Source organism: Musca domestica, unplaced genomic scaffold, assembly GCF_030504385.1.
Source record: "Musca domestica strain aabys unplaced genomic scaffold, Musca_domestica.polishedcontigs.V.1.1 21, whole genome shotgun sequence".
Lineage (NCBI taxonomy): Eukaryota > Metazoa > Arthropoda > Insecta > Diptera > Muscidae > Musca > Musca domestica.
This window is the reverse complement of record NW_026712258.1, coordinates 11,819,980-11,964,158: the sequence shown is the minus strand read 5'-3', so window position 1 is coordinate 11,964,158 and position 144,179 is coordinate 11,819,980. Positions and strand designations below refer to the sequence as shown.

The 144,179-nt window shown below is 35.9% G+C and overlaps 5 protein-coding genes and 8 non-coding genes across 14 annotated transcripts in view; 10 read left to right on the top strand and 3 right to left on the bottom strand.

Moving 5' to 3' along the window:
• LOC101901753 (luciferin 4-monooxygenase-like) overlaps positions 1-2,205 on the top strand; it is a 4,971-nt gene extending 2,766 nt beyond the window's left edge. The window contains exons 4-5 of the mRNA XM_005183874.4: positions 901-1,017; positions 1,080-2,205. Of these exons, the coding sequence (XP_005183931.2) occupies positions 901-1,017; positions 1,080-2,061 (1,099 nt within the window). The 3' untranslated portion in view covers positions 2,062-2,205. The remainder of the gene's footprint in view (positions 1-900; positions 1,018-1,079) is intronic.
• Positions 2,206-73,369: 71,164 nt separating this feature from the next.
• TRNAV-CAC (transfer RNA valine (anticodon CAC)) lies at positions 73,370-73,442 on the bottom strand. The gene has a single exon. It is a non-coding gene; the product is annotated as a tRNA-Val (tRNA).
• Positions 73,443-73,907: 465 nt separating this feature from the next.
• Positions 73,908-73,980, top strand: TRNAV-CAC (transfer RNA valine (anticodon CAC)). The gene has a single exon. It is a non-coding gene; the product is annotated as a tRNA-Val (tRNA).
• A 1,714-nt stretch (positions 73,981-75,694) lies between these two features.
• On the top strand, positions 75,695-75,767 carry TRNAV-CAC (transfer RNA valine (anticodon CAC)). The gene has a single exon. It is a non-coding gene; the product is annotated as a tRNA-Val (tRNA).
• Positions 75,768-80,435: 4,668 nt separating this feature from the next.
• TRNAV-CAC (transfer RNA valine (anticodon CAC)) lies at positions 80,436-80,508 on the top strand. The gene has a single exon. It is a non-coding gene; the product is annotated as a tRNA-Val (tRNA).
• A 556-nt stretch (positions 80,509-81,064) lies between these two features.
• TRNAV-CAC (transfer RNA valine (anticodon CAC)) lies at positions 81,065-81,137 on the top strand. The gene has a single exon. It is a non-coding gene; the product is annotated as a tRNA-Val (tRNA).
• A 9,043-nt stretch (positions 81,138-90,180) lies between these two features.
• On the top strand, positions 90,181-90,253 carry TRNAV-CAC (transfer RNA valine (anticodon CAC)). The gene has a single exon. It is a non-coding gene; the product is annotated as a tRNA-Val (tRNA).
• Positions 90,254-96,811: 6,558 nt separating this feature from the next.
• Positions 96,812-103,609, top strand: LOC101887634 (saccharopine dehydrogenase-like oxidoreductase). Its single transcript, XM_059122795.1, has 7 exons — positions 96,812-97,102; positions 97,179-97,304; positions 100,400-100,634; positions 102,592-102,784; positions 102,875-103,021; positions 103,081-103,419; positions 103,488-103,609. Exons 1-7 carry the CDS (start codon positions 96,980-96,982, stop codon positions 103,588-103,590), a joined length of 1,266 nt encoding a protein of 421 aa, XP_058978778.1. The 5' UTR covers positions 96,812-96,979; the 3' UTR covers positions 103,591-103,609.
• Positions 103,610-107,577: 3,968 nt separating this feature from the next.
• Positions 107,578-116,088, top strand: LOC101887456 (saccharopine dehydrogenase-like oxidoreductase). The gene is made up of 7 exons (XM_011294369.3): positions 107,578-107,791; positions 107,854-107,979; positions 112,041-112,275; positions 114,930-115,122; positions 115,274-115,420; positions 115,481-115,819; positions 115,888-116,088. Exons 1-7 carry the CDS (start codon positions 107,669-107,671, stop codon positions 115,988-115,990), a joined length of 1,266 nt encoding a protein of 421 aa, XP_011292671.2. The 5' UTR covers positions 107,578-107,668; the 3' UTR covers positions 115,991-116,088.
• Positions 116,089-119,175: 3,087 nt separating this feature from the next.
• LOC101891141 (saccharopine dehydrogenase-like oxidoreductase) lies at positions 119,176-132,422 on the top strand. Its single transcript, XM_059122786.1, has 8 exons — positions 119,176-119,341; positions 127,804-127,821; positions 127,899-128,024; positions 130,359-130,593; positions 130,718-130,910; positions 131,646-131,792; positions 131,871-132,209; positions 132,297-132,422. The coding sequence occupies exons 1-8, from the start codon at positions 119,237-119,239 to the stop codon at positions 132,397-132,399; spliced, it is 1,266 nt and encodes a 421-aa protein (XP_058978769.1). The 5' UTR covers positions 119,176-119,236; the 3' UTR covers positions 132,400-132,422.
• LOC131802449 (uncharacterized) lies at positions 119,909-127,770 on the top strand. 2 transcript variants are annotated; one of them, XM_059122785.1, is made up of 2 exons: positions 119,909-126,993; positions 127,068-127,285. In XM_059122785.1, the coding sequence occupies exons 1-2, from the start codon at positions 120,165-120,167 to the stop codon at positions 127,139-127,141; spliced, it is 6,903 nt and encodes a 2,300-aa protein (XP_058978768.1). In that variant the 5' UTR covers positions 119,909-120,164; the 3' UTR covers positions 127,142-127,285. The 2 variants fall into 2 exon arrangements, with proteins under 2 accessions (XP_058978768.1, XP_058978767.1); XM_059122784.1 differs by having other exon boundaries at positions 119,910-126,998; positions 127,068-127,770.
• Positions 132,423-136,473: 4,051 nt separating the features above from the next.
• On the bottom strand, positions 136,474-136,546 carry TRNAA-AGC (transfer RNA alanine (anticodon AGC)). Its single transcript has one exon. It is a non-coding gene; the product is annotated as a tRNA-Ala (tRNA).
• Positions 136,547-136,934: 388 nt separating this feature from the next.
• TRNAV-CAC (transfer RNA valine (anticodon CAC)) lies at positions 136,935-137,007 on the bottom strand. Its single transcript has one exon. It is a non-coding gene; the product is annotated as a tRNA-Val (tRNA).
• Positions 137,008-144,179: the final 7,172 nt, after the last annotated feature.

The following is a 144,179-nucleotide window of genomic DNA, read 5'->3' as shown; positions in this document are numbered from 1 at the left end:
AATGTGCCTCATCGACATAATGGTTTAAGACGCCATGTCTCTTTGCGCAAAATCCTTTTCAAGACATTTGGAGTTGAACTAGGGATGTCCGTTCATCTGTCTGGCCGATAACTCTCTAAGGGAGTATACGATTTGATCCAAACTTGGTATATCGTAATATTATTATTAAACTTAGATCGAGTTCGGAAATGGACTATAGCGGTCCACTCCTTCTGGTACCTCACCCACAAAAGTCAAAATTTTCAAGGAAAATAATCCACGTCTTAGAAAGAGGAAGGATCACTCAATTTTGTACAAACTTTGCAAATCCTAATATTTGGATCAGTACTAGTTCAGTTGCGAAAAAGGATTAAATCGGCCTACCCAATCAAGTACCTCCCCGCCAAAGGGTAAAATTTTGGAATAATGAAAACTCACATAAAGTGTGAAATAATAGTCCGATTGTCTTCCAATTTCACATACTCCAGTATTTTTATTAACATACGATTTGGTGTGGAGATGGAAAATATGGGTCCAATCCTGCTAGAACCTCCCCCACAACTTGTCAAAATATGGAATAACTCAAACTCTCATAACATATGAAACAAGTCAGCGAATCTTTTCAAACTGCGTTTAGGTAGATTTTTTTCTTAATTAGAGATCCGATGTGATTCATATTCACATCAGGACCACCTCTTCTGGTACCTCTCTCACAAGGGATCAACATTTTGTATTATTTTAACCCGAAACAAGTCAACGAAAATCTAGAAGGGGAAAATTCAACCCCCAGACATTGAGCTTAATTTAACTGGACAGTATTTTGAGATCAAGCTTGACAGAAACCAAAAATGTGCTATTGAAATATTGAGTTTTTTTATTACATTGTAGTAGCTAACACATTTAAACTTTATTCTTTTCCAGACCCGAAACACTCAAACAGGGTGGTGATCAAACAGTGGCAATTGTTTGTACGGCTGGCACAACTGGAATGCCGAAAAATGTCTGCATATCAAATTCGTCGTGCCTTTTTGATTATGGGTGAGTGAAACTCGATGTGAATTTGTATTTTTTCATATTCTAAAGTCTTTCCTTCTTCACAGTTTTGTTACGGCTCAGGATGTCCTTTTCTCCTTCAGTACGATTGACGTATCCTCGGGCATGTTTAATATGCTCTTCAGTTGTGGTCATGGTTCCACTCGCATTATTACCAATAAACCGCCAAGTGCCGAATATCTATTGGAGCTGATAAATAAATATAAAATCTCCCTGCTCACCCTCTCGCCCACCTGTGTTGCCGCTCTGACCAAGTGCAATATCTTGACCAAGGACAAGCTGAGCAGTGTTCGATTCATCAGCATTTCGGGTGGCAATGTTCCGGTTATGACATTGTTAAAGCTTCAGGATTATCTAACGAATGGCTTAATTTCGTATGGCTATGCTTTGGCCGAGTGTGGAGGCGTTGCTGGCAACATGGGTGTTGGCCACCCAAATAGTGTGGGTAAAATTGTACCCGGTGTCAAGGTGAGAATTGTTGACGAAAACGATCGCAATCTGGGACATGGGGAGATGGGTGAAATAATGGTACACACGGGCAAAGTGTGGAATGGTTATTATGGCAATCCTTCGGAATCTAAACGCATGCAGGACTATCAGGGTTGGTTCCACACTGGCGATTTGGGTTACTTTGACAGGGACAACTATTTATATGTGGTGGATCGCAAGTGCAACTCTCTGCGTTTCCATGGCATGCAATATTGGCCATTGGAGTTGGAGCAGTGCGTGGCCGAAATACCAGATGTTTTGGAAGTTTGTGTTTTTGGTTTATGGAATGAAGTAGATGGGGATGCTGCTGCAGCTGCCGTTGTTAAAGTGCCCGGCAGTAGACTCAGTGAACAGGACGTAGTTGAGTATGTGGCCAAGCGTTTGGTTGTTGCCCACAAACACCTGCATTGTGGCGTCTTCTTCCTCGACGATTTGCCAAAGACTGGTAGTGGTAAGGTGATCAGGGATAAGGCGAGAGATAAGGCACTGGGCAAGCATTGGATTGCTCCAAAATCTTCCTATAATCGTTTGGGTCAATAGCTGGTAGGGGGATAATTATTATTCCTCTTTCAATTGCCATTGTTAAGTATCTTTAAGTATTTATTTTAAATTTGTAGCAGTAATTTGTTTAGTTCCATAAGTGTGTGAGAATAAATATTTACCATCGATGTGTGAAGTTGAAAATTTCTTATCGTCATAAGTTTCAGTAGAGATATTTCGAATATCAGAAAGATAAGGGACATGTGAATGCGAATTTTAATAATCCATAAACATTCGCAAACCATTTGGACGCGGTGAATCCCCAAAGGTGATTAATCATTTCCACCATTTCGTTCAAGTCAATAATTTATCAGTATCGGAAAACAAGTGCACAATTAAAATAAACAATTAATGTAAAACAAAGTGCAAGCCATTTTGCAAGCTTGTTTAAGCGTGTCATATCATGAATATGTTTGACAATGAAAATAAAGGAAATCGGATGAATAAATTAATAACAAATAATAGTTATAATAATTTGCCATTATAAAAATATAGTTGAAGCTATAATCGTATAATTCTGCAAGAGGGTCACATTGTGAGGGAGTGTGATCTATAAAGATACGAAATGTACAAAAAATTATTAAGCTCCCAATTTTTGTTTGTTATTTACGAAAATTAATTTAAGACCCCACAAGCATACATTTTTGATCAGCATATCATTTTATGTAGATTTTTCAGTATCACAGTTTCACAATTTTAACCCGAATTTACTGTATCCTGGAAAAGATATGTCAATAAAGGTCTATATTTTGGTATAGTCCCCATATGAGTGGAATGGAGTTCCTAATGGGTACAACATCCTATGACAGAAAATTGCTTAACCAAGTCCACGTCTTCGTACGGCCCCTTGCAAAAGTACATCCCTGTATTCAGCATTTCGATCATTTAGATAAAACTTTGAACTTTAATACCCTCTAACACTATGCGTTGGGGGTATTATAAGACGGATTGATAATTTGTATACAAGTTACATGTCGCAATTATAGTCCGATCCCCAGAAATTTTGCATACAGTTAGGTTAGAAGCCCACCATTTTGGGTGGTTATCGGATATTGTTTGGCGGATTAAATGGACTATAGATTCTATGAGAAAAATGTCAACATGTGGGGTTTTTATATTCTCAGCCACATGGCTACAGAGGGTATACAATGTGAGATGAAAAAACTGCAACCAACTTCAGACTGCTGTCATTCCTAAGCCACTCTTCCGACAGCTGTTAAAATTATTCCAGTGACAACTCGTTATATTGTTTACAAGCCTACAAAACCATTTTGGTGAGAATTTTCCAGAAAAAAAGTTATTCGTGATGGAATTTAAGCGTGATAGTGTGACTTCTTGGCTGGAAACCTACAAGAGGCTATCGTTAGAGCACCACTCCAGCATTTAAATGTGAATAAATCTTTTGTGTCTCGTACCATCGCTCGTTATCGTGATACTGGTAGCGTAGCTCGACATCAAGGAAGTGGACGGAAGTAAACAGCAACATCAGCAGAAATGGTTCGAAAAGTAAAAAAAAGCGACTTGATCGAAACCCGCCTCGCAGTGGCCAAAAAATGGCTCGTGAGCCAAAACGAAAATAGACTTAAAAGAGTTGCTTCACTTGGCCGAAAGTTGTGAACTGCCGAATTTGGTTTTCAACATTTGTTGTCCAGCAGTTTGTAAAATCAAAACAAAATGATCGTACATACTTGCCAAAGAGGTCAGCAGAAAATGTGTACCTTCGATTGGCCATCAGAACTCAAGCATCGGCTTTGGCGATGGTGTGGGCCGCCATAACAGTCAATGGTCGCTGTCCGCTCGTATTAATCGAACGTGACACCAGAATATTATCGCGAAAATATTCTGGAGAATGTATTAAAGCCTTGGGCACGCAAACATTTTGGCCGCAGACCTTGGACATTCACACATGACTCGGCAATATCGCACTAAGCACGCGCCACCCAAGAATTCTTACAAAATGAGGTTCCTCCACTAAAATCTCCGGATACCAATCCGTTGGACTATTGTGTCTGGGGTTTTTGGAAAGCAAGGTTGGGACAAAAAAAGCCAAAGTGTCGATCACCTCAAGCAAGCGCTTCGCCAGGTATGGGCCAAAATACCACAGAGCAGCATTCGAGCAACGTGTGACGGTTTCATTGGCCGTTGAAGGCCATAATTCGTGCCAAAGGTGACCAATTCGAACAAATATAAACTTTTGCTTAAATTTGATACTATTTCCGACATATTTTGGCTTCATTCAATAAAATTTAAAAATATATAAAAATTATGGAACTTGACTTTTTTGCAGTTTTTTTATCTCACCTGTATATTTTTTCAGCATAAAATTCTACGTCGATTTAGCTAGGTCCGTCTGTCTTTCTGTGGAAATTACTCTAGCTTCCGAACGAATGATGTGTGATAGGTCTGCAGAACTTTTGGTATTGAAATTAGGAATATATTGGTCCACGTTTTGGTATAGTCCCTCATATAACTGTACCGACAGAGTTAAGGTTTGTAAGAAACATCCTACCATAGAAATTTTAATATGGGTTTGAGTTTTGCTATAGCCCACATAAAACAGTACCTCCCTATGTTCGGCATTTTGATGATTTTAGCGACATTATTCACTGGAATTGTTTCAAGTTTCTTATTTGAAGTTACTAATGGAGGCTACAACCTGAGACCGGAAACGGCACTTCCCTGTGTTTGTTATTTTTATAATTTTAGCAGTAATTTTTCTATGGACTTTTTTTGAAAAAGTTTAAATTTCTTCCAAATGATGGAGGTAACCAAAGTTCGCCCCGGTAAAACTTAATACTTTTTCACTTGTTGTATAAGCGTTGATCGACTACAGAGCGAATTGAAAGAGCTAGGACTTTGATATTTGGCATGTATTTTTCGTTACAATAAACTAAATAGTGAACATTTACGCCAGAGGGTGTAAATATAATAAAATATATTCGAGAGGTCAAAAACCGAGATAACCTTTTTGTATAACTATTTCCAGACTAAAATGAAAAAAAGAAGTAAAAAAGAATCAGTCAGTTTTGCCGGCAGATGTATACCCTCAGTCAATGTTCGATTATTCATATATATTTTGACTTCTGTCATGATTATTCAAACTGTTGCCCTCCTATAGAATAAATTCTGAAGAAATGGGATATAAATATCCCGACGTGACAGGTTTCGACTGTATCGACTACATCCTTCACTTTACATGAGATATGTGATCATTTTCAGAAAATGCTAAAATGTGCGTGAGGTATCTAATGCAGATAAAAATATTGCTATGGGCAAAACAAGAAGAAAATCGAACATTTATATCCAATTTTATGCGAAATCATAAATCCCATATTCATTTCAGGTTTCTGGTTAAGAGAAATATTTAAATATAGCAAGTTGTAAAGAATCGCTGACTTGTTTCGCATTTTATGATAGAGAAAAGTATTGAAAATTGTTAGACTTGTTTTACCAAAATGTTTGTATGTGTGAGATTTGAAGAGAGTTGGATGCTTATTTCCTATATTTGTTCGTTGAAACCTATGTGGGGTAGGTACCAGAAGAAATGGTCCGATCTCTACCATCTTTATAACAGAACTTGTGTAAAGGGAAATATTGAAATGTACCAAGTCTGAATGGAATCGAATGTTAATTTTGCGTCATGGGTATTAAAAATTTTGACCTTTGTGGGGGAGGTACTAGAAGGAGAGGACCGATATATCCCATCTTCAAAGCAGATATTGTGTAAGTATGAAATATGAAGAGAATGTGTGAAATATGAAGAGAAACGTATGCTTATTTTGGATTTTGTGATCGTCTTGGTTATTCGAAACTTTGACCCTTTGTTTGGGAGGTACCAGAAGAAATCGACTGATTTCTAATATATTCATAACATATCTTGTGTTATTGAAAATATTAAGATGTGCCAAGCTTCATGGATTTTCAAAATTTTGGCCCTTAGAGGGGGGGGGGGGTGGAGTACCAGAAGGAGTGGACCGATATATTTCATCTTCACACCAGACCTTGGGTTCATAAAAATATTGCGATGTGTGTAATTTGAAGACAATCGAACACATACATCACATTTTTAAGAGTAATAATTATTCAAAATTTGGACCCTTTGTGGGGAAGGTACTTGAAGGAGACCGATATTATCCATTTTCGCACCTGGCCTAATACTGATACAAATATTTGGATTTGAAAAGTATATCTTTCTGTGCAGCAATATATTTTTTGAAAATTTCCATTCACTCTCTTTAGTCATATGGCTGAGGGTATAAAAATTAGGTAATATCTTTATACCCTCCACCATACTATGGAGGGTATATTAACTTTGTCATTCCGTTTGTAACTCCTCGAAATACTCATATCAGACCCAACAAAGTATATATATTCTTGATCAGCGTAAAATTCTAAGTCGATTTAGCGATGTCCGTCTGTCTGTCTGTCCGTCTGTCTGTTGTAATCACTCTGTCTTTCGAATGAATTGAGATAGGTGGCTAAAATTTTGCACACATGTTTATTTTTCCAGTAGGCAGGTTAAGTTCGTAAATGGGCCATGTAGGTCCACGTTTTCATATAGCCCCCATATAACGGTACCTCCCTATATTCGGTATTTTGATGATTTTAGCGAAATTATTCGCGGAAATTGTTTCAAATTTGGTATTTGAAGTTCAAAATGGATACTACACCCTAAGACGGAAAATTATCCGTGCAGGTCCACGTCTTCGTATAGCCCCCATATAACGGTACCTCCCGATATTCGGTATTTTGATGATTTTAGCGACATTATTCACCGGAATTGTTTTAAAATTGGTATTTGAAATTCGTTATGGGAACTCCAGTCTGTGACAGAAAATTGTCTGTGCGGGTCCAGGTCTTCGTATAGCCCCCATATAACGGTACCTCCCTATATTCGGTATTTTGATTATTTTAGCTACATTATTCACCGTTTATTTCAAGTTTCGAATTTGAATATGGTAATGGCTTATGACAAACAATGATTATGTATGTCCACGTCGTATAGACCCCAAAATAACGGCTATATTCGGAAAATTTTAACAGAATTTTTTAAGGATTTTATTTTTTGAAAATTTCCAAATTCGTTGCAAATGGTGGAGGGTATTAAAAGTTCGGCCCGGCCGAACTTACTGCTTTTTAACTTTTTTTTTTTTGATATACAATGAAATTGGATATTTTTTCTTTGGTGACTTGTAGTTATATTTGTTGAGGAATATTTGTGTCCTCGTTTCAGGGTTAACAATTTTCTCCAAAATAATTCTCGTATTTATATTTGCAATATTCCCGTAGAAACTATATCAATCTAAAAATTTCCAAAATTGTGGAAGAAGGGGGAACTTGCCCCCTCTATTTAGATTACTTTGTAATGTTAACATTCAAAACGCCAATACACGTGTCTTCTGTTTTGGACTCTACTTTCATAATTTGACGGGTTTTACCTGTAATAACTTTTTGTGTTGAACAATGTTATTTAAGCCAAATTTTAAAATACAATTTTTGGAAATTTAATATTTGAAGTTCGCACTGAGTACCATCTTCTCTGGTAGCATTTTCTCTATTTAGGTCCACGTATAATATTCATATAAGAGTACTTTTCAATATACGTTGTTTCGATCATTTAGATATTTCATATTGCAAAGTTCCTAATAACAGAATTTTTTACTTTCAAAAAGTTGGAATAGAATACAAGTGAAAATCTGAATTCTTTACCACAACACTATTTATATTTTATTACAAAAATACGCACATATGTGAACAAATAATAGAGGTTTTGAATTTCCTTTCCTTTAATATTATTATATTTATCATAAACTGATCGGTTTCATATCCGTCAGTCACATTTTAATATTATTCACCTTACACTTTCAGGATGCTTGTCAAAGTGGACAACCGAATCGAAAATAATTCTGATGCACTTTAATTCCATTGCCGTACAACAAAGTCAGATCGCATCGATTTGATTAGAAAATTCACCACCATCAACAGATGCCATTAGCCCTAAGGCGATTAGTACAGATTTGTTTTCATTCACTTTTTTAGCCAATATCACGATATGATACCGCAGCATCGCTTGGCTTTCCATTAAACAAGACCCACAACAAGTGAGAGTGGTGTTGAGCGGTGTCATTGTGGTTTCGAATCTTTTTGATTCGCATGATTGAAATGATTACCGCCAAAGTGCAAGATTTTATGGCCCGAACACACTCAGCTAGCCCTCTAATATGTTGGGCATATGCATGTGTGTGTGTATCTGTATGTTAGAAGACATTCAACTGTGATAAATAAACTTCAGCCAGGGTATTTGTAATTATTTTGAAAAATAATTGATCATATCTGAAGGCTGTAAATTTTTTCCAACGACGAGCCGCTATGACATCGAAATAAATAAATTTCCCTTTTCGTGTTTTTAATCTGATAGAGAAATTCCCATAAGTAAATTGAATTTGTTTAATGTAACGGCCGGTGTTTTATGGCCCAACAATGTTTTCAATGCGAGGGTAGGTTTTGAAGGCAGGTTATGGCAACCTTAATTTCATGTGGGGGCTAATTGCAATACCTATAAAGAAAGAATTTCACGTCGAAATCCAAGAGCCATCATGGGCATTGAATTTTAAAAAGAAAATAAGCCAGAATTTAAGTGAAATCCAAGTGGCGTCGGATATTTAAAGTGAAACCAACTTTGAATACCCTCCACCATTTGGAACGAATTTAAATCTTAAAAATACCGTTATATTAGGGTCCATACTACGACGTGGACTGCATAGACCAATTTTGTCACAAGCCATTACAATATTCAAATGCGAAACTTGAAAAAATTGGTGAATAATGTAGCTAAAATCGTCAAAAAATTATCAAAAAATCATAACTATTATATGGGAGCTATAACAAAACGTGGACCTACATGGCCCATTTTCAGTACCAAAAGTCCTGCAGAAATAATAAAACAGAAGGAGTTGACCTATATATTCCATCTTTATACCAGACCTTGGGTTAGTAAAAATACTGTGATATATGTGATGAATTTGTAAATGAACAAACTACCTGTTTCACTCTCAGTCACTTCAATATACTTTTTTACCCTTGCTGAGCATACATATATATAAAAGTTATAAATCATTTTATACGGCCAAAACGTGCCTTATCGAAATAATGGTGTTAGACCCTAGGTCCATTTGGACCAAATCATTTTCAGGACATTTGGAGTAGATCTGGTGTTGCACGTCCGTCCGTCTAGCTGGTGCGAACGATAACTCTCGAAGGGAGTATCCGCTTTGGTCCAAACTTGGTGCATCATTTAGATCGAGTTCAGAGATGGGTCTTCTCCTTCTGGTACCTCGAAAACAAAAGGTCAACATTTTTACAGAAAATAATTATTCGAATACAACAACAAGTAAAAAAATGTAAGTTCGGCCGGGCCGAACTTTGATTATCTTCCACCATTTGGAACGAATTTGGCAATTCTCAAAAACAATAAAATCCGTTAAAAATTCTAAAAAAAATCTTAAAAATACCGAATGTAGCTATTAATTTAGGGTCTCTGCGATGACATGGACCTGCATAGGTAACATTCGTCATAAGTCATTACAATATGCAAACGCGAAACTAAAAAAATCAGTGAATAATGTAGCTAAAATCATCAAAATACCGAATATCGGAAGGTACCGTTATATGGGGGCTATACGAAGACGTGGACCTGCACAGACAATTTTCTGTCACAGACTGTAGTATCCATTACGAACTTCAACTACCAAATTTTAAACAATTCCGGTGAATAATGTCGCTAAAATCATCGAATATCGGGAGGTAAAGTTATATGGGGGATATACCAAAATGTAGACCTTCATGACCCGTTTTCTATACCAAAAGTCCTGCAGACATAATATACATTTGAATAAAATTTTATCAATCTACTTCATTTCGTTCGGAAGCTAGAGTGATTTATACAGAAGGACAGACGGACGGACATCGCTAAACTGATGTAGAATTGTATGCTGATCAAGAATATATATACTTCGTGGGGTCTGAAATGTATATTTCGGAATGACAAACTTAATTTACCCTCCATACTATGGTGGAGGGTATAAAAATCGGATCATCCCAATTTGCTCATATTTTGCAAATCCCAATATTTGTATCAGTACTATATCAGGTGCGAAAATGGACAATATAGAGCCACTCCATCACGTACCTCCCAGACAAAGGGTCAACATTTTGAATAATTATGTAACATGAAATAAGCATCTGATTCTTTTCATTCACACATCAATTTCACACATGCCAATATTTTTATGAACACATAATCAAGTGTGAAGGTGGGATATTTTGGTCCATTCCCTCAAGAAGGGGTCAACATTTTGAATAACTATGAATATCATAAGACGCGAAACGGGCATCCGATTTTTTCAAACTTGGCACATACCAACTTTTCTACCAACAGAAGATCTGGCGTGAAGATGATATATATCGGCCCAACGATTCTGTGAGATGCTCATTTCAATATTTTGTCAGTATTAGTTAAAGCGGAAAATTCTTCGGTCTACTATATCTGATACCATCTCGTGAACAGTAAGGTCTTATCCAATAGCTCAGAGTCAATTCAATTCCCTTAAAAATGGAATTCGTGAGGCTATCAAGGACATAAGTCATGTCGTGAGATTGCTGGTAGTGTCCATTTGACTGATATTATTTTTAATTATTTAGAGTATTATATCCTATCCGATAATTTTTCTATAAAATGGTTAATTCCAAAATAAAAATTCCTGTAGGATAAATCTATAGCTATCCCTGTATATTTAAACTTTTACGAATTCGATGAATGTATCTGGTTAATTGTATGTGGAGTATATTCAACATATAATCGCTTTCCACCAAAGCAATAGGGTTCCTCATTGGGCCTTACGAATGCAAATTTTGCCTTAAATACAAGTCACACAATCATCATTTTAAAATGTAACGATGGATTTACCACTTCTCAAATACATAAAATCTTATATTACAGTGTTCCAAAGGATATAACCATTATAGTTTCGAAAAGACAAAACCAGGTCTTATTATTCTCTGACTTTTCAAAACCTCCCTCGTAGCGAAAGAAAATCCTCAACCACAAAAAATAGATCATTGCAGCTGTGGCAATTACTTTGCCAAATTGATTGCAAATTACGGGAAGCACGCACGTGAGCCGAACCGAAATGAAGTGATAAATAACCTGACCACAAGCAGACTTCTTTAAAAAAGAGCCGTTGGTCCATCCGCGCCTCTACAAACGCCAACAACTGTCATCCAATAGCAGGGAGTACACACAACATAATATCTAATACATATATTTGGGAAGAGAGAGAGAGAAAAAACAACAAAAACCAAACAACAGAGGGCGACGATCGGATCGATGCCATGCAGTCACTCTGAGGACCATGCGTCTGCTGTCTAAGTTACCACATCCTCGTCTGAAAGTACGTGTGTGTGTGTTCTGGTGTAAGTTCCTACACATGCCGTTCATTACGTTTTTTTTTCTTCTTTGCGGGCTTTGTAAATAAATGTCATTGTAGTACATGTGTACGGATGTTTGTTTTACAAGGTACTGTTGTAGGTTTTATGACATGAGAAGTTTTCCCTACAACGGGATTGGACTTTTTTTTCGTATTGATGTAACCATAAAATTGGCTCAGTATATTTATTCCTTACATGATGGAGATTCATGTTAGAACCTTTTTTCTAAGATAATATCAATTTTGTAGAAACAGGCCGTTCTGAACCATTACCCGCCAGACCATGTCTATTTCCGGGGAGATTATGTTGGTTTAAATCTAACATTTCAGATAATGTGCGATGAGGTCCTTAAGGTCCTTTTTTAAACTTGCAGAACATGTCCCCCTTTCTTGTTCCATCTAAGTTTTTCTATTTGGCACATTACATAACTTTCATAATGTAAACTTAAAAAAAACAGTAAAAAAGAAAGGTTGCACTAATGGTGACCAGAATTTAACCTCCAAAATGCAGCATGATGAAATTTTATGCTAAAATTGTTTTTCAAAATTGTCCTGTTGTTGTTGTTTAAAAGTACCAAAAAAATTTACTAATTGGGAAAGAGAAAGGAAGAATTCTTAAATATTGCACAAGGTCATTTCTAGTGTAAAGTAACGCATTTTGAGAACTAAAACGAAGACCAGCGATGGTGTGAAGAAATTAAAAACCCCGCGGATTTTTAGAAAATTCCCACATAAAGGGTGAAAACATGTTATTATTAGCAAAAGGTGAATAATGCGGAATTTTTAGAAACACCTACTTAAAGTGCACAGAAAGTCTTTAAAGTTAAAAATTATCCAATATTGTAACAAAAAACACTCATAATTTAATCTATATTAAAACAAGTAAAAAACTGTAAGTATAATAATAAAATCCGTTAAAAATTCCGCTTAAATCTTAAAAATACTGTGGCTATTATATTAGGGTCCATACGACGACATGAACCTGCGTAGATAGCATTTGTCATAAGCCATTACAATATTCAAATGCGAAACTTAAAAAAAGCGGTTATAATGTCGATAAAATCAAAATACCGAATATGGGAGGTACAGTTATATAGGGGCTATACGAAGACGTGGACCTGCACAGACAATTTTCTATCTTAGGCTGTAGTATCCATTTCGAACTTCAAATATTAAATTTGAAACATTTCTGGTAAATAATGTCGCTAAATCATCAAAATACCGAATATCGGAAGGTACCATTATATGGGCGCTATGCGAAGACGTGGACCTGCACAGACGAACTTCAAATACCAAATTTGAGACAATTCCGGTGAATAATGTCGCTAAAATCATTAAAATACCGTTTTATGGGGGCTATGAAAACGTGGTCCTACATGGCCCATTTACGAACTTAACCTGCCTACTGGAAAAATAAACATGTGTGCAAAATTTAAGCCTTCTATCTTAATTCGTTCGAAAGATATCGTTATTACAACAGACGGACGGACAGACATACAGACGAACAGACAGGCGGACAGACAGACAGACGGACGGACAGGAAGACGGACATAGCTAAATCGACTTAGCATTTTACGCTGATCAAGAATATATATACTTTGTTTGTTCTGACATGAGTATTTCGAGGAGTTACAAACGGAATGACAAAGTTAATATACCCTCCATAGTATGGTGGAGGGTATAAAAAGAGTAATTGACTGAATGATTGACTGACTGACTTAACGACTCATCAACTCCCAATCTTGAAATTTTGAGTGAGGGTCACTCTTGGTCCAAAGATGTCAGATAAGGCTGAGTTTTTGGAAATTCGTACTAGAATGGTATGAAAAGTATTAAATGGTGCTAAATATGGTACCTTTTGGATTTGAGAATATGGGATAATGATAGATGGAGTGTATGTGTATATACTATGAGTGTATGTACCGAAAGGTTTTGGGAAATTCAAACTATAAGTGTACGAAAAGTACTAAAATGTACTACATTCATTACCATTTCGTATCATGTCAACGGCTAGAGCTAAAAACTTGTAATTTAGAATGAGAAGTAGAGTCGATGTAAGGAGGTAGTTTTGGACGTCTTGTATACGAATAGTACTAAATTTAGTACAATTTAAATTTGGAGGAACGGATGGAGATGAATACTGAAATTTGTAATGATTATTACTGGCGGAGTGTAGGATTGGGATTTGGTGGAAGTTTTTGCAATTTGTACCTATGTGCACTAAAAGTACTAAAAGGTATTGATTTGGCTGAACCAATAAAGCTGGAATTCTGAAATTTGGAAATAAGATTACTATTGCAGGCGAGCCGATAAGGCTGTAATCCTAAAATTTAGGATTGGGATTACTGTTGGAGTGTAGAATTGTGGTTTGTAGGTATCTGTGAAAATTCGGACTTATGTGTACTAAATAGCACCAAATTGGAACTATAAGACTTTTTGGTGTACCGATAAGGCTGGGATCCTCATATTGGGAAATACGATATCTATTGGATTGTATGATGCAGGTCGTTATGGAAATTCGTGCTCATGTATACTTAATGGTACTAAAATTTACACAAATTAGAATTGTGGTGAATCGATTGAGCTGGAATTCTTAAATTTGGAAATAACATTTCAATGGGATTTTATGATTGAGGTATGGAGGTAGTTTTGGAAATTTTGAGTGTAAGATTGGATGTAAGAAATTCATTTTTATGTGTAATAAATTTGGATTTGTGCGAACCGATAGGGCTGTAATCCTGAACAACATGTATTTGAGGGGTGGAATCCTGAAATTTGGAACGGGTATTGCTGTGAGAGTGCTCTAAATTTTGTACAAATTGGACTTGAGCTGAAGTCCTGAAATTCGGAATTATTTTTGGAAATAGTACTAAAATAGTACAAAAGATATAATACAGATAAAGTTGTACAGATTGAGTTAGATTTCCGAATTTTGGTGTTGGTGTCCGAATTGGTGTGTAGTGCTGAGATTTTCTAAAATGGTACTAAACTTTTAAAATGAAGATAGAGCTAATAACTTGAAATGTGGTTTAAAAATGAAGTTGGGAAAATAAGGTGATATATGAAGGTATTTTTGGAAATGTGTACTAAGTGTGGGAGCTGTACTAAATGGTACTAAATTTGGAGTTTGGCTTATTGAAAATTAGCATTGGCGGTAGTTTTGTGATAAAGAGATGATTTTGGAAATGTGTACTACAAGTGCACGAAAAGTACTTAATAGTTCTATATTTGATAAAACTTGGCACGTTGTACCAAATAGTACTATATTTAGGGCAATTCGGTATTGGGCGAACACATAGTTCTTGAAATCTGAAATTTGATATTGAATTGTACAAAAAGAACCTAATAGTGTTTTTGGAAATATGTGTTATAATTGTACGAAAAGTACTTAATGGTACTAAATTTGCATTGGTGAATGAATATAGCTAAAATCCTGAAATTTGATATGGATGTCACTGTTGGTGACTGAGATTGAGATATTGAGGTGGTTTTGGAAATACATACCATAGATGTACGTAAAGAACTAAATTTGGCATTTGGTGAATGAATAGAGCTTAAATCCTGAAATTTAATATGGATGTCAGTGGTTGAGAGAAGTATCATATTAAAGATCAGTTCTGCAGGGGCCATAATGTCAGAGAGTAGAAATAAGTTACCTCCGCTTACAGAATCTGCTAGATAATGTCTATTTATTAACTTTCCTCCTTTCGTAACTCTCATCCCTCTGACAATATTTCGTTCAGGAGATTTTCTATTGGCGATATTTTTTCAGTACATTTTTGTTATTAATTCTTATTATGCCAACCAAGGCCATGCCGTCAGAGGTTTCAATTTTTGGCATACTTCCCGCGGACACCATCGAATACAGTTACAGAACATGAAGAATTCTTTGATAGAAAACAAGCATTTTGCGGTGATAAGTGACAATACAAACATGGAAAACTAATTTATTTTTTGTGCAGGAGTTTACCTTGCCGCCGTCTCAGATTCCATGAATTTGTTGGTCTGACGGTCTGTGTTCCTTGTCGTCTGCTGGCTCGTTTGCTTGACTTCCACAACAAATACCAAGTGTGTGTGTGCGTGCGGCGTCTGCCGCAAGTTGCCTAGCCTGGCCGGCCTGGCCAAGCACCACGAAACTCCGATAGACATAGTAATAGAACAGGAAGTAGTATTAAAGCAAATACTGGAACATCTTTGGGACAACAGCATATGAATTCCTAATGAAAGTGCTTCACCTCATCGATGCAACTGCATATTTGTCCCGCCAAAAGACACAACTCACCACACGAAAAACTACCAAAACCAGTCACCAGTTCGGCAAGAGCAACGGGCCACAAAATCGTCGCATTCTCATTCAAAAGAATTTTGCTTTTTACCTTTTGAAAATAAACCGAAGAGATAGCATTGAACGGAAAGCAGGGGCACCCCTGAGCATAACCGGAGTATGGCCAAATGCCAGGTGGTTTTAACCTGTTGAACCAAATGTTATGCGAAATTAGCCTGCAATGTTTACCCAAGAAATTGCATGGCATTCACAATTGATTTCTGCTGTTCCAGCTTTCGGATACATATTCATATTCGGAACATGAACTTTTCTGTTGGTTTTTCTAACGAAAAATGCCATCATAATTTTCGGCAAATTTATTAGCAGCTGAAAGTCATGATGCTCCAGCCAAATACTGGGGGTAAAGAGTTCAATACATTTGACTCCTTGTACCGAGACATGCCAGACACAACGCATCTTTCGAGAGATGCGTGTGCCGTCGACCTTCAAAATTTCCCAAAAAAGTGCATGTCGGTGCTGCTGATTATGATGCATGACTGTTGTTAGTTGCTGTTTTAGGAGCTTTTGTTTTTTTTCTTTCTTTTGCAACTCCTTCCAGGCCATCATAAACAATTTTGGCATAACATCTATCAAAGCATCTAATGGATAAGTGTGAAGATCATTTAACTCTTTATCATCTCCCGAGCAACACCCAGCAAACTATTTGGAAAGTTAACTTGGCGAAATTAAATGGGGAGATATGATCCATTTTGAGTACCAATGATTTTGGATGTAATTCAATGGTATCCATTAAATATAAATGCTCTATCATAAATGTTGCGAAATGTATGGCCAAAACTGTGTAAAAGCCCTAACAACGTTTGGCCAAAGAACCCGAAACTCCTTTGGAGATTAGGTCTACAAACGTTTACTATCAAGTCCACTTAAATTTTTCTAAAACCCAACCTGAATATTGTGAATTTTTAAGGAAGTTTGCAGCGAATTGGAAGGGAAAGTGCACAATTTTTCAAAAATATAAAAGGTTTTTAATTAACGTTTGTTTATTAGTGGAGAACGATGTTAATGTTTACCAGGGGGTAAGGCAGGGAATACCTAGGTTTCGGAAAGAGCCACCAATCCTCATCAGTTCCCTTGTTTTTTGTCTGGGATATTCTCTCCAGAAGTTATTTTAAAAATAACTTCTATACAAAAAACATTTTTTACCCAAGTGACGAGATCGTAAGCTCAATAGAAGAGGAACCAAAGAATTAAATAAAACTAAAATTCTTTTGGAAAGTCTTCTAAATCTTACAACCGCACTTATAAACATTTACATCTTTCTCCACTTGTTATGCTTTCGTTCAACCTGAACGAAGTAGCATAACCATGTAAGTTGGTTTTGTCTGTTATCCCAGACAAAAAACAAGGGAACTGATGAGGATTGGTGGCTCTTTCCGAAACCTAGGTATTCCCTGCCTTACCCCCTGGTAAACATTACCATCGTTCTCCACTAATAAACAAACGTTGTTTTTATAAAACAACAATAAAGGGATAAGAATGACCATTTTGCAACAACAAAATACTACGGTATCCCGAACAAACAAGCCACACTGTTCTGTTTTTAATTAACAAAAATCTATTATATTTTTTCATGGTACCAATTAAATATAAGAATTTGTTTTGTTCACAGATTCACAATGAAATTTTTATTTGGAATAATTATTTCTTTGACATTTTCCCCAAAGAATGAAATACAAAGCAAGGCCTATGTAAGGTCTGCCAGGAAGCGAATTGGTAAAAAATACAGGTCTGTCTGTAATTTTTTTTTTTTTTTTTCTAGGCAAAAAAAACTTGTTTCGCCCTGACGTTTGTGTGGGAGGTACCAGAAGGTTTACACCGAAACCTACCATTTTCACAACAAATATAATTTTAGATTAAATAAGATGATTATTATGTATTTTATGAGAGATAAAAAATTATTCAAAATGTTGACCCTTCGTGGGGGAGGTACTTGAGAGAGTAGACTGATATCGTTATTGGGTTGCATAGAGTTTGAACAAAATTGGATGATCTATTTTTGTTGTATTAGGTAAATTATTTTCTTTGATATTGTTGACCTTTTTTGAGGTAGGTATCAATAGGATTGGCCTTACTTCTCATCTACGAAATCGATCTAAGTTTTCTAAGCCAAATCGGGGGCTCCCTTCGAGAGTTATCGTATGCATCATATGGATGAACGGACAGACACCTCTAGATCGATTCCAAATGTCCTGAAACGGATTTGGTCCAAGGCGACCTAGGGTCTCGGAACGTTGTTTCGACGAGACATGTGTTGGAGGTATCAAATGTTATACCTATCAATTATTCATATTTGTTTAATGTAAAAATTATTTCTTTTAAGATAATTTATTTTGGAACAGTGTTAGCTTGTTTGTTTGGGATATCATAGTATTTTGTTGTTGCAAAATGGTTAGGCTTAATTCCTTTATTGTTGTTTTTATAAAAACAAAGTTTGTTTATAAGTGGAGAACGATGGTAATGTTCACCAGGGAATACCTAGGTTTCGGAAAGAGTCACCAATCCTCATCAGTTCCCTTGTTCTTTTGTCTGGGATGTTCTCCCTCAAAAAAAACTTTTTGCCCAAGTGACGAGTATAGCAGAATTTTATATCAAATAATTTTGTGGAATACACTACAATCCCGCTTGAAGAGAGTTTTTAACCATGTTTAAAAAAGGACCCTGCAGACTCCTTTGTTGACTCGCTTGAATGTTAACATTTCCAACTAAAAAAAATTATCGTATTTTTATCTGAACAGATTTTGACGAATCTTAATCCGAATATTTAAAAAATGTAAAAAGAAAATACAAATTTACTCAGCATTGGCATTAACATAAAGTAAAAATTATTTTGGTTTAATTTCCAATATTTAGTTTGTCTTCATCTTTTTTAAATGAATTTCGAGAATTTTAATTTTTGCTCGAGTACTAACATTTGTTCTTCTCACTATTTCAATTTTAGTTCAAGAACCCCATTAGAAATTCAAAGTATTGAAGTTGTACAAATATTTTTATATCCTTCACCACACTATGGATGATTGTAACGAAATACTCATGTTAGTTTCTAATAAGTAAAAAACATAAAGTTCGGGAGAGTCGAATATTTAATGAATAAAGAGGGTAAAGAAAACATTATATCTATAGCTTACGATATCGTCACTATTTTTAAATAACTTTCGGGGGAGAATATCCCAGACAAAAACCAAAGGGAACTGATGAGGATTGGTGGCTTTTTCCGAAACCTAGATATTCTCTGCTTTACCCCTGGTAAACATTACCATCGTTCACCACTAATAAACAAACATTGTTTTTATAAAAAAAAAACAATAAATGGATTAAGCCTGACTATTTTACAACAACAAAATAATATGGTATCCCGAACAAACAAGCCAACACTGTTCTATTAGAAAACATTTTTATATAAGAGTATCTGAATTCAAACGTGTTCCACTTTTTATACAAATACTAGTAAGACCATAATGCTGTTAATTTTTTCAAAAAAACATAAAATGAGTTAGGCCGTCGTTATATGGGGGCCATACAAAAACGGGAACCTCAATAGAAAATTTCATACTTCAACTACTTTCTAAAATACCAAATTTGGAAAACCGGGAACTAAATATCCAATGTTTGAGGATCTAGACGCCATTTTACCAATTTTTAGACAAATCCGAGGAATAATGTGGCAACAATCATCAAAATACCGAATATCGGGAGGTACCGTTATATGGGGGCTATACCAAAACTGGACCTATACAAAAAATTTTTCGCCATCGGAGCTAGAACCCCATATGACCTACGAATACCAAATTTAAACAAATCCGTAAAAAATTTGGGGAAAATCATCAAAAACCGAATATCGGGATGTACCGTTATATAACAATATATACAATGTTTCGCCACCGAAGCGAGAACCCATTACGAACTACCAATAACAATTTTTAGACAAATCCATGGAAAAATGTGACTGAAACAATTAAAAAATTTGGAATATCGGGAGGTATCATTGCATATGGGATATGCGACAACGAGGGCCGATATGCCATTTTCATACAAAACAAATTTCAAAGATCTACTTCCATTAATGTGAACTGTTTCATAATTTCTACAGACAGATAGGCAAACGGACATCGTTAAATCGACTTCGAATTTTATACTGGCTTTGAATAGATGTACTTTATGGGATCTTCGACGAATAATTGGTCGAATTTTTATTTGTAATAGAGAAAATTAGGTTGAATATTGGGATTGTTACATAAGACTTATACCAAATAGTATACCAAATACTACATTGAATATTGCGGATGGGACTTCTATCATTTAAAAATCTGAATAGCCAATTTGTAAAAAAAAAAATTATTCCGTGTTTTGGGGGTAATAGCTAAACATCTTAGGTAATACGAATAGTTGAGTCTGTCTAATTTCAACAAAGATGCGATTGTTGTTAAATCAACTAGAAGTGGATATTTTAGCGAATTGACTTATGGTGGAGGATGTAGGTAATTGTCGTAGTAGGTAATGTCTCTCCCAGTACCTGCAAGATTCTACCGTTGTTTTGCAGCAGCATTTATCACAATAACATTTTTAAGTTCTTGTTGGTTTTGGAACAGATCCTACGTAGGAGTTTCATTAAGTTTTAGTGGATTTCAAATTATAAAAATTGAATTCGCATTTTGAGGCGATTTGCGATAATTTGCTCTGATTAGATTCGATTAGTTTTTACGTATTGAGAGTTATAAAGAGATTCAAATGTCGTCAATCTCTTCCTCAAGGAAATAAAATTTTCAATGGCAAATATTTTAAACCTCTGGGAAATGGTACTTTTCCGTATCCTAATCCAATAACTAAGCAATGAAATCACAATTTCATGGCAGAGGACATAAATTGTTTTAGTAATTTACGTAAAAATTTAAAAACTTTGCATGTAAATAATTGTTTTCATATTTTCAATCTCCACTTTCGAAAAAGCCTTCCAAACGGGGTCAACTCTAGATTTGACAAATTTTTGAAGAACTATGATTTATGAACGATATTCATTGAGGCCACCACAAAAATTAAGTTACCAGTAGTTTCTACTCCTCCATAATCTTCAAAAGGGGAAACTCAAATGGAGAAATCACACGAAAAAAATATATTACCCCGACTCCAGCTGAATTGTTCAACTCCGACTCAATTACATTTTAATTATCACTCACAACGCTCTGGAAGTTTTCAAGATTTAAAATTTTTTCAAATATCTCCCACCAAAGTTAGAACCATACCTTCCTTCCCTAGAGCTACATAACTTCCTTCCCCAGAGCTAGAGCAAGAATATCTCCAATTTTTATTTTTATTTGAACATCAACCAAAAAATTCTTACAAAATTCATAATTCCATGTGAAATCTCATTCATAATTCAGTGTGAAATGTTCTTGAAATAAGGAACTTGGGAAATTTCCGCCCCTTCTTATCGAGTGGCAAATGAAAATTGCCTCGAATGTTTAACCAATCTTTTCCCATAAAATCCAATTTTTCCAAGTATTTATTTTTCGGTGATGTTAAATTTTATACAAACTGTGAATGAGCCAACATATCAACAAGAAATGAAATTTGAATTTAATGACATTGAATTCTCTCAGATATTCCACGAATGGGTTTTCCAAAATAAAATAAGAATTCCCACGAAGGGTTCCAAAATCGACCTATGCAAACTGATTCCTTTCTGTTTTGCTGGTCTTTCGGGTAATACCACAAGCAAACATCGACCTCAGCTACGCTTCGTCGCTCGCCCGGAGGTGGTTTGTGGTGTTGCAACACCTTTTGGTGTTTCGGTTCAAAGAATTGTAATGTTTACCTTTTGGCCTTGTTTGTTGTTGCGCGTGTGCACCGGCGTAGCTTCGCCTGTTGCCGTTGAACGATTGGCTGCCACTGATGTTGTTGCAATGGGAAAATATACTTTCAATATAAATGCAACAACAACCACGATGCCAACCTTTAGCGCCTTTCTTTAGAAGGCAAACTTCCTAATAATGCCATGCAGCTGCCAAACAAACCAACCGAACAGCCAACCAGCCAGCCAGCTCAAATAGTCAATACTCCACCTCCATCTCCGGCTTCTTCCAAGGAATCAGCTCTTTTTTGATAGTGGTCTCATAAATAATAAACAAATTTTATGGCAATAAAGCCGTTTAGCCGATCGATCTTTCTTCCATCCAGCCATCGATCGATTTCACTTGTTAGGAGAACATTTTAATTTCCAGACTATCCTTCAAAGTTCGAAACTCAAACGCAGTTGTTGTTGCTATTGCTATTGCCATGTTGTGCTTGTTATATGCCCTTTTTTGACGTACCATTATAAAGTTGTTACAATTTTTTATTATAGTGTGTCGGGATGTTCTCCTTTGTGCATCTCCTTAAATGTGGCCACAAACGTTCGTTGATGTGAAATCTTTGGCCAAGATTTATGTCCACCCATAATAAATGTTCCTATGTTGTTGTTCTCTCCTAAGTGCATATCACGATTTTGTGATCATGCAACACTTTTCTTTTCCATTATTTTGTAATAAAACATGTATTCGTTTCTTTTTTCTTAGAGGATAGGAAAATGAACTTGAAACCAAAAGAGTTGCATAATAATAGTTAGCAGGAAAAGTATTTAGAGAAAACTTAAAATTTCGGAAGTTTTAATGAATTCTCAAAGAATTGTAAAATAGAATGTTTTTTCTTGCATTTTTATGAATTATTAATTTCGAATATGCCTTTTCCTACAAAAGAGATAAAAACACAATAAGTAATTTGGAAACATATTAGACATATGTTGAATTCAAAATCCATGCTCTATGTTTCACATAATTTTTATACCCTACAACACTATGTGTTGGGGGTATTATAAGTTTGATTGGGCCAGAATTTATGTAACACCTCGAAATATTGGTTTCCCATATAGGAAAGTATATATGGATCTTCCTAGCTCGCCGAACTGAGTCGATCTAGCTATGTATGTCCGTCCGTCCGTCTGTCCATGTCAATTTGTAATCACGCTACAGGTCGCAATTATGGCCCGATCCTTATGAAATTTTGCACGAAGGTGGGAAGATGATCGCCAAATGTTTAGGGGATGAAATGGACCAAATACTGAAAAAATTTCGGATTTTGCAGTAGCTATACAGTTCGCAATTATAGACCAATCGACGCGGAATTTCGGATGTAGCTAGAGTTTAGAGCGGGGAAGAAGCCTACCAATTTGGGTGGTCATTGGATATTATTTAGCGGGTAAAATAGACCATATCTTTTGTGTTGAAAAAATTCAAAATTTTTCCGACGTCAGGGAAGTGGACGGAAGAAAACAGCAACATCAGCAGAAATGGTTCGAAAAGTTGATCGAAAAATGGCTCGTGAGCTCAACATATCGCAATATTCTATTCGGAAAATATTTAAAAATTAGCTCCGGGTAAAGCCATTGAAGTTCCAGAAAGAAAATAGACTCAATAGAGCTAAGGAGTTGCTTCGCTTGGCCAAAAGTGGTGAACTGCCGAATTTTGTTTTCTCCGATGAGAAAACATTCGTTGTCCAGCAGTTTGTAAACAAACAAAATTATGTTTACTTGCCAAAGAGGTCAGCTGAAAATGTGCACATTCGGTTGGCTACAAGAACTCATGCGCCGGTCATGGTGATGGAGTGGACCGTCTCCGCTCGTATTAATCGACCGTGGCATCAGAATAAATGCCGAATATTATCGCAAAAATATTCTGGAAGGTGTATTAAAGCCTTGGGCAAGCAAATATTTTGGCCGCAGACCTTGGACATTCCAATAGGACTCAGCACCAGCGCACTCAGCACGCGCCACCCAATAATGGTTACAAAATGAGGTTCCTTGCTTCATTTCCGGCACACAATGGCCAGAAAAATCTCCGAATACCAATCCGTTGGACTATAATGTTTGGAGTATTTTGGAAGGCAAGGTTAGCGCTAAAAATACTATAGTGTCGATCACCTCAAGCAAGCGCTTCGCCGGGAATGGGCCAAAATACCCCAGACCAACTTTCGTGCAGAGTGCGTCGGTTCCATTTGCCGTTTGAAGGCCATAATTCGTGCCAAAGCTGACCAATTCGAACAAATCTAAACTTATTCTAAAATGTAAAACTATTTCCTATTCCTATTTTTGCTTCCATTCAATAAAATTTAAAAAATAAAAAAAGTAAAAATTATGGCGTTTGACTTTGTTGCAGTGATGATGATGATGCCCATATACCGGTTCTCCCGGAAATGGAGTAGGTCTGAACTTAACTGATTTTTCATACCATCAGCCATATGGCTAAAGAGGGTATATATCACTGCCAAAACGTGCCTAATCGAAATAACGATTTAGACCCTATGTCGCTTTGGACCAAATCCGTTATATATGGAGTCGATCTAGGGGTGTCCATCTGTCCGCCTGTCTGTCTGGTTGGTGCCCACGATAACTCTCGAAGGGAACATTTGATTAAAACTTTGCAAATCCCAATATTTGTATTCAGATGCAAAAATGAGCAACATCGGACAACTCGACAATGTACCTCCCACACAACGGGTAAAATTTTGAAGAATTATATATCTCATAAAATGCGAAATAAGCATCCCATTCTCTTCAAATTTTACACATCTCAATATTTCTACTAAAACAAGATATTGTATGAAGATAATAGATATCGGCTTTCTCGTTCTGGTACCTCCTACTTTAATAGTGGCTGAAATACCAGGTAATTCAAAATACCACCTCCGTTTAGAAATTGACGAAATTTATCGACAAAATTTATTTGCCCACGACACTGTAAACTCTTCTACATTTCCACCCGATTGAGATTCCGATGAGATGTAAATCAATTACAATATAGAAACGACATCACCTTTTCTTCTTATTTTTAATTGTAACATATTTAAAAATAAACAGCTATCTGGGTCTTCAAAATTACCCTAACCCAACATTTATTGCACACCTTTAAGAATATAATTCACTTGTGATAACACAAGTCGTTGCCTTCTTAAATAAACCTCCCCCCTTTTCCCCCTTTTGGATGTATCCAGTCATTCATGTCTTTTCAGCCCCAATAAGTCATTCATCGATGATCTTCCAAACAAGAGAATAAAACATCTTCAACCATCCATGTGATGGGTATATTACGTGTGAATGGCATCGTTAGAGACTCCTTAAATGGAGCTTGAAAAGTGTTTCTCCGATGACGAAGGAAGCAACAAGCGTTTGGTACTCTTCACCCATCACCCAGAATGGGATTGTAGATATTTGTGGATCACTTCGTTGGCCAATAAATACTTGCCGTTTAATGTTAGGCAATAGCGAGTGTCACGCAGCGCAGCGCATCACACCACAACCGAATGCCGAAATGCATTGTGCAACATACGACTGGAGACGGATGTTAGAGGCACATACACCTAGGTATTCCTACAGTAAATAAGTTGGGCGCATGCGGCTTTCACGTCTGAAGGGCATCCATGGCAATTCATGCCCTGTCGATTACTTAGAATTTTACAACGAAATTTATGTGAAGACATCCTAAAACGCTTCATTGGCAATCGTCATCATCATTATCATTACAATGTACCTAACATTCGAACATACATATGTGTGATTTCCTCTTCGAACACTGGCACCCTTCCTGTTGGCGGCTTTGTTTATCTCAAGTAATATTATGGGGTGCTAATGGGATAATATGTTGGATACGCTGCTGCTGCTTGGCTGCATCTCCACGATGTCAATGATAATGTCGAGGATTATGAGCCTATTCATGCTTTTCATTCAATTGCTACGATCTTGGATGCATCTGAGACCCGGTGATGATGGCAATCATTGGTGGCGTTACGCAATACCATCGAACTATGGTGAATGGGTGCGACACGAAATCAAGACGACTGCCATTCACGTGGTAAAGATGACGATGACGATGTTGGGTGCCATTGCAAACATACTTACACCATAACAAGAAGATATTTGAGGGATGACTCCAGTTGGTGTAAACAATGTTTGTTACGTTGTAACATGTCAAACAAGTGACATAACACAAATAAAGCCTTGTGCGTCAGAGTGTTGGTGTGTGATGGCGGAGTGTGTGTGCATTTATTTAAAACACACCTATTATTAGAATTGTTTTGTTTTGAGAAAATACGACCCGGTACTCATCGCCTTTGAGCCTTGCAGATACGGCTGTTATAGATTTGTTGAGGCGTTATTTGATTTTTCATTTGAAGTTCCTTCAATGTTTTACTTTGAATGTAGCTACATATGTACGTATGCATGTATGTACATATGTATGTTTGAAATGTTACCATTAACAAATTATTTGTTTTCCGAAAATGGTTGTCGTTTCACAAATACAAATTAACCGGAATTCATTTTAATCCCTACAAGGGGCTTGACGCCAGCCAGCCAGCCATTGATGTCAACAATAAATATCATGAGCGGGAACTGATTGAAATTGAATATTTCCCGAAACTTTTGTGATGTATTAGGATATCGTTGATGGATTCGGTTGTTAAGGGGTGGTGATAAATTTAAGAGCATTTGATATATCTTTATTTTTTTTTTTTTTTTGTGTCGTATTTTTAGTTTATATTAATGTTTTAGTACACAGGGATTTGGAAGAGAACTTAATATTTTTCTTCTTCTTTCATATAAATTGAAGTGTATTCAAAATTTGAATTTCAAATATTCTCAACTCCCATTTTAGATCGCACTCATAGTTATTATTACCATCTTCTCGGCGGGGCCGACTATTGGTTTCTGTAGATCTGAAGCCCTTTGGTTTGGAATGAAGCAATCTCTCAATATAAAAAGGACTTTTTATTGAAATCGGAGATACAAGGCGTATTTGGTGCATCAACTGCACGAAATCGGCCAAAAATAGGTATGGGAGCTATATCCAACCTCAACCGATTTCAATATAATTTGACAAATACATTGTTAGACCAAATTCCTTAATATATTCGAAATTTCATTGAAATTTGAAATAGCACGTTTGAATCATCAAGTACAGTTATACGAGGGAGCTATATCCAAATTTGAACCGATTTCAATATAATTTAAAACGTTTATTTTTGTACCAATTTCCGTTACACATTCAAAATTTGACGACTTCATCTGTAACCGATCAATAGATATGTGCATACAAAATCCAAATATTTGGAGGCACTTCCGATTCCATATACCTTCAATTCCATAGTGAAATTTCAAACATTTATATTGCCTATTTTACTTTCAGGCGATGCTGCAGAATATTAGGAAAAATTCAGGAAAATCTTTTTATCTGTTTTTGAGTCCATAAATTACAAACAAACAAACAAATAATCAAACGTAAAAACATTTTCCTATTTTATACAAAGGATGATGATTATTCTAAATTTCGGTTATTTGTGGGAGAGGTACCAGAAAGAGTGGGAGGGGTACCAGAGTTGATTGAAACATTCGGATATGCGATATTTGAAGATTATCATCATATCAAAATGTCATCATATCAAAAATCTGAAAAAGCCAAGTGACCATTCCCTTTGTCAGCATAAAATAATGATATTGGTAGCGATCAGCAAAAATTGCAAAGCTGTCGGTTTAGTTTTGAAAAATACTGCAGAGTTAAGCAATCAGATAACCGATATTAATTTTGACCTGAGCTGACGGTTCTTCTCATCTTCCCAACATTGTCATGATTTTCCAATCAATGGCGCAATATTTCCCAGCGTTCTCCAATCCTATACACAACCATATTCTTTCAGCGGAAAGTTAAACTTTTTATCTTTCGAATCAGACATGAGCTAAGTGTTACCATTCACAAAACAGGAACTAGTCTAAAAAACGTTACATTGCGGACCGTTTATACTCTGATCGGCTCATAGTTCTGAGTCGATTTAGCGTTATCCGTTTGTCTGTTGTAATCACGAAATGAGATGAAAAGCTAAAATTTTACACATAGGTCTATTTTGTCAATAAGCAAACTATGTCGGTCCATCTTTTCAAATAGCCCAATATAACGGTTCCTCCTGATATTTTGACGATTTAAGCGACAGTTTCTATTGGAAATTTTTAAAATTCGTTATTTGAAACTCGCCATAGATAACATTTCCTAGAACAGAAAATTGTCACATAATCGCCATACCACGGTATCGCTCACGTTGTAGATATATAGTGTGTTCTCCCACCGATTGTACAAGAAAATGCCTAAAATGAAACTAGCTGGTCTGAATATTAATTTCCAATACTTTTATTTTAAAGATTTTCTTAAGCTATTTGTGGAGGAACTTGACATTTCGCCCCAATCGTAATTAAAGCTTTTCTAGTTGTTCAATAAAATTGTTTGAAAATTGGCATCGAACTAGCGATGTCCGCCTGTCTGACTAGCTGGTTCGCACTCTCGAAGAGAGTATCCGATTTGGTCCAAACTTTGTACATCGTAATAATATTATTATCAAACTTGGATCGAGTTCGGAGATGGGAAATATCGGTCCAAATACACATTTTTAGCCAAATCCTTTGAAATATGGTAAAATCAGGAGGTACCTTAATATATGGGCACTACTCCGAAACATCGACCTACATTGAAAACTTTCTTGTACCCCTTATAATCAAAGATGACAAATAGAGGCCAATAGCAGAACAACATAGCATATCAAACTGAAAAAATTCACGTGATTTATAGTTTTATCCACCACATAATTGAGGGCAGACTGATTTCAGAATAGTCAAATATAATTACTATTTTACACCCATTACCGTAAGATGGGAACTAATTTTATTTGTCATTTAAATTGTAAATTGGAAAACCCATAAAGTCCATATTTTTCATCATTGTATAATTCAATGACGATTCAACAAATATTCGGTCCCGTGCTACTTTCTTATATTTGTAATTTGTTCATGTTTTCACAATTTATTTGATATAGATGTACATTCCAAACTTACGTTCTCAACTAATATTCTCTTGGGGGTTACAAATTCAATAGAATACAAAATTTTCTTTTCTGACCACACATTAGATTTGAAAATGTAATTAGGGATACTCCAAGGTGGGGACTTTACTTCAATAAATTCCTATGTGGCAATTATCTGTATGATGGTTTCTTACCCCAGGGTAGCATAAATACAATTTTTTAGCCAAATCAATTGATAAATGTGGTCAAGACCAATATGGGCCCTAATCCGAAAATTTTATGCGAAGAGGTTCTCTACCCCCTTAGAAACAAAGATGCCAAATAAGGGCCAAAAATAGAAAAAAGTGGCGACGACCCCAAAAATAGCTTAAATCATACGATGGTTATCTATGATCGATATCATGACCTGCAAAAGCAATTTAAGGTATCTTGAATGTTTGCGAAGAATTTCTGGAAGGATAGAAATCTTTTTCTTACTAAAAGTCCCATTCGCTCTACTATGGGTATTTTACTGATTGTACTCCCAAAAAAGTTTGCATTTTGAGCTCTCATTGGACGGATTATTGTCACATGAAAGAAGTAGGTCCACGCTTTGAAAAGAGCCCCATTAGTCTTTTTCGGTCATTTTTGTTTGTTTAAATGTGTGCGCATCTTCCAGCTGATGTAGGCCCTGAAGTTGAAAGGTAGATGTCAGTTAACATCGTATTTCGCACTTATTTCATTTTTTTGGTGAAAAATTGCATATAGTGAAAAAATATTCATTATTTTGTTAACAAAAAATCCACTGAATTCAATATGATAATACAAATTGAAAAAAATTGACAAAAGAAGAATAACAAATTGAAAAAATCTTCAACTTGTTCGCTGATTTTTACAGCAACTGTTTAAAGATCCTTACAAAGTTTGTCAATAGAATGTACTTTTATTTTAAAATTCAATTCCATTGAAATTTTTTTTCGATATTTTCCCGATTTCAGAATTTTTGCAATGAGATCTCTTTTTTCGTGACTTTTGTTAACGATTTTGAAAAAGTAATTATCTTTTAACTTTGGTGTGACCGCATTAAATTATTTCGATATCATCTATTCCGTTTGCCATCACATAATTCGGTACTACACTTCCATGTAACCCGCCATCAATTTTAGTTCTCAAGAAATCAAGTCAATTAAATTAATTTGTATTAATATTCGAATTCAAAAATAAAATATAAAAAACACTACAAATGTACGTTAGAAAAAAGTAAGTCAAAATGGAAAAAATCATGCAAAATAAAACATTACTATTGTACATTTCAAAAGTCAAAAAAATGTAAACATATCACATTTTTACGCGATTTTTTTGGATATTATCCTTTTCGGATAAGAGAATCATTGAATCATTAAAATCAGTTCAGCGGTTCTTAAGTTATAAGCGTAGTAACTAACACAACTTTCATTTTTTATATATATAGATGTATAGATAAATTAGTTCCTCAGTTCCTCAGCCCCCAAACAAATACTTAGGTTGGTCAACAATTTCTCGTGTAATAAATAAACCAATATCTTGTTTATTTGGGAAATATAAAGATTTGAAATAAATCGAAATAGTGGGCGTAAAAGTAGGCGTGGTCAAGATATATATATATATATATATATATATATATATATATATATATATATATATATATATATATATATATATATATATATATATATATATATATATCATGTACCTCTCCCACAAAGGTTCAAAATTTTGAATAATTATAATTCTTATATACTGTGATGTAAGAGTCCGATTGTTTTCAAATAGTCCTGTGAAGAAGGATTCTTTACAACTTGAAACCTCACAACCAGAAACCTGAGATGAATATTGATTTATTATTTCCCCCACACCAATAGTTTTTAAACCCCCTGCCATAGTATGGATGGTATATTAAGTTTGTCATTCCGTTTGTAAAAACTCGAAATATACATTTAAGACCCCACAAAGTATATATATTCTTGATCTGCTTAAAATTCTATGTCGATTTAGCAATGTCCGTCCGTCTGTGGAAATTACTCTAGCTTTCGAAGGAATTGAAGTAGATTGATAAAATGTTACTCAAATGTAACATGAAATGTGTCTGCAGAACTTTTGGTATTGAAAATGGGCCATGTAGGTCCACGTTTTGGTATAGCCCTCATATAACGGTACCTCCCGATATTCAGTGATGATTTTAGCGACAATATTCATTAGAATTCTTTCAAATTTGTTATTTGATGTTCTTAATAAGTGCTACAGCCTATGACAGGAGATTGTCTGCGCAGGTCCACGTCTTCGTATAGCCTCCATATAACAGTACCTCCCGATATTCGGTATTTTGATGATTTTAGCGACATTATTCACCGGAATTGTTTCGAATTTGGTATTTGAAGTTTGTAATAGATACTTTAGCATAAGAAAGAAAATTGCCTGTGCAAGACCACGTCTTCGTATGGCCCCTGTATAACGGTACCTCCTGATATTCGGTATCTTTAGCTACATTATTCACCGATTTTTTTTCCAAGTTTCGCATTTGAATATTATAATGGCTTACGACAAAAGTTACCTATGCAGGTCCATGTCGTCGTATAGACCCTAAATTAACACCTACGTTCGGTATTTTAAGGATTTCAACAGCATTTTTAACGGATTTTATTGTTTTGAGAATAACCAAATTTGTTCCAAATGGTGAGTTTATTCAAAAGTTCGGCCCGGCCGAACTTACAGCTTTTTACTTGTTTTTATCTGTATTAGATTACTTTAACATCTTCTATCACATATCTTATATAAAGGGATATTTATATCATATTTATTTAGGTCCAATACGAAATGGACTATATTGGTTCTGAAGGAATCAGAACCTACTCCATAGAGGGTCTTCAATGTGAATAATCATAACACAAGTCAAAATATATTATATTATCTACCATTGGCCAAACCGACTGATACTTTAAATTCTACAATATTACAAAAAAATCAGAAAAAGAAGAAATTGAACATTTTAGTACTCACATTTGAAATGAAAGAATTTGAGCTAAAAATTGGATATCACTATCAAATGTAACCACCTGATTTTTTCCTCTTCTTTTTATTATCTTCCAAACTTTTACAGTACCCTATACCAATGTATTGTATATTCTGCAATAAATATTTATGAAGTATAAAATATTAATAACTTTGAAGGTGGTCCTCGTTTTAAGCTGATCACATTCGCCCTGTATTCATTGCACCCAAAAAAAATCAAAAAACAAGTAATAAATGGGGAGAAGAAATTCAAATCTCCCTTCGTTTTAGATTTTTATCAGTATTACTTTGAAATCCTATCAGTCTTCTTCATTCTATTTTTAATTTCAATTTTCGTTGTTCTTATATTTTAATTTCTCACAAAATTCGACTTCATATTCAATATGGCTATCTGCATTGCTTCTAATCAGATTATATTCATAAAATTCATGCGAGCATTCATCAATTACAAAAACAAAAAAGTAGTAATTATCATTTTTCCCCGATTAATAAGAGCTAATTTTAGTTTCAATTTGTATTGGAGAATATTTCACATATTGAAGACGAGGATCAAATTTCACGACAAGAACATTCAAAACTGACACTGAGTCCAATTGAGATTGACATGACAACGGCGAAGTGCATAAACGGAACATTGTTCCCATTCTGTGATGGGGTTAGAATCATGTCGTTGGAGTTAATGGAAAGTGAATTAGCTGTTCCAAAACAATCAGCAGTCAATGATGGACATTAACCCCACATCAAGTCTCGCTCGCTCTCTCCCTCCATGGTAGCAACAAGTCATTAGGCTTTAAACAGAAATCTCCCCAAAAGGAAGTGCCATACAAATCATTTCCAAATTAGGACCTCATTTGTGCTGTTGAACTATGTTCTCGGTTGTTGGCACAGCGTAGCGCAATCGCTTTGATCACTTAAGCGAGCTGAATATCGAATTACACCCAGCCCTTGTCGAAATGAAGCTGAACTGAATGATGCATTTGCTCGCAATCGCTATAAGAGGATTTTAATTTTCCTGCGATGTCAAGTTCAAGTTCATGATCACCCCCCAGTTGACATCTCAAAGATCATTTGTTTGCAATTGAGTTTGCATGTGTGTGTGTGTCTGAGAGAGTTATGTCTTAAGTAGATATCATATGGCAACAATTAGTCCTACAAATCATCAGTGTCCTTACAAATGGCGAGAGATTAATATCCTACCACTTGGTAAATTTGAAAAGGGTTCGTGACAGATGATAGGAATGATACTTTGAAAAGAAATATTAAAATTTAGTTTTTGGAAGAAGACACGATGTTAAATAATTCAATTTTAGCGTTTCGAATATTGAAACGGATTTGTGACTTAGTACATCAGCTGCTTCCAAGGTTTGCCCAAAATTTTGGCTTTATATGCTATTGTTTTTATTGTTTAATCTCTAATTTTGTCTATCCATACATCAAGCACTCGTTCCTTCTCTTAAACGTAGGTATCTGTGTTATCGAGATTTCACCACCATTTATGCAAAAATGTATAGTCGGCCCGATCCTCTTTTTACATATTAATCTATATTATCGGCTTAAGTTTAAAAAAAACCGTAACGACACATAAGCGAACAAGGCCCACGATATAGCCCATAATTTATAAATCTGGTGGTTTTCGATTTAGTATTAACTTTGTACATTGTAGTAACATGGCCTTACAAAGTTCTGGGTCGAATATTATTTACACTGTGCAAAGCAAAAAATAATTAGTAAGATCTAATCAAATATGAAAATACGTGCTTTGAAAGTCAAGTAAACAAAATAAAGGAGGCACCCCCTCCTCCTTCCAAACTTTTGGAAATTTGTATATGTATAGTTTCTTCGGCAATATTGCAGATAAAATATATTAAAAAGTATCAGTCCGGTTTGCCGACAGACGTACACTTCTTTCGCAAGGTATGACAGATAAAAGTATTAATCAGTAAAGAAAGTCCTAAAGTAGGGCGGGGCCGACTTTATGATACCCTACACCACTTTGCTAATTTGGTAGAGCTCCGCATAACAATTAAAAGTTTTTATGGGAGAATTCAATCATACAGGTTATGATTATAATTATAATTTAAAGTTCAAGGGACTAAATATGCCGAAGCATATGTATCTTTTAAATTCGGACTTGTATTGCCCATTTGGTGCACAATTAATATATATGGGAGCTATAGTTATATCTGAACCGATCTTCACCAAATTTGACATACTAGCTTCTAGACTCAATTCGCTCGTAAGTACCAAATTTCAAATATTAGACGTTTGGTGCACAATCAAAGGTAAATCGGACGAAGTTATATATGGGAGCTATATCCAAATCTGAACCGATCTCGATAAAATTTAGCAAATGTATTGCTGAGCTGTATTTGATATATTTTCCCAAATATTGTTGTTACAGACTGCATATTACGGCTGCGGAGAAAAAAAATAATAAATCGGATGAACAATATATACGGGGACTATAGCTATATCTGAACCGATTTCGATCAAATTTGGCATACTTATTTTCAGGTCCAATCTGACCGTGCGTGCAAAATTCCATACTATTCGGACTGATATTACACGTTTGGTGCACAATAAAAGGCAAATCGGACGAAGATATATATGGGAGCTATATCTAAATTTTGACCGATTATCTCCAATTTCAATAGGGTGCGTCCTTGGGTCAAACAAATGTGCAAATAGGGCAATAAATGCGAACTGTACTTTGTTTACAAAAATACATGGACAGACGGACGGACGGACATGCATAAATCGACTCAGAATGTGATTCTATTCATATCATCAAAAGGAACTATGTGTCTATCTCATTTCCTTTTACCTGCTACAAACAAATGCACAAAGACATAATACAAAGACATAACTGCAACCAACTTCAGACTGCTGTCATTTCTAAGCCACTCGTTCGACAGCTCTTAAAATTATTCCAGTGATAGCTCATTATATTGTTTACAAGCCAACAAAAGAATTTTGGTGAAAATTTTCCAGAAAGAAGGTTATTCGTGATGAAATCCAAGCATGATAGTGTGGTTTTTTTATATTTGGCTGGAAAACCACAAGTGGCTATCGTTAGAGAACTCCAGCATTTAAATGAGATTAAATCTTTTGTATCTCGTACCATTGCTCGTTACCGTGATACTGGTAGCGTAGCCCGACGTCAAGGAAGTGAGCGGAAGAAAACAGCAACGTCAGCAGAAATGGTTCGAAAAGTAGAGAAGCGACTTGATCGAAACCCGCGTAGCAGTGGCCGAAAAATGGATGGTCAGCTGAACATATCGCAATATTCCATTCGGCAAATATGAAAAAATGAGCTCGGGGTAAAGCCATAGAAATTTAAAAAAGTGCAAGAACTTACACCGTAACAGAAAGAAAATAGACTCAAAAGAGATAAAGAGTTGTTTCGCTTGGCCGAAATTGGTGAACTGCCGAATTTGGTTTTCTCCGATGAGAAAACATTCGTTGTCCAGCAGTTTGTAAGGAAACAAAATGATCGGGGTCAGCTGAAAATTTGCACCTTCGGTTGGCCACCAGAACTCTAGCGACGGCCATGGTGATGGTTTGGGCAGCCATGACAGCCGATGGTCGCTCTCCGCTCGTATTAATAGACCGTGGCATCAGAACAAATGACGAATATTATAGCGAAAATATCCTGGAGGGTGTATTAAAGTCTTGGGCAAGCAAACATTTTGGCCGCAGACCTTGGACATTCCAACAGGACTCAGCACTATGGCACTTAGCACGCGCCACACAAGTATGGTTACAGAATGAGGTTCCTCGCTTCATTTCCAGCTCACAATGGCCACCAAAATCTCCGGATACCAATCCATTGGACTATTGTATCAAGAGTATTTTGGAAAGCAAGGTTGGCACTAAAAAATACCAAAGTGGCAATCACCTCAAGCAAGCGCTTCATCGTGAATGGACCAAAATACTGCAGAGCAACATTCTAGCAGCGTGTGACGGTTTCACGGGCCATAATTCGTGCCAAAGGCGACCAATTCGAACAAATCTAAATTTATTCTAAAATTTGATGCTATTTCCGAAATGTTTTGTTTTCATTCAATAAAATTTAAAAAAAGAGTAAAAGTTATGGCGTTTGATTTTATTGCAGTTTTTTATCTCACCCTGTATAGTGTCCTCGGCAATATTGCAGATAAAACATATTAAAAAGTATCAGTCGGGTTTGTTGACAGATGTACACTTCTTTCGCAGGTTATGGAAAATAAAAATATTGAAAATTGCGACACTTTGGGGGAGCTACCAGAAGGTGTTCGCAGCTATACATCTTGTGATCTTGTGTTAGCAAAAATGTTTGTATGTGTGAAATTTCAAGAGAGTGGGATGCTTATTTCATTTTCTTCCTCAGCGTTGTGTTTTTCAAAATATTAAACCCTATGTGGGGGGGAGGTACCAGAAGAATTGGTCTGATCTCTACCACTCCATAACAGATCTTGTGTTGATGAAATATTGAGATGTACCAAGTCTGAATGCAATCGGAAGTTAATTTCGCTTTTTATGAACGGGAGGCATCAGAAGAAGTGGGCCGATATATCCCATCTTCACAACAGATCTTGTATTAGTAGAAGTAATAGGATGCGTGAAATATAAAGAGATCCTGATGCTTATTTCGGGTGTGGTGAATCAAAATTTTGACCCTTTGAGGGGGAGGTAGCATAGGGGATGATCCGATCTCTACAATCTTTATAACAGATCCTGTGTTGACAGAAATATTCTGATGTGCCAAGTCTAAATGGAATCGCATGTTAATTTCGTGTTTTATGAGCTTCATTTATATTTAAAATTTCGACTTTTTGTGGGGGAGGTACCAGAAGGAGTGGTCCGATATATTCCATCTTAACACCAGACCTTGGGTTAATACCAATTAAATTTCCCAGTAAGAACATGCAGACCCTCCCTAACTAAAAATCGATCATCCAATTCGTTGGACTTTTGAGTTGTCGAGCTGTTTTTAATTACTGCATTTTCCCTACATCTATCAATTGTACATAACTTTATTTTCTCACATCCTCAATTGGAATAAATTTCCCCCAACTACACCCTACAATTGCACATTATAGCCCTACAACACAGCTATATATTTCCACTCCATTGACATTTTGACAAATCTCGTGTTAAGGAAACTAATTTCCTTCTTTTGTTGTGGCTCACAAAGCTCAGTAATTATTTAAATCGCCAGTGCCAGTCCGATTATTGCAGCTACTAAATGACTAGAACTAAAATATGAAGAAAGGTGGCGATTACGGCGCATTAGCGTATCAAACAAAACAAGCGTGCGGACTTACGGCCCGCCGGACAGACAAAGGGATAAACATTTGAATTGGCGCCACTACTAAGTTAATCCAGTTTGATTTGAGTTGTTGAAACTAAATAAAACTGACACTTTAGTTACGAGTGTGCACGACAGTTGGTTGGTCGGTTGGTGGGTCGGGCGGCCGATCCAGCGATCCAACAGATAGATACCCATGCAGAGATTTTTCATTAGCGTTCCGCCACAGATTTACAATCATCGTCATCATTAAGTGTGTGTCAGTGTCAGGCAATGTAAAGTGGTAGGGTAGAGGACCACTTGCCGTGAGACGCAAGAGTCTGGCAAGTCGGCGAAGGCGGTAGCTGCAACAGCGGCAGCGTTCGTTGTTCCACGGACGGGTATCAGCAGAGTTTGCACTGGTGCAATTTCAAATGTCAAAATGTCATTGTTTGGCGTCGCTGTCGCTCTTGTTTTTGGTCGATGTTGCTGTCGTTACTGTTGTTTGCATTTCGAGATGTTGATGATGACGATATTGTTGTTGTTGTTGTCGATGGGGTGTAATTGTTACTGTTGCTGTTGTTCATATTAAGGTTTATTCCATTACACAGCAGCTTAAAGTGAACAGTGTTTTGAATCGTAAGTCGTTTGTCTTCGAAGTGCAGAAGCATGTAGAGATTTGATATCAAAATTCCATTTAGATCTAACATCACAACCGACCTAATTGGAGATTCCAAAGACTACATTTTATTAAACAACTTGTCATATTAGGAAATCAAAATACGAAGCCGAAATTAAGGCCATTAAGTCTATTTTTGAGATGAATAAAAAAAATCTACTGAAATTCTTGGAGATCTTGTTGTCAGTTATACAGGATTCATAGATGTATATTCCGAAAGTCGAATGACTAGGGAAATACTACCGGTAGCGGTATCGCACAGTTGATTGACCTACCGATTAAAGATTCGAGTCTATCTGTCCGTGAAATTAAATGCCTAAATAACAGTCCATTGGGAGACGAGGAGGAATCCAAATCAATCCATGAAAATCTGTTGCATTTCGAAAAAAAAAAGAGTTGCTTCGCTTGGCCGAAAGTGGTGAACTGCCGAATTTGGTTTTCTCCCATTAGAAAACATTCGTTATGCAGCAGTTTGTAAACAAACACAATTGTCGTGTTAACTTGCCAAAGAGGTTACCTGAAAATGTGGCCACCAGATCGGTTGGCCACCAGAACTCAAGCGACGGCCATGGTGATGGTGTGGGCCGCCATAACAGCAGGTGGTCGCTCTCCGTTCGTATTAATCGACCGTGGCACCAGAATAAATGCCGAATATTATAGCGAGACAATTGCGGAGGGCTTATTAAAGTCTTGGGCACGCAAACATTTTGGCCGCAGACCTTGGATATTCCGTCAGCCAAAAATGGTTATAAAATAGGAACCTCATTTCCATAAAGGCCACCAAAATCTCCGGATACCAATCCGTTGGACTATTGTGTCTGGAGTATTTTGGAAAACAAGGTTGGCACTAAAAAGTACGAAAGTGTCGATCACTTCAAGCAAGCGCTTCGCCGGGAACGGGTCAAAATACCGCAGAGCAACTTTCGGGCAGCGTGTGACGGTTTCATTGGCCGTTTGAAGACTATAATTCGTGCCAAAGGTGACTAATTCGAATTCGATCGATTCGAAATCTTAACTTACTGTAAAATTTAATGCTATTTCCGACGTTTTTTGCCTTCATTCAATAAAATTAAAAAAAAGTGTAAAAATTATGGCGTTTGACTTTGTTGCAATTTTTTACGCTCTATAAGGCTAATATTTTGCACACACGTGTATTTTTCCAGTAACTGTCGGTCCACGTTTTCGTATAGCCCCATATAACGATACCTACCAATATCCGGAATTATGATAATTTTAGCGACATTTTTATAGGAATTGTTTCAAATTTCGTGATTTGGAGTTCGTAACGGGTACTAAACCTATGACAAAAAGTTTTCTGTGCAGGTCCACGTGTTTATATAGCCCACATAACGGTACTTCCTAATATTCGCTATTTTGATGCTTTAGCGACAATTTTTAGCGGAATTGCTTAAAATTTTGATTTTAAAGTTCGAAATCGGTACCACAACCTATCAGAAACAAGTAAAAAAACGTTAAGTTCGGCCGGATCGAACTTTGAATACCCTCCACCATTTGAAACGTATTTGGCAAATTTTCAAAAAATAAAATCTGTTTAAAATTCTGTTAAAATCTTAAAAATACCAAATGTAGCCGTCATGTTAGGATCCAAAGGATGACGTGAACATGCGTAGGCAACTTTTGTCATAAGCTATTACAATATACAAATGCGAAACTGAAAAAAATCGGTGAATAATGTAGCTAAATCATTAATATAGGGAGGTACTATTTTATGGGGGCTATACCAAAATGTGGACATGCACAGACAATTTTCCTCAAATGCCAAATTTTAAACAATTCCGGTGAATAATGTCGCTAAAATCATCAAAATACCGAATATCGGGAGGTACCGTTATATGGGGGCTATATGAAGACGTGGACTTGCACAGATAATTATCTGTCATAGGCTTTAGCATCCGTTACGAAGTTCAAATACCAAATTTAAAGCATTTCCGGTGTATAATGTCGCTTAAACTACAAAAATACCAAAAAAGGGAGGTACCGTTATATGGGGGCTATAAGAAGACGTGGACCTACATAACCCATTTTCAATACCAAAAGTCCTGAAGACATAATACACATTTGAGTAAATTTTATCAACCTACTTCATTTCGTTGGGAAGCTAGAGTGATTTCCACAGACGGACGGACGGACACCGCTAAATCGACATAGAATTTTATGCTTATCAGGAATATATATTCTTTGTGGGGTCTGACATGAGTATTTCGAGGCGTTACAAACGGAATGACAAACTTAATATACCCTCCATACTATGGTGGAAGGTATAAATATCGGTGAAAATGGTGCTTAAAACCATCAAATATCGGGAGGTACCAAATATCGGGAGGTAAATACCATGTATGGGAGCTATACGTGGGCCAATATATCTCATTTTCAATACCAACCATCCTAATCTATATCTCATTATCAATACCAATCATTCTAAGCTCTACGTCAATGAATGTGGACTTCTTTTTTATTTCAACAGAGAGACGGACAGACATACAGACGGACATCTTTAAATCGACTGAGAATATTATGCTGATCTTAAATTTATATAATTTATGAGGTCTACAACGAATTTTTAGAGGGGTTACAAACGGAATAACAAATTTAATACACTCTCCTACCCATGGTGGGGGTATCAAAATATATATCGAAGCATTAGCTATATGAAGATCGAGTTTCATCAAATGTGAAAATTTGGTGCATATTTTATGAAATTTGGCAAAGGTATTACGGAGGGGTATTTGATATCTTCTCCCGAATCTCGTTGTTATGGAGTTAATATTACAGCTGTGAGGGACAAAAAAACAATAACAAATCTCTATAGCTTTGACATACTTGTTTCTAGGCTCGATTTAGTAGCATGTTTCAAACTCCATCTTATTTCGGTTATTATTACACATTTGCTGCAAAATAAAAGACAAATCGGACGAAGACAAGGACAAGGAACTATAGGCCCATATCTCCTTTTTCACGGTACAAACAAATGCTTAAAGGTATAATACAGGTAACATAGGGTATAATTAGCAAAACTAAACATATAAATAGCATACTCCTACCTTTAAACTTTGATATATTCTCGATCAACGTACATTTGTGAAATTTGAGATAAATTATCAACGGGTTTTACCGCATTATTATCCCCTCTTGCCTTCAATTTGGTAGTAAAAGTTTCCATTTAAAATGAAACAATTGGAATATTGGATTTATCCGCATATTCAATACGAATTGAAGACATTGTGGGATATGAGAGAACAAAGGATTCGACTTTGGTCCACATGTTAGAACAGTCGTCATATAATGGTATTGCGGATTTTCGTTTCATTCAGATTGCTGTCACATATTCCAATACAATATTAATGCAAAATGTAATTTGAGTTTGTTAGCGAAAAATATTCTGCTTATAGAGCATTGTCCGTTTTGCTTCAGTGGATAGCTATACGGCATAAGGGTTTCTCAGAAGCTTAGACGTTTTTTGACTTCCTCAAAAGCAATAACATTCGAATAAATGGTATATTTTGTCTTCAAATCTCATTTAATGGTCTTACTCAATTTTACTTTACTTTTATAACATCCTTACCGGATAGCAGTTACAAGACAGGATTAATATCCTTCCTGAAGTTTTATAAAGCTGATTTCTTCTGTAGCGCTATTTTTAGATTAAATTTTCTTGAATTCTTCTTTCTAAAAAATGGATATTTGTATCAGGGCTAGGCACAAAATGTCAGAACAATTTTGTAATTCTATATATTTTTTTAAATAAAAAAAATATTGCAAGTGTTTCTTTCTCCGAATTTATATTAGGCAAGTTTTCTGCCGGCAATTCATTGTTTGTAGAAAAAGGGGGTATAAGGGAATGGAAATGGAAAAAAATGATCGTACTGGTAATTTTCTGGCTATTCCTTTCATCAGTAAGTTCGGCCGGGCCGAACTTTGAATATCCTCCCTCCATAATTTGGAACGAATTGAAATTGAATTAAAAAAAAATCCGTTAACAATTCTGTTAAAATCTTAAGAATACAGAATCTAAGGAATTACGGTTACGAAAACATGGATGTGCATAGGCAATTTGTGTCATAGACCATTACAATAATCAAATACCAAAACTTGAAAATATTCCGGTGAATAATGTCGCAAAAACATCAAAATCTCAAAAACATGGAGGTACTCTTACATGGAGGTTGTACGAAAGGCTGAACCTGCACATACAATTTTATGTCACAGCCGTAGTACCCGTTACGAACTGCAAACATGAAATTTGAAACAATTCCGGAGAATAATGTCGCTAAAAAGTAAAATACCAAGTATAGGGAGGTACAGTTATATGGGGGATATACGTAAACAATTACCTATATAGGTAATACTCAGTTACAGGCTGTAGTACCCATTACGAACTTTCATTGCGAAATTTGAAACAATTCCGATGAACAATGTCGCTAAAATCATCAAAATAGCAAATATGGGGAAGTACAGTTATATGGGGGCTATACCTAAATGTTGACCTATATAGCCCATTTTCAATACCAAAAGTCCTGCAGACCAAACACATATTTGAATAAAATTTTATCAACCTACTTCAATTCGTTCGGAAGCTAAAGTGATTTCCATAGGCGGACGGACAGACAGACGGACGGACATCGTTAAATCGACATAGAATTTCATGCTGATCAAGAATACAGGGTGAAATAAAAAAACTACAACAAAGTCAAACGCCATAATTTTTAATTTTTTTTTTAAATTTTATGGAATGAAAGCAAAAAATGTCGGAAATAGCATCAAATTTTAGAATAAGTTCAGATTTGTTCGAGTTGGTCACCCCTTGGTACGAAATATGGCCTTCAAACGGCCAGTGAAACCGTTACACGCTGCCCGAATGTTGCTCTGCGGTATTTTGGTCCATTACCGGTGAAGCGCTTGCTTGAGGTGATCGGCACTTTGGTATTTTTTAGTGCCAACCAAAATATTCCAGACACAATAGTTCAACGGATTGGTATCCGGAGATTTTGGTGGCCATTGTGAGCTGGAAATGGAGAGGCGAGGACCCTCATTTTTAACCATTCTTGGGTGGCGCGTACTGAGTGGATTGTGCTTAGTCCTGTTGGAATGTCCCAGGTCTGCAGCCAAAATGTTTGCGTGCCCAAGGCTTTAATACACCCTCAGAATATTTTCGCGATAATATTCGGCATTTATTATGATGCCACGGTCGATTAATACGAGCGGAGAGCGACCATCGGCTGTTACGGCGGCCCACACAATCACCATGGCCGGCGCTTGAGTTCTGTTGGCCAATCGAAGGTGCACATTTTCAGCTGCCCTTACTCTTTGGCAAGTAAACACGATCATTTTGTTTGTTCACAAACTACTGCATAGTGTTTTTATACCCTACACCACATAGTGGTAATGGTATTATGTCTTTGTGCATTTGTTTGTAACATGGAGAAGGAAACGAGATAGACCCATAGTTACTTTTGAGAACCTTCATAGAATCACTTTCTGAGTCGATTTATGCATGTCAGTCCGTCTGTTTGTCCGTCCGTCCGTCTGTCCATGTATTCTTGTGAACAAAATGCAGGTCGCACTTATTATCCGATTGAGATGAAATTTTCCAAACAATATTTTTTTGGCCCAAGGACGAACCCTATTGAAATTGGTGAGAATCGGATCAAATTTAGATATAGCTCCCATATATATCTTCATCCGATTTCGGGTTAAATGTGCACCAAATGTCCACTATCAGTCCAAATTACCTGAATTTTGGCACACCCAACCGAGTTCGGCCTAGAAGCAAGTATATCAAATTTGGTTCAGATATAGCTATAGCTCTCATATGTATCTTTCATCCGATTTGATCTTTAAGTCCCTCACATTCCTACTATGCACTCCACAACCGTGATATTTGGTACCAGGTATTAGATGGAGCACAGAAATAGCTGTTTTAAATTTTATCGAAATCGGTTCAGATTTGGATATAGCTCCCATATATATCTTCATCCGATTTCGGGTTAATTGACCACCAAATGGCCAATATCAGCCCAAATGGCCCGAATTTTGGCACATGTGACCGAGATTAACCTTAAAGCAAATACAACAAATTTGGAGAAAATCGGTTCAGAAACAGCTATAGCTCCCATATATATGTTTTATCCGATTTGGTGTTTAAGCCTCTCACATTCGTAATATGCACTCCACAAGAATGATATTTGGTACCAGATATAAGATACAGCCCAGAAATAGCTGTTTGTAATTTTATCGAAATCGGTTCAGATTTGGATATAGCTCCCATATATATCTTCATCCGATTTCGGATTAATTGTGCACCAAATGGCCGATATAAGTCCAAATGGACTGAATTTTAGTACATCGGACCAAATTCAGCCTAGAAGCAAGTATATCAAATTTAATCGGTTCAGATATAGATATAGCAACCATATATATCGGATGAAACGATTTAGTGTTTTAGTCCCTTACATTCGTAATATTCACTCCACAACCGTGATATTTGGTACCAGGTATTAGATGGAGCACAGGAATAGCTGTTTTAAATTTTATCGAAATCAGTTCAGATTTGGATATAGCTCCCATATATATCTTCAGCCGATTTCGGGTCACCAAATGGCCGTAATAGCATCAATTTTGGCAAATCCGACCGAAACCAGCTTAGAAGCAAGTACACCAGTTTAAGTAAAAATCGGTTCAGATATAGCTATAGCTCCCATATATATCTTTCATCCGATTTGGTCTTTAAGTCCCTCACATTCGTAATATGCACTCCACAGGAATGATATTTGGTACCAGATATCAGATAAAGCCCAAAAATAGTTGATTTTAATTTTATTAAAATCTGTTCCGATTTGGATATGCCTCCCATATATATCTTCATCCGATTTCGTGTTAATTGTGCATCAAATGGCCAATATCAGTCCAAATGGCATGAATTTTGGCAAATTCAACCGAAACCAGCCTATAATCAAGTACACCAATTTTAGTAAAAATCGGTTCAGATATAGCTATAGCTCCCATATATATGTTTTTTAAATTGATATAAATATCGAAATGGTTGAATAATATGCTACTTTCCATAGTAGCATTATACAATTCGACTGTTTTACTCTTCCGGGGAATAAGCCTTGGCGTGGAGGTGGAGCTGAGTACCTTCATAACTGAAGGGAAACCAATTATTCCAATTTTCGTTCCATCAATTCCCAACTAATATTAGGAATTGTTTCAGACATCTATACAGCCACATAGTGGTGAGAATCGATTATTCTAACGATTTCAGGTTAATTGTGCACTAAATGGCCATATCAGCCCAAATCACCTGAATTTTCGTACATAAGACCGAATTCAGTCTAGAAGCTAATACGTCAAATTTGGAGAAACCCGGTTCAGAGATAGCTATAGTTCGTAAAATGAACGATAGAATTAGATAGATTTTGATTTTGTACCAAATATCTCATAGAGCTCTGAAATGTCCCGTATAAACCTTTTTACGAGAGCTCTACTAAATATGCATAGTGGTGTAGGGTATCATATAGTCGGCCCCGCCCGACTTTTGAGCTTTCCTTACTGGTTTCATCAGAGAAAAGCAAAATTCGGCAATTCACCACTTTCGGCCTAGCGAAGCCACTCTTTAGCTCTTTTAAGTCTATTTTCTTTCTGTTGCGGTGTAAGTTCTTGCACTTTTTGGAATTTCAATGGTTTACCCCGAGCTTATTTTTTAATATTTGCCAAATGGAATATTGCGATATGTTCAGCTCACGAGCCATTTTTCGGCCACTGCGACGCGGGTTTCGATCAAGTCGCTTCTTTACTTTTCGAAACATTTCTGCTCATGTTGCTGTTTTCTTCTGTCCACTTCCTTGACGTCGGGCTACACTACCAGTATCACCGTAACGAGCGATGGTACGAGACATAAAAGATTTATTCACATTCAACTGCTGAAGTGCTCTGACCATACCCACTTGTGGTTTTCCAGCCAAATATATAGAAATCACATTATCACGCTTGAATTCCATCACGAATAACTTTTTTTCTGGAAAATTCTCACCAAAACTCTTTTACTGGCTTGTAAACAATATAATGAGCTGTCAGTGAAATAATTTTAACAGCTGTCGGACGACACCCTGTATGTACACTTTGTAGGTTCTAAAATGTATATTTAGAGGTGTTACAAACGGAATGACAAACTCAAATTTGAAGTTTCAGTTGATATTCGGAATTTGTCACTTTCCAACGATAATCGTAAAGTTGACTTTCTGAAATCGTTTTTCCGATTATATCCTTGTATATTTGCCTTCGCCACACTGTGGCGGCCATCACTGCTGTGATCCAAATGTCATAGCAGCCAACAGCAAGATCATGTTCAAGTCACTGGTATTTTACATGAACATTGCCATAGATCGTCCCCCAACAGATCTTTTTTCATAGGCTCAGCCCCATTGACAGAATTGCTAAAACAGTGGAAAAAAATGATTAATGAAGTGGGCAACATGTTGTTCGTCTTATCGGCCAGATTGAGTTCACTTGCTGTGATCTTGAATTGCGGGGATTTGTGTAATTAGTTAACTGCGTACCGGGTGGTGATAATTGTGGCGGCGGTGCTGCTGCCCCTGTTGCTGCCGGTGGCATGGGTGACGGTAATGGTGGTTAAGCTATTTTGCCACTCCGTCGTATCGTTGTTATTCAATTATGATAAGTTGTTAATTAATTAGTATAGATTATAATTAGCCTGCTGGAGGTGCGGTGAATATTTGTTTACATTAAATGGGCTAAACGTATCTGTTTTTTATCCATAGCGCTAATGACATAGGCGCGACACAGACACATAAAAAGCTTTCTAATTCTATTTTTCTTTCCCGTAAATTACGTCGGTTACATTTGTAATAGCTCGGATTTCTGACCTGGGATCTACTACCCCCACCCTAAACCGCCATCCGACGATAATTGCTAATTTATGGCAATCTGTCTACAAGTTGTCAACGTTTACTGCCATACATGCACCTTTTGCGACACATAAGCGGACTGTAATCCTGATAACACCATCACCACCACCACCACCTACCACTTCGATCCGCTATTTACCACTATGCTAATTGTGAAATTAATCACTTAATCAATGAATAATTATCGTATTATGGCAGTAGCAATTCATTAGTTGGGCGCCATTTAAATGCGAATGCTGGAATTGCTGAGATACCTCTCGCTGAGCTGTCAGTATGTTAATGCGGCTAATTGCATCTTGTTGTTACACATTCCAGGCATGAAAGGTCTGTCAAGGACTTTGTTATTGTTTCCACCACATTCCATTTAATTGCTTCCTGCACCCCCACTGCTGCAATTGTGTCTCTTATCTAAAGAGACAATGTTGCGAAATCATAAAACCAAGTGGACAATTGTAAACATAATACACATGTTTACTTCTCATTTTAAAGTTCTACAAATTCAGAATTTGTTTTTGTTCCTATTCTGTTATAGGAATATTTCATGGAATATTACGTTCCTGAATAGGAAACATACACAAAAATATTTTAGGAAATTTACATCAGAAAAGGGCGATTTTCTAGTCTATTCACTCACAGTGTTAAAAGAGCCTAACTTTTTTGAACCCTCACTTCCACACCTTCGAACTCCTATTTAATCTCTTCCTCTGTAAAAACGAAATGCTCACTTGGTTAAAAAGTGCTACGGCTTACCAAGTAGGGGAAGGCCTTGGTTTCGGAGATAGCCACCAATTCTCCCCAGTTCCCTTAGTTTAAGTGCTCGGACTCGGATGTCAATGACGTTAAACTTAGAGCTCGATTTCTCTGAATCGGAAAATAGAATAATTTGCTGACGTAGAAGACGATACCCATTGCGAACTCCAAATACCAACTTAGAAACCATTATGTTTAAAACGGTCACACGGGAGACAACTGTGTAGATGTACGTACCTATAATTTAGTAATTTTTAAATATCGTTGGTTTTAGAAATACATTGGTTCCAGATCCATGAAGATTATTGAAAGGAGGACCTAGCAATGAAAGATGTTTTTATTGAAAATAAACTCATAACAACTTACAAAATTTCGAAAATTAGAGAATTAAATATATGAAACTATTATCCTGCGATTAAATTGGAAATTGGATGATATGTAAAGGAGCGATAAAAAAACTGCAACCAACTTCAGACTGCTGTCAATACCAAGCCACTCGTCCGACAGCTGTTAAAATTATTCCAGTGACAGCTCATAATATTGTTTACAAGCGTACAAACGCATTTTGGTGAGAACTTTCCAGAAAAAACGTTATTCGTTATGGAATTAAGGCGTGACAGTGTGATTTCTTTATATTTGGCTGGAAAACCACAAGTGGCTATGGTTAGAGCACTGCAGCATTTAAATGTGAATAAATTTTTGTGTTTCGTACCATCGCTTGTTACCGTGATACTGGTATCGTAGTCCGACGTCAATGAAGTGGACGGAAGAAAATATAAACAGCAGAAATGGTTTGAAAAGTAAGGAAGCGACTTGATCCAAATCCGCGTCGCAGTGGCTGAAATGGCTTATGAGCTGAACATATCACAATATTCCATTCGGCAAATATTGAAAAACTAGCTCGGGTTAAAGCCATTGAAATTCCAACAAGTAAAAAAGCTGTAAGTTCAGTCGGGCCGAACTTTTAATACCCTCCACCATTTGGCACAAATTTGGCAATTTCCAAAAAAAATAATAAAATCCACATAGGCAACTTTTGTCATAAGTTATTACAATATTTAAATGCGAAACTTGAAGAAAAATCTGTTTATAATGTAGCTAAAATCATCAAAATACAAAATATATAGGGGGTACTGTTATATGGGGGCTATACGAAGACGTGGACATGCACAGACAATTTCTATTACGAACTTCACATGCGAAATTTGAAACAATTCCGGTAAATAATGTCGCTAAAATCATCAAAATACCGAATATCGGGGGGTACGGTATATGGGGCTATACGAAGACGTGGACCTACATGGCTCATTTTCTTTTCTATGCTTCAGTATCTATTACGAACTTCAAATACCAAATTTGGAACGATTCCGTTCAATGATGTCGCTAAAATCATCCAAATACCGAATATCGGGGGGTACCGTTATAAGGGGGCTATATGAAGACGTGGACCTGCACAGATAATTTTCTGTCTTAGGCTGTTGTATTCATTTCGAACTTCAAATGCCAAATATGAAACAATTCCGGTGAGTAATGTCGCTAAAATCATCCAAATACCGAATATCGGGAGGTACCGTATGGGGGCTATATGAAAACGTGGAACTACATGGCCCATTTACGAACTTAACCTGCCTACTGAAAAAATAGTCATGTGTGCAAAATTTTAGCCTTCTATCTCAATTTGTTCGAAAGATAGCGTGATTACAACAGACAGACACACAGACAGACAGACAGAGAGACGGACATGACTAAATCGTCTTAGAATTTTATGCTGATCAAGAATATATATACTTTGTTGGGTCTGACATGAGTATTTCGAGGAGTTACAAACGGAATGACAAAATTAATATACCCTCCATAGTATGGTGGAGGGTATAAAAACTGCAAGAACATCCGCCGCAACAGAAAGAAAATAGACACAAAAGACGCTTGGCCGAAAGTGGTGAACTGCCGAATTTAGTTTTCTCCGATGAGATAACATTCGTTATCCAGCAGTTTGTAAGCAAACAAAATGATCGTGTTTACTTGATGAAGAGGTCAGCTGAAAATGTGCACCTTCGGTTGGCCATCAGAACTCAAGCACCGGCCATGGTGATTGTCGGCCGCCACAACAGCCGATGGTCGCTCTCCGCTTGTATTTATCGACCGTGGCATTAGAATAATTGACGAATATTATAGCGAAAATATTCTGAAGGGGTATTAAAGCCTTGGGCACGCAAACATTTTGGCCGCAGACCTTGGACATTCCAACAGAACTCAGCACAGGCGCACTCAGCACGCACCACCCAAGAATGGTTAGAAAATGAGGTTCCTCGCTTCATATCCAGCACACAGTGGCCACTATAATCTCTGGATACCAATCCGTTGGACTATTGTGTCTGGAGTATTTTGGAAATCAAGGTTGGCACTAAAATATGCCAAAGTGTCGATCACCTCAAGTAAGCGCTTCGCCGGGAATGTGCCAAAATACCGCAGACCAACATTCGGGCAGCGTGTGACGGTTTCATTGGCCGTTTGAAGGCCATAATTCGTGCCAAAGGTGACCAATTCGAACATATGTAAACTTATTCTAAAATTTGATGCTATTTCCGACATTTTTTGCTTTCATTCAATGAAATTAAAAGAAATGTAAAAATTATGGCGTTTGACTTTGTTGCAGTTTTTTTCTCACTCTGTATGAATTGCCAAATGTTCATGAAACTGTAATCTTTTAAAGTTGAACCGAATTTTTTGCTATTAGTGGGATTCGAGTATGTACCTCGAGTTCTCCTGCAATAATCGTAGTCGCAATTAATTTTTGTGTACTTTTTTACTGTTACAATTTTAGAACAAATTCCATCACACATTCCAATCATCAAATACACTAAATCGGCCGGATAATCTATATCCATCTTAATCTGTAGACCAAATTCCGTTACTCATTCAAATTGTCATTGAAATATGACGTACTACATAGCGTGTTTGGTACATAAAATACATGAAATCGGCTGAAAAATGTATGGGATTTATATTCAAATCTGAACCGATTTCAATATAATTTGGCAAATTTATTTTTGTACCGCTACACATTCTAAATTTGCAGACTGTATTTATAATTGATGAATAGATATGTGCATTCAAAAGCTAAATTTTCTGCCGTAATATGCACTCCATAACAACAATATTCAGGGAAATATATTAAATACAGCTCAGAGATATATTTGCCAAATTTTATCGAGATCGGTTCCTATTTTGATTTAGCTCCCATATATATCTTTATCTTTATCCGATTTCAAATTAATTGTGCACCAAATGGGCAATACAAGTCCGAATTTAAAAGATACAAATGCTTCGGCATATTTAGTCCTTTGAACTTTAAATTATAATTAGTATCAGAGCGTGTATGATTGAATTCTCCCATAAAAAATTTTAATTGTTATGCGGAGTTCTGGTAAATTAGCAAAGTGGTGTAGGGTATCATAACTGTTTGCTGTTACTGTTTTTTTCTTTTCTATAGGTACCTAATTTTTTTCTTTTTGGATTTTGAGCTTATTTTTAACCTCGTTTTTGAAAACAAGATTGTCTAGTTTTATGTTCAAATGACAAATTTGACCTGGAGTCCCAAGGCTAGAAATAAATTTGATATTAAATTTAAATTAACATAGAAAAAATTGTGACCTCCTTTTCAATTGCCGGCCTCATCAATCAGCGAAAGGAACATAAATCAACAATGTCTTGAAATTTAAAACAATATCATTCAAAACTTGCAGCCTTTTCACAAAAAATTAGTACAACAAATCGTTTTTAATTATTAACACAGATAAACGAGACATTTCATAGCAATTGAAGTGAAATTAATGTCTACAAAGAAGTGAACATATCCGCCAGTACACATGTACAATGTACATATGTAGATGTATACATATAAAGACGAATTCACTTACTTGCAACTCGAACAGAAAGTATACGAAAGGGAGTTCAAACACACACACACACTCCCATTCAATGACATCCCTAGTCGACCCATTCCATTCGATCCTATCCCTGAATGCATTAGATACAAATGTAAGTCATCCAGTCATCGAAAGATGGAATCTGTAACTGAAACTGATGAAAACAGGCATCTCGTGTCATTAACGAAATGACAACAACATCAGTGCGGAGACTTGGCCTCGACAATGGGCCACACTTGGAAACTACACTGGCAAGCAAAAGTGTTTTGCTCCAAACATATGCCGCAGAGCAGAGAACAACACTCGTTGCACTACTTGTCATCCGGAGTGTAAATATTTATACAGTTAGAAAATATGTTTTGTGACATTCAATGAAAGTCTGCACGCACATTATGGACATACATACGTACTTGCATGGAGTCAAATGAGAAGAAGAAGATAGGCTAGGTGCCGACGAATGGATGGATAGTGCAATGCGTGACTGGTCGTTCGCACACACACTCACACTCGCACATGGATTCTCTTCAGACACACAACAGATGTGACATCTATGATTAGAGCGGCTGTCAAATATCTTGTCGTCAATCAGTCATCCAAAATGCGCCAGAGTCCATGGACAATTCGAAGTCATTCGTTGATCCACTGTTGCATGACTCCATATTCTGGAAGAGTTGGCTGCACTTGGTACTGGCGGGCTGGCGAAATGCACTCAACCACGCCATGTATCAATGGTTCTATTTACATGTTGTACGGGAAGTATTAGACAAAAAATGGACAGACTCGCGGACGGACAGACAGACAGACATTCTCGCTCTCCCCATTCGGGAGAATGCAACAGATTACAAAATGTCAAACTAATGTAAGTGTCTCGTTGTACAGACACACGACGAATACTTTTTGTTGTACACCTACTTGGTGTAATCCAACGAGTTCATCATTTTGCGCCCTCCATGGCAGCGTTTCACAACTTAATTCTTCTTTAGCGGGATTTGGGATTGTTTCCATTATAGTCGACTATAGAGACACCCTTCGCTGGAGAAGAATTAATTGATTAACCCTCTAGAGCCCCTCCAAATTTATATATATAAAAGAAAGTTTTGTTGGTTACTACACTTATAACTCAAGAACCGCAGATGTGATTTTAACGATTCAGACACATTCGGAATTGGTAGAAAAGGATAAAATCCAAGAAATCGCGTAAAAATTCGAAATTAGAATATTTTAATTTTGACTGAGAAAGTACAATCGTCATGTTTTATATTGCATGATTTTTTTTTTTATTTTGACTTACTACTTTCGAATGAAATGAAAAATCGGCAACCAACTTCAGACTGCTGTCATTTCTAAGCCACTAGTCCGACAGCTGTTAAAATTATTCCAGTGACAGCTCATTATGTTATTTACAAGCGTACATTTTGTTACATTTTGGTGAGGATTTCCCAGAAAAAAAGTTATTCGTGATGGAATTAAAGCGTGATAGTGTGATTTCATTATATTTGGCTGGAAAACCACAAGTGGTTATCGTTAGAGCACTCCAGCTTTTAAATGTGAATAAATCTTTTGTGTCTCGTTACCGTGATACTTGTAGAGTAGCTCGACGTAAAACAGTGGAGAAAGAAAACAGCAACATCAGCAGAAATGGTTCAAAAAGTATAGACGCGACTTGATCGAAACCCGCGTCGCAGTGGCCGAAAAATGGCTCGTGAGCTGAACATATCGTAATATTCCATTGGGCAAATATTGAAATATGAGCTCTGGCTAAAGCCATTAAAACTCCAAAAAGTGCAAGAATTTACACCGCAACAGAAAGAAAATAGACTCAAAAGAGCTAAAGAGTCGCATGGCCGAAAGAGGTGAACTGCCGAATTTGGTTTTCTCCGATGAGAAAACATTCGTTGTCCAGCATTTTGTAAACAAACAAAATGATAGTGTTTACTTGCCAAAGAGGTCAGCTGAAAATGTGCACCTTCGGTTGGCCATCAGTACTCAAGCGTCGGCTATGGTGATGGTGTGGGCCGCCATAATAGCCGATGGTCGCTCTCTGCTCGTATTAATCAACCGTGGCATCAGAATAAATGCCGAGTATTATCGCGAGAATATTCTCGAGGGTGTATTAAAGCTTTTGGGCGCGCAAACATTCTGGCCGCAGACCTTGGACATTCATCACGCGCCACCCAAGAATGGTTACAAAATGAGGTTCCTGACTTCATTTTCAGCGCACAATTGCCACCAAAATCTCCGGTTACCAATCCGTTGGACTATTGTGTGTGGAGTATTTTGGAAAGCAAGGTTGGCACTAAAAAATACCAAAGTGTCGATCACCTCAAGCAAGCGCTTCGCCGGGAATGGGCCAAAATACCGCAGAGCAACACTCGGGCAACGTGTGACGGTTTCATTGGCCGTTTGAGGGCCGCCATAATTCTTGGCAAAGGTGACCAATTCAAACAAATCTAAACTTATTTTAAAATTGATGCAATTTCCGAAAGTTTTTTTCTTTAATTCAATGAAATTTATTTATCTTCGGATACCAATCCGTTGGTCTATTTTTTCTGGAGTATTTTGGAAAGCAAGGTTGGCGCTAAAAAAATTCCAACGTGTCGACCACCTTAAGGAAGCGTTTCCTCGGGAATGGGTAAAAATACCGCAGAGCAACATTCGGCGACTTTTAATGGTTTCATTGGCCGTTTGAAGGCCATAATTCGTGCCTAAGGTAACTTATTCTAAAATGTGATGCTATTTCCGACATTTTTTGCATTCATTCAATGAAATTTAAAAAATATGGCGTTTGACTTTGTTTGATGTTTTTTTATCTCTCCCTGTATATGAAGAAGTACGGTTCAAGTATGTCACCAGCCCATAAACCGCACCAAACTGTTAACTTTTCTGCTTTTAAAGAGGCTATTTAATCAAAAATTATCCGTTGCGGTAAGTCGTTCGGCTTCAATTCTTACATCAGCTGTTTTTAAAATCCTTCGCGCCCAATTTATTTTCCGCAAAATTTTCCACGTTGTTAAGTAACAGAGGTCCAATTGCTGCGAAAGGCGATTAATCGATAACACTGTGCAATAATAAGTTGAGGTGATAGTATTCGGTTAGTATGTCAAAATTCCAAAAGACTTTCGGCTTACACTTTCCATACACAAAGGGCCCTAAATATTTTGCTCTATAGTTCGAAAAATTTAAAACGGAGAGTTTAAATTTGATACTGTCCTATGGGTTACATGTAGAATCATTTGTATAGAGTATGGGTCAATGTTTGGCAGCAGTGCCCGTATAAAGGTACCCCTGATTTTACGAAATTCAGATATCCTGACCAAATTTTCCAATTGATTTGGCTACAAATATGCATTTAGGCTACTTTGGGGGTAGAAAAAAATAGACCTGACATTTACTTTTATGCAGAGAATATACCAAATACATACTTATATTGAAATTTTTCTGTATGATTGTTATGAATGAAAGTTTTCTACGTATTCTCTGTTTGGCCCAAGGTCGAACCATATTGAAATTGGTTATAATCGGTCCAAATTGCAGTTTTATTGTGACCTTATGTGAAATATTCGTTCAAATTAGTTGGATTTCGGCACAACCGACCAAATTCTGCCCAAGTGACTCAAATTTTGTAAACCGTTTCAAATATACCTATAGCTTCCATAAATATGTTTCATCCGATTTGGTATTTAAGACCCTCATATTCATTATACGCACTCCACAATAATGAAATTTGTTACCAGGTACAAATAAAGCTCAGAAATACGTCTGCTAAATTTTATGGAGATCGATTCAGATTTGTATATAGCTATCATATATATCTTCATCCGATTTGAGGTGTATTGTGCAGCAAATTGAGTTTATTTTTGCACATCTAATCGAATATATCCTGCAAGCAAAAATTATATTTGGTGAAACTCGGTCCCTATAAATCTATAGCTCCGATATATTTTTAATTTAAACCTTCTCGACGTCATATAATACAATCCATAACAATGTCATTTGGTACGATAGGTTCTAATGCCTGCGTCAAATTTGGTGGAAATGGATTCAGCGTGAGTACTCTACCCTGGTTTAAAAATAATTCAAATATTATGTTTTGCAAAGTTTGGATTATTATACCCTCCACCATAAAAAGGAGGGTATATTAACTTTGTCATTCCGTTTGTAACACCCATAAATATTCGTCGTAAACCCCATAAAGTATATATATTCATGATCAAGCATAAAATTCTAAGTCGATTTAACTATGTCCGTCAGCCTGTCTGTCTGTTGAAATCACGATACAGCCCACATTATTTGACGTAGAGCTTCAAAATTTGGCAGAACAATTTGTATTATGTCTAGGATGGTTAGTATTGAAAATGAGATTTATCGGTCCATGTTTTCGTATAGCCGCCATTTAATAGTACCTCTCGACATTCGGTATTTCGATGATTTTAACGACATTATTCACCGGAATTGTTTCAAATTTGGTATTTGAAGTTCGTAACGGATACTACAGCCTGTGACAGAAAATTGTCAGTGCAGGTTCACGTTTTCGAATAGTCCCCATATACCGGTAACTTCCGATGTTCGATATTTTAAAGTTTTTAGCGACATTATTTATAGGAATGGTTTTAAATTTGGTATTTGAAGTTCGTCATGGATACTAAAGCCTTAGACGGAAAATTGTCTATGCAGGTCCACGTTTTGGTATGGTCCCCCTATATAATGGTACCTGCCTATATCCGGTATTTTTATAATTTTAGCGACATTATTCACCGGAATTGTTTCAAATTTGGAATTTGAAGTTCGTCATGGATACCACAGTCTATGACAGAAAATTGTCTGCGCAGGTCCACGTTTTGTTATGGCCCCATGGTAATGGTACCTTCCTATATCCGGTATTTTGATGATTTTAGCTACATTATCCATTGATTTTTTTTTTTTTCAAGTTTGGCATTTTAATATTATGATAAAAGTTGCCTATACTAGTCCACGTCGTCGTATTTTTATCGTTTTTTTTTTTTTTTTTTTTTTAAATTGCCAAATTCCTTCCAAACTGTGGAGGGTATTTTTTTACTTGTTTTTGGATTCGGCTTGATTTTAAGAGATTTATTATTTTTAAAAATATAGACCATTTATGGGCATTTCAGACGTATTACGCAGTGCAAACCAATAAGGTTACGTTTGGGAGGCACTAGAAGCAGTGGGCCTGACTGACATTTCAATTTGTTTGCAACATTTTTATGAGTTAGTACCTTAACTTAATATTTCTCCCTGGAGGGTCAAGTAAAGTGGCCGAGCTAATACGAAAAACGCAGTTCAGATCTAAAAAAAAAATGTTTTACGTCTTTTGGACAATGATATTGCCAGTTGGAACTAACGTATAAAAACCCCAAAATAAAACACAAAATAATATATTGTAACAAAAACAGAAAAAACAACTGCCCAAAATCTTGAGTATAATCACACAATGAACTTCCATCTTCCCGCCAGGAATCGGACCCTAACCAGTAGTGGAATTCTCTTACTCTTTCTTGAGTTAGCGACCAATGTTGGTAAAATTAAAACAGAAATTGTGAATGAAGAATCTAAATTAAATTTGAAAACACTGATTCTGTGGGTAGGACTTAGCGACTACTTTATTTGGGTCGCTAATTTGCCAAAAAAAAAAAAAAAAAAAAAAAAAAACGTTAATTATCGAAGTGTACTCGATTATATTGAAGGTGCTATACTGAAAAATGGGGATTATACTTAAACGTAAGCCTTTATACACCAGTTACCATCCGATAGAAACTTAGCGTACCATCTTGAAAACAATTCAGTCTAAAAACATTGAGAAACCATCCTACTACCGAGTATACCACAAGAAGTTGGAGAAAGAATAGCTCTCTCAAGGACTTTAACATACTAGCAGGAAAATTATTTAACATCTTTGTAAACGACAAAACAAGATTGTCATCATGGCCTAAAGAGGTTGTCTGGAATCCAGGTTCTCCTATACGTCATTTCGATTCCAGCGTAGTCCATAGAGATTTCGCAGGTTAATTAAATATGTGTTCGAGTTTTACAGAAATAAGGATCGTTAGCCGTAGTGATTCCCGAGACGACATTCCGATTATGCACCGTGTCATCATAATGTCCCTGACCATGCTTTGTTGCAAGACAGTACTTTCGGAAATGGCATCCTGTATCCGATAAAAGGTTTTTGGAGGTAAAAACTGCTTCGAATGATAAACAAGAAGAACACAAATGGTAATTTTGTCAGTGATTTGAGAGCTAAAAAAAACTCTCAGGTTATTACCTTGAAAACACCAAATTCTTGATTCTATTTTTACGACCCCCTCACGAAAGCTTCATCCAAATCGGTACCAATCGTCACGAATTTAGTGGTGTAGGGTATAAAAATACATTTGCGTGTAGCAAGCACAAATTGTCACCTATGCAACACCATGGCATAGTGAAGATCATTCCGCATGTTAATCCAGATAAATGTGGAACATTTGTCATTCTTGCAAATTCCGCTGCAACTATTTCTTATTTTTCATCAAACATTATGGGGCGCTTTTCATACCACTCGCATGCTAAGGGCCAAGATGAATGACAATTACAAGCGCCTTGTCAAAATTAATCCCCAGATTTCATCATTGCTTTTAAATGCCTTAATTTTCATCAAATAACAGTGCCAGGAAGCGTGCTAAGAATAATTTTCTCCGTCTTTTTTTTTTGCAGCAGCAGCACACATGTTGTTGTGGCACCAAATCGAATTTTTTGTTCAGGGAAATGGAAATAAAGTCTAGGCTATCGAGATTTGGATGTTGGGGACATCAAACGGGTTTTATGATTTGATGTATTTCAAATCGATTTTCCTTGTTCTAAGTTGTTCGACATATTTTCGATTTTATGAGTTTTTTTAAATTCTTACTACAAATGGGTAATATGTTGTGCGTGTTTATATGACGCTGTTTTCTCTAATACTGAACATATTCTCCACTAATTCAGTATGTTCTGTTTGAGAAATATGTGTATGTGTCAAATTATGTCTTACTCTAAATTAAAAAGAGTTGGAAATATATAAATCGTGGACATATCTCGATAATGGACAAGTTTAAAAATTTGCATACAGTTATCTTCTTCTTCTAACTAAAAACCAGTAAAGAAAGTCTTAAAGTCGGGCTGGGCCGACTTTATGATACCCTACACCACTTTGCTAATTTTGTAGAGCTCCACATAACCATTATAAGATTTTATGGGAGAATTTGATCATACACGCTATGATTATAATTGTAATTTAAAGTTCAAAGGACTAAATATGCCGAAACATTTGTATCTTTTAAATTCGGAATTGTATTGTCCATTTGGTGCACAATTAATTTGAAATCGGATAAAGATATATATGGGAGCTATATCCAAATCTGAACCGATCTCGATAAAATTTGGCAAAGATATTTCTGAGCTGTATTTGATATATTTCCCTGAATATCGGTGTTACGGAGTGCATGTTACAAATATGACAAATCGGATGAACAGTATATATGGGACCTATAGCTATATCTGAACCGATCTTCACCAAATTTGACATACTAGCTTCTAGACTCAATTCGGTCTTAAGTGCCAAATTCCATCCCATTTGGACAAATATTAGATGTTTGGTGCACAATAAATGGTAAATCGGACGAAGTTATATATGGGAGCTATATCCAAATCTGAACCGATCTCGATAAAATTTAGCAAATGTATTTCTGAGCTGTATTTGATATATTTCCCCAAATATTGTTGTCGCAGAGTGCATATTATGGCGGCGGTGGACAAAAATAACAAATCGGATGAACAATATATATGGGAGCTATAGCTATATCTGAACCGATTTCGATCAAACTTGGCATACATATTTTCAGGCCTAATTTGGGTGTATATGTAAAATTTCATACAATTCGGGCTGATATTACACGTTTGGTGCACAATAAAAGGCAAATCGGACGAAGATATATATGGGAGCTATATCTAAATTTTGACCGATTATCTCCAATTTCAATAGGGTTCGTCCTTGGGCCAAACAAAAGATCTGTGCAAAATTTCATCTGGATCGGGCAATAAATGCGACCTGTACTTTGTTTACAAAAATACATGGACAGACGGACAGACGGACGGACGGACAGACGGACGGACGGACGGACATGCATAAATCGACTCAGAATGTGATTCTATGCAGATCATCAAAAGGAACTATGGGTCTAACTCGTTTCCTTCTGCCTGTTACAAACAAATGCACAAAGACATAATACCCTGACCACCTTGTGGTGTAGGGTATAAAAAGAGGAAAATGTTTGTACTATTGATTGTGTGTACGATTTGATTGTTAGTTTGTTTGTAATTTATGGACTCGAAATCCGCTGAACAGATTTTCTTGAAAATTTCCATGTATACTACAACAACGCTTGAATGTAACATAGGTTATACAAATTTTTGAAATTCCACTTGGAACTGGATGTTAGCATCAGAATCGAAGGTATCTCCAAAAATCTTAGATTTTATATGCACGTATCTATTGATATATTAAAGATACAGTTTCCAAATTTGGAATGTGTAACTAAATTTGGAACAAAAATAAATTGCCAAATTATATTAAAATCGGTTCAGATTTGGAAATAACTCCTATAAACATTTCGGCTGATTTCATGCATTTGATGCATCAAATACGCAGTGTACACCAAATTTCAATGACATTTGGACAGTGCGCTGGAATTTGTCTAAAAATGTATTTGCCAAATTATATTGAATTCGGTTTAGATTTGGTTGTAGCTCCCATACACATATTCTGGCGATTTCATGTATTTGATGCACGAAAACCCGCTATGTACAGGGTGATATAAAAAAATCTGCAACAAAGTCAAACGACATAATTTTTAATTTTTTTTTTTTTTAAATTTATTGAATCAAAGCAAAAAATGTCGGAAATAGCATCAAACCTTAAAAAAAAGGTTAGATTTTTTCGAATTGGTCACCTTTGGCACTAATTATGGCCTTCAAATGGCCAATGAAACCGTCACGCGCTTGCTTGAGGTGATCGATACTTTGGTATTTTTTAGTGCCAACCTTGCAAAATACTCCAGACACAATAGTCCAACGGATTGGTATCCGGAGATTTTTGTAGCCATTGTGCGTTGGAAATAAAGCGAGGAACCTCATTTTGTAACCATTCTTGGGTGAAGTGTGCTGAGTTTTGGAATGTCCAAGGTTTGCGGCCAAAATGTTTGCGTGCCCAAAGTTTTAATACATCCTCTAGAACATTTTTCGCGATAATATTCGGCATTTATTCTAATGCCACGGTCGATTAATACGAACGGAGAGCGATCTTCGGCCATCACCATGGCCGGCGCTTGAGTTCTGGTGGCCAACCGAAGGTGCACATTTTCAGCTGACCTCTTTGGCAAGTAACCACGATCATTTTGTTTGTTTACAAACTGCTGGACAACGAATGTTTTCTCATCGTAGAAAACCAAATTCGGCAGTTCGCCACTTTCGGCCAAGCGAAACAACTCTGTGGCTTTTTTATACCCTCCACCATGGAGGGTATATTAATTTTGTCATTCCGTTTGTAACTCCTCGAAATATTCATGTCAGACCCAACAAAGTGTATGTATTCTTGATCAGCTTAAAATTCTAAGACGATTTAGCGATGCCCGTGTGTCTGTTGTAATCACGCTATCTTTCAAACAAATTGAGAAAGAAGGCTAATATTTTGCACACATGTATATTTTGCCAGTAAGCAGGTTAAGTTCGTAAATGGGCCATGTAGGTCCAAGTTATCATATAGCCCCTATATAACGGTACCTACCGATATTCGGTATTTTGATGATTTTAGCGACACTATTCATCGGAATTGTTTCAAATTTGACATTTGAAGTTCGTAATGGATACTACAGCCTAAGACAGAAAATTATCTGTGTAGGTCCACGTCTTCGTACCGGTACCCCCGATATTCGGTATTTTGATGATTTTAGCGACATTATTTAACGGAATCGTTCCAAATTTGGTATTTGAAGTTCGTAATAAATACTGCAGCATAAAACAGATCCACGTCTTCGTATAGCCCCCATATACCGTACCCCCCGATATTCGGTATTTTGATGATTTTAGCGACATTATTTACCGGGATTGTTTCAAATTTCGCATGTGAAGTTCGTAATGAATACTTTAGCCCTTGCCAGAAAATTGTCTGTGCAGGTCCACATCTTCGTATAGCCCCCATATAATGGTACCCCCTATATTCGGTATGATTTTAGCTACATTATAAACTGATTTTTCTTCAAGTTTCGCATTTAAATATTTTAATAACTTATGACAAAAGTTGCCTATGCAGGTCCACGTTGTCGTATAGGCATTCGGTATTTTTAAGATTTAATAGAATTTTTAACGGATTTTATTTTTTATTTTTATTTTTTTTTTTAAATTGCCAAGTTTGTACCAAATGGTGGAGGGTATTAAAAGTCCGGCTACAGCTTTTTTACTTGTTGAGTCTATTTTCTTTCTGTTGCAGTGTAAGTTCATACATCGGATCGGATTTTCCTTTCTCTTTCTGGACAGTAAAATATATATATATTTTTTTAAATCTCAACCTTTTGTGGGATAGGCATTAGAAGGAGTGGACCGATATTGCCCATCTCTGAACTCGATCGAACATCGCTAGATCGACTCCAAATATACTGAAACGAATTGGGTACGAATAGACCTAGGGTCTAAAACCGTTAATTGATGAGGCACGTTTTGATATATAGCTTCCGTAGCCATATGGTTAAGGGTATAAAAAGCAAAAATATCGCAATTGGGGACACAGAAAACCCGCACTCTTGGCGCGGATTTTTTTCCAGAGACATAATTGAGTCAATGAGTCAAATTATGGGAGTAGCCGTTACAGTCAATGGCGATAAAAGAGTTTTTTTTTCACAAAAATTGAAAAGGAGATTTCGATTTGGCACCGTTGGACTTTTATTTGTGGAGTACCGAGAAAATTGGAGAGATAGTGAGAATGAGTAATGAATCGTAAAATCAATAAATAAACTAGAGTGGAGGACATAATTGAATTCATAATAATAATTATTAATATATATTTTTAAATTCGTAATGCCACCAGCCAATAAACCACTCCAAACTGTCACATTTTCTGGATGCAATGATAGCTTTAGCAATGCTTCTAGCGGGTCTCCGTTCCAAAATCGACAATTATGCTCATTTACGTACCTATTGAGCCAAAAATGAGCTTCGTCGCTAAATACGTTTTTTCACAAAAAATAATAATAATAATAACTTTCTTGACAGAGGACGCATTTTGATAAAAAAAAATCCAAAAACTTACTAACGTTGTTCGTTTGTAAGACGATGGTTAAATTAAAGGACAAACTGAAGATGTTTCACAGTGAAACAAAACACGAAATGTTCTTGAGCTAATTAAACCAATTTTGCCAAAAGCGTTCCGGGATAGGTATCACAGATAGATCCAGGTATCACAGAGCTTGGCGGAATCATAATACTAAGGATGATATCAAGGATTACAAGAATGTGTTCAAAATCTCAGCCTCCAATTTTCATGTATTTCGTTATCACAAACATTATCATTTCTATGATTGGTAATTTTTCTACAAACCACAAATATGTGTTTTCACTCACAAATATCTACGAAATAAAATTTTTCTAAGAAAACACCAAACGGAACATTTAAACCTTAAGAATAATTCTTCTCCCACGCCTGAGCTTTTTTTATAAAAGAACATCATAATGACTTAACCCACAACTCCAAGAATTCCAAAAATCTGATCCATCTTCATAACAAAGATTTGTGGGTAATGAAGGTGTGTGTGCTCCAGAATTGGAAGCCAGCACGTCACGTGCTAGCCGCGATTAAAAACGTATTTGGACAACAATTTAATCTGATCAATTAGCAGTTTATTAAAAACGACTAAAGGAGCAAACATGAATCATGGCTACGTGATCCAGAAATCCACACGTTCTGCTGCTTGGTTACCCATTGGTGATGGCAACCACCAGCAGCAGCAGCCATTGGCTGGAGCCATCTCAATGAATTTCTTTTCGAATTTAAGTGGAAGCCGCCTCAATTGCGCTAAAATTCTTTGGCGTAATCTACCGAGAATCGATTCGAGGTGAATAAAAATAAATTCCAAATAAACGCCAGACCAGATCATACATCATTTGATCATTATGGATATGGTGGCTTATGGCGACCTTTCTTTCGTTTCTTTTTTTTTCTTTTGAGGCATCAACTGATCGTAATCAGTGATCAATGTGAACGAATTCAATAAAAATAAATCAAAGCATCAACGCAATTGAGTTTGCCGCAATCACGGCAGTTTCCATAAGTGGCTGCCTGCGCTTGCGCCGGGATCTTCTTCCTCGGCATTGTCGTCATCTTTATTTTGGGCTACGACAAAGGCATAAAACGAAAAGTTCATTCATTTCGTTTTGTTTCAAAAATCTTGCCATTGTGTAAATGAGAGAGACTACAAAACTGACACCTTTCCAAGCAATTATTCTGGTGGCGTGGTGGTGGGAGCGTTATAAACGGCGGCGTTTACGGTCTGCACCATTTACGGGAATTGTCCCACGTTAGTGACATGTTTTCGTTTTGTACTTTTTTCTCTCTGTCTTCCTGCTGACCATTCAATCCAATTTGGGATTGTTTTGTTTGTTTTGTTTTGGTTCTTGATTTTACTCATTGTTTCTACCCAAAAATAAAAATGATTTGAATGAATGCTGCAGCCATGGCTGTGACGGATGTTTTCGTCTTTGGGGAATTTCGAGCATCTAATAAATCCTGAATATTATTATCTTGATATTTTTATCAGATTTATGGCCGATTTGAATGGGGTTATTGAAGATGTGAATGTGTGTTTGATTCTGAGGACTTTTAATTTTATTGGCAGATTAAAAGAGTATTGAACTTGGCGAGGCAGGGGTGTTATTTGAATGGTTTTATTATCCCGCGATCTTGCTAGAGTTCAATGAACTCTCTGCAAGTTCTTTGAAATTAGTTATTCGTCATTAGAATTGCAAGTAACACTGGAGTACAAAATTCATCGTATGTATTTTAAACAATTTACCAACATTGTGTGCTGAGACCCCGACTTAAAAATATGTTTTTATATCCTACAACACTATGTGTTGGGGGCATTATAAGTTTGATTGGGTCAACAAATTGTGTAACACCTCGTAATATAGGAAATTATGTATGGATCTTCCTATCTCGCCGAGCTGAGTCGATCTAGCTGTGTATGTCCTTCCGTCCGCCTGTCCATGTTAATTTGTAATGACGCTACAGTTCGCAATTATGGCCCGATCCTCACGAAATTTAGGGTCAGAATAGAACCCTACATTTTTGGAGATGATCGCAAAATATTAAGGGGTAGAAATGGCCAAAAACAGAAAAGTTTCCAGATTTTGCTGTTACTCTGCAGGCCACAATTATAAAATTTGCATAGAGTTAAAGATTAGGACTGGGCAGAAGCCTACCAATTTGGACTGTCATCGACAATACTTAGCGGGTAAAAAAACTATTACTTATATGTCAAAATATACAAAAAATTCCACTAAATCGCAAATACATTAAAATGTCACTTCTGACCATCACTGTGATGCTTATAGCCAAAATATCGGATATATATCAAAATAGGTACAATATATACAGGGTAAGATGAAAAAAACTGCAACCAACTTCAGACTGCTGTCATTTCTAAGCCACTCGTCCGACAGCTGTTAAAATTATTCCAGTGTTTACAAGCATACAAAAGCATTCTGGTGAGAATTTTCCAGAAAAAAAAGTTATTCGTGATGGAATTCAAGCGTGATTCAAGCGTGAAAACCACAAGTGGCTATCGTTAGAGCAGCATTTAAATGCGAATAAATCTTTTGTGCCTCGTACCATCGCTCGTTACCGTGATACTGGTAGCGTAGTCCGACGTCAAGGAAACGGACGGAAGAAAACAGCTACATCAGCAGAAATGGTTCGAAAAGTAAAGAAGCGACTTGATCGAAACCCGCGTCGCAGTGGCCGAAAAATGTCTACTGAGCTGAACGTATCGAAATATTCCATTCGGCAAATATTGAAAAATGAACTCGAACTGAAAATGAATTGAAATTCCAAAAAGTGCAAGAACTTACACCGCAACAGAAAGGAAATAGACTCAAAAGAGCTAAAGAGTTGCTTAGCTTGGCCGAAAGTAGTGAACTTCCGAATTTGGTTTTCCCCATTCGTTGTCCAGCAGCTTGTAAGCAAACAAAATTATCGTGTTTACTTGTCAAAGAGGTCAGCTGAAAATGTGCACCTTCGGTTGGCCACCAGAAGCCAGATCCATAACAGCCGATGGTCGCTCTCTGCTCGTATTAATCAACCGTGTCATCAGAATAAATGCCGAATATTAAAACGAAAATATTGTGGAGGATGTATTAAAGCCTTGGGCATGCAAACATTTTGGCCGCAGACCTTGGACATTCCAACAGAACTCAGCACAATCGCACTCAGCGCGCGCCATCCAAGAATGGTTACAAAATGAGGTTCCTCGCTTCATTTCCAGCGCACAATGCGAAAGTGTCGATCACCTCAAGCAAGCGCTTCGCTGGGAATGGGCCAAAATACCGGGCCAAAATACCGAGCAACATTCGGGCAGCGTGTGACGGTTTCATTGGCCGTTTGAAGGCCATCATTCGTGCCAAAGGTGACAAATTCAAACAAATCTAAACTTATTCTAAAATTTCATACTATTCCCGACATTTTTTTGCTTTCATTCAATAAAATTAAAAAAAAAATGTAAAAATTAGGGCCGTTTTTTATTAAAGTTTAGTACTATTTTAGAAAATTTGGTAGCCTAAAATTCGAATTTCAGAAACCCTTTGGTACATATATCCTGCACTCCATCAATGACTCTCACTCCAAATTTCACACTTTTATTCAATTAAATTTTTAGTACATTTACGTACCCAAGACTGACCCTCGTGAAAAATTTCAAGATTCCAGCTTCAGCCGTTTCATGTTTTGGTTGGTGTTAAGTCAGTCAGTTATTTCACTAATCTTTTATATTTTTATGTATAGATTGAATTGGAGATGTAAAATAGTTTTAACTAGCTGGTTGTCTGGACCAAATGCGACAAAAATTATTTCAGATTTTTATATAGCCCTCATACGTTTCATAATTTCACCTCCAACTCATACACTGTTCACCCGACCTCTATTAGAGAGCTATCTTAAAGTAATACAAAAATTAAAGTTTAGCTTAAAAATGTACATTAAATCAGGACCAGAATTGGACAAACCTACAAATTAAATTATTGGTCAAAATCCATTTATCATTATACCACCAGCCGCATGTCTGCAGAGGGTATATATAATTTGATACGGCCAAAATTTGCCTCATCGAAATTATGGTTTTAGATCCTAGACCGTTTCACTACATATTTTAGTCGATCTAGCCATGTCTGTCTATTCTTCTGCGTTTTTATCTAATGCACAATATGGACAAGTCTCGAAGACAGTATCGGATTTGGTCGAAACTTGGTATAACGAAATATGTTTACAAATCGTTAATCGAATTCGAAGTTCTGCAATATGTCTTAAGTGTTTGTCCGAATGTGGCATTATTCTGGAACATATTTTCAATGAGTCATTCCATGTAGAATATAAATCACGTTGTCAAAAAAAAAAATGCTTAACGATTTTTTTCGAACATTTCCCAGTTATGGCTATCCATTAATTTATTTATGGAAATTTAATAAATTAGTTCTTTTTGATGTGTCCGTAAATCAGCTAAAAATTGCATAATAACAGTTAAACGAACTGACAGATATACGAAAAAATATTTATTTTAATTGCCGGCTACAAAATATTTGTCATTGCCGGTCACACGTTCACACGAACCATGGACTCTGCATTAACAGACAATCAGAATTCCAGTTGAGGTAGCATCGCCGTCTGTCAACAGCATTTAAATGTCAAAATTTATGATTGAATTAAAATGCATTTAACGTCCGTCTTAGTCGCACCAATCATCGCTAAACGCCTCGTAACTACCGTAAATTTGTCCAAGAATATTCGATTTCAGTTTTTGGCCAAAGGCGCTCGTCTTTGGCGTTATGACAACCAATCTTTAGCCAGTCAGGTAGTGTGGGAGTGTGAATTTCGTATCGCAACCCCATGTCCGAAATGTTAATCTGCAGAAGTGCTGTGTCTGTCTCGGCCACGAACATTCACATAATAAAGCCATAAAGTAAAGTGCAGCAAAGTCAATTGATAATATTTTTAAATCATAAATATTGTTCGGAATTGCCAATTAAATAATTTGTAAATCACGTTCTTAACAAGGGAGATAATTCATGGTTTTGCATGAAATAAATATTCATTTATAGAAGGTATTCTACTGTGGCTCAAAGAATTTATATGTATTAGTTTGTTTTATGGCCACATGCATATTCAATAATAATTCGTATTAAGAGCTGCCTGAAAAACCCGAGTAGTTTTGGCTCAGTTAAGATTCGAATGGTGCATCCCCTTTAATTCCTATTGGGCCCGAATTGACAGCGATGTGCAGAACATCTGCTCAGCTTGTGGCACAGGTCCATATGGCACGCTGCACCTATTTCGCTGCTCAGTCAAACCAGCTTAACTAACTCCAGTATCGCTGTGGACCAAACCCGTAAAGGTTTCATCCTTTTTGAGTCGGAACGAAGACAACAGTATGAGCTGCTACAACAACATTAAATAAATTGTAAAATATTACGGGCACTTAGTTCTGTTATTTGATATTTACAGCTCTCAGTAGGTGGAAGTTTTATTCTTAAGAAAACGTTACGCATATCCACAATTTCGTACAGTTGCAGATGTATTAAATTATTTGAAGCCAAATAATCTTTTAATGGACAAAATATTTTCTTGTCCAAAAATTTTCAACGTCTCCATATATATTAATCCTGTAAGCCAGCAGTCAAATTTCAGCTCTATCCCCTCACCCGATAACAAATTTTGTAACATTTGGTACGTATATCTGAAACCAACCAAGACACCAACTGTGACAATCATGTCTAATTTAATAATTACAGCTCATTAACTTCCCCCCATTGCAAAATACAGTATCATTTAGTATAATTATAGTACACATATCCAAAACCAGCTACTATTCTCATCCACATAAACTTACAGTGACATCCATTCAAATTTCAGAATTTCAACTCATTTCCTCCATCCAATACCGAATTTAGTACCATTTAGTACGTTTCGGAAATTATAGTACACATTTTCAAGATCAACACCATATCTCAAATCCATAACATCAAATTTCGGGATGCCAGCTCTATCCGTTCACTCAATACCAATTTCGTAGAGATATAGGGCGCATTTCCAAACCACCGCCAAATTCCAGACTAACAGATACCAACAGTTATCTAAATATCAAATTTCAAAATTGTATCTTTATTCCTTCATCCAACACGAAATAATGTACCATTCAGTATTTTTCGGACAATTTTCGTAAACTTTTCCGAAACCACCTCCATATGTCCAGACTACACTTGAACAGCGGCCCCAATGCCAAATTTTAGATTTAAAGCACTACATGTGCACTCAATATCAAATTTTACCAAAAATATAGTACTTTTCGTGCACTTGTGGTACACATTTCCAAAACCACATCCTTGTCACAAAACCCACCATCAGCAGTGGCCCCAATACAAAATGTGAAAATCTCAGCTTAGGCTGAATTAAACACACTGTTACAAATTTAGTACAGTTCGTACACTTAGAACAAATTTCCCAAGCCACCTTCATATATACCAAATTCCAAGTTTTAAGCTATATCCGTTCACATAATACTATATGATACCATATTAGAAGTTTAGTACCATTTTAGAATTTTTCGTAACCCTTAAGTTCGAATTTTCATCAACACTTTGGAACATACATCCAGCACTTCAACAGTGACTCCTTTTCCAAATTTTAGAGTTCTAGCTCATTCCGTTTGTCGAATACAAAGTATTCAATTCCTACTTTATTTTACTATTTGTTTCGTGCCCTTTTAGTTCGAATTTCCAAAAACCCAGTCTTATCACACGTCTACACAATAAGACTGGTCCACGCTCAAAATTTCAAGATTCTAACGTCAGCCATTTCGTCTGGGCGTTGTGCTCGATCAGTCATGCAGGTAACGGTACCTCCCTATATTCGGTATTTTGATGATTTTAGCTAGATTATTCACGGGAATTCTTTCAAATTTGGTATTTCAAGTTCGTAATGGAGACTACAGCCTATGACAGAAAATTGTCCATGCAGCTTCACGTTTTGCTATAGCCCCTTATATTTTGATGATTTTAGCTACATTATTCACCGATTTTTTCAAGGTTTGCATTTGAATGTTGTAATGGCTTATACAAAAATAACCTATACAGGTCCACGTCGTCGTATAAACCCTAATATAATGGCTACATTTGGTATTTTTAAGATTTTAACAGAATTTTTAACGGATTTTTTTTGTTGCAGAATGATCAGGCTTAATCCCTTTATTGTTGTTTATTTTATTTATTACTTAATTATTATTATTATTTTTTTTTTTTTTTTGAAAATTGATAAATTCGTTCTAAATGGTGGAGGGTATTCAAAGTTTGACTTTTTACTTGTTTTATATACAAAGATAACTTATACCAAATTTAGTACCACTTGGTACTTTTCGTTCCAAAATAGTTCAAAATTTCAGAACTCCAGCCCTATAGGTTCGCCCAAATCCAATTTGTACCAAATTTAGTACCATTTCCATTCCCCAATACTAGCCATGGAAATCTTATTTCCAAATTTAATAATTCCAGCTCTATTGGTTCACCACAATTCCAATTTGTGTGAAATTTAGCATCATTTAGTACACATAAGTACATATTTCCATAGCAACCTACATCATACAATCCCATAGAAGGTCTACATCCCCAATTCAATTCAATTTTTTTAAGGTCTACATCCCCCAACCTTTGGTGGTTTAACAGAATTACTTAGACATAACAAAAATTAAAAAAAAATATTCCAAAATGAGGAAATATGTAGGGAGTCTTGTTTTTACCACGACTCTCACTCCAGCAAATTGCTCGAGAAGCTGTCTCTTAGTCTCTTACTTCGACTTTGACTAAAACTCTACGACCCCGATTTTTAATTTTTAATTCAATTGATACCATTTCATCAGACTTCATTGAGAAGGAGGGTATATAAACTTTCTCATTCATGATGCAATACGACGAATATTTCATGCGTTGGAGACCCAATGGGGTCTGTTGAAATTGCAATAGAGTTCATATTATTTTATGTGGGTATAACCTGCCTATGTAGTTTCTCGTGGCAGAGAGCATAATGCTAAATCCACTTGTTCATAGTAGTTTATTTTCTACGAAAAACTTAATAGAATAGCCTTTGCTTGTTACACTGTCTGTCTACCGTTGACAATGACCGCCGCCTTGATTGGCAACGTGTGACTTAACCTGGTCCATACCTGCAGTTCGATGTTTCCACTATCGGTAATTTGTCAACATCGACATTTCTGCTGTCTGTCTATCTATCGCCGCCGCCGCCACCGGCAGCCGCAACTTGTTATAAATTCTTAAACGCTTATCTTAATTTTATGTATCTTCCAATAATTTCATTATTTCACTGCTCGCATTTTTGTTGTTGCTTCTGTTCTAAGCTGAGCTAATTCAATAAAAATATTTCCTATATTCCGCATAGAAAAGATTGATTGTCCCATTAGATGTAATTAATGGACATAATTTTTAATAACGACTCGAAGCAAATAGCTGCTGTTTATGGCCAAATGCGAATTTGAAATTTATTTACTAAACTCTTTCCGAACAGCGAAAGGTGGTGAGGGTGGGGTGCGGTGAGGTTAGTACTCTAAGCGATTTATTAATTGTTTTAAATGCAAATTGTTGTTTGAAAACAAACGAATGCAGGAGGCTGTAGACATTTATGCGATATTTATGGATATTTCCAGAGATAAGCGGCAGTGGCGGCCATTTGGTGGAAGATAAGTGTTAGAATCTAAAGTGAATTCATAGAGCAAACTTTTATCTTTTGGTTGCATAATTAAGGAGGGAGGAAAACTAGAACGGCAGATGGTTATGTTGTTCGCCTTGAGATAATATGATTTGTGTTTATATCATTCATTTGTTAAAAAGGCAGAAGGAAGAAAACTTGGTTTGTAGATTCGATTAGATGAGGGGTCAGTGGGTGGTGTCCAAAAGAGTTAGATTTTTTAGGTCAACATATTTTTCTGAATCTTTAAGTATTCATTCCACCCAAATCAAAGAGGGACAACATGTTTAGGAGGTATTCGATGTTGAGTAGCACACAAATTTTATCAAATGAAGGGTTTTCTTCTAACCGAACAACCATTATATTTACAAAGACGTGATATGCGGAATAAAAAGTTGTTCGATAGTCCTTAAAAATTACACCTAGAACCTTGTATTTTGCTGTTAAACATACTTCACACTGGGCAGCGGAAACGTAAATAAGGACTTTTAAAGACTTACATTTACATGATGTAAGCTATTCTATGGACGTTTTATAAGTTTTACCGTTCTGTTTTCAACTGCTGAAAATAGTAATTTTAGACCCCACAAAGTTAACATACATTCTTGATCAAAATTAAGTTATATGTCATTATAGCCACATCCCTCCAACTGTGGAAATCACTAAGGGTTCGAACAGAATGAGGTAGGTTAATAAAATTTTATTCAGATGTATTTCAGGTCCGTAGAAATTTTTTTATTGAAAAATGAGCCATATAGGTCCAAGTTTTGGTATAGTCTCCATAATACTGTACCAGAAGATTAAGTTTGCAGTTTGTCCTCCCTATATGTTCACAAATTTCGGTATAGTCCCCATATAACTGTACCAATATTTTAATGATTTGTGTAACACTTTTCTCCAAAATTGTTTCAAATTTCGTATTTGGAGTTCGTAATGGATACTACTTCCAATGGCAAAAAAATTGCTCAAACATGTCTTCATCTTCGTATAGCCCCCATGTACCGATACCTCTCTTCATTCGGTATTTTGATGATTTTAACGACACTTTCACCCAAATTATTTCAAAATTTTTGAGTTCCCATCTACATCTTGTTTGAAGATTTTAGCTGTTTTTTAACAGAGAATCTCAATCTTTGTATTTGGACTTCGTAATAGGTACCGACTTTTCTAGCAGATAATCAGTTATAGAAGTCCTTATAACTGTAACACCTGATATTTAGAATTTAAAAATTTTAAGGGCGTTGATTAAAACTTAGCTGATTTTTTACATGTACATATTTAGGATTAATAAGTAAAAAGACCCTCCACCATTTGGAAGGAACTTGAAAAAATTAAAAACATCGTCGTAATACGCATACACAGTTTTTTTTGTCATAGGTTGTTGTACACATTAGGACATTCGAATACGAAATTTAAAACACTTCCGGTAAATAATGTCGCTAATATCATCAAGATATCGAGATACCGTTATATATGGAGTATACGAAGACATGGACCTGCATTGACAGTTTTCCGTCAGAGGTTTAAGTATCCATTAAGATCTTAATATTTCATTAAGGTCTATAATGTCGCAAAAATTATCGAAATACCGAATATTGATATGTACCGTTATATGGGAGCTATAGGAAAACGAGACCCATTTACGAACTTAACCATTTACTTTTAGCCTTCTATTTCAATTCGTTCCAAAGATAGCGTGATTAACACAGACAGACGGACAGCGCTAAACCGAATTACAATTTTACGCTGATAAAAAGTATATATATACTTTGTTTGGTCTGACATAAGGTATACGAGGAGTTACAAACGGAATGACAAAATTATTATGGTGGAGGGTATAAAATTGTTGGGATCCATTGAAGGTATGCTATAAATATGCTAAAAGTAGAAAGTGAAAAATGTGTTTGCTAACAAGCCTTGGCACAAAATGTTTGAATTTGTTGTAATAGTCCAGTTCAAAAAAAAATATTGAACTGTTTCCGCCCGGGTTCGAACCGGGGACCTTGTGCGTGTGAAGCACACGTGATAACCACTACACTACGGAAACTTCATATCCAATCAAAATGCATATTTTTTCTAGTATGTATTCCTTTAAGTAAGACTTTTGTAACGTACTCAAAAAACTATTAAAAATAAATACTTTCACATGTACAAACCATCTAATGAAGGAACTATCATCACCTTTATCAATGGTTTTCTATAACATTTTCTAGATTTCATTAACGGAAAGTTAATATAGAAATATCTAAGAACCCATCTTCAAAGTAGGTATCAGTTCAATAATTCGATGCACCCTTAACACAGATAGAAATAGTGATTAGGCGCCACTATTAATCCGCAATATATATCACACGTTCAACTGACTTGAGTTTTGACACTGTTCTTTTATTGCATACATTTGGGCGTTTTGAAAATAATAAATACTGCTTAATTAGTATTGCACTGCAATCGTACCCCAATATGGGAAATACCGAACTCTGCTGCTAGTTTGACGATAAATACGCGTTCGACCGTTTCCGTAGTGTAGTGGTTATCACGTGTGCTTCACACGCACAAGGTCCCCGGTTCGAACCCGGGCGGAAACAGCTGTTTTAGTTATTTGCTTTTTATACACACCAATTAAATTTTCTCAAGAGTCATTAGGTGTATTCTTTTTACGAGGTGTCAAGTTTTAACTACATCGGATACTCTCTTTACTCAACATGAGACAGACATGACTGACAAGTCCTGAAATGGATTTCATCCAAAAAGACCGGTAATTCGATAATATAATATATACCCTTTTAACCATAAGGCCAAAGCTAGTAGTCAAATATTTTACAATCGTCATCCATCTGTATAAAAGATGGGGTCGACTCCTACTGACGCCAGACAAGGATACCAGTTGTGCGTGAGGTTCATCGTAATATATGGAGTGTTAACTAGTACTTAATATAGTAGGATATGGAGATAGTGAATAGGGTGAGCTAGAGAAGTATTATATGTGATTGTGTAAGGCTGATATAATGCGTACTAAATGAGTAACATAAGTAGAAAAAATATGAAATGTTGAACCCTCGGTTTTGAGTAGTTGCAAATTGTTTATGCATTACACCCACGAAATCCAACCAACTCGTCCTGTAGCAACAATTCTATTCAGACTACACAAAGTCATCTGATTATTATTTTTGAACATAAATTAAATTGATACTTAATTTGTCAAGTTTGTAACTCCTCGAAATACTCATGTCAGACCCAACAAAGTGTATATTCTTGATCAGCGTAAAATTCTTAGTCGATTTAGCGATGTCCGTCTGTCTGTCTGTCTGTCTGTTGTAATCACGCTACCTTTGGAACGAATTAAGATAGAACGCTAAAATTTTGCACACATGTTTATTTCCAGTAGGCAGGTTAAGTTCGTAAATGGGCCATGAAGGTCCACATCTTCATATAACCCCCATATAACGGTACCTCCAGATATTCGGTATTTTGATGATTTTAGCCAAATTATTAACCGGAATCGTTTCAAATTTGGTATTTGAAGTTCGAAAGGGATACTACAGTCTACGTCTACGTCTTCATATAGCCCCCATATAACGGTTCGGTATTTTGATGATTTTAGCGACATTATTCACCGGAATTGTTTCAAATTAGGTATTTGAAGTTCGCAATGGATACTACAGCCTATAACAGAAAATTTTCTATGCAGGTCCACGTCTTCGTATAGCCCCTATATAACGGTACCTCCCCATATTCGGTATTTTGATGATTTTACCGGAATTGTTTCAAACGTTTTTAGAATTCGTAATGGGATCTACAGTCTGTGATAGAAAATTGTCTATGAAGGTCCAGGTCTTCGTTTAGGCCCCATATATATGAGTACCTCCATAAATTCGGTATTTTGACGTGTTTAGGTACAATACCCACCGAAATTGTTTGAGATGTCGTATTTGAACTTCGTAATTGATGCTACAGCCTATGACAGAAAATTGTATATGCTGGTCTAGGTCTTCATATAGCTCCGATATAACGATACCTCCCTATATACGGTATTTTAATGATTTTAGCTACATTATTCACCGTTTATTTCAAGTTTCGAATTTGAATATGGTAACGGCTTATGACAAACAATGCCCATGTAGACCCCAGTATAACGGCTATATTCTTATAGACCTCAATATAACGGCTATAATCGGTATTTTTAAGAGTTTAACAGTATTTTTAACAGATTATATTTACTTACTGCTTTTTAACTTGTTTCCTTTGGTTTTATTATTTCATTGAGAAGAAAATTGCCTATACCAAAATTGCATGCAAGCCGTTTCCGTAGTGTAGTGGTTATCACGTGTGCTTCACACGCACAAGGTCCCCGGTTCGAACCCGGGCGGAAACAGAGTTTTTAGTTGCCATATTGGTCGTGGGATCCCAATTGCGCCTCTGAACACATTACAAAGACACAAACAAAACTCACCCTTAAAAAAACAGTAAGGAAAGGACAAATATTGGCATGGGGCGGACTTGGACCCCTACATCCCACGATGCATATTTAGCAGTGTTGTACTCATAAAAAATGTAAGTTTATATTGGGATTTTGAATGAATTTAATCAAACTAACACATTTGTTATCGAATGCGTATGACGGTTAAATCGGATGGAAATAATAATAAATATTTTCCACTAAATTTGGTGGATGTATTTTTTTGTATATGACCTTTCGTAAAAAATATGATTGCTACAGGTTTAAGATTTCAAGAAGACTTAAATAAAAAACGAGTAAAAAAGCTTACGATCTCGTCACTTGGATAAAAAATGTTTTTTGTCATAGAAGTTATTTTTAAAATAACTTCTGGGGAGAATATCCCAGACAAAAAACAAGGAAACTGATGAGGATTGGTGGCTCTTTCCGAAACCTAGGTATTCCCTACCTTACCCCCTGATAAACATTACCATCGTTCTCCACTAATAAATAAACGTTGTTTTTATAAAAACAACAATAAAGGGATAAAGCCTGACCATTTAGCAACAACAAAATACTACGGTATCCCGAACAAACAAGCCAACACTGTTCAAGTAAAAAAGCTTTAAGTTCGGCAGGGCTGATTTTTGAATACCCTCCACCATTTGGAACGAATTTGGCAATTTTCAAAAAAAATTAAATCCGTTAAAAATTATGTTAAAATCTTAAAAATGCCGAATGTAGCCGTAGCAACTTTTGGCATAAACCATTACAACATTCAAGTGCGAAACTGGAAAAAAATTGGTGAATATACGAAGACGTGGACCTGCACAGACAATTTTCTGTCTTAGGCTGTAGAATCCATTACGAACTTCAAATACCAAATTTGAAACAATTCCGGTGAAAAATGTCGCTGAAATCATCAAAATACCTAATGTCGGGAGGGGGCTAGGGGTTATATGGGGGCTATACGAAGACGTGGACCTGCATGGCCCATTTTCAATGCCAAAAGTCCTGCAGATATAATATACATTAGAGTAAAATTGTATCTTCCTACTTCATTTCGTTCGGAAGATAGAGTGATTTCCACAGAGCGACGGATATCGCTAAATCAACATTCAATTTTATGCTGATCAAGTATATATATATATATATATATATATATATATATATATATATATATATATATATATATATATATATATATATATATATATATATATATATATATATACTATATTATATTTCGTATATTTCGAGGTGTTAAAAATTGAATGACATACTTAATATACTCTCCATACTATGATAGAGGGTATAATAAGATGAAACGAGCTTATATAAGCTATAGTTATATCTGAATCGAATTGGTCTCATAGTGGCAGACATAATTAATTGATCAAATGTAGCACGGGTATTGTATCAATTATATTGAATTAGGGGGAAATATATATGGGACGCATATCTATCTAATGCCACCAATTTCAATAGGGTTTGTCCTAGGGTCAAACAAATGAAGTTTGCAAAGTTTTGCCTAGTTTTGACGGTGACTATTTTCGCCAAGAATAATAAAGCTGGAAGGACATCGTCATTTTATGGTTTCCATCGCTAAGACCAATCTAAAGTGTGTAAGTGTAGTTGCAATCTGCAAACGAAAGATATTACAAAAAATCGAACATTTATATCCAATTTATGGAAAATCATAGATTCCATATTGATCTCAGGTTTCTGACAAAAAGAGATATATTCAGATATAGCAAGTTGTAAAAAATCGCTGACTTGTTTCGCAAGTTATGATAGATTAAAGTATGGAAAATTGTAACCCTTTGTGAGTGAGGTATCAGAAAGGGTTCACAGATATATATCATCTGCACAACAGACATTGTATTAGCAAAAATGTTTGTGTGTGTGAAATTTGAAGAGTGTTGATTGCTTATTTCGCTTTCTTTGATCGTTGTGTTTTTCAAAATCTTGAAGCCTATGTGGGGCAGATAGCAAATTAAATGGTCCGGTCTCTAACATCTTTATAACAGATCTTCTGTTAGTGGACATATTGGGATGTACCAAGTCTTGAATGGAATCGGATGCAAATTTCGCTTTTTATGAGCTTCATGGATATTTAAAATTGTGATCCTTTTTGGGGGAGGTACCAGAAGGAGCGGATCGATATATCCCATCTTCACAACGGATCCTTTGTTTTTTGTTAGTGGAAATAATGGGATGCATTAAATATAAAGAGAACCTGATGCTTATTTCGGATTTTACAAAAGTTTTTGTTATTCAAAACTTTGATCAAAATCGGAGTATAGTTTCTCTTTCTGTGCAAATTTTTTTTTTTTTAATTTCGACCTTTTTTGAGGGAGGTACCAGGTCTTAACACCAGACCTTGGGTTAATATAAATATTGGGATGTGTGAAATTTAAAGAAAGTCATACTCTTACATCACATTTTATAAGAGTTGTAATTACTCAAAATGTGGGGGAGGTACTTGATGGAGTGGACCGATATTGTCTATTTTCACACCTGACCTAGCACTGACGCAAATATTAGGATTTGCAACGTTGGAGCAAAATCCAATTGTTTTTTCTCCTTCTGTGAAAAAATTTTTTTTTTTGAAAATGTCGACCATTTTTGGGGGAGTTACCAGAAGGAGTGGACAAAAATATTACGATGTACCAAGTTTGAACCAAATCCGATACTCCCTTCGAGAGTTATCGTGCGCACCAGGCAGCCAGCCAGACAGACAGGCAGACGGACGGACATCGCTAGATCGACTCCAAATGTCTAGATCGACCTAGGGTCTAAAAGCGTTATTTCAACTGTAGGGTATAAAAAGAAAAAATAATTATGCAGACGACTGCATGTGAAATTGTAGGTATTGGGATAGAAACTGAATGCATGTTCAAAAACAGCTGATTAGGGTAGGGGTCAGATGCATAAAAATGACTTGGGGATGCGATCTAGCAGAAATTTGGTCCTATAACGTAAAGATTTACGCTGGGTGAGTCATTAAGGAAAATTAATTAAAATTCGAATTTTCTGCAGGTCGTTGTCCAGAAAAAACGAAGGATAATTAGGGAAAAAATATTATCATTTTTATGACGCCATGAAGGAGGCAACATTAAACAACCACCAATTAAAATATTAACAAGTAAAGAAGCATTTTGTTCAGCCGGGGTGAACTTTTAATACCATCCACCTTTGGGTAATGAAAGCATTTTTATATAAAAGTATCTAAATAAAAATGTGTTCCACTTTAAACTACAAATACTAAAAAAACAGTTTCGATAATGCTGTTAAACTTTTCAAAAAACCATAAAGTTGTATGGGAGCTATATCAAAACGGGAACCTCCATAGACAAATTTATAATTAAAGGATTGTCATCTACCAAATCTTCTTCAATACCAAATTTGAGATAATTTCGTGGGTAAATGTGACTAGGATTATCAAATAACGGACTATCGTGAGGTACCGTTATATGGGGGCCATACCAAAATGTGGACCTATACATACCATGTTCCGCCATCGAACTACAAATACCAACTTTTAGACAAATCCGTGAAAAAATGTGAAAAAAATTCATCAAAATACCGAATATCGGGAGGTACCATTACATGTGGGCTATAAAAAAATAATACAAACCAATGTGTCAAATTTAAAAGCTCTACGTCAAATAATGTGGGCTGTATCGTGATTTCAACAGACAGATGGACAGACAGACATCGTTAAATGGACTTAGAATTATTCTTTATGGGGTCTACGACGAATATTTAGGGATGCTACAAACGGAATGACAAATTTAATATATCCTCCTATTCAAAGGTATAAAAAGAATTATACAAGCAGAGAATAAATAATTAAATTCTAAATAGTGTTCCACTGAGATTAACGTGGGAAGTCTATGACAAAAAACTTACCCGCTGGTAAACATTACCATCCTTCTCCACTAATAAACAAACGTTGTTTTTATAAAAACAACAACAATGACATTAAGCCTAACTATTTTACAAAAACAAAATACTACGGTATCCTGAACAAACATGCCAACACTGTTCTATGAATAAAAAATTTAAAAAATATGAAGATTGGTCCACATTTAGGCATAATCGCCGTATAAAGGTACACTCCGATTTTAACAAATTTGGGGATTTTAGGTACATGTTTTAATAAAATGAACTGTAATTTAACATTTGCAATTTCTAATACATCCTTGAAATTCCTCTGTTAAAATGTGTACAACTCGGTTCAGGTATAGATTTATAATGATTCAATCATACTACGTTTGTCTAATTGAAATGAATTTTGAATCATGCGATCAATGCCCGACTTGAATAAAGTCTGCTTAGTTTGGACCAAATCGTAATGTTTTTGGCGCATACGCCCCATAAAATGACAATAGCATACTCCAAAAAAAATGCACGGTTAAAATTGGTGAAACCGATACGGATGCGAATTTTATTCACTTACCGCCGTATAAAAACTGTATTTTTTGTTCGTTACTGACTTGTTTAAAGTTAGAACTTGTTACTGCATTTCTCCCCTGTTGTGCTTCTATCTAAGATTACTTCATAGATTTAAATTGCCTATACTAAAAACGCATGCAAGCCGTTTCCGTAGTGTAGTGGTTATCACGTGTGCTTCACACGCACAAGGTCCCCGGTTCGAACCCGGGCGGAAACAGAGTTTTTAGTGGCCAAGTTGGATATACTGACCTAAATTACGACTTAAAGAGAAATAATAGCGAGAGCGAGCGCACAAGATTACAAACAAAACACACCCCAAAAATATCCATTATTTGTAGAAGGAACCTGGAATTTAAATTACTAATCATCCCTGCGACTTGTGGTAGAAATATAGAATTTGATAAAAAAAAACTCCATACATGGTTTTGTGGTTGCTTTTGTTGATCAATTTACTGCGCTATAGGTACATTGCACACATAAACCACCTAAAAAAGAGTATTTTATTATTGCATATAAACAAGCTACTGTTATAAAGATTACAGCGAATAAAGCAGGCACTCATACTAGCATTTCTTTTGCTTCATTAAAATGACTATTTTATTTTATTTTAAAAGGAACAGTTTTTAATTTGTACATGTGTACAATTCGCCTAAATAAACCAGAAGTCTAAAAATAAATTATCGCAACACACAATGTCACTTCCCAATGTGCAATCCTACATTCACCAGTTTGCCTTAATGTGAAATAGGTTGTTTGGCGCGCTGTTGGCATAAGTTTTCGTAGTGTAGTGGTTATCACGTGTGCTTCACACGCACAAGGTCCCCGGTTCGAACCCGGGCGGAAACAAATCTTTTTTATTTATTTTATTTTAGACCTTTGAAATATTTTGTAATTTTATTTCACACAATTCTCCTATTGTTAAAAAAAAAAAGAAAAATAAAATAGACCCTTTACATTTTTTCTTTATCTTTAAATGCGTATTGCAAGCCATGTAGTCACTTTTGAATTGCTTTGGACATATTAAATTACTACTCAAATTAAAATTAATTTTTTCAAATAAGGCCAAAATTGTCTTAGAAGTATATCCACAAAATACAGAAAAATCGCCTTTGATATAGGAATATCTCTCAAATACATATTGCAGACAATTTGAATGTTTACCAACCTGATAGCCACAACAACATCAATAATAGTTGGGACAAGACAAAATATATATCCCAGAAAAACCTCTGTAAAATTTTGTCAACATCCGTTCAGATATCGATAGTTGGGTGTTGATCACACGTATAATGATGGATATTATAGCCACATTTTTTAGACCTGACGCCCATTATAACTGTCAGAGTCAGGATAGGTTTTGGTAAAAATGTGGTACTTTACTCTAAGAATATGATTCCTTCCTATCTCTGCAACACCAAATTAATCAATTTCCAAGAAATCAGGCATTTCGAAAGATCGTTCGATTTGGGAGAAGCTTTGCAAGCCGTAATAGTTATATTGTACATAGTATAGGTACGAACTCGTTAGTATACCTCCGTCACAAAAGATAAAACAATTAAATAATTATCACTCAAAAGTTCACCGTTTGGGTAAAAAAATATTTTTTCGCACAGTGTGAAATCAAGGATAGATTTTCTTCAAACCCCATACACAACAATATTCTGGCCAATAGAAAATCAAGTGTGAAAATAATATGTACTGCTTCACTGTACTTGTTGTACACATTTTCGGAAAGGCCTCTTTCTATACTAAATTTTAAATTTCCACCTTTTCTCATTCACTCAAAACCAAAATTTGTTCCATTTAGTAACTTCATATATCAACTCCACCTCACAAAAAGTTTCAGATGTATAGCTCTATGTCTTCCTCATATACCATTTAGTACATTTGGCTCATATTTCCACAAACCACTTTCAAATATCAACCCTTTACACTAAAATTTTCAGGATTCCAATTGTATGGTTTCATCCAAATCGAAATTGTACCAAATTTAGTACTTTTAGTGCAAATTTCGAAAACTTCACTCCGACAGTAATGTTAATTTCAAATTTTAGGATTCCAGGTCCATCCGTTCCTCCAAATTCAAATTGTACCAAATTTAGTACATTTAAGTACAAATTTTAAAAACTACCTCCATATCAAAATCCTACACTCCGACATTAATATTTATTGCAAATTTCAGCAAGATTCCAGCTGTATTGGTTCACCTAAATCCAAATTGTACCAACTTTAGTACCATTTAGTACATATAAGTACAAGTTTCCAAAACTACCTTCATCATACAATTCAAAGAAATCTTATTTCCAAATTTCAGAATTCCAGCTCTACCGGTTTTCCCAAATCAAAAATGTACTAAATTTAGCACAATTTAGTACTTTTCGTGCATAAATACAAATTTCGAAAAATGCCTCTATATCCCAATCCTACTCTCCGCCAGTAATGGTAATTGAAAATTTCATGATTCTGTCTTCATCCGTTCCTCCAAATTCGAATTGTACTAAATTTAATACCGTTAAGTACTTTTTGCATACATGATAACACACTTCCGAAACTAAATCCTTAATTCAACACTACTCCTCAACTTTGGTTCCCATTCCAATTTTTAGCTCTAACCGTTCGCATGATACGAAATGGTATTTTTGGTAAGAATTTCCAAACACCCACCAATACTGGTTCATCAAATACGATATTTTAACGATTTTAGGGACATTATTCACCTGAGTTGTTTCAAATTTCGTATTTAGAATTCATAATGGGTACCACAGCCTATGACAAAAATTTACGTATGCAAACCCATGTATTCCTATAGCCCCAATTTAACGGTACCTCCCAATATTCGGTATTTTAATAATTTTAGCGACATTATTCGCCGGAGTTGTTTCAAATTTCGAGTTTAGAGTTCGTAATTGGTACTGAAGTCTATGAAAGAAAATTGTCTATGCAGGTCCAGGTCTCAATATAGACCCTATATATCAGTACCTCCCTTCAGTATTTCGATGATTTTCGCCACATTTTTCAATGGAATTGTCTGAAATTCTACACAAGGAGTTTCTTGTGACTATTTTACCCCCTCCGAGAGAATTATTTATATAGGTCCACGATATCGTATAGCCCAACATAACGGTATCCCCCTATATTCGGTATTTTGATGTTTTTAGCCATATTTTTCAATGGAATTATCCGAAATTCCACAAAAGGAGCTCGTTGTGAGTACTTTACCCCCTGAAAGAGAATGGTCTATATAGGTCCACGATATCGTATAATCCCTATATAACAGTACCCCCCGATATTCGGTACTTTTATGATTTCAGCCACATTTTTAAACCGAAATGTCTGAAATTCTACAGAAGGGGTTCCTTGTGAGTACTTTACCCCCTGAAAGAGAAAGGTCTATATAGGTCCACGATATCGTTTAGCCCCCATATAACGGTACCTCAAGATATTCCATATTTCGATGATTTTGTCCACATTTTTTTAACGGAATAGTCTGAAAATTCACGCAAGGAGTTGTGAGTACTTTATTCCCTTGAAGAGAATTATTTACATAGGTCCGCGATATCGTATAGCCCCCATATAACGGTGCCCCCTATATTCAGTATTTTCATGATTTTATAATGATTTAGAGTTCCATATTAATGGTACCATAATTAATACACCTTCATAGTTTTCGTACTTTTATCGTACGAATTATAAAAACCCTATACTTATCTTGCACCTCCGCCCCAAAACATAAATCATCACCCTAAACTTTAAGATTCAAGCTTCAGTCGTTTTGTAGGGGCCTTGATAAATTAGTCAGTCAATCACCCAACTCTTTTATCTAAAAGTCCATTCTTTTCGGTACCTACCCCACATAGGGTGTTCGTATATATGCTAACATTATACGTCCGCTGAAAACCTGAATTATAGCTCCTAACTTCCCAAAAAAATGAAACTAGATTGATCAAACATTCCATCCAAATTAACGTTCTAAATCAGAATCTCAATAAAAATTCCTGACATAATAATGCAAACAATGCATACCTCCCATGCCATTCAAATGATGGGACAAATGGGCGTTGTAGATAATAGACAGAAGACGCCGGCTTAATTCGATTCTGTGAGTTTCTTTTTTTTCTATCAATCTCACCGGCATTTCTTCATTGTTCTCTGTCTACAATTGTTACCTTAACCACAATATTACCAAGCAGACAATTTGTAATCACCACATCACAGGAATGTTGATGCCTATTTCCCCCGGGGTCGACCCTCCCCGTTCGTCATAAATATGACTTTAATTGATCGTAAATATCAATTCAAGATCAAGTTCACAATGGCTAAAGCGCAAATCTCGCCCGTACTCCGGCGCACACACTTGTTGCCATCCACCGTCCACCTTAGCGACGCGTCTGCAGCTCATCAAAAGGAGTGTCAATCTGTCTGACTGTTGTGTAAACATTTATTGATATTTATGGGATTTTAATGATCCGATTTTTTCGAGTAGATTGTTTTGGTTGTCCATTCATGCGGAGGTCGTATCTCATAATCTATGGGAGAAATTGTTTACAAATTTCCCTGCACATTATTATGCCACAGATGATATGCCGAGGAGTTGTTACTCCTCCAACTGTTCACTTGACACACTCACACACACAGATGTGTGTTCCGACCATATTTTCATTGTCAATAGGATCGAGGCGAGGTTGTGCCAACCTCCCTCCCTCTCTCCTCGTCATGTGTCCACAATTAAATATCAATAAAGAACACCCGTTATTTTACGGCCGATCGTAAAGTGATTGTTTGTTTTTTTTTTCTTCCATCAATGATTTTTATTATCCAAAAACAAAATCCAAGGCGTGTTGGGAATTGTCTCGGCTAAGTGTAACCGCATTACATGACATTTACAATGAAAACAACAAAACCCCAAATTTCCTTTTGTGTATGACAAACATAAAATTGTTTTGTAATCCAGAGAATGGTAGAACTGTTCTTTTTTGTTCTTCTTCGTATTCTAGTGGGAAAACAAAAGTGTCCTTTGTTCGTCGAGAGAAATTGACAACAGACTCCAGACGATCGTCACAATACTTTCCATTGTAACCCTTTCTAGCATTGTTTTATGGTTCAAAAGAGAGTATAAAATTAAAAATATGAAATTGATTGTAATGAAATACTAGAAAGTCTATTAAAATATTTGAACACAAGAACTTCCATGTATGGTAAACCACATTTCGGTTTCGTTTTTAAGTTTTTAGAAACTGCTATATAAAATTGTGCGGTCTCCAAAAAACTCTTACTGGAAAGGCTTTCAACCATTCATTTTGAATATCTTCTCTAAGTAAATCGAATTTGAAATATCTGTATCGTGTTGTGGTTCGACGATTGAGAATCCCAATGTAGGATATATGGTGCAAACAATTGCACAAAAGTTTAAATTTTTACAAGAAAGAATCAAGGATTACTAGTAAACAAGTAAAAAAACAGCGGAGTTCGGTCGGGCCGACCTTTTAATACCCTCCACCATTTGGAAGAAACTTCAACATTTTCAAAAAACTTCCGGAAACTACCACTTAAATGAAAACTGTTATATGCAGACTATACGAAGACATGAACCTATATACGATTTTTTGTCAAAGGCTGTAGTACCCAATACGAACTTTAAATACGAAATTTGTTACAATTCCGGTGAATAATGTCGCACAAATCATAAAAATACGAATACGTCACAGGCTTTAGCACCCATTACGAACTTCTAATACGAAATTTGAAATAATTTCGTTAAACAAATAACATATGGGGGCTATACGAAGACGTGAACCGGCATACGAAATTATTTTCCATACGTTGTAGCATCCATTAAGATCTCCCAATACGAAATTTGAAATAATTCCGTTAAATAACGTCGCTAATATCATGAAAATACCGAATATCGGAGGTACCGTTATATAGGGGATAACGAAGACGTGAACCTGCATACGAAATTATTTCCTATAGGTAACCATTAATATCTCCCAATACGAGAATTGAAACGATTCCGGTGAATTATGTTGCTGAAATCATTCAAATACCGAATATCGGGAGCTCCCGCTATATGGGGACAATACGAAGACGTGGACCTGCATACAACATTTTTTGTCACAGGCTGTAGTACCCATTACTAACTTCAGATACGAAATTTTAAATAGTTCCGGTAATAAATGTCGCTGAAATCATGAAAATACCGAATATCGGGAGGTACCGTTATATAGGGGCAATACGAAGACGTGGACCTGCATACAATTTTTTTTGTCATTGGCGGTAGTACCTATTACGAACTTCAAAAATATGAAATTTGAAATAATTCCGGTAAATACTGTCGCTAAAATCATGAAAATACCGAAAATCGGGAGGTACCGTTATATGGGTGCTATACCTAGACCCACATGGCCTATTTACATTTATCATGTATAGCCTGAATATATATAAGTGATTTCGGAAATGTGTGCTATAATTGTACGAAAAGAATTGAAAGGTATAATGTTTCGTATTGGGTATTAAGATTACTGATGGTATCTGTTTTTATGCCCTCAGCCATAAGGCTACATAGGGTATAAGCATTTGATACGGCTAAAACGTGCCCTGTCGAAATAACGATTTTAGACCCTAGGTCTCTTTGGACCAAATTCGTTTCAGGACATTTGGAGTCGATCTAGCGATGTCCGTCCGTCCGTCTGTCTGGCTGGTGCGCACGATAACTCTCGAAGGGAGTATCCGATTTGACCCAAAATTGGTACATCGCAATATTATTGTCAAACTTAGATCGAGTTCGGAGATGGCCACTATCGGTCCACAAAAAGAGAAAGAAAAAAGAGAAACGATAATCCGATTTTGCCCCAAATTTCCTTATATTTACATCAGTTCTAGGTTAAGTGTAAAAATGTATAATATCGGCCCACACCATCAAGTACCTCCCCCACAAAGGGTAAAGATTTTGAATAATTATAAGTTTTATAACATGTAATGTAAGAGTCCGATTGTCTTCAAATTTCACGCATCCCAATATTTATATTAACCCAAGGTTGGTGTTAACATCGAATATATCGGTCCACTTCTTCTGGTACCTCCCCCACAAAGGCTCAAAATTTTAAATATCCATGAAGCTCATAAAAAGCGAAATTTACATCCGATTCTATTCAAGACTTGGTACATCTCAACATTTCCATTAACACAACACAGTCCAAACCTAGCATGTCGCAATATTTATATCATATTTATTTAGGTTCGATACGAATTTACCAATATTGGCCCATTCCTTCATAACCTATTGCATAAGGGGTTAAACATTTGAATAATCATAACAGAAGTCAAAATATTTGTAAGTAATCGAAATATACATCTGTCGGCAAAACCTACCGATACTTTTTTACTTGTTAGATTTGATTGTGGTTTGGGAATGCGAAGTGCTAAATGGTACTAAATTTGGTATTGTGTAAGGGATAGCGCAAGAATCCTCAAAGTTAATATTGAGGTCTCTGGTGGTATATGTGGCTAATATATGAAGATGATTAGGGAACTATATTGTTCGAAAAGTACTAAGTGGTACTAAATTGGATATTGAATGAAGGCATGGAGCTGGAAACCCGAAATTTGATATTGGGGTTTCTTTATTGGTATTGAGTAAAGGAATTGGGCTGAAGTCATTAAAACTTAATATGGATGTCACTGTTGGTGTCTGTGGTAGAGAAGGACATGGTTTGGGAGAAACATACCTGGGTTTGGGAGAAACATACCATACTTGTGGGTACCGTTATATGGGAGGATATACGATATCGACAGAGCTAAATCGTCTTAGAATTTTACGCTGATCAAGAATATATGTACTTTATTGGGTCTAAAATTATTATTTCGATGAGTTAGAAATGGAATGACGAACTTAATATACCCTCCATACTATGTATGGTGAAGAGTATAAAATTGACTTTTTCACTGACAAACTGGCAAAATCCGACTTGCGTCGTTTAATTTTGAGTTGTGTCGCTTTCTTAAAACTGAAAAATTTGAATAACGTTGTCAAGTTGGACTCTCTTTTAGGAATTTTAGAAGTATTAATAGATCACATGTCTGTCTGCGGCAAGAATACAACAGTAATAAGTAAAAGAGCAGCTAATAATACCCTCCACCAACTGGAAAGTACTTAAAATTTTTCAAAAAAAAAAAAAAAATCCGAAAACTACCGCTTAAATGACAACCGTTATATGGGGACTATACGAAGACGTGGACCTGCTTACGAATTTTTTTGTCATAGGCTGTAGTACACATTACGAACTTCAAATACGAAATTTGAAACAGTTCCGGTGAATAATGTCGCTAAAATCATCAAAATACCGAATATCGGGAGGTAACGTTATATGGGGGCTATACGAAAACGTAGCCCGGCATGGCTTATTTGCGAACTTGCCCACCTTCCTGCTGGTAAACTGTGCATGTATGCAAAATTTTAGTCTTCTATCTAAGTTCGATCGAAAGATAGCGTGAATACAACGGACAGACAGACGGACATCGGTAGATCGTCTTAGGATTTTACGCTGATCCAGAATGTATATACTTTGTAGGTTTCAAGCTCTATAGAATGGTGGAGGGTATAAAAACAATTCGCAGCAGAGACAACGATAAAATAAATCATTTAGCTCATATCTCCACACATCCTTGATCTAAACAGTAAACAAAAACAAGAAATATATTTTCGGTTAAGATGAAGTTTCTTCTTTTAATTCGGATATATGATCAAAGTAAGCGTATAAATCCACAGAGCAAGGACATTATTTAAAATAAAGCTCCTTCTATTTACTCCGAACTTGCACAGCATACCCTTGATGTAAAGCCGGGATCAGTTTACATTTGTATTGGGGCAGAAACGCAGAAGGAGATATTAAATTTAAACCTTTTCTGATATACAAATCAGAAAATCAGAGGACCAGGATTTCCTGGTACCCTGGCGCTCTGATAAAATGACTTGAATGACCGCAACCCTCTTATAGATTGATTAGAAAATTGTGCGGTTTGTGAGTCTGAACGTTATTCTTTTTCATTTCATTCAACATTTTGAATACAAGCAGGTTCTGGAACAGAACAATTATTTTCACTTTCAATAGCATAATTACCTCCAATACAGTTTCAAATTTATTTTCCAGAAAATCGGAACAGTAACAAATAAAACGTGCAATATTTTATTGGGTATATTTTCGTCACTGGTCTCTCAGCGCCCAACTTTTGTCTGTGATTTAGATCTATTTTTCTGTATTTTTTAGCGATTAAAATTAATTAATAATGACCTCGATTTTTTTTATTTCTAATATCATATTATTGTCTTCTTATATGTGTGTGAAAAACTTGGAATTCTCGTTAGAATATTCCGCAAAATTCTGACAATTTTGTCACTAATACTTACAGTAATGCATCCTGATTTCAACCAACAAATATTCTTTCTTAACTACCATATTTAAACATTACATTAATTTTGACAGTCCTTGAACATTCGATTTATCAAGATCTTTTATCCATAGAAACTCTACCGCTAATCACTTCTCTTCCCAACATTGGTCTGTTACCAACAACAGAATAATAAATGTTAAATGTGTTAATATAACATGCAGAAATTTTCAATGTTAAAATAACATATCATACCAAAATGTTACTCAACTTGTTTTGCCAACCGTTCGTATAACAGTCATGCATTTCCCACTTTGGTGTGCCAGGTTATATTTAGCAAAACTTCTTTCATGGCAGTGTGTATTGTTGTCGCACGTATCAGTGAAGCTTTCTGAAAAAGCTTCACAACAGACAAACAAAAGCATTTGTTTATTGCAAAAGGGGAATTTCGAAAAGCTTAATGGCACATGAACAAAACGTGTTACTACGACACGTTAAACAGTAAGTTTCCGTAGTGTAGTGGTTATCACGTGTGCTTCACACGCACAAGGTCCCCGGTTCGAACCCGGGCGGAAACAGACTTTTGATTGTAATATTTTAAATTTAAATGTGTGTTATTTTTCTTTAATATTTGAATATTTTGTAGTTAAATATAAAACATTTTGAATTAAAACAATGGGAATTTAAGGAAGAGTCTCATTTATGTATACACAAACTAATCAAAAGCATGTAGTGCAAATCTCTAACTAAGTTAACGGCAAAATTGACAACAGTTATCAATAAAAAATTATAATTTCGGTAATTAAGAAATTATCAGCCGTTCTGTTATGATCATTCAAAATGTTGACCCTTTATGGGAGAGATACCAACGGAAACCCCTCGATATTCAGTAGTTGGACTCTTTGCATTGATGGATTGTAGCCGCATTTTCAGTGGTATTGTGCAGTTTATAAAGGTGCTTATACCTTTGAAAAAGAAAATAAATTGTCTAGTAAGGTCCAAGTTTCCCTGTAAACACTATATTCATTCATATATATTATTCCCATATTCGGCATTTCATTTTGGGATATAATTATCTAAGGTGCGGCATTTGATAATTGCTACCGCTCCTTCTGGCAGAAAATTGTCTAATATGCCCTACAATTAGTTGTTACCTAATGCTGATGGATATTTTGATAATTTTTGTCAGATTTTTTAACGGAATGGTTTGCGATGGGTTCGTAATAGTGGCCATTCAACATCGCCTACTGTCCTTTTGAAAGGTTTCACCAGACTTTATAAAAATTTTTAACAAACCAAAATTATTTTGCAATTATGGATCTATTGGGGATATACATTTTGCCTTTTAGAAACATTGTATAAAATTCGAATACCAAGTGTCAACCAAACACGTTTCCTTTCCTAATATTCGGCCATCATAACTGTTCTGTTTAACCTCCACATTAATATTAAGAATGTATTAAATTTGTCATTTTCTTTGCGTCTGGTGAATTGAAGTGTGTTAAGAGTGTTCTCTGTCCCGATTGGTCTGTTTAATATTTTTCACTTGTATAAAACACGAAATTTGTATTCAAACACGAGTTTTCTTTTCCTAATATTCTTGTGTGACCACAAAGCAAAATTAGATGCGAGTTACCAAAAACAAGTTAAAAAGTATTTGTCGGATGTATACCCTCAGCCAATGTACGATTATTTAAAAACATTTTGACTGCTGTTATGATTATTCATATGTTTAACCCCTTATGGAGTAGGTTCCGAAGGAGTGGGCCAATATTGGCCATTTCGTATCGGATCAAAATACATATGTTACCAATACATATGTGCCCAATTTGGACTTTAGATGACATATATGATAATTTTTAGAAAATGTTAACATGCGCATGATTTACCAGATATAGTCGACCGAAGTATTCCATTTTTAAGCTTCATCTAATACATATAAAAACATTGGTATGGGCAATATTACGAGAAAATCGAACATATCCAATTTATGGAAAATAATAAATTCCATATTCATCTCAGGTTTCTGGCAGAAAGAGATATATTTAGTAATAGCATGTTGTATAGATTCGCTGACTTGTTTCGCAAGTTATGACAGATAAAATTATTGAAAATTTTGTTGTTGCAAAATGGTCAGGCATAATCCCTTTATTATTGTTTTTATAAAAAACACATTTGTTTATTAGTGGGTTAATGTTTACAGGGAAAATTGTGGGCCTTTGTTAGTGAGGTACCAGAAGGGGTTTACAGATATATATCACCTGTACAACAGATATTGTATTGAATGCTTATTGACGCAACTATTAGGATTTGCAAAGTTAGAGCAAAATCGGGTTATCGTTTCTCTTTCTGTGCAAAAAATACTCTTTTTTCAAATTTTGACGTTTTGTGGGGGAGGTACCAGAAGGATTTTATCGATGTATTCCAACTTGGCACCAGACCTTGGGTTAATACAATTATTGTGAAATTTGAAGACAATCGGACTCTTACATCACATTTTATAAGAGTTGTAATTATTCAAAATTTTGACCCTTTGTGGAGGATGTGCTTGATGGAGTGGACCGATATTGTCCATTTTCGCATCTGACCTAGAAATGACGCAAATATTAGGATTTGCAAAGTTGGAGTTAAATTGGATTATCGTTTCTCTTTCTGTGCAGAATATATATTATTTGAAAATTTCGACATTTTGTGGGAGTACCAGAAGGAGTGGATCGATATTACCCATCTCCGAACTCGACAGACAGACGGACGGTGTACCTAGATCGACTCGAAATGTCCTGAAACGGATTTGGTCCAAAGAGACCTACGGTCTAAAACCCTTATTTAGACTTGACCGTATGAACAAATAGCCAAATGGCTGAGGGTATAAAAATAAATAAATAATAGTATCAGTCGGTTATGCCGACAGATGTATACCCTTAGCGTTGCGTTATGATTATTCAAACTGTAGACACTTAATGGGGGAAGCTCCGAAGAAGTGGACCAATATTGTCCATTTCGTCTCTGACCTAAGTGTGATATAAATATTATTACGAGCTATAAAGACTATTTTATATGATTCATGTGATATTTTTTAAAAAATGTGAAAAAATGCGACCGAAGTATTCCACTTAATAAAATTCTGATAAAATATTGGCATGTGCAAAATTTAAAGAACATCGAATATCTATTTCCAACTTTATGCCAATAAATGATAATCAAAATGTTTAACATTTGTGGGGAAGGTACCAGAATGAGTGATCCGTTAGATTCCATATTCACATCAGATCCCTGGACGAAAGAGATTTTTTGATATACCAGGTTTGAACAGAATTCCTGATTTGTTTTTCAAGTGATGAGAGATATAAATATTGACAATTGTGGCGGAGGCACCAAAGAGTTAGACCGGTATTTATTTATCTTCACATAATATTTTGTGTTAGTAAAACTATTCGCATATAATAAGAGATATAGAATTTTGATATGTTATGGGGGAGGTAAAAGAAGGAAAGGACTGATATATTTTATCTTCACAACAAATCTATTGCTAAAAAGTATTGGGAGGTGTGTTTTGAAGAGACTCAGGTGCTTATTTCGTATATTCTCAGATATATAATTATTCATAATTTTGAACCGTTGTGTGAGATATACAAAAATCAGTCCCATCTTCGCAACAGATTTTGTGTTGGTAAAAGTAATGAGATGGATGAAATTTGAGGACAATCAGAACCTTTTTTCAGATATTATGAGATTTATAATTTTTCAACATATTGACCATTTGTGGGAAAGGTACTTGATTGAGTGGAGCGATGTTGTCCATTTTTGCACCTGACCTAGCACTGACACTTATATCGGGATTTTTACAGTTTGAACAAAATTGGACGATCCTTTCTTGTTTTATTGGGTAAATTATTTTTTGTGAAAATTTTGATCTATTTACCAGAAGGACTGGACCGATACTGCCCATCTCCGGACGATCTAAGTTTGACAATAATATAAGTTTGACAATAATATAACGATGCACCAAGTTTGGATCGACTCCAAATGCCCTGAAACGGACTTGATCAAAAGAGACCTAGGGACTAAAACTATTATTTCGATGAGGCACGATTGGCTAAGGGTATACAAATCCATTACTTAATGTATTTAAAACCTATAAATTACTTTTCCAGGAATTTATTTTTGTTATATTGTTTTGAAGCACTATAAATCAGAATGATTAGGTGTATAAAATATCTTTGTCGTAAGTTTCTCCAAAAAGCTATAGAAAAAAATTTTCAGAATCACTGCGATTCGGTGTTAAAGAGTACTCTTTATCACTACATTTTTCTTTTAATCATAAAAAAAACAATTAAACAAATATCAATGTGATAACACTTACTTCAAAATACAATTATTACAGTTTGTTCCTTCGTCTAAAGATCGCCGATAATCAAAACTTCCTGATGCGAAATGTCTGGAATGAGCGATAAAATTGTGATTAAAACCCCAGTAAAACTATAGGTATTCAAAAATCATGACGGGCATTAAAATTGATCAAAAATAGCAAAAACACACGAATGAGATTAGTAAAGTAGCAACACAAATGCCATTATCAATTACGTTTGTGACTCACTTGCATTTATCAGTAATGAACTTTTGATGGGGCACAGTGTGGCCACCTTGCAATCAACCTTGCTATTTAAATTATTATTTTTTTTTTTTTTTTTTTGAAAAATCCATTAATACTTATTAAACAGAAGAGAAAAATGACAGAACCATATGTTCCAAATAGGTACGAACTGGGTATACATAGTAGAGAATGGAAGTCAACTTTTAATAACAGTACACGCCGATTTCTATTTTTATAACCTTTACAATACCATGACAAAAATAATAATAAATCTTAATAATAATAATAATAATTAATAATAAATCTTTCAAGTTTTTTCAAATGGTAAAGGGGTAGACCCGGTAGGACTTAGCTGTTTTTTAACTGTATTTTTTTTTTTTTTTTCATTACGAAAAGTCATTATGTTTGCAAAAATGCTAAATTGCGTTCTAATCCACTGAAAACTTGAAAGCCCAAATTTTTATAACCTCAGCCATATAACTAGAGATTTGTTCTAAAAGTGCCCATCGAAATAACGGGTTTAGACCCTAGTTCTCTTTGGGCCAAATCCCCTTCAGGACATTTGGAGTCGATCTAGCGATGACCGTCCTTCCATCTGTCTGGCTGGTTGGTGCACACGATTTCTTTGAAGGGAATAGCCGATTACATCGTATATTATTATCAAACTTAGATCGACGGGCAATATCGGTCCACTCTTTCCGGTACATCCCCCACAAAAGGTTGAAATTTTCAAAAAAATATATTTTACTTCACATAAAAAGAAATGAAAGTCCGATTTTTTTAACTTTACAAATCCAAATATTGAGAAAATGGAAAATAATGGAAAAATAAATATCCGATTGTCTTTAAATTACACACATCACTATATTTTCATAAACCCAAGGTCTGTAGTGAAGATGGTAGTTATCGGACCACTCTTTCTGGTACTTCCCCCTCATAGGGTTAAAGTTTTGCATAACTGAAACTATTTATTTCTACTAACACAAGATTTACTGTGAAGATTGGATATACAGGTCCACTCCTTCTGGTACCTCCCCCACGAAAGGTCAACATTTTGAATATCCGATTCCATTCAGACTTGGTACATCTCAATATTTCCATCTACATAAGATCTGTTACAAAGATTGTAGAGATCGGAACATTTCTTCTGGTACCTCAAAAAACGGCCAATGAAACCGTCACACGCTGCCCGAATGTTGCTCTGCGGTATTTTGGCCCATTCCCCGGCGCACCGCTTGCTTGAGGTGGTTCTGAGTCCTGTTGGAATGTCCAAGGTCTGCGGAATATTTTTTCAGAATATATTTTCAGAATATTTTCGCTTTCGGCCAAGCGAACAATTCTTTTGCTCTTTTGAGTCTATTTTCTTTCTGTAGCGGTGTGAGTTCTTGCACTTTTTGGAATTTCAATGGCTTTACCCCGAGCGCATTTTTCAATATTTGCGAATGGAATATAGCGATATCTTCAGCTCACGAACCATTTTTCCACGGGTTTCGGTCAAGTCGCTTCTTCTTTTTTTTTTTTGAACCATTTCTGCTGCTGTTGCTGTTTTCTTCCGTCCACTTCCTTGACGTGGGGCTACGCGACCAGTATCACGGTAACGAGCGATGGTACGAGACATAAAAGATGTATTCACATTTAAATGCTGGAGTGCTCTAACGATAGCCTCTTGTGGTTTTCCAGCCAAATATAAAGAAATCACACTATCACGCTTGAATTCCATCACGAATAACTTTTTTCTGAAAAATTCTCACCAAAATGCTTTTGTACGCTTGTAAACAATATAATGAGCTGTCACTGGAATAATTTTAACAGCTGTCGGTCGAGTGGCTTAGAAATGACAGCAGTCTGAAGTTGGTTGCAGTTTTTTCATCTCACCCGGTATATCTGCCAACCCCTCAGCCACAAAGGGCCACAATTTTCAATTTTATCATAGAATACAGAATTTATGATTTCGCATTCGGATATTAATGTCCGAATTTCTTGTAATGTTGCCCATACCAACATACCAATCTGGTACATCACGCACATTTAAATATTTTCTTGAAATTATTACATATCCTATAAAAGAATTTAAACCCAATGTTTTTAGCGCAATTCAAATATCTCGGAATTGAAGATTTTCCATAACCGTTTACTTCCATTTCAAAATTGTTGCCAAGTTTTCAGCTTTTTACATTACTTATTGGCAACATTGGCTTTATCAGTTGTTTTTCTTGCAAATAGTCCCATTTAGCAACAACAAGAAAACCAAATCAATGGATTTGAACTTTGACCTTTCAAATGCCAATGCAGATGCATGCATAGGTTTATTATCGTGGGTAAACTTCCACGTACCCATGCCATGCTCTCGCCATACCATCGATGATTAACTAATAAAATCGACACACATCGACAAATACATGAATACAAATTTCAACTCAAACACATTTTCATACTCTCAACGCCGGTTTTGTGGAGTCATTCATTCAAAGACTTTGGCTAGACGATAAACAAACCAAAAAAAAAAAAAACAAAACCGAAAAAAGCTCTCTTATATTTGGTGGGTTGCTAACAAATGCCCATCGTCAGTTTCGGTTTGACAACACAACACAACAATAGACGAGAACGACAAACTTAATTTTTAGTTATTTTTGTACTCTCCATTTGATAACAACAACAGTTCGGTTTATTCGACAGTCGATTAGAAGCCTAGAATAGTGTAAACTTTGCAATGAGTGTTGAGAGATTGGACGCAATAATTTTCGGTGCCACCGGTTTTACGGGACAAGTTGTGGTCGAAGATGCCGTGGATATATTTCGGGACTTCAAATGGGGCATTGCCGGAAGAAATGAAGTAAATGCCAAACTAAATTTGCTGTTGTCCCATTCGAACCTACTTAACTAATTCACTTTCCCCCTATCTTCTGCAGTCTAAACTCAAAGATGTTTTAGTGAAAGTTGGTAAACGCACCCAAACAGATTTGAGTCATATTCCCATTATTGTGGCCGATGTCAATGACCAAAAGTCAATAGAGGATATGGCCAAGAAATGCAAAGTAAGTTGATGCAGAATTTGTAATATAGTGAGTGAGAAAAGAGAATGCACAGTGTTCGGAAACTATAAAAATGTGAAATTTACGCAAACTGTCGGAAGTAATATTTGAGTTTGTTCATTTTTTAATACCCTCCACCATGGAAAATTTGTCATTCCGTTTGCAACACCTATAAGTATTCGTCGTAGACCCCATAAAGTATATATATGTCCAGCATGAATTCTAAGTTAATTTAAATATGCCGGTCTCTGTCTGTCTCTCTGTGGAAATAACTAAACAGATCACATTGTTTGACGTTGGTTGGTACGATATTTGGTATTTAAATGATTTTTGCCACATTTTTTCACGGAATTGGAATTTAGTATTAAGAGTTTGTAGTGGGTTCTACCTCTGGTGGCAGAACATTGTTTATATAGGCACACGTTTTTCAATAGCCCCAATATAACGGTATCTCCCGATATTCGGTATTTTAATGATGTTCCACACATTTTTCTCCGAAATGTTTCCAAATTTGGTATAAGGTGGCGGAACATTCTATATATAGGTCGACATTTTTTCATCTTTTTATTTATAGCGACAATACAACGGAACCTCTACATACCTTGTTTATAGTTTATATTATATTCTGCAAACGGGGTCAGAATATTGTCTTCATTTGTCCACGTTTTCCACATAACGGCACTCAAAAATATTTTTTTCCAATCCAATGTTTTTTCTTGTTTTAAAACATTTTGCCCATTCGGTCCTAGATTTGACAAATGAAAACATTTGTTGTAAAATATTTTTATGTCAGTGAAACGATATTGTATTTCTGATTTTTGTACTAAAAAATTTTGAACGAAACTTCAGAAACCCAAATAAAAAACAGAAAATAAACAAGTTGAAAAGCATTAAGTTCGGCCGGGCCGAACTTTGAATACCCTCCACCATTTGAAACGAATTTGGAATGTTCAAAAAATAAAATGCTTAAAAAATTATTGGGGTCTACACCCAATAGGCATTGTTTGTTATAAGCCATTACCATATTCAAATTCGAAACTTGAAATAAACGATAAATAATGTAGCTAAAATCATCAAAATATCGTATATAGGGAGGTAACGTTATATCGGAGCTGTGCGCAGACCTAGACCTGCATAGACAATATACTGTCACAGACTGTAGTTTCCATTACGAACTCTAAATACGTAATTTGAAATAATTCCGGTGAATAATGAATCTAAAATCACCAAAATACCGAATATTGGGAGGTACCGTTATATGGCTACAATACGAACACGTGGACCTGCACAGACAATTTTCTATCATAGGCTGTAATATCCATTACGAACTTCAAATACCAAATTTGAAACAATTCCAGTGTGATTACAACAGACGGAATCGACTTAGAATTTTACGCTGATCAAGAATATATATACTTTGTTGGGTCTGACATGAGTATTTCGTATGGGGGAGGGTATATAAAGAAAGAAAGTTGCCGACTATATGGTGTACTATGCGTATTTAGCAGTGGTGCCCGCGTGAAGTAATTTATAAACCTTCCCTTTGAAATAGAATGGAACTAAAGGGTATTTTTATGTTGTATTAAAATTTTTGTACCAAAAATCATTGCCGAACCGATCTCGACAAAATTTGCCAAAGGTATTTCCAGGCTGTATCTGGAAACTGTGGCCAAGACAATGGACATTTTTTTGACAGTACAAAGGTACGCATTTTCAGGAATTTATTTGACAGAAAGGAACGATTTTGTTCAACTGTATGAATTAATCATTATCAAATAATTCTACTGGCTCAAATAATCAAAATACTTTACATCGGGATAGTCCGTTTTATGGACAATTATCTATTGTAGAAGGTAGAAACCACTCTCAATCCTCATTAGCAGAACTCGAAAATGTAGCTCTATTCCTACACAAATATATAAAATAAATAAATATTCAGAACTTAAGTACATATTATAATACGCGTTTCTGAATTCACCTCCTTATCTAAGTAACAGTTATACACTTTATTTCATATTTAGTCCAATTTAATAAATACTTTTCATACACCTTACAGTAGGAATTTTAAAATTCGACTTCTTATCCAAACGCATCGCAATTTTCCTAATACAAAATTAACAATACCACTTCTATTCCCATACTATACGCCAAATTCAGTACCATTTAGTACTTTCGGTACCCTTTTGTACCCTTTCCAGACCTATTTCTTTCCTAAAATTTTAGCATTCCAGCTTTTCTCCATTCAACCAAAACAAATTTTGTACCATTTTTTATAGTTCTTATATCAACCCTATTTCTTAAACATGGGTTTTACATCAAATCTCTTACCTTACCTTTGTCCAAATTTGATGCATTTTAGTACTTTTGCTAATATCCTAGACCTTCATTCCAAATTTCAGATTTCCATCTCCATTCGTTCCCTAATTATCATAACATAATACCATTTAGTACTTTTCTTACGTTTTTCAAAATCAACATCCAACTATCAAACCCACTTCACAAAAAGTGACCCTAATTCCTATTCAGATTTCCAGATCTAGTACCATTTAGCACTTTTCGAAGTTTTTAGTGCATTAGTCCTTTCCTTTCACATAATAAGAAATTGTACCAAATATAGTACATTTTAGTACACTTTTAGTTCCAATTTGAAAAAAACATATTAGTTCATCTATCCTAAGCCCCATCAGCCTTCATCCCAAATTTCGGAAATTTGCATCTATCCAATAGGATTCAATTTTCAGCCATATCCATAAAACATAAAACATTTTCTCTTTTTTTTTATGAAAAAAAAAATACACATATAATTGTCAGGGCTTACCTTATTAATTCTACTATGTATCATTGATGCAAATACAAATCATCTGCATAAACTTATTACATTTTACAAAATTCTCGCAATTTTCTCTGACTTACTGGACTTTTGAGTTATCGAACAACTTCCATTAATAATTTACATAGTTTGAGCAATTTAATGGGTTATCATTCACACCTAAGAGATCCACTTACGCTAATTATTACAATTACAAATAAATACATTTATGGAAAATTTAAACAGTTATGAAAGAGTAAATAATTGATTATTGCCGTTTTTATTACAGATCGTTTTGAATTGCTGTGGACCTTATCGCTTCTATGGCGAAGTTGTGGTTAAGGCTTGCATTGATGCTGGCACCCATCACGTTGATGTCAGTGGCGAGCCACAATATTTCAATGGAATGCAACTCAAATACAATGACTTGGCTCAGGAGAAGGGATCGTATGTGATATCTACATGTGCCTTTGAAAGTATCCCCGCCGAATTGGGTGTTCAATATGCCGAAAAGAATTTTCCAGGTAGGTTTCAATAAATGTATGGCTGCATTGAACATATTAGTTAGATACAACACCATTTATCGACAGTCGAACTTAAAGGTACCAAAGTAACTAAAAGAGGTACTAAAATCTGTGTCGTGGTATTGGGTTAAAGCTAAATTTAAAATTTGGAAATAAGTCTAACATACTATACTAATAGTATGTTATGCATGCAGTATGTTAGGCATGCAGATTTTTTATACCAAAGATTTAACTTAATTATTATACCCTCCACCATACATAAAACGGAGGGTATATTAAGTTCGTCATTTCGTTTGCTACTCATCGAAATAATGATTTTAGACTTAACAAAGTATATATACTCTTGATCAGCTAAGACGATTTAGACCTGTCGGTCTCCACATCTGTTACATTTTTTTAAAAAAAAAATATTGAATGAAAGCAAAAAATGTCAGAAATATCATAGAATTTTAGAATAAGTTTAGATTTGTTCGAATTGGTCACCCTTGGAACGAATAACGGCCTTCAAACGGCCAATGAAACCGTCACACGCTACCCGAATATTGCTCTGCGGTATTTTGGCCCATTTCAGGGGAAGCGCTTGCTTGAGGTGATCGACCCTTGGGTATTATTTAGTGCCAACCTTGCTTTTGAAAATACTCCAGACACAATAGTCAAACGGATTGGTATTCGGAGATTTTGGTGGCCATTGTGTGCTGGAAATGAAGCGAGGAACCTCATTTTGTAACCATTCTTGGGTGGCGCGTGCTGAGTGCGATGATGCTGAGTCCTGTTGGAATGTCTAAGGTCTGCAGCAAAAATGTTTGCGTGCCCAAGGCTTTAATACACCCTCCAAAATATTTTCTCAATAATATTCAGTATTTAATCCGACGCACGGTCGATTAATACGAGCGGAGAGTGACCATCGGCTGTTATGGCGGCCCACACCATCACCATGGCCGGCGCTTGAGTTCTGGTGGCCAACCGAAGGTGCACATTTTCAGCCGACCTTTTTGGCAAGTAAACATGATTTTGTTGTTTGCAAACTGCAGGACAACGAATGTTTTCTCATCGAAGAAAAGCAAATTCGGCAGGGCACCACTTTCGGCCAAGCATTGCGGTGTAAGTTATTGCACTTGTTGGAATTTCAATGGCTTTACCCCGAGCTCAATTTTCAATATTTGCCGAATGGAATATTGCAATATGTTCAGCTCACGAACCATTTTTCGGCCACTGCGACGCGGGTTTCGATCAAGTCACTTCTTTACTTTTCAAACCAATTCTGATGATGTTGCTGTTTTCTTTCGTCCACTTCCTTGACATCGGTCTACGCTACCAGTATCACGGTAACGAGCGATGTTACGAGACACAAAAGATTTATTCACATTTAAATGCTGGAGTGCTCTAACCATAGCCACTTGTGGTTTTCCAGCCAAATATAAAGAAATCACACTATCACGCTTGAATTCCAACACGAATAGCTTTTCTTCTGGAAAATTCTCACCAAAATGCTTTTGTATGCTTGTAAACAATATAAGGAGCTGTCACTGGGATAGTTTTTAGTATCTGTTGGACGAGTGACTTAGAAATGACAGCAGTCTGAAGTTGGTTGTAGCTCTTCATCTCACCCTGTGTATATACTCTTGAGCAGCTTAAAATTCTAAGGAAATTCAGCCCTGTCTGTCCGTCCGTCTTCCCATCTATTGTAATCACGCTAGAGTATACAAGTACGTCAATTTCGGAGATAGGCTATTGGTCCACGATATCGTAATGACTTACAACGGTACCCTTCGATATTCGTTAATTTGAGGATTTTAGCCCCATTTTTAAATGGAATTGTTTAACAATCCTAGATCCATATCTGCGTATAGTTCTTATCGGGTGGGCTTCTCCATTGTCAAATTGGCTTTGTAGATTAGGAACTTATATATGAGGCCAGAATTTTTCTTAAATTTCCCCCCTTTCTTCTTAATTTCAGGAACTGTAAATTCAGTGGAACTTTATTGGGAATCCAAATACAACTACCAGGATAAATCATCGAAGGCCATTTTGCATACCGGTACATGGGAGAGCGCCATCTATGCTATGCAACACGCCAAGGAAATGTTGTCTTTGGAGAAAAAATTAAATAGTGAGAAAATGCCGAACTTGAGTCCAAAGTTGTGGATGAGGTAGGAGACGCATTTTAAATTTATTAATCCTGGACATTTATAATATATAACTTAGTGAAGATTTAATTTTTTTACATAAATTTCTTGCAGACCTTATGCCCATCAAACCGAAGGCTTAAAGAGTTATTTTGCCCCATTCCCACTTACGGACCGTGCCGTTGTACAAAGGTCCCAACGATTGGCCTATGTGTACGAAAAGAAACGGCCAATTCAATTCGAAATGTATATTGGTATGAAGTAAGTACATTAAAATTAATGGAGAATTTCGAGTCTCAATTTTTTCATTATTTTATCAGATCACTGTTGATGGCCCTTCTACTGCCCGTATTTATGTTATTCGGTGCGATAATGGCTCAGATTGGTTTTACACGTAAATTACTATTGAAATATCCTCATATTTTTTCGGGTGGTTTGATGACCCATGAAGGTCCCGTTGAGGCTAATAGAAAAGCCATGGAATTCCGTTTTACCCTAAAAGCCAAGGGATGGACTACAGGCACACCAGAATCTGCTGCCCCCAACAAGGAAGTTGTGGTTCGTGTTACTGGAAAAGATCCGTGCTATGGCATAACTAGTTGTGCTCTACTGTTCTGTGCCAAAACCATTTTGAAGGAACAAAACAAAATGCCCGGAAAGTAAGTGTAAACGATGGGGATTTATATGTTGAATTATACTATTAACCTGTAATGCGTTGTTTTTACAGGGGCGGCGTTTTACCACCAGGTTTTGCCTTTGCCAAGACAAGTCTTCTGGAAGAAATTGGCAGCTATAAATCCGGTTTGAAATTTGAAGTTTTGAATCAATAAATTATTTTATTACAATAAATGAGTTTTGTTTTGTATATAAATATGTACGTATATTGGAACTGCAATTTTTTTGAAAATTCCAGAGTATGTTGGGAGTTTTTCTTCTAAAAGCTTTATAATCTGAATTTTGGGATTTGTATTAAGTAGTGGAAGCATGTACGATGATGTTTATAAGGGTTGAAATAATATTTACTGCCATATTTCAACACATATGCAGTCCTTGCGACTAAAAATAGTCTAACATTAACAAATTCAGAATTAATATAAACAATTAAAACAAATAATTGTTATTAGTTTTTTTACATAGTCGTTGAATGCTCCACACATGTGTCAACTATGCAAGCTATGGTGGAAACACAGTGAACTTGGATTCACATTGAACTTGGGTTCTTTCTTCGCTTTATAAAATTCGTCATTATATAGGTGATGTCGTCATTATATAGATTCTAGAATTTAAGCTAACTGAATTTTGTTAAAAACAAGTAAAAAAAAGTTCGGCCGGGCCGAACCATAACTTTAGAAACATAATGACCTACAAATACCGATTTTTAGACAAATCCCCGAAAAATGTGGCAAAAATCATCAAAAGACCGAATATCGGGAGGTACCAAATACCAAAACGTGGACCTATACATAAAATGTTTCGCCACCGGAGCTAGAACCATTGTGACCTACAAATAACAATTTTTATACAAATCTGTGAAAAAATGTTACAAAAATCATCAAAATACCGAATATTGGGATGTACCGTTACCGTTGGGGGCTATACCAAAGCGGGGACTTATACATACAATATTTTGCCACCAGAGCTAGAACATATTGTGACCTACAAATGCCAATTTTAAGACCAATTTGTAAAAAATGTGACAAAAATCATCAAAATTCCGACTATCTGATAGTACCGTTATACGAGGACTGTATCAAAACGTGGATCTATACATATAATGTTTCGCTACCGGGGCAAGAACCCATTGTGACCTACAAATACCAATTTTAAGACAATCTCATATATCTATTTATAACAGATTTTGTGTTGAAAGAAATATTGAGATGTACCAAGTCTGAATGGAATTAGATGTTAATATCGCGTTTTAGGGGTCGCTTGTGGGGCATTTACCAGAAGGAGGGGACTGACATATCTCATCTTCACACCAGATCTTGTGTTAATAAATTTGTTTTGATGTGTGAAATTTGAAGACAATCAGATTCTTATATCACATTTTATAAGAGATGTACTTCAATATTTTGACCTTTTGTGATGGAGTGGGCCGATTTTGTCTATTTTGGCACCTGATATTTGGATTTCCAAAATCAGAGCAAAATTATCCTTTCTATTTGTAAATTCCGACCTCTTGTGGAGTAGGTACCAGAAGGGGTGTACCGATATCTCCGAACACGATCTAAGTTTGATAATAATATTACGATGTATCAATTTTGGACAAAATTGGATACTCTCTTAGAGAGTTATAGTTTGCACCAGCCTGACAGACAGATGAACGGACGGACAGAGCTAGGTCCAAAGACACATAGGGTCTAAAACCGTTATTTCGACAAGGCACGTTTTGACCGCATTAAATGATATATACCCTCTCTTGGCATATGACTGTGGGTTTAAAAAAAAAAGAAACAGGCACCAAAAACACTGTTCTCAAAGTATAATCACGTATATCAATAATATTTGTATATGAACATTTTCGATTTGAGTAAGCTGAGTAGTTTCACCCAAAGTGTGAAACGTCATAAAACGACAAGCATTGCGTCGATATTTGTGCATGATCTTACTAAACTCATGGAGGGCAATGGAAAGCTTATATTAAGAGATTTAGAGGAAAATTAAAAGGTCTTGTTCGTAATTGAAATTAAACCATAAATGTATTAAACTTAAGTTTCTATAGTTTTTTTTTTAACGGTGTCAGAACTCTTACAGGTAAAAAAACAGTAACTTCGGCCGGGCCGAACTTTAACTACCCTCCACCATTTGGAACGAATTAGGAATTTTTTCCAAAAAAAAAAAAAAAAAATAAGAATTAAAAAATTTTTCTTAACATTTTATAAATACCGATCGGAAGGTTCCGATATACGGGGATATACGATATTGTGGACTAATATAGATAATTCTATTTCTGGGGTAAGGTACTCCCAAAGAAATCCTTGTGTAGAAATTCAGACAATTCCATTAAAAACTGTGGCTAAAATCATCAAAATGCCAAATACCGGAGGGGTGGGGGTACCGTTATATGGAGGCTATACGATATCGTGGACCGATATAGCCCATTTTCGAACCTAACCTGCCTGCAGACAAAATATGGATCTGTGCAAAATTTTAGCTTCCTATCTTAATTCGATTTGCCTATAACGTGATTACAACAGACGGAATTAGAATTACGCTGATAAAAACTGACGAACTTAATATACCCTCCATACTATGTATGGTGGAGGGTATAAAAATTAAAATAAAAATGTTAGAAATCTAACCCCTTTCATTTATTACTGATGTTTGCAAACACTGACACATTACAAATAGATTGAATTCGCCTAAAATTATGTTCGGTTTTAACTTCACATTCTGCAGCACATAAAATTGAAAATGAAGCAGAGGTACAAGACGCGGGTCTTTGGCATAGCAGTAATCTGTTGCAGAAGTGAAAATGTACCTATAATATTATTTAAAAATATTTTCAAAAAATAATATCCGTTAAAAAATCTTTTAAAATCATAAAAATACCGAATACGTAGATTTACATAGACATTGTTTGTCATAAGCCATTACCATATTCAAATTCGAAACTTTAAATAAAAGGTGAATAATGTAGCTAAAATCATCAAAATACCGTATATATGGAAGTATCGTTATATCGGAGCTATACGAAGACCTGGACCTGCATAGACAATTTGCTGTCACGAACTTCAAATAAGACATTTCAAACAATTTCGGTGAGTATTGCTCCTAAAATCGTCAAACTACCGAATATAGATAGGTACCGTTATTTGGGGGCTATACGAAGACATGGACCTGCACAGACTATTTTCTGTCGTAGGCTGTAGTATCCATTATGAACTTCAAATATCAAATTTGAAACAATTCCGGTGAATAATGTCGCTAAAATTATCAAAATACCGAATATCGGGAGGTATCCTTATATGGGGGCGCTACGAAGAGGTGGGCCTGCATAGAAAATTTTCTGTCTTAGGCCGTAGTATCCATTACGAACTTCAAATACCACTTCAAAAACTATTCCGGTGAAGATGTCGCTAAAATCATCATAAATACCGAATATCGGGATGTACAGTTAAATGGGGCTATACCGAAACGTTGACCTACATGGCCCATTTTCAATACCAAAAGTTCTGCAGTACTTCAATGCAATGTACTTCAATTCGTTCGAAAGCTAGAGAGATTTCCACAGACGGACGGACATCGCTAAATCGACTTAGAATTTTACGCTGACCAAGAATATATATACTTTGTTTGGTCTAAAATGTGTATTTCGAGGTGTTACAAACGGAATGACAAACTTAATATACCCTCCATACTATGGTGGAGGGTATAAAAAACTTCGAAAAACAAAGCTTTATTTGTGAGAGTCTAATGTACTTCTGCTAAAGCCTCCACCACTAGGGAATGAAAATATTTTAAAATATATACACGAATGCACCTTTTCCGAAACGACCTAATTTACTTCGTAACAATTTTAAATTCCAATACGACATGAATTTTATTAAAAGCTTACTAATTTCAAAAAATAGTGCCTTGTGCATTATTTTTACATTTACATGTACCTATTACAGTGAGATACCTGTACAGTAGAGAATAATTAAATATGGATGGAATTATAAAACGTTAATTAAATATTTTGACTGGGTACATGAAAACTAATTTGTATTCCCACTGCCGATGCAGTTTTTTTTTTTTAAATATGCATTCAATGAAAATTGAAAAGCTCTCTCTCTCAGATTTTGTTGGTTGTGAAAAAATGCACTTCGTCTGTTTGACAACAGGGAGCCTACAACCAACCATAATTTTAGTTGTTTTTATTCCCTTCACTTGATAAGAACGACGCGTCGTGTAAATTTTACAATGAGTGTTGGGAAATTGGACGCTATAATTTTCGGTGCTACCGGTTATACGGGACAAATTGTGGTCGAAGATGCCGTGGATATATTTGGGGATTTCAAATGGGGCATTGCTGGAAGAAATGAAGTAAAAACGGGAATAATTGTGTTCTTGTGAGAATTAAAACATCAGTTTTCTTTCTTCTGTAGTCTAAACTCAAAGATGTTTTAGTGAAGGTTGGTAAACGAACCCAAAGGGATTTAAATCATATTCCCATTATTTTGGCCGATGTCAATGATCCAAAGTCTATTGAGGCTATGGCCCAAAAGTGCAAGGTAAGTTGATACATAATCTCTAGCATAATGGTATTGAAAATAAAAAGGGGCTCATAAGCTACTGAAATATGATAACTATGGAAAACTTTACAGCATGGTTTTTTTAAAGAAATCACATTTATACCCTACGCCACACTGTGGTCAGGGTATTAGGGCTTTGTGCACTTGTTTGTAACGCGTAGAAGGAAGCGAGATAGACCCATAGTTTCTTTTGATGATTTGCATGGAATCACATTCTGAGTCGATTTATGCATGTCCGTCCCTTCTTGCGTCTGTCCATGTATTTTTTTTTACACAAAGTCCAGATCGTATTTTTTTTCGATTGAGATGAAACTTTTCACAAATCATTTGTTTGGCCGACGAAGGACGAAGTCTATTTAATTGGTGATAATTGGTCCAAATTTAGATCTAGATCCCATATATATCTTCGTCCGATTTATATTTTCGTGTGCGCCAAATGTGTAATATTCGTCCAAATATATGTTTCAGCACATCCGACCGAATTCAGCCTACAAACAATTATAGAAAATCGGTTGATATATAGCTAAAGCTCCCATATATATGTTTTATGTAATATCAGCCCGAATTGAATTAAGTTTTTCGTATTTAACGGAATTTTTCCATTTGGCGTTTGCTCCAATAAATATTTTTTTATATAATCCCAAATTGTGACTTCTCTAAAGTCATAATACCCATTCAAATAAGGTTCATAGTTGGTGTGAACTACTTCACACAAATTCCCAATACAAACTTTTTTTTTACGGGAGCTCTACTAAATACGCATTGTGATGTAGGGTATCATATACTCAGGCCCGCCCGACGTTTGACATTTCCTTACTGGCTTTTATATGATTCTTGGTATCATTTTCACACAAGACATACCAGATCTCGGTATATCTATTTACAAAAAAGAAAGTCGTGTTACTATTATAACTCTATTTATTTAGGATACGGACATAGAATACTCTCTATTCCGTAATTGTATTAAAAATACTAAAAGATAATAAAAATGTCATCCATTGTATTGATCTAATAGATGGAGGTAGAAATCTGAAATTAGGAAAGAAGGTAGCTGAGTGTGTAGAATAGATACGCATAAGGATGTTTTTTAAATTCGAACTAAAAGGGTGCTGGAAAGAATTATATTTAGTTCCATTTGGTATTATATTAAAGGATAGAGCTAAAATGCAGGCATTTGGTGTAAGAATTAAGTTAGCGAACTACGGATGATTTAAAGTGGTAGTTTTTGAAATGCATACTAAGTGTAAGAACAGTACTAAATGGTACTAAATTTGGTACTAAATTTGGAATTTTAAAATTTTTATATTGATGTCACTTTAAGTATATAAGGTTGTGATTTGAGGTTGGTTTTGGAAATATGTACCATACAGTTCAAAAGTTCTAAATGGTACTAAATTTGGATATAGGAGGTAATCGGTATTAGTATCACTTTTGATGAAGTGGGTTTGATGTATGGAGGTGAATTTAGAAAAAAACGTTCCAAAAAGTACTAAATGGCATTAAATTTGGTATTTAGGAAAGGGATAGAGCTGGACATCAGACATTTGGAATGAGGTTCTTTGATATTGTATAGGATTGACGAATCAAAGGTTTTATGGAAATTCGAACAATAAGTGTAGCAAAAATACAAAAATTCACTAAATTTGTATAAAGCTAAGATAAGAAATTTGATATTAAAACCAAGTTTAAGAAATTGATTTGATATCAGGCGGTAGTTTTGGAAAAGTGTAAGAACTGTACTAAATGGTACAAAATACGATACAGTTTGGTTTTGAGAGAGGAAAATAAGTATAATTTTAAAATTTAGTATAACAAGTAAAATAGTATCAGTCAGTCCTGTCAACACCCTCAGTCTTCAGTTATGATTATTCAAACTGTTACCTCTTTATGTGAGAGGTTTCGAAGCAATTGGCCAATATTGACCAATTCGTATCTGACCTAAGACTGATATAAATATTACAACGTGCTAGATTTGGACTATATCGAATACATCTTCTACTTTATATGAGATATGTCCAAATTTTTGGAAAACGTGGAAATATGCCTGAGGTGCCAGATATAGCGGACCGAAATACTCCATTTTCTAATACAGATATAAACATTATTTATTGAATTATATATTGTTATTTGAAGGAAATCGAACATTCATATCCACTTTTATGCGAAATAAAAAATTTAGATAAATTACATATTCATATCAGATTTCTGGTTAAGAGAAATATTTAGAGACAAGTTATATAGAATCGCCGACTTGTTTCGCAGATATAAGTATTTGAAATTGCGACCCTTTGTGGGTGAGGTACCAAAAGGGTTGGCAGATATATAGCATATACACAACAGCATAGCAATAGCAAATATATTTGGATGTGTGAAATTTGAAGAGAACCATAAGCTTATTTCGCTGTTTTTGAAAATCTTGAGCCCTAGGTGGAAGAGGTACCACACCTTTTCAAAAGATGTTGTGTTGATGAAAATATTGAGATGTACCATGTCTAAATGGAACCGGGTTTTAATTTCGCGTTTTAAGAGCTTCATGGTTACTCAAAATTTTGGCACTTTGTGGTGGAGGCACCAGAAGGAGTGGGCCGATATATCCGATCTTCACACCAAATATTGTGATGTGCGTAATTTGAAGAGAACCTGATGCTTATTTAGGATTTTATGATCGTTTTGGTGATTGTAAACATCGACCCTTTGTGGTGGAGGTACCAGAAGGAATAGTCCGATTTCTACCATCTTTATAACAGATCTTGTGCAATAGAAATATTGAGATGTGCCAAGTCTGAATGGAATCGGCTGTAAATTTCGTAATTTAGGAGCTTAATGAATATTCAAAATTTTGACCCTTTGTGGGGGACGTACCAGAAGGAGTGGACCGATTTGTTGCATCTTCACACCAGATCTTGTGTAAATAAAAACATTGTGATTAAGACAATCGGATACTTATTCAAAATTTTGACCCTATGTGGGGGAGGTATTTGATAGAGTGGACCGACATTATCCATTTTCGCGCTGACGCAAATATGAGGATTCGCAAGGTTGGAACAAAATCGGATTATCTTTTCTCTTTCTGTGCACTAAATTCTTTTCTTTCAAAATGTTGACATTTTGTGTGGGAGGTTCGAATTCGACGTAAGTTTGACAATGATATTACGATGCACCGAGTTTGGATGAAATCAGATACTCCCTTCGAGAGTTAAAGTGCAGCCAGGCGGACATCGCTAGATCGACTCCAAATGGGTCTAAAACCGTTATTACAATGAGGCACGTTTTGGCCGTATCATATGATATATACCTTCTCTAGCCATATGGCTCAGTGTATAAAAAGCGAAGATAGCTCACATTTATATCAAACTTGAGTCACGTGGACAGTATCTCTTTCCTTCTCTCTAACCATAGTTCAAAACTTTGAAGGGCTCTCATTAAAAGCGATATGATTCTAGATTTTATCTAAGCTTCTTTACCGCAAAATTTCTACTTACATTAAATCAAATGTGATAATGTGATGTGTAGACTCACTCCTTTTGGCACCTCACTTCTCGCATAAATTCCAATTTAAACTTGAAAGATGTTTTGAAACCTAAATTGATCATGGGCGTATATCAATTCGACAAATACGGGCTGTTAATTTCAAACGTTTTAAAATTATTTTTTCCAGGAAATCCTGATTCTCCTATCAGATCGATTGGACATCCCTTGTTCTCTTAGTCTGGCAACGCAAAATATTCTTTTTAATTTTTAAAATCTAAAGTATGATACATTGTATTGAAAATGATCCAGTTTTTTTTTTCTGAAAAAAAAGTTCTAAATCAACTTTCAATACGCATTGTTGTTTTTTTTTAATAAATACAACATTGATTTATATTATAAGTTATAATCGCCATAAATAATTACATTAATATTTTATTGTTGAAAGTCCAATTGTTTGCAGTTTACTCACCTTGCTTGCCAGCAACAACAACAACAATTAGCAGAATTACTCAAATTAAAAGAATTGGAAAAATATTAATTACCGTTTATTGTTGTTGTTTTTATTGCAGGTCATTTTGAATTGTTGTGGACCCTACCGGTTGTATGGTGAAGTTGTTGTTAAGGCTTGCATTGATGCTGGTACCCATCACGTTGATGTCAGTGCTGAACCACAATACATCAGTGGAATGCAACTCAAATATAATGATTTGGCTCAGGAGAAAGGATCTTATGTTATATTGGCGTGTGCCTTTGAAAGCATCCCCGCCGAATTGGGTGTTCAATATGCCGAAAAGAATTTTCCAGGTAAAGTAGAACATATTTTACTTAAGCATGTCCGACAATGTATTTTTGCACCTAAAACGGTATAAAGGACTTTAGAGTGTCCAATTTTTAATTCTGGACTGGAATTGAAAAAATCAGCGTAAACTCATTTGTTTTTTTGCGAAAAAGTAAAGTGTGATTTGTTTGATATTATCTTTATGGCAACACTGGTTAAAACAGTCCACGTTCCGTATTTTGTTTCACCGTTGCAAAAATGCGTGTTCTGTTATGGAAATTGAACAATAGAAAAATTATGTTCAGCGATGAAGCTCATTTTTGGCTCAAGGTGAACGCTAATAAGCAGAATTGTCGATTTTAGAGTGAAAAAGCATTGCCAGAGCTACCAATGCATCCAGTAAAAGTCGTAGTTTTCACGGTTTAGAGGCTGTTGGCATCATTGGACCGAACTTATTCAAAGATGTTGGGAATCGTAACGTAACTCTTAATGGTGGACACTACTGTGAGATGACATCCTATTTTTTTTCCCAAAATGCATGAGCTTGACTTGCATGTTTCAACAAGGCGGTGCCACATGTCAGACAGGACGTTTAACTCCCTATTTTCGCGGGGGGCCATGTTAATGCTCATGTCTATACAGACGAGGCCGCTTCTATTGATGTATTGCAAGACAAAACTGAAGCATTAATTCGTGAGATACCGGTTGCATTTTGGAAAGAGTAGGCGCAGTCGCGGTCAACATTTGCATGAAATCATCTTCAAACATTTATACCCTCCAATAGTCTATGGAGGCTAATATTTCTGTCATTCTGATTTGTAATGTCGGCCCACGTTTTCCCAACGGTACCAAATATTCACCGGAATCGTTTCAGATTTCGTATTCAAAGTTCAGAGTCGGTACTACAACCTATGACAAAAATTTCGAATGCAGGTCCGTGTCTTCGTATAGCCCCTACATAGCGTTATCTATTTAAGCGGTATTTTTCGACGGATTTTTTTGAAATTGTTCAAGTTCCTTCCAAATGGTGGAGCATATTAAAAGTTCGACGCGGCCAAAATTAGCTGATTTTTCATTGTTCTAAATGCTATGCGTATTTTTATACCCTCCACCATAGAATGGAGGGTATATTAATTTTACTCAAATGTGCATTATGTCAGGACTTTGGGTATTGAAGATGGGTCATGTAGATCCACGGTTTGGTATAGCCCCCATATAATGGTACATCCCTTTTTTTCAGTATTTTGGTAATTTAAGTGACATTATTTACCGGAAATGTTTCAAATTTGAAGTTCGTAATAAATAGTACAGCCTAAGACAGAAAATTTTCCGTGCAGGTCCACCTCTTCGTATAGCCCCTATATAACGGTACCTCCCGATATTCGGTATTTTGATGATTTTAGCGAAATTATTCACAGCATTTTTAACATATTTTATTTATTTATTTATTTATCTATTTTTTTTTTTTTTTTTTGAAATTCGTTCCGAGTAATGGAGGGTATTGAAAGTTCGGCCCGGCCTAAATTAATGGTTTTTATTTGTTTTTTATGCCCTCAGCCATATGGCTACAGAGGGTATATATCATTTGATACGGTCAAAACATGCCTAGTCGAAATAACAGTTTTAGACAAAATCCGTTTCAGAACATTTGGAGTCGATCTAGCGATGTCCGTCCGTCTGTCTGTCTGGCTGGCTGGTGCGCACGATAACTCTCGTAGGGAGTATCCGATTTGTTCCAAACTTGGTACGTCGTAATATTTTTGTCAAGCTTAGATCGAGTTCGGAGATGGGCAATATCGGTCCACTCCTTCTGGTACCTCCTCCACAAAATGTTGAAATTTTCAAAAAAAAAAAAATTGTACAGAAAGAGAAATGATAAGCCGATTTATCTAAAACTTTGCAAATCCTAATATTTGCGTTAAAGCTATGCGAGGTGTGAAAATAGACAATGCCAGTCCACTCCATCAAGTACCTCCCCCACAAAGTATGAAAATTTGGAATAATTACAACTCTTATAAAATGTGATGTAAGAGTCCGATTGTCTTCAAATTTCACACATCCCAATATTTATATTAACCCAAGATCTGGTGTTAAGATGGAATATTTCGGTGCACTCCTTCCGGTACCTCCCCCACAAAAAAAAAAAATTGAATATCCATTAAGCTCATAAAACGCGAAATTAACATCGGATTCCATTTAGACTTGGCACATCTGATTTACAGGATCTTTAAAAAAAAAAGGTAGAGATCGGACCATTCCTTCTGGTACCTCCCCCACAAAGGGTCAAAATTTTGAATAACTAAAACGTTTATAAAATTCGAAATAAGCATCAGGTTCTCTTTATATTTCACACATCCCCTTGTGAAGATTTCGAATATCCATGAAGCACATAAAAAGCGAAATTGGCATCCTATTCCATTCAAGACTTGTTACATCCCTATATTCCCATCAACATAACACAGTCCAATATTTTATATTTTCTGTCCGATACGTCCCAATATTGTCCCATTCCTTCGGAACCTACTGCATAAGAGGTTAAACATATTATTAGTCATAAATGAAGTCAACTTTTTTTTAAATAATCGAACATTGGCTGAGGGTATACATCTGTCGGCAAAACCGACCGATACTTTCTATCTTATTTTATCTTATCTTGTCTTTTTATCTCTTCAAATTTTAGGAACTGTAAATTCCGTGGAACTTTATTGGGAAAATATATTTAATTTCCAAGACAAATCATCGAAGGCACTTGCCCATACCGGCACATGGGAAAGCGGTCTCTATGCCATGCAACACGCCAAAGAAATGATGTCCATACAGAAAAAATTAAATTGTGAAAAACTGCCGAACTTGAGTCCAAAGTTAAAGTTGAGGTGAGGTTAAATTTAATAAATTGAAAGTGGCCATTGATTTAAGAAAAAAATAATCTCTGTCATTTGTAATTAACTTCACATGGCCTATTGGCTTCGATGAAGCTGTTAATCGTAAGTTCTTTATTCTGTTTCTAATATACATTCTTTTCAGACCATTTGTACATCAAACCGAAGGCTTAAGAAGCTATTTCGTTCCATTTCCACTGACGGACCGGGTCGTTGTTCAAAGGTCTCAGCGACTGGCCTATGTTCACGAAAAGAAACGGCCAATTCAGTTTGAAATGTATATTGGTATGAAGTAAGTACACCAAAATAAGCGGATAATTTTGAGCCAATGACACTTTAATTTTTTTACCAGATCATTCTTGATGGCCTTTCTGCTACAAGTAGTTATGGTATTGGGTATAATTTTTGCTCACATCGGTTTCGTGCGTAAAATCTTTCTGAAATATCCCCATATTTTTTCGGCTGGTTTGGTAACCCAAGAAGGTCCATTGGAAGCTAATAGAAAAGTTTTGGAATTTCGTTATACACTTAAAGCCAAGGGATGGACTACGGGTACACCGGAATCCTCTGCCCCCAATGAGGAAATTGTGGTTCGAGTATCAGCCAATGATCCAGGTTATGGTCTAACAAGTTGTGCTGTATTGCTAAGTGCCAAGACCATTTTGAGGGAACAATCTTTGATGCCCAGAAAGTAAGTTTGAGCAATGGAATTTGAAATGGTAACACATTTTACCCAGTTATTTTGTCGTTTCGTTGCAGAGGCGGTGTTCTACCACCGGGATTTGCTTTTGCCAAGACCAGTCTTCTGGAACAAATTAGCAGTCATAAATCCGGTTTAAAATTTGAAGTGATAAAAAAATAAACATTTTTTGAGATAAATTATTTTTTTATTTTATATTTTCTTACATTTTACATTGTTATTTAAATAAATATTCTTTTTTATATTTCTGTGAAATATAACCTTGTTTTAGATGTGTTGATCGGTGACCTGGTTATTGGGAATTATGTTTTAAAAGGTATATGTATTCTTAAACCAGATTTTTTTTCAACAGATCATGTAATTACACTTAGAAACACTAATAACACGTTTACATTGGGGGATTAATTTGTCTAATCTAAATTTATTTAAAAAGTCTAAAAGACAACATATTGTTGTCTAGAATAGTTGGTATTGAAAATTAGATATAACGTTACCTCCCGATATTCGGTATTCTGATGGTTTTAAATACATACATTAAATGTTGTACAGGGTGAGATAATAAAAACTGCAACAAAGTCAAACGCCATAATTCTTACATTTTTTTTTTAATTTTATTAAATGAAAGCAATCAAGTAAAAAAAACATTAAGTCCGGCCGGGCCGAATTTTTAATACCCTCCACCTTAGGGTAATGGAAACACTAGAACCAATTTTTAGACATATTCGTGGGAAAATATGGCAAAAATTATCAAAATAACGAATATCGGAAGATACCGTTATATGGAAGCTTTACCGAAACGTGGTACCGCTATAAAGGGCTATACAAAAAAGTAGACCTATACAAACAATATTTCCCCACCGGCGCACGAACCCGTTATGACCAATAAATACCAATTTTTAGACAAATTCATGAAAAAATTCGCAAAAATCATCAAAATACCGAATATCGGGAGGTACCGTTATATGGAAGCTATATCAAAGCGTGGACCTATACATGCAAAGTTTCGCCACAGGAGCTAGAACTCATTATGACCCACAAATACCAATTTCTAGACAAATTCATGAAAAAATGTGGCAAAAATTATCAAAATACCGAATATAAGGAGGTACCGTTATATGGGGGCTATATCAAAGCGTGGACCTATACATGCAATGTTTCGCCGCACGAACTAGGACCCATTATGACCTACAAATACCAATTTTCAGACAAATCCGTGGAAAAGTGTGGCAAAAATCATCAGAATACCGAATATCGGGAAGTACCGTTATATGAGGACTATACCAAACCGTGGACCGATATATCTCATTTTCGATACCAACCATCCTAGACATAATACAAATTATTCTGCTATATGTTGACGCTATACGTCAAGTAATGTGGGCTGTATCGTGATTTCAACAGACGGACATCGTTAAATTATCTTAGAATTTTATGCTGATTATGAATATATACAGGGTGAGATAAAAAACTGCAACAAAGTCAAATTCCAAATGTTTTACATTTTTTTTAAATTTTATTTAGTGAAAGCAAAAAATTTCGGAAATAGCATCAAATATTGAATAAATTTAGATTTGTTTGAATTTGTCACCTTTGGCTCTAACGATGGCACGAAACGGCCAATGAAAACGTCACACGCTGTCCGAATGTTGATCTGCGGTATTTTGGATCAACACTTTGGTATTTTTTAGTACCAACCATGCTCCAGACAATAACCCAACGACGCGGGGTTCGATCAAGTCGCTTCTTTACTTTTCCAACCATTTCTGCTGATGTTGCTTTTTTCTTCCGTCCCTTTTCTTGATGTCGGGGCTACGCTACCAGTATCACTGTAACGAGCGATGGTACGAGACACAAAAGACTTATTCATATTTAAATGCTGGAGTGCTTGGTTGGTTGGTTGCAGTTTCTTCATCTCACCCAGTATATACTTTATGGGGTCTACGACGAATATTACAAACGGAATGACAAAGTTAAGATACCCTTCTTTTCGAGGTGGAGGATATAATTAGAAAGGTGAGTTAATTTCAAATAAGCATATCCATCTCTGCATTTCCTGTAATTTACCTTGTCGGATTTCTCTGTATAGGAAACAGGTTCTCATGTCTGATTTATGTATGAACAATGGATTTATAAAATACATTTTAACAATGAAATGTTGTCAAATGAATAATTTTGAAAAAAAATGTAAATATATGATTGCATTATTTCACCCTCTTTATTCTACCATGAAATGAGCAGTAAAACAATTATTTCGAATGAATCTCAAAAAATACACCAAAACACTGTTTCCATCTTATAAATATTAAATAATTAAATATTTAATAGTAGATTTGAGTGAAATGAATTGTTGTCACTCAGACCATGAATTGTCACTCAGACCATGAATTCTGTCTATGTTGTTATTAACATTTTAGAGGTTAACGAAAAGCTTCTGTTTGTTAAAAGCTCAGTCTGAGCTCTTTAATTGCCCAATTTAGAGACACAAAGTTGGAATGCATCGACTGACAATTGTGAATGCATATTTTTTATATAAAATATAAATTAAATTTTATTTTGTTTAAACCGGTATTTGAGGCTAGAACTTGACTAAATACTAGAAGTGAAGGAGAAATGGTTAGCTTAGAACGCAGTTTCGATAATTATGGAATGATAATTATACCCTACAAGGGGTGTGTTATAAAAACGCTTTAACCCAATGTTTGTAATATATTGGAATACTACAATACATTTACTAGATGAATGGTATATTGTTATTCCGTTTGTAACTTTTCAAAATAATCAAAACGGAAATAAAAAAATATAAATGGAAGATGCTAAATCTTAAAGGAGGTCGTTTCCAAAAAGCATTATAAGCTCCGGTACTGTTGCCAGAAACATTTTTCTTTTTTAAGCTTTCTCTGTCTTTTGTTTCTCTGTCTTCTGTTAGATTTTTTTGTAAAAATTAGTGACGGCACTACCTATTCAAGATACCATGGGTTTAGCATTACTCAGTTTGAAGGCTACAACTATCCGAATTATTTGCAATTTGATTATTTTATTTGTGCCGATGTAGCTTTGACCAGATTTTCTCACCGAATTGAGGCAATTTGGTATGACTGGTTCTTGGTGGTCGACTTTAAAGTCTCGTTTCAACTTCCTTGCTAAACCGATAAATGATTGCTAGTTTCCGAATAAAAATGCCTTTATAACCAAAGTGATTTCTTGGGTAGGGGATAATTGTAGTCGACTTCAGCAACCACTGCACATATATATTTACTTTTAATTGTAGGTATTTTGTTTGAAATGCAATAATGTAGCTGCAAATAATTTTTGTGGACTTTGTTAGATTTTCACAAAATTACTCTCCAGCCAGTTTAGTTTCTATCCAAATCTTAAGCTGTTAACACAACGTCAATCAATGTTTGTAGTATGAGCGGAGAAAAATTAGATGCGATTATTTTCGGTGCAACGGGTTATACGGGACAAATTGTGGTGGAAGATGCTATTGAAATTTTGAAAGATTTCAAGTGGGGTTGTTCATAAAACTATGAACATGAAAGACTGCTGCAATAAATTAGATCGTTAAGTGATTTAGGCTATAAAATGTTTATGTAATTTTAACCCAACATTCTAGAGTACTTGTAAATGTGTGTGCATGAAAGATAAGAGCATAAGGGATGATAACACTTCATGCTGCTGGAGACGCATTGATAATAAAGAATATTCTCCCATAAACATGCGCTCAGCTGGGGAGTAAATATAGATCACAGCAATTGTGTGTTGCATTAGGCCTATGCATAGAATTAGAAATGTCAAGTGTTTGTAGCCTTAAGTAGATGCATAAGATTAAACCCCCCTAAGATTTCTGTTGTGTACTAGCACTTAAGTAATACATTTTGTTCAATAAAATTAGAATTAAACTGACAAACGAACAAACAAGTTCTAGAATTTGATTCTCCCGCTAACATTGGTCCTTCGACAAAAAAAAACCAGCGGCCACAAAAATATATTTCAAAAAAAAAAAGAGAATTATATTTTTGTAAAAAAAACAAAACAGAAAAAAAAGCCATAGGGGCAAAACAAAAAAAGCCATAGGGGCAAATAAAAAACAAAAAAAAAAAGCCATAGGGGCAAAACAAAAAAAAAAGCCATAGGGGCAAATAAAAAACAAAAAAAAAAGCCATAGGGGCAAAGAAAAAACAAAAAAAGCCATAGGGGCAAAGAAAAAATCAAAAAAAGCCATAGGGGCAACAAAAGCAAAAAAATAAAACAGAATAATTTTGAAAAAAGCCACAGGGGCATTAAAAGAAAAGAAGCTAAAACTACAAATTTTACTTGCTTCACAAAACAAGGAAAAATGGCGTCGAGACATAACTTGTATAAGCTCCAAAGCCTACTCCTTAAAGAAGTAATTGGGATTAAGGAAAAACTGCAAGCAGGCATGGTTCGGAAAGCAGCCATGGGTGACACACTACGATCCCTGGAAAGCAAAATGAAGGAAGCCACTACGAACCACGAAATGCTGAGAGTGCATGGCGAAAACACTGATCCCTATTTCAAAGAAAATGTTTGGGATCTCATCAACTTGAACTATGGAAAAGCAAAGGAACTCCTAGCGAGTTTGGAAGAAGAGGTCGAGCGAGAACCGCAAAGGGTAATAAAAGAAGCAGAGCCCGAAGTGCATGGGCTAATGCTCGATCAACAGTTAAAGGCCTTCCAAGAGGAAATGCAACAACAGATGCAACAACAAATGCAACAATTTATGTTGATGTTCGAGAAGAATAAAAGAGAAAATGAGGAAGAAAGACAAACCCATATAGAATCATCACCAATGGGCAATCAGGCGAATATAAAAGTAAGCGCAATCATCTACCAATTCAGGAAAAAAGTAAACAAACTCGCCGATGCCGTTGAATGCGATTTAGCTGGACTATCAAAATATGCTTTGGAGTACATGAAGTCATCGTGGGAGAAGCATATGGATGAAATTAGGAAATTGCATCTCGAGCTCTCAACGGTGCATGGAATGGAAGAGGTAGATCTCGAATTTGAAGAAATTGAAGAAAAGTTTGAGAGCAAAATGCAGGATATGATAAGAAGGATAGATGGTCTTAAAGAGGAGTCACTGGAAGTAGAACTAAAAAGAGTTCAAATACCATCCTTTAGTGGTCATGTGGAAGAGTGGAGTTCATTTCACGATTTATTTAAAAAGATGATTGATGAAAACTCCAAATTATCAAAAGTTCAAAAACTGTACTACCTCAAGACAAATCTAAAAGGAGAGGCATTTCGCTTGGTGCAACATCTTCAAGTGACCGAGGCAAATTATGAAGCAGCATGGGAATTACTGGAAAAAAGATATGGCAACAGGAGAATTTTATTCACTAAATTGGTAGATAGAATACTGGACCATCAAAACATCAACAGCCTGTCAGCAATAAGCATAAGAAATTTGCTGGACAATGTAAATGAAAGTATTCAGGCGTTGAAAGCAATGGATATTCCCCTAGAGCAAGCGGATCCCATTTTAGCCCGAATAATTATACGGAAACTGGATAAGGATGGGCTTATTCTTTATGAGCAGAATGTAAAGAAATCCAAGGACATCCAAAAACTTGAGGATGTGATGGACTTCCTGGAGCAGCAGTTTCAAGCCTTGGAAGCTTCAGTAGGCAGAAAACACAATAACATAGGACTGTACAAACTCCAAGAAAAATCAGCAGTGGTAGCGGAATTAAAACAATGTAAGTTCTGTAAAATGAGCGGACATGATATCGCATGGTGCAGAAAATTTTCGGCGTTATCTTCGAATGAAAGATACAATTGGGCAAGATCAGCACAGGTCTGCCTCAGATGCTTAAGCCACAACAAGGATAAAAAATGTTACAATGAAATTAAATGCCAGAAGTGTGGAATGAATCACATCACAGTGATGCATTTAGAGCGAAGAGGACATACGAAAGCAATGACCACCAATACAACAACAAATGTTCTGCTAGCAACAGCCCAAGTTCGTATAAAATCACTGCATGGAGAATTTGTAACAGTCAAAGCGCTGATAGACCAAGGATCACAAATTACATCCATATCAGAGGACGCGGCTCAACTGTTGCAGCTACCAAGGAAGAAGACAGAAGTGAGGTTACAAGGTCTAGGAGAGACCCTAGTTGGCGTGGCGAAATCTAAAGTTGCACTGGAACTACGACCCAGATTTTTGAGCAACATAATGATTAAGGCAGAAGCACTAGTCCTTCCAGCACTTGCATCAGCACATCCCGACAGAAGGTTTCAATATGACGTGGATAAATGGAGAAATGTAAATTTGGCAGATCCAAATTTCAACAGCCCGGAAAGAATCGATTTAGTCATTGGAGCCGATCTTTACTCACAAATATTGGAAGAAGGAGTTCGCCACGATGAGCAAATTGTGGGACAAAATACGAAGTTGGGTTGGATTTTATCTGGAACAGTAGTAGTAAATCCTGGATTGAACATAAAGAAATCGGCAGCAACAACAACAATTGAGAGGTTCTGGGAAATAGAGGAAATAGAAGATGAAAAAACGACCGAAGAAGACGAATACTGCCTTAAGTTATATGAAGACACAACACGCCGAGACAATTCAGGAAGATTTGTCGTGCGTTTGCCGTTAATTGAAGAAAAAGATTTGGGAGATTCATATAAAAGAGCCATGGCGAGGTTTATAAACTTGGAAAAAAGATTAGAAAATAATGCGGAATTAAAGTCAGAGTACGAGAAAACAATGAACGAGCTCATATCCATGGGCCAAATGGTAAAGGTGGACCCAAGTAAGAAGGCTTTGTATTATATGCCGCACCAAGCAGTGGTACGTGAAACAAGTCTAACCACAAAAGTTAGAGTGGTATTTGATGCTTCATCGACAACTTCAAATGGGAAGTCGCTGAATGACATACTTCACGTGGGACCAAGGCTTCAAAAAGATATATTTGACATTGTAACAAAGTGGAGATCGTGGAAGTTTGTCATCTCAGCTGATGTGGAGAAAATGTTTCGTCAGATTAAAGTTGAAAAAGAAGACCAGGAATACCAACATGTGTTGTGGAGGAGTAATCCGTCGGAGCCTATCCAACAATATAAACTTACTACGGTAACATATGGCACTGCATCAGCACCATTTCTGGCTGTAAGATCGCTCATAGAAATTGGAAATAGGTGCCAGAATCAAGAAATCGCTCAGAGGATCAAAGAAGATTTCTACATGGACGACCTTTTAACAGGAGCGAATACAAAACAAGAATGCAGGGAGGTGCAGAAGAAGATAACGCTGCAACTGGAGGATTATGGGTTTCATTTAAGAAAATGGATATCAAACTCTCCTGAAGTATTGAGTGCGGTGAAATTGAATGAAGAAAATGAAGTGCTGAGAATAGAAGAAGATGAATGCTTGAAAACATTGGGATTACAATGGAATCCACAGATCGATTGCTTTACATTTAGTATGCAAATTAAAAAAGAAGACAAGTTGACAAAACGAATAGCATTGTCAAGACTGGCACAAATATTCGATCCATTAGGTTGGCTGACGCCAGTCACGGTAACAGCAAAACTATTTATACAGCAGTTATGGATACAACAAATAGAATGGGATGTGCCATTGGAGGAGAAATTGAGTGGAGATTGGCGGCAGTTTACATACAGTCTGCCTGCTTTAGAAAATTTAAGGATTCCAAGATGGTTTGGAATATTGGAAGACAAAACTGCACAGTTACATGGGTTTGCAGATGCTTCCGAGAAGGCTTATGCAGCAGTCGTATACCTTAAGGTAAATTCGCAGGTGACCATAGTGGCTGCAAAAAGTAAGGTAAATCCAGTAAAAAATAGGAAGACGCTTCCAAAGCTGGAACTTTGTGCAACACATCTATTGGCTAAACTACTACAGAAGATCAAAGGAGTATTGAAGTCAGCAACACCAACTTTTGCTTGGAGTGATTCCATGATTTCCTTGGCATGGATTCACAACTCCAAAAACAAGGATAAGTTCATAAAAACAAGGGTGATGGATATTTTGGAGAGAATACCCGAAGCGAAATGGGGCTACGTCAAGTCAAAGGAGAATCCAGCAGATATGGGTTCAAGGGGTGTCCCACCGGAGACTTTGACAAACAATACATTGTGGTGGGAAGGCCCCGAATGGCTGAAAAAAGATGAACAAGATTGGCCAAAAAGCAACATAAATCAAACAGTAGCAACAACAGTAAAGTTTTCGACTGAAAACCACTTATATGAAAGTATGATGAAGTATTCGTCATTTAAGAAACAGATACGTGTAATGGCTTATCTACTGCGTTTTATAAAAGGGCTAAAAAAGAAGCGAGCAGTAAATGAGCATTTGACGGCAAAAGAGTTGGAAGAAGCAGAGATGGAGATAATAAAACTACATCAAGAAAGAGAATGGCCAGTGGAACTAAGGAAATTGAAGACATTGGGAACGGTGGATCATCAAAGTAAAATAGCTTCACTACATCCACAGTTGGATCGAAATGGCATAATGCGGGTTGGTGGAAGACTTGCTTTGTCAGAGCTGAACTATAACCAAAAGCATCCAATAATTATTCAAAAGTCAAGATTAGCGGGAAATATCATTCGAAATTGTCATATTCAAACGATGCATGGAGGAAATCGACTTATGGAAAATATACTAAGACGAAAATATTGGATTATTGGAGCTAAAAATAGGATAAAACTTTGCATTAGGTGTTGTCCAAGATGTACGCGCTTTAGAGGTGAAGTGCGAAATCAATTGATGGGAAATTTACCAGCTTACCGTGTCAGTATAAATCAACCCTTTCAACACTGTGGCATTGATTATGCGGGTCCGCTACAAATACGGTGCTCCAAAACAAGAGGAGTGAAGGCTATGAAGGGTTACGTAGCGGTGTTCGTATGCATGGTAACTAAGGCGGTTCATTTGGAAGCTGTCAGCGAACTTACAACGGAAGCATTTCTGGCGGCGCTAAGGCGATTTTTCGCGAGAAGAGGAAAATCAACCGACTTATATTCAGACAACGGAACGAACTTCGTAGGGGCAGCAAGGCAGCTTGACAGAGACTTTTTGGATGCCGTTAAAAACAACACGAAGTTAGCTCCCATTTTGGAAAATGAAAAAATAAGTTGGCATTTCATTCCGCCGGCAGCTCCTCACGTTGGAGGAATTTGGGAAGCAGCAGTGAAGTCCATGAAATATCACCTAAAAAGAATAATTGGTGATACGAAATTGACTTACGAGGAGTTGAGTACGGTGCTATCTCAGATTGAAGCAGTATTAAATTCGAGGCCGCTACATGAACTTGGAAGCGGTACAGAATATATTGACACTTTAACACCTGGACATTTCTTAATTGGCCGTCCGATGTTAGAATCACCGGCGACTATCGATGAAGGTAACTTAGGATGTCTTAATAGATGGAAACTGCTACAACGAATTAAAAGTCATTTTTGGAGCAGATGGAAAGAGGAGTATCTAACCACATTACAAAACCGAATGAAATGGAAGAAACAAAATAATAATGTGGAAATAGGCAATGTGGTGATATTGAAAAACGAAGAAACGCACGCGGCGCGATGGCCACTGGCCAAGGTGGTAGAAGTCCATCCAGGGAAGGACGGAGTTGTAAGGATTGTGACAGTTAAAACACAAGACGGCGTGATAAAGAGGCCAATTAACAAATTATGTCCATTGGAGCATATGGACGAGGAATCTGAAGAATTGCCCAGACAGGAAAAACAGGCGGAAATTACACATACTAATATGACAAGATGTGAGCGAAAAATAAGGAAACAACCAATAACGTGGGCAATGATGCTGAACTTATTTTTACTAATATCTACCAAGGCATCATCTGTACATGAACTGAATAGTTCGGCTGCGGTATATTTGGATCCCATGTCTCAAATTCACATGGTTTCCTCATCATGGAATATGGTTGTGTACTTTGAGCTGAAACCATATTTAGAAACATTAGACCTGGCTTCCGAATTGCTGAAAACATCAAAAAGCTTATGCCCACGACTTCAAACTTTTGAGGAGCAGTGTTGGTCCACGATTAACAATATGGAACTCAAGATTAATAAGATAAAGACCAACAATCGATTATTCCTCAGAGAAGACAATCGTCAAAAAAGAGGAGCTCCGTTGAAATTTGTAGGTTCGTTTCAACACTGGGCATTTGGGATAATGGACGATGACGATCGAGTAGCTATGGAGAGCAATATGAAAAATCTATTAGCCAACCAAAAGGATTTGAAGAAGTTAGCAAAACAACAGACATCTGTAGTCGACGCTACAGTAAATCTTTTAAGGAAAACCACAGAGGAAGTGAATTCGCACTTTTCGGATATCAAAGGCAAAATTGAGAACATAAGTGCTACAATGAATGAGAATTACTTCGTGTATAGAGAATCCATACGATTCTTTATAATAGCAAAACAAATTCATGAGCTTTTGGAAGAATGTGACGAAGTCCAAAAAGAAGTTGTTGATGCATTAATTGATGTAAACAGCGGTAAGTTTCATCCCGTCCTGATAACACCCAAACAATTACAAGCAGAGATAGTAAAAATACGAGATGCTCTGCCTGAAAAATATGTACTGCCAGGAAAGCGTACAGGAATGGAATTAAAAGAGATCTTACATTTGATGACGTGCCACGGATCGTTTGTGGGGTCCCAACTGGTAATTAATATAAAAATACCGCTGTTCAATCGGCAGTCATCCCAGTTTTACAAAGTAATTCCGATACCATTTGAAGAAGGAAATACGATATTGATAGCCCGGGTGAATTCCCCGTACATTGTATATAATTTTGAGCTGGATTCTTTTCATTTCTTAACACAGCCTATGCTGAATGAGTGCAAAGAGACGTTGGGTAAGGAGATAATGTGCGAAGAGAATTTTCCATGGAGAGATGCAACTACAAATAATTGTGAATTATCTCCTCTGAGACCGCACATAAAACTAAACTGCGCCTATGACGAAGTGGAACGAATGCCTTATTGGATGCCATTGAAACGAAATGGCAATTGGCTTTTTAAAACCTTTTCAAGTACAACAGCTCATTTGCAATGCTCTCACAAACAACAGACGATTATGGAACTTCCAAAGCAAGGAATTCTCACGCTGGATGCAGACTGTACAGCGAGGATCGGTAAAGTAACGTTGGTAGCTGTGCATAGAGTTCATAACGAGATAAACACAGAATTCCATTCGTTTCTTTTGAAGGATGTAAGTCCGGACGAAAAAGAATCAATCAAACCCCTTGGAAATATACTTATCAATCATCATCAAGAAATTGACGAGCTAAAGAAATTCGTGGACAAGTTAAAGAAAGAAAATGTGGAATTGCGAGGCTTGAAGTTCCATCACATCTCATCACACGTAGCTTTTATTTTAGTAATTATAGTAATAATAATTCTAATTATTTTATTTATAAGAAGACAGAAAAAATTAAAACGCATAACCGAAATTCAATTTCCCCGAGGCCAGGATGTCTAAATAAATTATTTGCCGCCCGGGAAAATGTTCATAAAACTATGAACATGAAAGACTGCTGCAATAAATTAGATCGTTAAGTGATTTAGGCTATAAAATGTTTATGTAATTTTAACCCAACATTCTAGAGTACTTGTAAATGTGTGTGCATGAAAGATAAGAGCATAAGGGATGATAACACTTCATGCTGCTGGAGACGCATTGATAATAAAGAATATTCTCCCATAAACATGCGCTCAGCTGGGGAGTAAATATAGATCACAGCAATTGTGTGTTGCATTAGGCCTATGCATAGAATTAGAAATGTCAAGTGTTTGTAGCCTTAAGTAGATGCATAAGATTAAACCCCCCTAAGATTTCTGTTGTGTACTAGCACTTAAGTAATACATTTTGTTCAATAAAATTAGAATTAAACTGACAAACGAACAAACAAGTTCTAGAATTTGATTCTCCCGCTAACAGGGGTATTGCGGGTAGAAATGAGGTATGTAGCAAAATGAATTGAGTTTATTTGGAATTAAATGAGTTTAAATCTTCGAAAAACTGATTATCTACTTACAGACCAAACTCAAAGAAGTATTGGAAAAAATAAGTAAACGTACGAATCGAGATCTAAGTCAAATTCCAGTTATTGTGGCCGATGTTGGAGATGAAAAATCCATTGAGAAAATGGCTAAAATGTGTAGGGTAAGACAATATTATTAACATTTCTGTAGCATGGCTTTTAAAGGATTTTACATGTCCTTAGAAAATGATATATTTTTTGAGTCCTCAAGATAAAATGGGTAATATGTATATATTATTTTTCGAATCCAAAATATTTAAATGAAAAATTGAATCTATCAAAAATCCCGTAAATTATATTGTTAACAAGGTAGCAAAACAAGTTGATTAGCATTTCTTATTAAAAAACGAAATAATTCGCCGAATAATTTATTATGTCGAAAAAAGACAATAAGTGTCCAGCAAAAATGTGAGAGCAGCTTGAGCCGAATGCATTAGCAGAAGGTTAAAACTACCAGTAAAAACAAATAACTTTATTGTCATTACCAGGTAATGAGTTATGTGGGCACAGGATGTAAATGTCGAACTACAACAGCGAAGGGATGAAAGTTCGGGACTCGGAAAATTTGGAAATTCTCTCTTTTGGTATCCTACGCCATACTGTGGTACAGGATATTATGTCTTTGCCCCTTTTAAGAATCTCCAAATTTTTTTTTAAAAATTTCCATAGAATCATTTTCAGAGTCGATATATGAATGTTCGTCATTCGGTCTGTCCGGTCGGTCTGTTTATTACCCCATTGAGATGACATTGTTTTCACATCAGTTGTTGGAATTTATTTCGGTAAGGTACGTTTTGGCCGTTTCAAATGGTATATACCTCTGTTGTCATATTACTGACAACAGAGGTACTCTTTCATAAAGTTGCTGAACAATTCCTGCATGGAAAGTTACCAGACAGACCTGTTGCGTTTAAATACAAATCAAAAGGTTTAAAAATGAAAAAGTTGATTGTAAAAACAAGTAAAAAAAGCAGTAAGTTCCGCCGAGCCGAACTTTAAATACCATCCACCATTTGGAACGAATGTCGATATTTTCGAAAAAATAAAATCCGTTAAATATTCTGTTAAAATCTTAAAAATAATAAATATTCACTATTTATTATTTTATATTTATAAAATTTATATTTATATAACCTTTATATTGGGATCTATACAAAGAGGTACCGTTATGTCGAGGATATACGAAGACCTGCACCTACATAGACAAATTTCTGTCACGGGCTGTAGTACCTATTATGAACTTCAAATACGAAACTTGAAAAAATTGGGTGAACATTGTATCTAAAATAGTCGGAATACCGAATATAGGGAGCTAGTGATATATGGGGCCCATACGAAGACCTTTACCTGCACATCCAACTTTCTGGCATATTCTGCAGTTACCCTTACGAACTCTAAATACGAAATTTGAAACAACTCAGATGAATAATGTCGCTAAAATCATCAAAAAAACACGGAACATTGGGAGGTACAGTTATTTAGAGGCTATACGAAGACCTGGACATGCATAGTCAATTTTCTGACACAGGGTGCTACACCCATTACGAGCTTATATTACGAAATTCGAAACAATTCTGGTGAGCAATGTCGATAAAACTATCAAAATACTGAATATGCGGAGGTACAGTCATATGGGGGCTATACCTAAACGTGGACATATTTATAGCCCAAAAGTCCTGCAGAACAAACACACATCTGAGTAAAATTTTATCCACCAACCTCAATTCTTTCGGAAGCTGGAGCGATTTCCACAGACGGGTCATCGTTAAATTGAAAATTCGTGGGTAAATGTGACTAGGATTATCAAAATACCGGAGTATTGTTATATATGCGCTATAGGAGAACGAGGACCTAAATATTCAATGTTCTGCCACCGGAACTAGAACCCATTATGAACTACAAATAACAATTTTTTAAACAAATTCGGGGAAAAATGTGGCAAAAGTCATCAAAACATCGAATATCGAGCGGTGAGTTATATGGGGGCTATACCAAAACGTGAACCCATATATACTATGTTTCGCCACCGGAGCTGTGCTACACTGAATGAAAATCGAACATTGATTCCATACTTTAATAAATTTGTATTGTTGCTTGCAAAATTGCATCTTTTTGTGGAGGACATAAATTTGGCAAAAATATAACAAGTTTGGACCAAATCGAATACTTTTTTTTATTTCAACCCACTGTGCAACACTCTTAATCGTCTGTTGTCATATAGAGCCCACTTCCAATCGGAGAGAATGTTAAGAATTCAAAATGTCAATTAGTCGATTTTTTTTCACTGACTACCCAAAACATATAAAAAGCCATGTCAGATCCTTAACAAAACTGCCGAATTGGCTGTTACAAAAGATGAAAGAAATAGGTTTTTATGGCCCAAAATTAGCCTACTAAATAGTCTCATTATCAAATAAGACTTATCTACTTTTTCTGTATAATGGTTCGCATTATAGATCGTTCTCAACTGTTGCGGGCCCTATTATCTTTACGGAGAAATTGTTGTCAAGGCATGCGTCGAGGCCGGCACTCATCATGTGGACCTGAGCGGTGAGCCACAGTATATTTCGGCGATGCAATTGAAATATCAGGATTTGGCCCAATCGAGTGGATCTTACGTGGTGTCGAACTGTGCTTTTGAAAGTATTCCAGCCGAGTTGGGTGTTCTATACGCTGAGAAGAATTTTCCCGGTGAGTTTGCTCAAAGTATTATATGTGTATTTTAGCCAGATAATAAATATAAATCCTCTTTGTGCTAATCCAATGCGGACAAAATTGTTTTTCTCAAATACACATGTCGTTTTGTCTATTTTAGGAACTGTCAACTCTGTTGAGTTGTATTGTACTCTCGAGCCGAACTATCAGGATACCACATCGAAAGCTCTTCTTAATAGCGGTACCTGGGACAGTGCCATCTACAGCATGCAATATGCCCGAGAAATGTGGAGGTTGGAGAGAAAATTGAATAAGGAGAAACTGCCAAGATTGAGACCCAAGTTGTGGATGAAGTAAGTTTGGGAAGTTTTTTAAAAATATAAACCATTACTCTGGGTTGTTTTTATACCCTCCACCATAGTATGGAGGGTATATTAAGTTTGTCATTCCGTTTGTAACATCTCGAAATATACATTTTAGACCTTTAGACATTTTAGTATATATATTCTTGATCAGCATAAAATTATATGTCGATTTAGTGATGTCCGTCCGTCTATCTGTTGTAATCACGCTATCTTTCGATATACCACGTTTTGTTATAGCCCCCATATAATGGTACCTCTCTATTTTCGGTATTTTGGTGATTCAAGCGACATTATTCACCGGAATTGTTTCAAATTTGGCATTTAAAGTCCGTAATTGATACTACAGCCTAAAACAGAAAATTGTCTATGCAGGTCCACGTCTTCGTATAGCCCCCATATAACGGTACCTCCGGACATTCGGTATTTTGATGACTTTAGCGACATTATTTGCCGGAATTGTTTCAATCTTTGTATTTAAAGTTTGTAATGGATACTACAGCCTAAGACAGAAAATTGTCTGTGCATGTCCATGTCGTCGTATAGACCCTTATATAAAGCTACATTCGGTATTTTTAAGATTTTAACAGATTTTTTTAACGGATTTTATCGTTTTTGAGAATTGCCAAATTCGTTCCATATGGTGGAGGGTATTCAAAGTTCGGCCTGGCCGAACAGTTTTTTTACCTGTTTAAGTTTTATATATTTATCTTAATTTTCTTACAGACCCTACGCCCATAAAATCGAAGGCAGCAATAAATACTATGCTCCCTTTCCCATCACTGATCAACCGGTGGTGGAGAGATCACAGCGATTGTTTTATGTTCAAGTTAATAAAAGGCCCATACAATTCCAAATGTATATCGGATTTAAGTAAGTAGTACTCATCTAACCGATTTAGAATCTTTGCTGTTGAATAAAAATCTTCAACTTTAATAAAATCTTTCCCAGATCGCTATTTTTGGCTATAGTATTTCCACTTTTCCTACTGACCATTGCCCTGATGGCTCAATGCGGCTGTACGCGCAAACTTTTGTTCAAATACCCACATTTCTTCACACGCGGTACAATGACCCACGACGGACCAACTGAAGTGAATCGGAAGGTTAATGAATTCATATACATTCTGAAGGCAAAGGGCTGGACAACTGGTACCCCAGAATCTGAATCACCAAACAAGGAAGTGACGGTGCGTGCCTCTGGCAAGGACCCCTGTTATGGTATCACCAGCACCTGTTTGTTGATGTGTGCCAAGGTCATTTTACAGGAACACCAGAAAATGCCCGGAAAGTAAGTCAACTAAGTAATCCAAATAAAATAATTGTGTAATTGTTCATTTCCTTCTCTCATTCTTGTTTTTATCTTTTAATTTTGCAGTGGTGGTGTTTATCCACCTGGTTTTGCATTTGCCAAAACGCAATTGCTCGACGAGCTTGGCCGCTGTAAATCTGGTTTGAAATTTGAAGTATTGAAGCAATAAAACAAAAATGTTCGAAAAAAAAATGTTATTTGTTTCTTTCTTGTTGTGCATTTTCCTGCGCATGCGAATTGTTGTGAGACATTCATATCGAATTTCCATAATCATAATCCGCCTTGATCGGCGCCACACAGTTTAGTCGGATGTCGAATGGTGAGTGCGCACGCGTATCTATCTTTCGAAGACAATTACTTAGGCCGCTAGTTGTTGTACTCACCGGTTGGGTGCTGGGCTGCTACTGGAGCCGTCGACATTTGTAGCTGTCGCCTTAACTACATATCTGACCGAGCGACTGATCGTCCGACCGACAACAAGTTTTGTTTTGTTTTGCATTATCTGTCAGTTTTAGTTTTCAACGATTATTAATTGTCCGTCTCAATAGATTTGAGTTATTTTCTCATTTTAAATGCAATATCAATATCGGCGGACAATATCCAGAAATTGCACTAAATCAATAGAAAGTCGAGAGAAAAATTGTAGCATAATGAACTGAAATAACATTATCATATAAATGACATTTATTCGGAAGAGGATAATATATAGATTTCCCGATTTCAAAGCTTGCCTAGACTTATGTAGAATCAATTTCCTATTAAGATAGTTTTTAGACTAAGGTGAAGCTTTATTCAACGTGGGCACTAAATCCTTCGTCTTTGATTCTTTATTATTGCTCCGTAAAGGGCTAAGTACATACGAAGCTTGAAGTCATGGCTAGGCATATTTTGTGACATTTCACAAAGGGATTATAGAGCCGCACTAAAATCCAGCCGTCGTTTTCCATTATAATATGCCTAGCCATGACTTCAAGCTTCTTATGTACTTAGCCCTTTAAGGTATGTTCCTCATTCTGTGATTTCTCAGCATACATTTTATTCCGAATTTCCGAAATCGGTCCGAACGCTGCTGAAATTTTCGATTCTGATTCCGAATTCCTTTCGATTTCGGTATAAAAGTTGTATGAATGTGGTCACTTAAAGCGGAATTTTTTTCAAAATCGATCTAATTTCTAGAAGACATCTAGAGAAATCGGCAAATTGCTAGTTGGATTACTATGAAAAGAAATGTTCTAATGTAGTCAGATGTTGTAGTAGGCATGTTGTGTGTTCTAAGCTTAGAGTGGAAGGCTCGGTATTACCTTTGTCTATGAATTCGACGCCATTAATAATTTTCTATTCTTATTATTTTGTGCAATACAAATGCTACTTCTTACATTGTTATACCCTCCACCATACTATGGAGGCAATATTAACTTTGTCATTCCCAACAAAGTATATATATTCTTGATCAGTGTAAAACTCTAAGTCGATTTAGCAATATCAGTCTGTCTGTCACGCTATCTTTTGAACGAATTGAGATAGAATGCTAAAATTTGGCACACATGTTAATTTTTCAACGTTTCCAGGTCCACGTTTTCATATAGCTCCCATATAACGGTACCTCCCTATATTCGGTATTTTGACGATCTTAGGGAAATTATTCACCGGGATTGTTTTAAATTTGGTATATGAAGTTCATAATGGGAACTACAGTCTGTCTGACAGAAAATTGTCTATGCCGGTCCAGGTCTTCGTATAGGCCCCATATATCAGTACCTCCCTATATTCGTTATTTTGACGAGTTTAGGTACAAAACCCACCGAAATTGTTTGCGATGTCGTATTTGAAGTTCGTAATGGATGACAGCCTGTGACAGAAAATTGTCTATGCTGGTCCAGGTCTTCGCACTGCTCCGATATAACGGTATCTCCCTATATACGATATTTTGATGATTTGAGCTACATTATTCACCGTTTATTTCAAGTTTCGAATTTGAATATGGTAATGGCTTATAACAACAAATGCCTGTATAGGCCCACGTCGTATAGAACCCAATATAACGGCTATATTCGGAGTTTTTATTTTTTGAAAATCTTCAAATTCATTCCAAATGGTGGAGGGTATTCAAAGTTCCCCCCGGCCGAACTTACTGCTTTTTAACTTATTATTCCCTCCACCTCGAAAAGGAGGGTATATCAACTTTGACATTCCGTTTGTAACATCCCTAAATATTCGTCGTAGACCCCATAAAGTAAATATATTCATGATCAGCATTAAATTCTACGTCCGTCTGTTGAAATCACTATACAGCCAACATTATTTGACGTAGAGTTTCAAGATTTGGCAGAACAATTTGTATTGTTTGTATGATGATTGGTATTGAAAATGAGATATATCGATCCACGTTTTGGTATAGCCGCCATATAACGGTACCTCCCGATATTCGGTGTTTTAACGACTTTCGTCGTATCTTTTTTCGCGGATTTGTCTAAAAATTGGTATTTATAGTTCATAATTGATTCTAGCTTCGGTGGCAGAACATTGAATATTTAGGTCCATGTTTTCCTATAGCGCACATATATCGATACCCAACGATATTCGGTATTTTTATAATCCTAGTCACATTTACCCACGAAACTGTTTCAAATTTGGTATTTAAGAAGATTTGGTTGATGACAATCCTTAAAGTATAAAATTTTCTAAAGAGGTTCTCGTTTTGGTATGGAACCCATACAAAGGGTCCCCATACGAGGGTCAGTCTTGATGCGTAGTCATGTGATAAGGCTGGTTTTTGGAAATTCGTACTGAAAAGGTCTCTGATGGAGTGTAGGATGTACTAAAGGATTAAAAATTCGTACTTTAATGTTACGAAAAATTTTAAAACAATACTAAACTTCTAAATGGTACCATTTGGTATTATGTAAACAGATAGTGTAATTGAAATATGGAGGTGGTTTTGGACATGTGTACAACAAGTGCACGAAAACTAGTAAATAGTACTATATTTGGTACAATTTGATGTTGGGTGAACAGATAGTGCGCGGAATTTGAAATTTTATATTGGGGTCGATGTTCATGTGTAACCTGAACTAAAAATTTGTACTATAATTGTATGAAGAGTACAAAGTGGTACTAAATTGGGTATTGAATCTGGGGATAGAGCTGAAATTTGATATTAAAGTCCCTGTTGGTATCTGAGGTTCAGATATGGCAATTGTCTTGAAAATGCGTACTATAATTGTTCGAAAAATACTAAATAGTACTAATTTTGAATCACTGTTGGTGTCTAGGATGGAGAGATGTACATTGTTTTGGATATACGTACTTCATGTTACTATAGTTTGTATTGGGTGAAGAGATAGAATTGAAACTCTGAAATTTGATGTTGGGGTCATCGTTGCTTCCTAAGGTTTACATATGGAGACGTTAAAATAATTTTGGACAGAAAAATTGAATGTTCAACGATTTTATTAATATTATCCTCGGCAAACTTCAAAATGAAAGATTTTAAGGATTATTTGGATTAAAACGTAAACATTTTCCTATTATTCTTTCCGAACTAAAGAAAAATCAATTTAAAAAACCTTGAAAGTCTGAAACTTTAGTACATTGTGTGCAGTTTTGATTAAAACAATTTTGTCAATCTAAACAAAATGTGCAGTTTGAGCCCTTATTAGGCCTTACACGAAATGTTGGAACGAATCTAAAATTTTGAGGTGGATTTTTGGCTAACGAAGTAGCGGGCACTTGCTAGTCCTATATAAAGATTTTTTGAAGTATATCCAATTTATTTCCACTGGGTATATTTAATCTATATAAACAAACTGGTATTTTAGTTTGTCCGGGCCGAACTTTTAATACCCTCCTCCACGAGTTAAGGAAAAAACTAAAGGTGTTGGAAATGAATATTGCCACTGAAATCGGTTGGTAAAGTCTTTGCTGCTAAAGCGGCTTTTCTATTGCTAGTTTTAAATACCAAATTTGAAAAAATCTGTTATAAAAGGTCGATAAAATAATACCGAATATCCGAATGTACGGAAATATGGGGACTATAGGAAAACAATTACAAATACCACCTGCTTATGCTATTGTTTGCTTTTTGAAGAGAATTGAAAGGTCATTTTTTCCCAAAACATTTACTACATGGTTTACATTTTTTTTTGCAAGCAAATCATTTTATTATTCAAAATATCACCTGTTTCGCATTCTGTAGTCATTGCTAAACATCAACCTTCTAAAATACTACAAAAAAATTGCTACTTGGAGATGCGGGGCATCGATCCCCGTACCTCTCACATGCTAAGCGAGCGCTCTACCATCTGAGCTACATCCCCATGATGCAAGCGTTGGACACACGTTCGAACTGTTTATAAGCTTTTGCTCCCAAAAAATAAAAAGCTTTTGAAAAGCTAACACCACTCATTATTGTTGGCGCAATCTTGGGGAAATGTAATTCGCCTACAGCAATAAGACATCAGATAAAAACAACTTTTCAATATTTTATGAAGCTAACATGAATTGTTGAACACTAGTATTACACATGACTACAATAAGTTCTTGCAACAAAAACATACACGTTGTTTGAAAGTCCAACGTACAAACGTGCGTACATGTGGCACTCAGCAGCTGATTTTATTTTTACAAAAATCAATTGAAAATCAAATAAAGATGACATTTTCATCAAACTTGAATATGAAAATATTTGTTCATAATAAAAAGAGCTGTTTCCGCCCGGGTTCGAACCGGGGACCTTGTGCGTGTGAAGCACACGTGATAACCACTACACTACGGAAACCTTGAAACGACCTCTCTTTAAATATGTATATGAAAATGTACAAAACTGTTGACTATCTGAAAAAAATATATTTTTGAAAATAGGGTGAGTTATGCGATGAAAGAAAACAAATGTATAAAGATATGCACATACTCGAACACAGTTCTTAACTGTACGTATACAATGGCTGTATTATATTGGTTGTTGCTGTAAATTATGTGCAATTGTAATATTTTCGTACTTTGTTAATAGTTTTACCAGTATTTTCCAAAGCATGGATCGCGCACCACAAGTGGTCGCAAATACTATATCTGCGTTCTTAAAATCCTTGTCCCCGAAATTTCGAAAAACTCCAGTTTAGAATGCACAAAATTAACTATTTGTAAGTAGCGAGGTACGGTACCCACCCTGCCACATCTCCCAGGCCAACTTATTTTATCTGCAAATATTCTCTTAAATTAATTTATTTACAAGAAAACACATGTGTATTTATTTACAATCATAGGACTATGATTAAATTCGGGAAAGACAAACAGATGAATACATTTTGTTCAAGAAGCCAATTAGTCGAGGAACGTGCGAAGAAATTTTCAGATCAATTAATTCTTGTATAAAAGGAAACGGATTGGAATGGGAAAACTGCATCGGTAGATTCACTGGTGGAATTAGTCGTCGTATAAGCATAAGTTTTCCGACGTAATTCATTGAAAATTTATATATAAGCTTTCCAACGAACTTCACAACAACACTTCCGGAGTCATTCTGCTACAGGGTATTTGAAAATCTTTAAAACAACCACAAGCTGGACGATTTTTGGTCAGTGAAGTGTTGAGTTCATTAAGAGCTCATCTTCACTTGGCACTTCCGCCAAAGTATGCCCAAAATTATCTTATGAAAGAGCTATAAAGAAGCTTTCACCACTTGGTTCTTGGGATGAGCTTGAAATGGTTATCACTCTTTGTGAATGATCTGTTGTGATGTCGTTGTTTAAATCATTAAGAGCTGTTTATCACCTAAAATGATTATCTCATTATTAATTCCGTCGCATTCCAAAACAAACCTTCTTCCTTCAAGAGAGTGTTCTTTTGCTAATAATTATGCACTTGTGTTAAAGAAGGACTACAGTGAAACAATTTTATGGCCTTTCTTTCTCCATAATAATTGACAGTCTGTTTTTATACCCTACACCACATAGTGGTAAGGGTATTATGTCTTTGTGCATTTGTTTGTAACATGGAGAAGGAAACGAGATAGACCCATAGTTACTTTTGAGAACCTTCATAGAATCACTTTCTGAGTCGATTTATGCATGTCAGTCCGTCCGTCCGTCCGTCTGTCCATGTATTCTTGTGAACAAAATGCAGGTCGCATTTATTATCCGATTGAGATGAAATTTTCCAAACAATGTATGTTTGGCCCAAGGACGAACCCTATTGAAATTGGTAAGAATCGGATCAAATTTAGATATAGCTCTCATATATATCTTCATCCGATTTCGGGTTAAATGTGCACCAATTGTCCACTATCAGTCCAAATTACCTGAATTTTGGCACACCCAACCGAGTTCGGCCTAGAAGCAAGTATATCAAATTTGGAGAAAATCGGTTCAGATATAGCTATAGCTCCCATATATATGTTTTATCCGATTTGATCTTTAAGTCCCTCACATTCCTATTATGCACTCCACAACCGTGATATTTGGTACCAGGTATTAGATGGAGCACAGAAATAGCTGTTTTAAATTTTATCGAAATCGGTTCAGATTTGGATATAGCTCCCATATATATCTTCATCCGATTTCGGGTTAATTGACCACCAAATGGCCGTAATAGCATCAATTTTGGCAAATCCGACCGAAACCAGCTTAGAAGCAAGTACACCAATTTTAGTAAAAATCGGTTCAGATATAGCTATAGCTCCCATATATATCTTTCATCCGATTTGGTCTTTAAGTCCCTCACATTCGTAATATGCACTCCGCAGGAATGATATCAGATAAAGCCCAAAAATAGTTGATTTTAATTTTATTAAAATCTGTTCCGATTTGGATATGCCTCCCATATATATCTTCATCCGATTTCGTGTTAATTGTGCATCAAATGGCCAATATCAGCCCAAATGGCATGAATTTTGGCAAATTCAACCGAAACCAGCCTATAAGCAAGTACACCAATTTTAGTAAAAATCGGTTCAGAGATTTGATTTTGTACCAAATATCTCATAGAGCTCTGAAATGCCCTGTATAAACCTTTTTATGAGAGCTCTACTAAATATGCATAGTGGTGTAGGGTATCATATAGTCGGCCCCGCCCGACTTTTGAGCTTTCCTTACTGGTTTACTTGTGAGTAGTGGACATTTTACCTTTTTATATCCTCCACCATACTATGGAGGGTATATTAACTTTGTCAGTCCGTTTGTAACTCGTCGAAATGCTCATGTCAGACCCTACAAAGTATATATATTCTTGATCAGCGTAAAATTCTAAGTCAATTTTGCAATGACGGTCTGTCTGTCTGTTGTAATCACGCTATCTTTCGAACGAATTGAAATAGAAGGCTAAATTTTTGCACACATGTTTATTTTGCTAGTAGGCAGGTAAATGGGTCATCTAGGTCCACGTTTTCATATAGCTCCCGTAGTTATAGTGCTGGAGGGTATAACTTGTTATACACTCTTGTTGTTAACTTATTGTAATTATAAAATTGTTGTAAGGTATGTCAACAAAATCTTTACAATGTGTACCAATATAATTCCATGCAGAATTTGAATAAATATATACGACATCTGAATGCGTACTTGCAATTCTTTGAAGACCTTTATATCAACGCATATAACTCGATTTATGAGAATTATAGTTATTGTACACTTTATAATATTTTGGGAACGAGCAGTGACATAATTTTTTTTTGATTTTTATGGCCGTACAGATAAAAAATTATGTTTATCAATGCTAGATACATATATTTTTATTTTTGATTCTGTTTAAAAAAAATTGTGCCAAATAAACAACTTTTGTCCACTCACACCAAAGAACAGCACGGAACTAAGCTTGTCCACGTGTTTCTGTCTTCTCCCTCTTAATAATTACGCACTTTTCGTCGTGCGAGAATTATTTTTCTATACCTCGAGTTAATTTTTAAACATATTCTGTTGTAATTCCAGGTTTTATTACATATTATGTCTAAAACTGAACATTTCGCACTATAATTCTAGTTTTCACTGCATTCAATGTTTTAATTTGAACACTTCTTCAACATAGTGTTGAAAAATACGCACCTTCCAAAAAAATCAACAAAGAATCGCAATGATTTTTATATTGCTTTTCAACATATAACCCGGAGTGCTTATAATAATTAATAAATTTAATAATTATACTGGTTAACTGACATAATTTTTTTATAATTCCGAATAAACCTTGGCTTTCTCGCTACAACAGACATATATATCTTCACGGATAACTATTACCTAGTCTAGGACTTTAGTATATGGTGGCATCACTGCGCCACAATTGTTTCGATTAATTTCACCACCGCGACCAAGCACTCAAAGCGGGGACAGAGACACTAACAAAAAACCAAAACCTTCAATTTCAACGGTCCGGTTTCATATCATATCCGGGTACTTAGCATAAATAATCCCCACTTGGCAGTCAGTGTAGACCAAAAAATTTTGTGATTTTGGGGAACCTTAATAAAAAAAAATTACAAAAATTAAAATTTTGTTTGACTTCTCAATTCTCTCAGCTTTTTTCAGACATAAAAATCTGTTCTTTCAGTGTTTGAAATCCGCATTTCAGGTTAAACCTTTTGCAACACTATGTTGGCAATATTCTACTTTCGCCTTTTATACCCGCTTCGTTTCACCACGATTTTTCCAAATTTTCCGATATATTTCAAAAACACATCCAATCAGATGTTTCTTTGAATGGGGGACGAATTGGTTTGTTTTGACGAACCAGCTGATTAGTTGCAAGCTTCGGCAGGAATACCGTCTGTTTACTTTTCGCATTTTCTCTCAGAAGATGTTGCTGGAAAAGTAAACAGGCACACCTCATGTCTTTGTGCATTTGTTTGTAACAGGGAGTAAAAAGCGAGATAGACCCATAGTTAATTTGGAGGATCTTTATAGAATCATTTTTGATTCTTCCATCTGTCCATGTATTCTTGTGAATCAAATGCAGGTCGCTTTTATTATCCGATTGAGATGAAATTTTGCAAACAATGTTTGTTTGGCCCAAGGACGAACCTTATTGAAATTGGTGATAATCGGATCAAATTTAGATATAGCTCCCATATATCTTTAAACGATTTCGGGTAAATTGCGCACCTAATGGCTAACATAAGTCGAAATTACCTATATTTTGGTACATTGGTAGATATAGCTATAGCTCCCATATATGTATATGTTTAATCCGATTTGGGGTATTACTCTCACATCCGTAATATGCACTGTAGAAGAATGATGTTTGGTACCGGATATCAAATACTGCTCAAAAATATCTCCGTCAAATGTTATAGAGATCGCTTCAGATAAGGATATAGCTCCCATATATATCTTTAACCGATTTCAATTTAGTAGCAAGTTCACCGAATTCGGAGAAAATTGGTTCAGAAATAGCTACAGCTCCCATATATAGGTTTCATCCGTTTGGCTGTTTAAGTCCCCCACATTCGTAATATGCACCTCACAAGAAAGATGCTTGGCATCAGATATTATTATTGGTGCACCAAATAGCTCTAATGAATATGCATAGTGGTGTAGGGTATCATATAGTCGGCCCCGCCAGACTTTTTTCTTTTCCTTACTGGTTTTGTGATATCAATGCCGTCCATTTGCTCCCAATTTGGTTTTCTCCGATGAAAAAACATTCGTTGACCAGTAGTTTGTAAACAAACAAAATGATCGTGTTTACTTGCCAAAGAGTTCAGCTGAAAATGTAAACCTTGGATTGGCCACCAGAACTCAAGCGCCGGCCATGGTGACGGTTTGGGCCGCCATAACAGCTGTTGGTCGCTCTCCGCTCGTATTAATCGAACGTGGCATCAGAATAAATGCCGAATATTATCGAGAAAATATTCTGTAGGATGTATTAAAGCCTTAAGCACGCAAATACTGCAGAGCAACATTTGGGCAGCGTGTGACGGTTTCATTGGCCGTTTGGAGGCCATAATTCGTGCCAAAGGTGACCAATTCGAACAAATAATTTGCTTTAATTCAATAAGATTAAAAAATTAAAAATTATGGCGTTTGACTTTGTTCCTGTAATTGTTTCAAATTTGGTAATTTAGAAGATTTGATAGATGACAATCCTTGAAGTATAAAATTGTCCATAGAGGTTCCCGTTTTGGTATGGTCCCATATAACGGCCTCACTCACTATATTGTTATTTTGATAAGTTTAACTTTTACTGGTATATGAAGTTTAAAGTGAAACACGCTTGAATGCAGATACTTTTATACAAACATGCCAACACTGTTCTAAAAATGTTTACTTTACCTTTAGGTGGAGGGTTTTTAAAGTTCGGCCCGGCTGAACTTAATGTTTTTTTTACTTGTTTTTAGTATAACGATGGGATATGTAAGTCCTATGTTATGATATGTCCCAAAAAAGGTATACACAACGAAATTACCAAATGCTGCTACATATATACTGTCAACGAACCGAATACAGAACTGATACTATTACTATTGAAATATGATACAGACGCCATATCCGACGAGTTTGTTGTAATCATTCCAAATTTTTTTGCCAGATTTCCAAGTGAAAATTTCAAATGCCTCATTTTCTTTGAAGCTATTACGTATTACTTGAAGCTATTACGTATTCGACATCTTATGTAATGCTTCTTCTGCATGATTTTATTTATTTCGATGTAAGAATTTATTATTATTACATTACAATCATTGAGTTCAAAAATTCACACAAAAATATTTCTAATGAAAATTCTGCAGGTAATGATCATCTTCGAAATTCCTCTTTCATTAGCCAAAAAATAATATTTTCACTCACACCACACGCTCTGGGACGGACGGACGGACAGATGGACGCACACCCAAAATCATTTGTTTTTGGTCAAAATGAAAAATGTGCGGAAAAACAAGCGAGGCATTGAAACATTTATTGGAAATGACCACCGCGGCATGAATTACAGCCGACGTAGCCATTGATGGTTTTATGATCGAACTCCATGCTGGTCGGTCAATAGATTCGAATGAAACAAACTAGCCACTAGAATTCCCATCTGAATCAACGCATTCAGGTGAAACTTTCCAGTGAGGAAATCGGTAGTGTATTTTGGTGGAATATTTATTTGTTTAAGTATTTTTTTTTATTTTTTGGTTTTGTTCTTCATCGTTTACTTCATAAATTCTTTAAAAATGGCAATATTGAGATATGAACACTCTTTTATGTATGGAAGTGTGAATGTGGCTTTTTATTTAGGGAGGCTCTTGTATTCTTTTTCAGCAAATTGAGACTATGGGCGGAAATAATATATAATTGTATAAATATTTCAAAAGTCCAGGATTTATTATGCAGGGAGAACATTCAACAATGACGTCTTGAAGTTGCATCAGAGTTAGCTTTATATCTTATATTTTCATATAATTATGGAATGGCTACTAAACATCATATGTTTATAACCAAGAGCCCAATTTACCTCAATAAGGTCAAAGTTTTCACCCATGGCAACTTTAAAGAGATAGTCTCATTTCCCAAATTGATGAGGGAAACCCTTTGTAAATTGTTAACGCATTTATGCTATAGAAAATTAAAACAAACAAAAAACATAATATTTAAAAAATGCATGAAATCTTTATTTGAATTGATAGTACGGTCCATATAATTTAATGATTAAAGATTATTTTATGCAAGTGTAGACCGCGACTGCGCCCGAATGGTTCATCCGTTTAGTTCTTTTTTAGCATACTTTTTCAACTTTTCGGTCGGAATCTCACGAGTAAATGCTCCAATATTGACTTTCAATGCGTCAATTGAAGCGGACTCGAGCATTAACATTGCCCACTGAAAATTGCCTGAAGGCATTAAACCTTCTTTCAGAAACCATTGCATTTCGGCCAAAAAAAGTTGTATATCATCACCGCTCAACATTCACAGTAATGTTACGATTCGCAGCATCTTTGAAGAAGTGCAGTCAAAGAATTACAAGTTGCATTCTTTCTTGGGAAATAAA

Excerpts from the sequence above, each read along its gene's own strand:
- LOC101887634 (XM_059122795.1), top strand. The coding sequence starts at position 96,980 with ATGAGTGTTGAGAGATTGGACGCAATAATTTTCGGTGCCACCGGTTTT. Across the intron at positions 103,022-103,080 it reads GAAATGTATATTGGTATGAA|ATCACTGTTGATGGCCCTTC; the intron begins GTAAGTACATTA and ends TTATTTTATCAG. Across the intron at positions 103,420-103,487 it reads CAAAACAAAATGCCCGGAAA|GGGCGGCGTTTTACCACCAG; the intron begins GTAAGTGTAAAC and ends TTGTTTTTACAG.
- LOC101887456 (XM_011294369.3), top strand. The coding sequence starts at position 107,669 with ATGAGTGTTGGGAAATTGGACGCTATAATTTTCGGTGCTACCGGTTAT. Across the intron at positions 115,421-115,480 it reads GAAATGTATATTGGTATGAA|ATCATTCTTGATGGCCTTTC; the intron begins GTAAGTACACCA and ends TTTTTTTACCAG. Across the intron at positions 115,820-115,887 it reads CAATCTTTGATGCCCAGAAA|AGGCGGTGTTCTACCACCGG; the intron begins GTAAGTTTGAGC and ends GTTTCGTTGCAG.
- LOC101891141 (XM_059122786.1), top strand. The coding sequence starts at position 119,237 with ATGAGCGGAGAAAAATTAGATGCGATTATTTTCGGTGCAACGGGTTAT. Across the intron at positions 130,911-131,645 it reads AGACCCAAGTTGTGGATGAA|ACCCTACGCCCATAAAATCG; the intron begins GTAAGTTTGGGA and ends ATTTTCTTACAG. Across the intron at positions 131,793-131,870 it reads CAAATGTATATCGGATTTAA|ATCGCTATTTTTGGCTATAG; the intron begins GTAAGTAGTACT and ends AATCTTTCCCAG.
- LOC131802449 (XM_059122784.1), top strand. The coding sequence starts at position 120,165 with ATGGCGTCGAGACATAACTTGTATAAGCTCCAAAGCCTACTCCTTAAA. Across the intron at positions 126,999-127,067 it reads GTACAGCGAGGATCGGTAAA|GATGTAAGTCCGGACGAAAA; the intron begins GTAACGTTGGTA and ends TTTCTTTTGAAG.